Source organism: Protomyctophum bolini (assembly GCF_963924005.1).
Source record: "Protomyctophum bolini genome assembly, chromosome: 2".
Classification (NCBI taxonomy): Eukaryota; Metazoa; Chordata; class Actinopteri; order Myctophiformes; family Myctophidae; genus Protomyctophum; species Protomyctophum bolini.
The window spans coordinates 49122170-49266348 of record NC_137863.1 but is presented as its reverse complement, the minus strand read 5'-3'; positions in this window follow the sequence as shown (position 1 = coordinate 49266348).

Sequence of the window (144179 nt, the reverse complement as noted above, 5' to 3'; positions counted from 1 at the left end):
TTTAAGCTACACAGACATTCATCGACCCGTTAAAAGTGGGATAATTTTGTTGGCTGGGAATGCGCGGTGAGCACTTGCTGCCAACGCACTACGGATGTATCTTCAGAGGTCTTTCAGACTTTCCCCGTCCGTTCGATCGAGCTCACAAAGCAGCCGTGTTCTAGCTGAGCCGTGGCCGTGCACACAGACACCACGGGAGAATCCATAAAACAAGGGAGGGGGCCATGTTCCGATAAATGAAACCCAGGGCCATTCCAACCTCTACAAACACAACCCTGTGTATACCACTGTGTGTACCATGTTGAACACTGCCTAGGCCTACCACAAAACAGACACCACTGGCCAGGAATAATGTCTCCACTAAGGCTGAACTATTAATAATTTTCAAACCGAAATTGCGATTAGAAACTACGTAATTAGCAAATTGCAAAGGCTGCGATTTGCATTTTTTTCTATCATAATATTCAACCCGGAGCGAGTCTGATCCAGTATTTACAACACGGCTGTACTGTGCTCTCTATTCTAATCAATCAGAAGTGTCCCTGCAGTGCATGTGTACACGCTCGCCCAGTGCCACTGCCCAAAACAAAGTAATCATTTATGTCTACTCTGCTCTGCGTTCAGTGCGTTGATGCTAATGCTTTCATGCTAGAAGTCAGCAGCAGCTGAGCAGCAGCCGCAAGCATAGCGTCTGTGGAGCCCCGAAGAAACTTTCTTAAGTCTGCAAAATTTAATCCCAAAGAGATCAGGCACTTTGGAGATAGCCTATGGCATTATTTTGGTTTTGACGTTACAGACGTCCAACAAAAGAGAGTTTTGTGAAAGACCTGTCATGGTACAGTGTCACAGTCAAAACATCCCACAGCAACACCAAAAACCTTCACATGGCACGGGCGCTGTCCTGCTGTCCTGTCCCCTGTTTATTTTAATGCTACAATGTCGCCCCCGATTCTGGTGAACCGGTCCCCATTGTGGTGCATGTACATTTGTACTGATTTGTCTGAGCGAGGTCCGCAAAATCGTACCGAGATCCGAGTAGAGCCGTCATTAAAAAAAGCTTACACCAGGACCTGTGGTGGGAAAATAGCCGGCCAACCAGCTCATAAACATTAAAGTTAAAGTCATGAGCTTGACTTAAACCTCAGACAAAATTATCTCTAATTATTGATAGCCTTATTCTGTCTCTGTCATCACATCTGTCAAAATGTAGCCTACACTTATGCAATTCATATGCTTTTATTTGGTCAAAAAAAGGAGTGGCGCTCTTATCGTTCATCATCATGACGTAAAATAGACACTATAGGCCCATGTCTTTGCTCAGACACCATGACATAAAATTGTCCATTCATTGTCAATGGGAATTTAATGTTTGTGCAGGACGTTTGTGAACATACGTACACTAAAGGCTGGATATTGGAGGGGCTAGTGCCCCTCAAAAACAAATAATTCAATTGAACATAATATCTAAATATGAATATTAAATGAGAATCACAATATTGTGCTCTGATGATTAGATAACTGTAGCCTAATAGCAATTGCACTTAAATAGAAAGTCTGGAAATTACATTGCATTAATGGTCTGTATCCAGAGAGCTGTTTACAATATTTTCTAACATTACACTTTTAACACATCTTTATTGTAGTTCATTAAACACAGAGGGGTCAATTTGGTTACATTATTTTGAGCTGTCTCACATCCTGTGAATCCTGACATCACTTTAGCCTGGTAGGCTAAAGTATATGAATGGTATGCCTTTTGTAATGTTCCATTACTTTTTAAATGGACACAGTGAATACTACATTGAAGCTTTACTTTGTAAGTGGTGCAACCACTTCATTACGGAGCTTTGTGTGTCTGTGGGTGGCTGGCTGGCTGGGTCTGTCCGACCACGAAAATAGCGTTTGGGTGGTTTTCACAACCAAGTATAACGGTCAGATTAGCTGACGGACACACGGATGGACGGAGCGCAAAACATACTCTCTCCCCATGCCTTCGGCCTGGTGGAGACAATAATTATAATAAGCAGACATGGCAACACTGCTGGTGGACTGCTGGAGGAATGAAGGGAAAACAGCACCTAACCCATTTTCTCTGCTTTGTCTTTTTTCTACTACTCCTGCAAGACATTTTTCTATAAGCCATAGGGCCTATCTCAAAAACTAGTGGGTCAAACTGCACAACCAATATGTCAATTTGAAGATATGATTCTCTGTTTTCACAAAAATGTGATGTGATGATAAAACGAAGGTTAAAACAATGTCAATGACTTAGCCTCGGTCAGAGGCTAAGTGTCATTCATTCCCATTAGAAGAATAACATTACATATATATAGACAGTTGTTGTACAATTGCAATTCCTTGTGTGTTATGATAATGCACGTGTTGTGTTCTACAGCAAATATCTTCTAAACTAATCTCAATCTAGTGGAGACTAAGGGCCGATTCATACTCCTATTTTACCGCTGTTTCGGCGCTGTAGTGCCGAAATGGCTCGTCAGAAATTTTCAGTAGCACCGAAGAGCCAACTTTAGGACGGTACCCGCCCCCCCGAACCTCAAATGACGTCAAATTGTAGGCTCTACAGCGCCGAACCGACTTTTATTCGGCTCTAAAATAGGAGTATGAATCGGCCCTAGGAAGTATTACGTTGTTTTTATTAGAATATGCATTCCATAGGGCTGGACCACACATGGACCTAGATTTTAGCAAATTTAGATTTTTTTAATAATGGGATGAATCTACAAGAGCCATTCTAGGGCTAAATCTAGAGTTGCAATACCCTCCATTGACACCAAGCACCAAGAAACTCTTCCAGGTGCTCCTCTGAGTGCTAGACCAAAAAAGTTGTGTGCAGCCCTGTACAGTTCATGTGTGTGTGTGTGTGTGTGTGTGTGTGTGTGTGTGTGTGTGTTAGGCTGTGAAACAGTTACCCCGGTCGATGCCAAATTTTGCACACACACACTCCCTGGATGCCAACGATGAACCTCTGCCCCAAAGTTTCCAGAACGGCCTGTTATAGCGCCACCAGGAGGCTGCTTTGTGCAGTACAGATTTTGTCCAAACATCACGCGAATTGGTACACAGTCTCTCTAGAGCCATTCAACGAAACGTGTCTTTCAGATTTCTCAGACTTCATCCTGATTGGCTAAGATTGGCTTCCAAAGTTCGCAGGAGTGCTCAGTTTCAAACAAAATGCTGCAAATCATGAAAACATCGTGTGATTTCCGTGAAATTGTGCAGGCACATTCCCACTAGGCCGAGGAATAAATGAACATGGACATTTTCAACTCAGCCTCATGGTGGCGCTATAACTGGCCGAAAAGTGTTTTTACATCTAACTGCACGGATCTGTGGATAACTTTGTATGCCAACTCCCTAGAGGCCAAGGAAAAACCTTTGCCTGGATTTTTTTCACATCTGCTCTTTATAGCGCGACCAGGAGGCCGACATGTAAAACACATTTTCCAATTATTATCCAAATTTCACGCAAATCGGTACACATGCTCTCCATAGTCATGTGATCAAGAGTAGTTTGTTTGATTTATCACGATCCACCCTCATTGGCTACAATTGGCTTCTAAGCTTTTCAGGAGTAGCCCGCTTTGTACCCGTTTTGTACAAATCGCCACAACTACTCAACACAGCGTCCGATTGTGGTGAAAAAATCACACCTGTGTGAACCAAGTGGTGCAATTCCCCCCCCCCCCTCTCTCTCTCTCTCTCTCTCTCTCTCTCTCATTAGAGACACAGCACTACCCCTCTCTCTGTTTCTGGCGCCCCCTTCTGGTATAAATAAGTAACATACTCAGGCTCACGGACACAGGTGCACACACATGTAGGTACACGGACAAAGCTGGATGTAGAAGTGGTTGCACCACTTAACAAAAAATATTCCCACTAGGCTTTGGAAGAAATGCCACTTGACAGTTTTCAAATCAGCCTCATGGTGGCGCTACAACAGGCCAAGCATCACACACACACACACACTCCTGTCCTCCTGAAAGAAAAAGAATGTATACTGTACCAATTGTATAATAATGTATAACCTGTTAGTAAAAATGTATTTGACAAAAATAAAGTGTAGTTGATTATTTGGGATTGTTTCTAAAGTGTAGTTGTTTATGGTAACTAGTTGAGTTGGTAACTAAGTGGACGCTTATTAGATCTTTAACTATTGAGAGTGTAAAATGAAACCTTAAAAGGTCCATTGGGTTTAATGTTTCACTCTCAAGATATAATTACTTAATTTACAATAAGTCTACACAATTACTGTATTTATTTGGCATTTTGTAGTATGAAAAAACGAAAGAAAAACGAAATGAAAATAACAGTGGCAGATAAATTATGTAAATGTTCCAGATGAGTAAAAATAAAAAAAGATATATAAATGCAATAAACAAACCAGTTAGTAACATACTAGTATTATCTTCCAAAACTATGGTGTACAATTAGCGGATTTTACCGCAAATTTGCATACTTTAGCAGGGAAGCTGTATGTGTATAGTTAGCAGTGGTAACCCAAATGGTTATAACATTAGACATTTTTAAGCATTTATTTCATATTTATATGGCGACGCCAATAATCGCGATATCAGCTCTGACATTTATTTCAGACATTCTGTAACATGACATGAATAATAATATAGCTTCAGCTTATTTTAGACAGAAAAATAAAAAAGGACAAAGAAAATAGATTTTCAGCTGTCCTGAATAGTTGCCACCCCTGCGATGGCAGGCTGTGTATCAAAACAAGTCACATTTTTTTCAATGCCAGTCTCGCAATATACTACAGGATACTACTGTACTACTATACAGTAGACTAGATTTGAATCTAAATTAAGTGGGTCTTAATAAGGAAAAGCTTCATCAATCTCTATCTGCAACACTCGCATGCACAAACGCACACACACACGCTTTGTGTTTCCAATATTATATCCATTTGCATGGATAAGGCAGAATGTCACTTTTCCTTTGGAAAGGTTGTTAGATGCAGTAGTGTGGTGTAAGATCAGACATTCACATGGCATTGCGGGTGCCTTGTGAAATGAAAACGAAGTGACAAAGCAAATGAGCCATGAGCACATTGGGGGAGGGAGACAAACTGTGAAGGTCACCACAAACGGCAAAGAGGTTAGCCTTTCATTTGTTGTGCAATTCTTTTTTTGTCTGTACATGAAAACCTTCCCGGAAAATTATTGGCTCCGGGATCCCATGAGAGGTTATACCTGCCTGTGTGTGGGCCTCCTTTAACCTAGTATAACTGCAAAATGTCATTGTGTGTGTGTGTGTGTGTGTGTGTGTGTGTGTGTGTGTGTGTGTGTGTGCGCGCGCGCATGTGCGTGTGCGTGTGTGCATGTGTGCGTCAGTCCGTGCGTCCGTGCGTGTGTGCGAATGAGTGGGCTCATTGCACGTTCAGTCTTATAGTGCCTGCACTCTTCCTTTTACATTTATTGTTTTAGAGGAAGAAAATCATGCTTTTTGGCACATGCCAACAACCCAAAACAAAATCGATAACAACTTGAGAGTTGCATCTGCCAACACAGTCCTCTTGTATCCCAATAATAGACCCATATGCACACACACACACACACACACACACACACACCTACATGCATTCATGCATGCATTTGCCCATGCACATGCACACCCACACGGCCAAGGTGACACATATTCATGCATAATTCTACTACAATATGATAACTCCGTCAATAGTAAGGAGTAAACTGCTTGCATTGACAAAGCAATGTTTTGTGTTTCTCTATAAAGTGCTGTCGTTGTAAATGTGCGTACATGTGTGCGTGTGTGTGTGTGTGTGTGTGTGTGCCCATGCGTTCATGCCTTGATATGCCTTGAATTAATTTGCATTCATTGTGTGTGTGTGTGTGTGTGTGTGTGTGTGTGTGTGTGCATCCACAGCATGTGTATGAATGTGTGTGGCACAATGCAGCACAGTGCTATTTATACTTTATAGCCACATCTTAAACATACAATCAGGGACGGCAAATGCCATTGGATAACTCCTCTTCCTCCTTCTACTGGTTTGACAATGGGGAATTACAATAGAACTGGCATACAATTTACAACTATTATTATTGTTGTATTATTACTGTTATTATGGATCACACCTCATTTCTGGGGAAACAATTATGCCTAAACCTAACCGTAACCTCAGTATAACTATATCTACACCTAACATTAACCCTAACCTCAGTATAATTATATCTAAACCTAACATTAACCCTAACCCCAGTAAAACTATATCTATTCTAACACTAACATACATTACATTACATTACAACATACAGTACATTGGGAGGTGAAGTGGTGAACAGTCGACGCCAGCGGCATTGTAGTGTCTTGCCGAAGGACACTTTGACATGTGGACAGGAGGAGCCAGGATTCGAACCGCCGACCCAGGGATCATTGGACGACCTGCTCGACCTCCTGAGCCACAGACGCCCAATAGTTGTAGTTACAGTAGATGCAATCCACTTGAATCAAATGGACACTGCTTGCTCATTTGGGATCATTTGTCAAGAAAGCTCAATTGTGGTAAATTCGATTCAGTGGAGATGCTCTCAAGTTCATAAATTAACCACTTGAGAATTAGACCGTAGTGTTTATACTTTCACATTGATCCACGAAGGAAAGCAAAACAAAGCAAGATTAAAATAGGGTGCATTTTGCATCCCAAAACGCAGTTTATAGTTAAGGGACGCAATAAAACAACGACCTCTGCATCCACGGGATGCACTACTGTACTATACTGTACTGTTTTTTATTCTAGTTTATTTTGCTAATCATTTCTTTTTCGGTTTTCTACATGAATATAACCACATTATAACCATATAAAATGAAATGGGAGTTAAATGTTGCAAATTTGTAAAAATGGCTAAATATGGCTCCTAACGTCGTTTAAGTGGGACTTATAAAATGTCCCTGGGACCTTTACATCACTGTGCATGAAGAAGATACACCAACACAAATGCACTCATAATGGTACACGCATGTAACGTATGCTCGCATGCACACGTGCATAAAATGTACTCATAAAGGGTCATTTCTGACAGTTTCAGAGTTAAGCGAATGTTCAGGATTTTACTGCATGGTGTGTTGGCTTCATTGTCAGCCCTGTCACTGTATGCTGGATCACCATGTCGTTCACTGATTAGGCCTTTGTGGACTTTCTGTCGTCTACGAGGAGGAGGAGGACAATACCCACACACGCCCTTATGCCTAGTCTTTGTCTTGTTAAGCAAATAATCCTCATATCCCCCGTTCTCTCTCTCTCTCTCTCTCTCAGCTTGGCCAAGAGTGTGTGGAAGCAAGCACTGTGTAGCACTGTGTGCTGTTCCGTCATCCCTGCATAAACGCCTCGCGGGTCTGAAGATGCGTAATTTTCTCACAACAAGGGTTCCCATGATAGCGCTCTGCTTTGAGTAGCAATTAATGCCCTTTCTTGCTCTGTGGATTGTCAAATGCATTCATCTGAGGCTTGGCAATGGATGGAAAAACGGCGGTGAAAGGGAAGCTGGAAAAAACATTATAGGAAGGGAGGAGAGGATGGGACTGGAAAGGAAAGACGGGGTGAAAGACCAAAATGGGTGAGAAGAAAAAGAGGAAGCGGGGAGTTGATTAGTTACAAACAAGTCCACACACTGACCTCTGGTTGTCAGTAACCAACTCCAGAAATGCTGCTCATCGTTCACCACAAACACCGGTGGTCCTTGAGGTTCCAGGTGGTTCCCGGCTACAGTAAAAGTACAGTTGGTAACCAAATTGACCCTTATACAGTAGATCTTTAACTCTTGAGAGTGTAAAATGAAACCAAATGAAGCCTTACTGCCTGGCCCATTTGGTTTCAATGTACGCTATCAAGAGTTAAATTATTGTTAAACATCTGCATTACTTAATATTTACTTAAGAAGTCTACACAATTTTAAAAATCGTAATTTTGAAACATTTGCCTCCTATATGGTAAGACATCAATACAGCATGGAATTGTGGACAAAATCGTATCCAACAATAACAGAATATTTTAAGTCTTCTGAGAGGCTAAATCTTATAGTGGTCCGTGGCTCAAATGCCACAAGACTTTAGGCCAGCAAACGCTGGGAGAATACAACACTTAAAGATGGAGTGCCACCATTTTTTTCCACCCTAAAACATGATCATCAGGTATTATTACAATATAAGGGGGAAGAACTTTTTCCAAAAAGTGTACAGTATTTGTTAAAATCATGCTTTTATGTGGACACGCCCACCAGTTCATTAAGTATGCCTGGTTTGCCTGGCGGGTGGTGACGGGTGGTGATCCACCTGAACTGAAGCCGCACCCACAGCTGTAGTTGTATGATAAAGGGGGAGGGGTTAGGGGAGGGGCTGATAGTGTGGTGTCACTATATTACTGTTTACTTCATTGGCCCGTTTGACTGTCAAGGGTCCAGGAAGAAACCCTAAATACAAAGTCAATACACCATTGCACATAAAAACAACTCCAGGGTGTCTAATGAAGTACTGTCACCTCATAGACACATGAAAAACTGGAAAAATACAAAAAAATTGTGGCACTCCATCTTTGAATGCAGTATTCTTCCATGGGCTGTATTGTGGTCTACTCAGTAGCTTGTGCAGTGACCAACGCAGTGAAGTGACACTATGACTTCAAGACCTAACCCTAACCTCCCACGGGGCAGCACACCTAAACCTAACCTTAAATCATGTCTAACCAATGACTAGTCTAAACTAACTAAGTATACACCCCATGCAGGCCCAAAAGATTATACAATTTGCATTGCAGCAGCAAAGCTATGTGGTATACCCTTGCTGACGAATAGATTCAGAATGTGTGCTGCACAACTAACAGTTTACAACAGTTTATAAAAAGAAAGCCTTGACTAATGAATCGCTTGCTGTTAACCTCATCAACTGTATCTTCTCTATTCTGCACATCTGTCACATCTATTCTGTCATAACAGGCGAACATGTTGTGAATGTATCTAGGCTAACTATGTATACGTTCACGACACCTTGTGAGCTTTCAGATTGGCTATTTTCAGCGAAGAGGTTTGGTGTAGTGGGGAAAAAGCAGGGGGCCAACTACAGACCCCTGGGGAACTGTGATCAAGAAGTATGTAGGGTTTACGTGGTTAAATAAAGGATGACTGGAGCCATTATGTAAGATATTTAGTTAGAAACATATACTATCATATTGTATCATTTAGAATTCCACATATAGATTAAGCATATTAAGATTAAAGAGTATTTTAAAACATTAAATACAAACTATGGAGTCGTTCACTTGGTACTGGCACCATCGTCTATTTCCTTACCCACAACCACTTTATGAATATTGCTAGGCTCATTTACATGGAAAAACAAGCTAACGATTATCTAATTAGGATGTTCAGGAAACTTGACTTAGATTAACATTGTACCAAGATCAAAGAAAACGTATTAATAAATGGAGTGTTAGGAGTGTGCACAGGAAGCTACAGCAGGGCCACCCAGGGGATGTGTGGAGTATAGAGGGAGGAAAACAGGCTTCCACTGACTGAACGTCACTGCATGTCTGTGTGTAACTGTGGAGAGAAACTACAGGGTTCCTTTATCTCAGGATATGAGTGAGTGAGTGAGTGAGTGAGTGAGATAGGGTGTGTGTGTGTGTGTGTGTGTGTGTGTGTGTGTGTGTGTGTGTGTGTGTGTGTGTGTGTGTGTGTGTGAGAGAGTGTGTGTGTGTGTTGTCTTTTGATGTGCCAAAATGTTATGTGTTGATTTATGTATGCTGTTTTAGACTGTATTGCTATTTGCTGCTCCTGCATATGTAAAGCACTTTGTAACTTTGCTTGGAAAAGTGCTATATACAGTACCAGTAAATTAATTCATTATCATTCTCCTTTGAAACGGAGGGTAAATGAAGCAACAGAGGAATCCACGTGTTAAAATTGATACGTACATTTATACAGTTTGTACAGCATGTTAACTCAGTCCAGAGATATCTAGGGACAGAAGCTCAGTTATTACATTTTAACAACGGGCACTGTAGGACAGTCAGTCAGTCAGTCTGCCTGCCTGCCTGTGTGTGTCTGGAGCTAATCTCACAAACCACTGGAATGGTCAGCGCCCCCTCTGTGCCAGTAGGCCACATAGGTATTTCATGTTTTGTACTTTTATATTTTTTGTTCTTATTTATCTTACTTTGATTCTTCACTCTTACCTGTACCTCTCCTGTATTTGCGGATATCATGCCTTAGTTCTACTCCAGGCATCATTGCGGATTTCAGTTTGTCTTCAATCATGGCTATGCCTTCCGGTGAGTCTATGCAACTGCTAAGGGAAACTTGACACATGCAAATTAAATTCTAATGACCTGATAGACTGAGGTTAAAGTTATTGAAGTAACCCAGTAACCAATAACGAGGGGAATTAATTACTCAAGGTGAAGACCTCTTTTAGAATTTACATTTCTAGTATAGTCTAGTTTAATGAGTTACTGCACCAAAGAAAATATCTGCTACAAATTCTTTGTCCATTCCCCATTCCACGGCAACACATCCTAATGTTGGCAAGCAATCCAATCAGTCCCGTGTTGAGAATTTAGCTCTTGGCTTCTATACAATGTCACCTTCTGGCTTGGGGGGGTTGCTGAAGGGAGCCTTGCCACTCACTCCTCTGCATAGCAATGACACGCACGCACTATTTCAACATCCGCTCCGAGATGCATACTGATCCCCACGTTAAGTCAGCGCAAACTATTTTATTGACATCTCACTTCAGCCCTGTAGTCATTTGTTAAGACTAATGAGCTTTGATTGAAACCAATGTGTGTGGTTTTCAGTTGGCCTCGCTCCATCGTGTTTTGTTACACCAGGTAATTGTACAAGACCACTCTACAGAATAAATCATTACACTGCTCTTGATTGCAACCATGTCTCCCAGAAAATTATTATTCAGGGTAAAAAAAACGTAATCAAAGAACTCTCTTGGATAGAGAGAGGGATGTGGTCAGTGTTTCTTCTGTCAGTGCTGTCCACACATACTTTATAATATAGTATTTATAAACTTTACAACAACAAAAAAGGTCACAAAGTGCTTTAACACAACAAATACAATATAAATTTAAATGAAAAATGAAAGAACAGATTAAAAAAAGAAAATTATATATACACACATACATGTACACAGATGTGTTTTATACTGAAATATTATGTCAATCAGGTAAACATTTCTCCAAAGTGCTTTGCACGCATGCGTGCACACGCACACACACACATACACACGCTCAAGGATTCTTCGGAAATTATAATTATTATTTCCTTGAAAAAAAAATCGTTTTGCTTAGCAACATGTATTTTTATCGAGCTTGACTTCTTAAAGCCTAGGAGTAATTCATATTTTTCCCTTTGATCTTGTTACATTGTTAATCTAAGTCAAGTTCCCTGAAAGTACTAATTAGATAATCGTTAGCTTGTTTTTTCATGTAAATGAGTGGTGTGATCAATATTCATTATGTGTGTGGCCACTAGGGATGTATATACAGGCAACATAGAAAATGTTCACAATGTTGTTCACAAAATACACGGTTCGGTTCTAACGATACAACACGGTTTTCAATATAGCAAAACAGCTGAATTGCCACTGAAATGAATGATGGGGAAAATAAATAAATCACACCCGTGTGAAGTGAGGGGCGTTCTTATCGTACATCATCATCGCAGACTTCTTACTGACAGTTGCGAGTTGAAAGCATACAGATATATAGGTGTTACTGTAGTGTACAACGTATCAATGTTTGTGTTACGCAATGTTTGTGTTTACAATATGACGTAACATTTTCCATTCATTGTCAATGGGAATTTAATGTTTGTGTAGGACAAAGTCTGTGCGCACAAAAAATGTATAAAACTGCTTTTTTAACTTTGATCAATGGTGGAGCTATAACACCTGACCCCTTTTCTCTTTCATCATCAGACACCATTACGTAACATTTAAATTGTCCATTCATTGGCTACGTTTACATGGACAGTTAAATCCCCTTTTCATTCAGAATAAAAGTTAAATCCTATTAATCCATGTAAACACCTACAAAAACTTAAATCCAAATGAAAATGCTCGATGTGATTTAAGAACCATTCCGATGTCACTGGCCGGATTATTCCGATGTTGAATGCGATTGAAAGAAAATTGGACTCATGTGTATACACTCAGTCGGATTTAAGTTCATTCTGGTTTTTCTGAGCATGCTCATTTCCAAGGCGCTCCAACTCCAAGGCGCTCATATCAAGGCCAAAATCCACAAAAAAAAGGGGAAGCAGGCTGTAATTTTCAAACATGTTTGATAGGCTAGCCTTATGTCTGGATTGATTAATGCTACTGTAGGCTATACAGTGCATCGGGGCATTCGGGGGACTCACAGAAAGACAGTGGAGGAGAGGACGCAATGCCGTCAGCACACACACACACACACACACACACACACGCAGTCCCAAGAATACGCCATATGTCCATCCTATTCCCTTAAACTTTGATATAGGCTAGATAACTTGTTTATTCCAATAAGTTGCAACCAAAACGTCATGAAACATAACGGCTTTGCAGTTTAATTGCATCGGTGATGAGCAGCTGCAATCAATCTAGTATTAAACACCCAATTTATTCTCTGGTAGCCTACAGTACTTCGGCCGGAATATATGCCATGCCATGATGCGGCGATGGTGTATTGTGCAGATACATTAAGCAATACATTATAGCTTTATGCGATGTACAAGACCACAGATTGGACACGTTGTCAGCCTGTAGATCAGCTCTTACTGTGCATTGTGCAAAGACGAAGCACAAATGAATCCAATAGCCTTGTGAGGCGTGCAGCGAAAAGTTGATAAACGCGATGCCCCCCCCCCCCCCCCCCCTCTCTGTTTTACTGCTTCGTGTGTGCATGTGTGTGTGTGTGTGTGTGTTCAACTCTCTCTCTCTGGTCCAGTGCTTACAGCGAGAGAGAGACTCACTGTAAGCACTGGACCAGGGCTACCATACGTCAATATATATCACACCGACGACACCGTCCATGTAAACACTCATTCGGAATGACCATTTCCCATGGAAACTCGCAGCAAAAAACATTACTTCCGAAGTATTTTATTCTGAAGTATTTATTCGGAATGATCAGCCTGCATGTAAACGTGGCCATTATTTTCAATGGGAATTTAATGTTTGTGTAGTTTGTGCACATCGCCACACCAAAAGCATAATGAGGGCTAAACATATAAGGAGTTCTCAATGTTCTCAATGCAGCTACACCCAAATATGGAGTGTGTTATTATTGTCTAACCTCAATGTGTCGTCATGGCATCAGGCGCAAATAAATAACTCGGCTCCATATATGGGCACAAAGGGGGCATGCTCATATATGTGCATATCATACCGATAGATACAGAGATCTCGAGCATGAAGGGGCCTGTCCTAAATTGCTACGTTTCTACGTCCCGCCACTGGATCAGTGTTAGTCCATGTGGTACATTGCCATTCAAGCAGGATGCAGGATTTTACAATACATGCTGCCTGATGGTCATGCTTTATAGAGGACACGGAATGTGCTTCTTATTGATTTATTTTGTTCTGGTGAAGCCATTAGTGACATCAGTAGAAAAAACAGCATCAGGGCAAACGTGCAATAGAGAGTGACAGAGAAGACTATAGGGGCAGAAGCGGTCACTGTGTTTGACAGACAGCTTTCACGCAAAAAGCACCACCAGAGTGAAGAGAGGAACCCTTACCAACCACCCCTCCATCCACCACCCTCTCATTCTCCACCTCCCCTCACCTACACCTTAACCCAATAACCACATTTCCCAGGGGGCACTGCACTCCCTGGCCCTGTTTGATTTAAGCAGATCGGGTGTCAGTATTCCCCTACAAGCTCTGGTTGAGCCATGAATAATGGATCTGCCATGGGGCTTCGCTCCCTCTGGGACTTCCCTACCAATCCTCCTCCCCCCACTTCCGCTGTGACTGGAATAGCCAATGTTGCATTAACAGCCAATGATTCATAAAAGGCCCCAGTGCCAGAGCACAAACAAACAGGAAATAGCCTCCATGTAAAATTGATGCTGTCATTGAGGCCAGCACAGGAATTTGGAATTTAGTCGGTTCTCTTTGATCTTGTCCATGAAATGAAAATGTGCATGGACACAATATACCACCAGAATCCAGGCCAAATCATATCTTCTACCTTTGTTGTAGGGACTATAGCTGGATACTTAAGTTATGAAGTTTCAGTATTGGTCGGGCCAGTTGGCTATAGCCATTTGTATAGCAATCATGATAGGTCTATGATAGGTCTATCCCCGGTTAACTTAAACCAATCGCGCAGACACAAACAAACAGGCCTACCGACAGTGGTGAGAACATAATGTGTGTCTTCCTGGATGTCTGGTATGATGAACGCGCGTGTGAGTTGCTTACAGAATTACTAAATCAGGTTTTATATTTACAATTATAGATTATTTCTAGTAGTAAACGGTACATTACTGGTGGGTCAAACACTGTGTAGGCTACACCTCCCTGAGGTGTAATCTTGGAAAGAACCAAGCTGTTTCTCAACACATCTACTCTGAGGAGCAACGAGGGGCATTCTAAATGTTCTTCTCCCATTACCTTAGGCTGCCTGTTTGTCCAGTTTCACCCTGGTAGTGAATAACATAAATCCATTGCCTTGCTTTGCATCTGTTCTAGCTTATAATCTTTGCCCCTATATTAAGCCATGGTAGGAAAATTAATGGCAATGAGCAGACATTTCAACTACTCAGCCCTGCTTAACTCATAAGGACAAGGCTGTTAAAGTGTGAAATGCTAAGAGCAAAAGGCAGTCGTACAAGACTGTGGTCCTGGGAGGGAGCATGGGGCTAATTTAGAGAAACACACAACGCCACTCCCAAAGTAATATATTATAAATGCATAATTTCAACTATCCCTGGGCCTTGTGTCACTATTAATCAGTTTAGCAGCACTGGTGCAGACACAATTTAAATATTATACAGAAGAGGGGAGTGTGGATCATCATTGGGGTTGAGATTAGGGTTGGGATCCTTTAGGATTTTAACGATTCCAGTTGTTTAACGGCCCGATTCCTTAATGGTTCCCCTTTAACGATTCCTATATAAATATAAAATAATATATATAAAACATTGATGCAGTATTGCATACATATTGTAGTGTTTCTCAAAGTGAGGTTCAGGGACTTGGGATGGTTCCGAATGGACCGGTCTGTAACTATGAGTGTACAAATGGAACCAAATGGACCATTTGAACTAGACATGATGGCAAAATCACATCCTGATCCACTTCCTGTTATTTTCTTTCTTTTTTTTCTGTGTTTACGTGAATGGCTTTATCTCTGGTGAACACAGTCCAAATGGAATATGATTCCATTTGGACGCGTAAATGTGTCTGTGTCAGCGATTGCCCGGGGCGAGCGATACAAATATTTTTTTGTAAAAAGGTAAGATGAACTAAAAACACCTGTCAAGGGGAGAACAGGGGGTACAATTAATCTGTCAGTCAATGACTTAAGTGTCTCATCCTGATAACGCTGAACGTGGAATTAGGGGCTAAAACAAAGGCTTGACAGTGGATTCCACTGCTTCAGAACTAGACCTGCTGTGACTTGTTACAATTAAAAATAATTATATTTGATTTACTGTCAGTCATGTCTTTGTAGCCTACGTTTAAGTTATTTGTCATGATCCTGGGCCCTGCTCTATACCCTAACATTGCTTCGACTCTAGATGGCCAAGCCCATTTCTATGCAGATGACAACATTATTTTTCATGAACCTTATAGAACTCATCACTGCATCCTATATGACAGAGTGGGCTGGCCTTCCTTGGCCGACAGGCGAAATAAACATTGGTATCTGTTTATTTTTAAACCAATTGAAGGGACTTTACCGTTGTATATTAAAGCTCTGCTGGATTGGAATCCTGTAACATAATAGGACAAACTCCAGTCACTGGCTCACATTAAAGGTTCCAAATGTTAACACAGAACTGGGGAAAACAGCCTTTTGTTTTAGTGCCCCAACCACATGAACCAAATGACCTACAGCTTAAATTAAAGATCTGCTCTCCCATTACATAAGGTCAATTTAAATCTTTGATTGCAGACTTGCCCCCAAGTGTCTGCAACATGTATTAGATCACACTATGAGGAAATGTTTTGTTGTTTATTGCTTTGAAAATGTTGTATTATGTTGTACCGTATCTCGACAACACTGCAAATGAGGGGAAACCTCAATGTCTAATAAATAATAAATAGAAAAAGTGGCTGATGGGCAAGTTAGTATAGTGCTGTATTTATCTATTTATATCTATGTATTGTCTTTTGTTTATTGATCTATGATGGCCGGTTGTAAATGTCATTAGTATTGTAATTAGTACACATGTTCTTCTTATCATTATGCTGTAACTATTTATTTTATTTATTTATTTGGATCACAATGGAAATAAGTCCTCTGACTTTTGGTGCAATCCTGATAATTCTGTACTGCTCTCCTATGAATGAATCATGCATTATATCAAATAAATCAAATCAAATCAAAAAAGGTGTGAATGAAATGAACGCCCTATATCAAAAGAAATGTCATGATCTTGATAGCCCGGCCCAGAACTGCGGTCTCCCATTCGCACTCAGACCCAGAGCTCCGCTCACAGACACTACTATGCTGACGCATGTCTACACCTCCACTGAGACCTGCAGGATCATAAGAGATTAACCCCCAAATCAACATTATCGATCTGAAATGTCGACGGGAGAACGGGGCCGGCTCACCGGGTCAGCATTAAACAAAAGTGTAGGGGGCTCTTTTTTTCCCTTTAAAATCGTCAGCTGCATTTGCCCGCTGTGTCATTTACAGCAGGCAAACACCAGCACCACTACCACTCCAGCCCCAGCCCTGGCATGTTGAACCATGGCAGGGACAAGACTAATCCATCACCACCAGTGCCCTCTATTCCCCACCAGGCGAAGCACCAGATGCCAACGGGAACATCCATATTTCTCATTTCCAGGCAGGCAGTGAAAGTGAAAGGGACCACCTGTTGTGGAGAGCAGTTGGAGGTACATTAAACATCTGTGACACGTTGCCTCCTTAATATGCGCCTGGCTTCTGTACAATCAAAAGTACATGCAGCCCAGAGAGCGGGGGGGGGGGGGGGGGGGGGGGGCGCCAGGCACGGAGCCAGGACAGACAGCGAGAGAGCAGTGAGGTGCACCGCACACACAATGCATGCAGAATGTGTGTTCACGTGCCCATGAAAACATTACACGCACGCACACACACACACACACACACACACACACACACACACACACACACACACACACACACACACACACACACACACACACACACACACACAGACTTTTACTGGCAGACCACATGTCAACACTTCACATCATGCCAGCGTAATCTTGCCCTCCCACAAGCATGCAGGTATAGGAGGGTTAGAGGTGAGATAGGGTAGCTGGAGCCATCCGTGAGATTACATCCCCGCCAGTAGAGTCTACACAACGGAACTGCATGGCCGGGAATTATGCAACTATTCTTGAGAGTTTAGAGGTTTGGAACGGCTTACGCAAATATACTCTTTGTGTGTACTGTATATGTACGTCGGTGCAAAGGGTCAATGTCATTTTCAATTCAGTCAAGGGGTTGTTGTTTTATTATTATTATTATTTACAAATGAATGTCATTGAAGTCATGGACGTGAGCCCAACCGACAGACAGGGATGAAAACATCTCCTGGCGGATATTTAAAAAAGGGGAGCATTACACATAAACTGTGTAGAATAGATGAAATTGGGAACATTGATTGACTTACTAGTGATTGCATACACTAGATACATTCAAATATGTTAAATTGGATGGCTGGATATGTGGATAGAGGGATGAAAACATCTCCTGGCGGATATTTAAAAAAGGGGAGCATTACACATAAACTGTGTAGAATAGATGAAATTGGGAACATTGATTGACTTACTAGTGATTGCATACACTAGATACATTCAAATATGTTAAATTGGATGGCTGGATATGTGGATAGAGAAATGGCAGTCAAGATGGCTAGCACACCGTTGAAGAACAAGCTGATTGGTTGGCTGAGCTCCCCAAGTGCCTGGCAAACTGTATGACTGAGTGGCTGTAATGTTAGCTGCTGCTAAACTGTAGAGCAGAACTACAACCTGTCAAAAAGACTGAAAGTGTGACGCTTCTAGTGCCAACTGTCAAGTGTCCTGAACAACACAAGCTACTCTACAGCTCAGCAGTGTTCTGTTTATCAGGGAGATTGCATGCCTTCAAAAAGTATAAACCCAGGGGCATACACAACGACAGGTATTATAGAGTTATAGTATAGCATTGCACCGCACCTGAACAACCTGCATTCAAACACTCTTCCCTATCCATTTCACTACCTCGTAACACATCCAGTGAGAGCCTCGAAAATGAAGTGCTACTGTCAAATGTCATCTTCATTTCCATGTCTTAGTTAATTGCGGTGCAAAAAGGTCAAAGTTAATGATAATATCGCAGCAAATGTTAAAAGAGTGACAGGGAAAAAACAAGAAATGTGTAGGCCTACTTGGAAGAAGACATACCACCCTATTTTCGGTAAACAGTAGAACTGTGTTATATTGCTGTGATACCGTATTAAGTGTATGGTGTTTGGCAGTGGACTGATAACAGCCATGAGTGGAGACAGAGGGGCGGAGTACCCTATCCCCCTTTTTGAAAATAGCTCCTCACCACTCGCCCTACACACTTCCACTTGGTTTGAGCATAGATATATAAATAATAGAGACGGCAGTCATGGCACTGAATGGGAGGGGAATCCCGGTGCCGTCTCAATTAGTTATATATCTATGGTCAAACCGAGTGGAAGTGTGTAGGCGAGTGGCGAGGAGCTAGTTTAAAAAAGGGCCTATGTGTATAGATTGGTTGGTTTCGGCTGAGTATACTCACTGGGTGTCTTGCAGGTGAATTCAATCATGGCCAATAAAATGACCACTTTTCATTATACCTTTAAGAGCAGTGTGCTGCCCTCAGCACAACAGCATGCTGGTGTCGTAAGAAGAAAAAGCATTGGAATCACTTATCCCAAGAGCAAACTGATGCCCTTGTGCAGGAGGTGTGGAGTCGACAACAACACCACTAAATCACGTAAAATTAGTTTGGGAAGAAAATAACAAATGCAGTTAATTTTCCCAGAAACGCTTTCATGATGTCCGGCAACAAGCCGAAGCTGGCAGTATGTGTAATCTGTGTCATAAACGTATCCGTAACACTGTGGAGAGTAGAAACCGATTTGGGAATATGTATGCTGTCAAGTGTTGCACAGTAAACCGGTAGTGAAAAAATACTGCAGTACTAGAGTTGTCAAAAAGATTCTTCTTCTTCCTATGCGTCTACCTCCAGCCGCCTGCATATCGTCTCTCACCGCATCCATAAACCTCCTTTTTGGCATCCCTCCTCTCTTGCAGCTCCATCTTCATCCTTCTCCCAACGTACTTCTCCTCGGCCTAAAGCCATGTGAACCTCCCATCTCTTGTTCTATCCCACAACCCTTTACCTGGGCTGTACCACTGATAGTAATCTCTGACCTTGCCACTCCCGATGAGAATTGTAGCGTACTCAATTCTACCACCTGTGCCACTGTCTTTCCGTCAGTGCCATCGTTTCCAAGCTGTACAGCATGGCTGGTCTGTCGACAACACTTTCCTCCATCCATTCCACTCTGCATGCACTCTCTCCTTCACCCCTCTACCACACTCCCCATGATCCTTCACCGGTTTCACCACCTTTCACCCCTCACAATTTCCACTGTCCTCCCTCTTGTTTGGAAGACGGCTCTCTCACACACACATTCTATCTTGCTCCTGCTGAGTCTGACTTCCTCTTCTCTTCTCTTCGGTGCATGCCTCCATCTTTGCAGGCTCTCTTCTTCAATTGTCAAAAATATACTATAACAGAATTTCAGAAAATTTAACCCACTACCCCACTATCAAATACTGTAGACAGACTAAGAAAAAGTAGACGGGGAAAAAAAAGGAAAAAACTTCCATCACCATTACTATAGCCAATAAACTACAGTATTATCAAGGGGATTCACAAAACCCGCGATCATCATTCATGGCTGGACATGGACGGAATTGCAAGAAATATAAATCAATGGCCAACCCCTCCATAGCAACACTGTTAAAGAACACAACTGCTTTTAAAAACACTGTAATTGCCACAACGCTGCCAGCCTGGTGCAATGTCGATGAAATGACAAACGTCACAATTCACAATAAATCACCCATGACAGGCAAGAAATGGAAGGGGCATGACACCGTTACATCACAACCTAAAACTAGAGCCATATGAAATCCGTTTTATTTTTTTCCCAATTCCGTTTTATTTTTTTCCCAAATTCAGTTTTTTCCGTTTTAATATTTCTGAATTCGGTATTTTGGTTTGTATGCAATTTTTTTACCGGGAAAAAAACATGTGATGTATGCCATGCTTTTTGTTACTGCTTAATGTAAATCGCTCAGGATTCGTCTGCTAAATGCCTAAATTGTCAATTGTAAATTGTACATCAATGCTAACTCAAAGAAACCTGTGTCAAAATGATACTAACGTTTGTCTTCTATGGACCCCAGTCACCCCACCATACCTCTCCTGATAAATAAATGGGGATCAATAGAGATGCTCCGATCGATCGGTGGCCGATTAAAATCGGCCGATCAAGCTGCGCAGTTTACATCCAAAAGAATGTGTCACTTTCTCAGTTCTGCACCGCTTACTGGAGAAGTATAGCACTCTCGGTTCTGCAACACTACTGGAGAAGGATATATCACTGTCGAGGGCAGCGCAACTAATCTCCCCCCACACACACACCCCAGGGAGGGAGGGGGGAGAGAGAAGAGAGAGAGAGCACACACGTCTTCACCCCAGCGAGAGAGAGAGAGAGAGAGAAAGAGAGAGAGAGCAAACACTTCTTCACCCCAGCGAGGGAGGGAGAGAGAGAGAAAGGGAGAGAAAGAGAGAGAGAGAGAGATGTTTTTTTTCTCAAATTGACCAGCAAACTGCAATCCAAATTGTTAGACAAGTAGTGTGCCCTGATACAACTTGCTTGGAAATGTGCATGTTGCCAGTGGCAGCCAGCAGCGATGTAAGCCTGTGCATTTCACGGTTTTCACCCTATATAACTTGTTAAGTGTTGTTTCTCGCTATGTGTTCAGTTTGGGAAAGTTGTCTAGCAGACATCTTTTTACATCACTGAGCTGGCTGAGTAAACAGGGAGTCTCTCCCTGTTTACTCATCTGTCTCTGTCAGATGCCAGGTGTATTTCCCAGGATAACAGGAATAACACTCGAAAAAAGGTTCTTTTGAAAGTGAAATGCCCAACAATATTACGAATTACAAATTATGAATAATATATATTTACTGTGAATATTGGCACTTCAGTGATACCTGAGGTGAGGAATAATTTCAAGCATAGATGATTTCAGCCATGAGAAAGAAAAAAGAAAAGAAACATCACATAAAACTTGTTTATAATGGTATGGGTTGATAGTTGATACCATTTAGCTTAATGGTTGGTACTATATTTATAATTTATAATTTATAATTTATAAAATTATAAACCTAAACCTATATGGACATGATCTACAGTGTAAATGGTCAAAGAATCATTTGTACCAGAGTGTTATTTAAAGGAGCTGGGCTGATCATAGCCTACAGTACATGAATCATTGCAGAGGTGAATGCAGGCATACGTCTGTACAGCAAAAGCCAATAAAACAAGTAACTGGCAGTAACAATGTGACATATTTCCATGAAAGTGACTCTACGTCCTTCACACAGAGGTTAACGATCCGTATTAGCCTATTGTACTTTGATAGATTTATAAAACTATGCTTGTTATCTCCTGCTGAGTTGATCAGAGCTGTGTTAGCTCTGAAAGGGAACTCTGTGCATTATGTCACCTTATTAACAGCTTAATTAGTATCTGCCAGGGTTTAAAATAGACAACATTCATCCATTTACATTATTACCACTTCTATAACAAATCCATATGAGAATTACATGGATTAATTAATGATGCCTATAATTGCCAGTGATTAAAGTAACGCACATATTCTCGTGAAATGAAAAGTGTAAATGATCATGTAAGTAGGCCTAGAGTGCAAAGAAAAACTATTTAGTGCTTTAAAGAAACAAGGACACTAGTCATCGGAACAATCTGACTAAACAACAAGCTTCTCCTTAGCATGTGTCGTCAAGCAAACAAATTTAAATAAAGCATAATGTCAACATATCTTTATCCCATTCTGACCGGGAACCCGTTTTGGTGTTCGCATCATGTTATGCTTTAGCTATTGAAAAATAGCAGATCTACAAGCTCATAGCGCGCCACCGAGTGGCGCGCTACGAGCTTGTAGGTCTGCTATTTTTGAAAAATCGAAGAACGACTGACATTTTTAGAATCTGATCTCAGGTCAGAATGGGTTAATCAGACCAGTGTGTTGTCCAGTGGAAACCTCGTATGAATCTGATCTCAGGTCAGAATGGGTTATAGTAGGCCTATAACTTGCATCTATCAACACATAGGTGGCAAGAAGGGATACAAGGAAAGCAGAGTGCTAACTGCTGAAAACAACACATTGTTGCATAATGATTCATTGGAATGCATGTCATGTTATTATTTTGTATTTATTTACTCATTCTGCTATTTATTTGTATTATTTTCTACTGGCTACTATTATGTGCACATAATGTCATTCTTCAGGGTGTTAACCACTTGAGCCCAGTGATGGAAAGTAACTTAGTACTGTACATTTATTTTACTGTACTTACTGTAATTAAACATTTTAGATATAAATTTGAGTATTTCCAATTTCCAATACTTTTACTTCTCTACATCTCGGATCCAGACATTGTACTTTTACTCCACTACGTTTATTTGAAAACTTTAGCTACTAGCTATTTTGTAGATTTTGATTGCTATTATTTGATTACTATTACGATTACTATTATTTGAAAATAGCCGATCCACAAACTCGCAACGTGATGCGATGTGACCGTGTGAGCTTGTAGATCTGCCATTTTCAAAAGATGATATACATTTAAAAACTTGAAATGGGTCAGTACTTTTACTGGTACTTTTTATATTTTGATGCCAATAGCCTACTTTTGTAGCCTACTTGCACTGAAGAATTCCAGACTAACTTGTAACAGAGTATTGCAGTATTGATCATTTTATTAAAGTAGCCTAAGTAAAATAAATAATGGGGGTACTCTTTACACCACTGTTTAAGCCCAATTTATACTTTGTCGTAAGATGGTATTGCATTTACGTTGCATTAATGTCCAACTATAGTTTTTGCCTCCAAGTAAAGGGCCAAGAGCAGAGAGCTCTTTAAAATGATCAATTGTACTCTGGTCCAGCACAAGGCAGAAGCCCTACTTCACTGGCTGTTAGGGCTGCGAATCTTTAGGTGTCCCACGATTCGATTCGATTCCGATTCTTGGGGTGACGATTCGATTCAAAAACGATCTTTTCGATTTTTCCGATTCTCGATTCAAAAAAGATTTTTTTCGATTCTAAAGCAGTTTATTTTATTTTATTAAAAACAATTAAATAGAATTTTAGCATGATCTACTCCAGTCTTCTGGCATGAAAGCAGAGTACATTTAGTAAAAAGCTTGTATAATTGTAAAGGTTTTATCAACTGAATGATTTAAACGCACAAAGGTTAAATCCAAGAGTAAGAACATGTCTCATGTATTTAGCTTGCACAAATTTGAACCAGTACAAAAGTTACAAAATCTCTTCTCACTCAATACCAGAACAATACATTAGTATTAAAACAGGTGTAAAATAAATACAATTGGCAGGCTTAGCTTAGCTGGTAGTAAATGCACTATGCAGAAACCCAGGCCATAATGCATTGCATGCACAGGTACATTTGTGAAAAAAGAAAAATTAAAAAAAAAAAAAAGTTTTTTTTTTTTTTTTTGAAAAATCGATTTTTGGAAAATGAGAATCGATTCTGAATCGGACAGCATTAGAATCGCGATTCTAACTCGAATCGATTTTTTTTGACAGGCCTACTGGCTGTAATCAAAAACTGCCAATAAAGTTAATTATTCACCGAAACAAAGAAAGCCCACAACTTAAGAAATCAGAATGCATTTAATTTATTTATGCAGTTACTCTGTGTGTTGGTGGGCAGGCACAGGCTCTGACACGCACGAGTGGTGGACAGTGATTAATTTATTTGAGTACTGTGTATGTGTACATATATTTTTTTAATGTGTACTTTATTTGAGTATTGAGAATATGGATACTTCAAAGACAAATAGTATAAGTTTGACTCCATTACAAAATGTGACGCAATATGATCTTGTAGATCGGCTAATTTCACTGTTAACATTAAAAAATAAGTTTTACTTCTGAAAACATTTTCAAGTATTATTTCTAAGCAAGAATTCCAGTACTTTATGTCAAGTACAACACAGCATCTATCAAAGTTGTAGTTGGATACTATTTGACCAGGAGCATCTAGAATCTAGATACTTTGACACCAGACGTACTGAGGTTGCATGAGTACTTTGTCCACAACTGCATGCACCACTGCTGTCACAGAGCTGACTGGTGTTCCATCAAAACAAACAACAGAGATGACACGCACCATTTTGAAAGGATGGGCCAATATATGTAAAAAATAATAATAAGATATTTAAGAGGGTTAGAGTGGCGATTAATGTCATTTTCTGGCAAATCCGAGGCTTTACTGGTATAGTTCAATCAGAGTTGATGCTCTGAGACACAGTGGGGGTGACAAACTGGGACACAATCCTCACAATCCCCCAAAGCTCAGAAGTAGTGTTATGTCTCCTGGGTATTATCTTATACAAAGCCTATTATGCTGCAGAAACTAAGAGGAGACCAAAGCACGGTAGCCGTAATTCGTGCACACACATGCATGCACACGCACACACGCGCGCACACACACACACACACACACACACACACACACACACACACACACACACACACACACACGATGGCTTAATCTTTCCAAAGATACGCATCGTCAGTGCAAAGCTCAATGTGTCCCTGGATTATAGTTACCGGTATGGTGCGTGTGCATCCAGCTGTGCACCATTAAAAACAGATTCTGTAAAATGGATACAGCAAATTCAGCATGGAGCAAAAAAAAAAACATCCACACATCCCATAATAACCCCCACTGAAGCTGGTCAACTGTGGTATATTGAGTGTGTTCAACAACTTTAACCTGCACGTTCATAATCATTTCTGATTACAAATGGGTAAATAAATGTCCCATGTTGTAGTGTGTAATTATGACAATGCACACTGTGAACTTGTAGATCTGCTATTGTATTCTAATGTCCGAAATTGCATATATATATATATATGGCACTATATATATATATATATATATATATATATATATATATATATATATAGTGCTGAAGTGGTTACTGTGTTTTGTAATAATAATCAAGATCTACAAAGTAACTATAAATGTTGCCTCTGATTTGTACTAAAATACAGTACTTAAGTAAATGTACTGAGTTACTGTGTGTAAGACAAATGTTGTCTGAGGAATATACAGTAGTAATTTGTTTGTGTGTGTCAACTATGGAACACGTCAAGAGAAAGTAAGTACGGTAAGTAAGTAAGTAAGTTAATTACATTTGTGTGGACATAATGAACAACAGCTCTGAAAGACAACCTCAGAGGGAATACAAACAAAGCTCATTGCACTTCAGTTCAGTGTTCAAAGACACCAGAGACCTGTGTCACTCAGCTTGGAATTGCTGGATGAACTGACATGTTCCATATGTTTCACTGCACATAAATAGGACCCAGCACGCATGCACGCACGCACGCACGCACGCATGCACGCACAATAAAGCTTTACAGTAAAAGGCCCTATAAAACAGCCATTTGATTCAGCCTAATGAAGTGTGTTTCCCGTCTGTTGGCTGTTACAGTAGCCAACAGTGCTAAATGTGGTAGAAATCCAAGAAAAGCATTTAAATGGATGGAAACACTATATATCCCCCCTGTGAGCAGGATACGTCATCGTTTTAAGTAAATGACAAACTCTAAAATACCATTACGCCTATACAAACAGTACAAAACAATGTTTGTGTCATTGTTAGCAGGACAACACATTAAGGTTAGACAACACATTCCATATTTGGGCATATAGCGGCATTGGGAACTCTTTATATGACTCTTGGTCACGGTGACATGAGCAAAATGTCAGGTCCGTCCGTGGTCTGTGGGAACTTTAACAACCAACATTAATCTCTCAAGACTGTGCTGTTATAGTGCATGTAATCCACCCAGTAGGAAGTGGACTAAGGAAGGGGTGGAGTCAAACCCACGTTTTACACAAAAAAGGAGGTCGTGCACAGAAGCAAAAAGAAAATGTCCCGTTTTCCCTGGCTGAGGATCTGGGGAACTTTCATGTTCCCAGGTGGCCGATTCAACTCCTGACCTGAACCGCTGCCGCCCAAAAAACTATGCCAATCTAGTGCACATCTACTACATATACTACAGCATATGAAGTGGAGATGTTACTATTTGTGAAGCAGAGATGCATTATTAAAGACAATGGAGACGGTGTCTTCCAGATGGCAATTACAGTACTTCAGTCAGACAACTCAAGGAGGATGTATATTTATTGAATATTTGATAATCAATGCAATATATTTATTATGGTTTGGCGATGTATTGGATCTGCTTTTTAGGTACTCAGGTCAAGCGCATCAGTCCCGAACATAGGGACTCTGAATCCCCCGTACCTAAAACAGTAGATCCAAAATGACAGGTGGTAGCTGGGGTGGAGGTGGGTGAGCACTTTGTATACAGCAGCGCACAGTATACAATAAAGCAGCAGCAAGCAAGCAAGCAGAATTGAGCGCAGGTTGTATGACAGCAGCACGCTGATACAGCAGCAGTGGGCAAGCAAGAAGGCAGAGGAATGCAAACCTCTGGTTCAAGTAGCCGGTATGAGATTGGGTGAGCGTGTGATTGGCTGAGTGAATCATGTGGATGATATGGCTTATAGAGTAATGTCTTGCAGAAAACAGCGAGTTGAGAAAAACAGGCTTGAAAGGTTCACTTCTGTGGTCTCAAACATTACACCTAACTACATGTTTAAGCATTAATTTCATATTTACATGTCGATTTCAGCTCTGACATTTATTTCAGACATGCTGTAGTATGTGAAGTATGCCTGTGCTATTAACTCAATTTGCAATCAAATAAATCAGTTTTTCTCCTCTCCTGAACAGTTTGTCTTGCCGCCATGTTGTCTCTGTATCAAAAAGAGTCGCATACTATCACATTGTGCATTTGAAAAATATTCAAATCAGATGTTACTGCTTTCTCATCTGAAAGCTTAATAGCATGTCTGCCCCAGATTTGTCCTTTTTGCCTCAGACTAAAATACAAAACTATACATTAAGTGCCATGGTTTAAAAAAAAAAGCCAACCACGTCTTTTCACAGAGAGGAATTGTCTTAGCCTGGAATCCAGACTAATTTGTTCCGCTCAGCTGACTTTTTATTTTATTACATTTTTCCACTTTGCTTCTCAGTTCCATTTGAGCCTGATTAATCACCTGTTAAATCCATTAATGGTATCATGCATTATAACGTTGTCCATCCTATGACTGATGTACGTTCATCTAAACTTTTCACTTCGTCCCATCCATGGGTGTGCAGGATCAACAAATCTCCACCATCGATGCTCTGAAAATAATCTACAGTCGACAGTCGTTACAAGCAGCATACGATGATATTTCTTTAACCTAATTCCTAGTAGTAGTAAGGTTGAAATCTCTTTTTTGCAAGTAGAAATTAATCCGGGTCTTACAGGGTTAAACTTACAACAGCAACAAGAAACGCACGCAAATTCGCAAAACAACACTTTAAGGCCTGGGCCATAAAATATATAAAATAAAGGTGAAAGCCACGAAAATAGGCCTAATACAAACCATGAGAAGAAAACCGTGTCTCTCCATCTCTCATTAATGTTGCTATGAGCATGACATCACCCCATTTCTTTGCCTCCATTTTCCAACCTTTCATAGAAGCACCAGATCAACACATTATGCCAGCAATCAGGCCTCTTTGCAAAAATACAATGCAGAAAGAATATCCATGTCTAACACACATTACGCACGCACGCACATGCTACAACAACATGACACAGAGATTTGTACCACCAAGGTAAGTAGTCTTTAACACATTATGCATGATTCATAGCTTTTATAGGAACAGCGACAGCACAGAGGCATACAATATGTATACTTAGTAATGTACTGTGTGGCTTTCTTGCACCGCCTGATTGATCTCGCATTGCAATGCTACTGGTGCCATTGTTCAGAAACAAGGTGCAATGTGTTAAGTGTTCTAGGACGCTAGATCTCATGTTCACATGAGCCCTAGCCTCCCTGATCTGGGGGCAAACATTTAGTGAAAATAGAAGATCTACAACCTCCCAAAAAACCTGACACAAATTCCCTAACCCACCAGAGAGTTTTCCAGCTCAGTTTTATATATATATATATGGATTGACTGTCACTCGTTCAGAGATCCAGTGCCGATATCTGGGGCCAGCAGCTCAGTATTGTATTTTATTTTATCTTCATTTTTCTCCTTACACGTACTGTCTCTCGGTTTGGTTCTTGGCTCTTCGTCTCACCTGTACCTCTACTGTGTTGCATTCTTACTGCTCTTACTGCCGTGACAACTGATTTTCCCAACAACAGGGATCAATATAGGTTTATCTGATGTCGTCTGCTCAAACTGATTGCTTTGAGCAGGTTGAGCGGTTGGACTGACGGAGAGGCCCATGGCAGCTTAATCCACACTGTGCATCTTGCACTTCTGTAAACCTAGGTCTGAGCCACTGTTGTAAAGCTAGCTGTAGAGATTAAAAGAGTGCATCACGTCACAAAGTGGAATTTCAATCGTATCCATGAATTCACTGCATCTTCGTGGAAAGCCACCAGCTGCACCTGGTTGAAGCTCATTACAAAGCTCAGCTCCACCCCAGCGCATCCCATAGAAATAAGTCCATCTCACAGCAGCTGACCACTGATCAAACTCAACCTGAGGTGCTTTGATGCATGTCATCCTCTCTCTCTCTCTCTCTCTCTCTCTCTCTCTCGTGCTCTCGGAAAACAATATGGCACAAAATAAAATTGAAAAGAACCCCAAAACAAACAAAAAGAACACCTCACACCCATAAAATAATGCATTTGTCAGTTGTTGGCTCGCCAGGCAAGGACATGCCTTCCGGCATGTATAAATATTTATGACTTTGTAATAACACACATTTATTATAACTTAGTTTATAATATATTTCATGTTTTGAGCCAGAGACTCAATGTAAAATCATTATTTATAAAAAATAAATAAAAAATCATACCTGTCTTCTCTACTTGGGAGTTCACTGTGTCAGCAAGAAGTCAGGAATATTTATCCTGGGTAATTAATTTGGGTATGAATCTAATTTATACTTTTTTTAACAGCAGTGTCTCACTCAAAAGTAATACAAAGTAAGTAATACTTTGCCAAAGTTTGCACGTATTTGAATTAGTATGTGGTAGCTTACACTCTTGCACAAGATCCACACGTGACGTGACGACAGGATTGTCAGCAAAAGACACAGCTAGGTATTAACATGATATATATACTATAATATTATACTATAATTCTGACAATGTCCATAATCCAGAAACACTTCCGTAGCTCCTCACTGCCTGCACCTATCACTCCCACTTTTCACACAGGCATTGACCATAATAATATGGAGGTCTTAGGAAAGCCCTTTTTCGATTTTACACATTCATGATTAATAATGAATTTATGAGTGAATAAAAAATGCGAAAACGCACCCAGGGAGCAGTACTCCCTGTGGCCACAAGTGGGGGGGGGGCGGGGGGGCTCTGCGGGTCGATTCTGCCAAAAGCTTGTGGCTAAAATGAATTACACACAAAAAACCCTCATAAATCATCACACTGTACATCCACTTACACAGATGGCAGTAAATGAATTGTTGGCAAAGGAGTGTATATTATACCTCACTTTCAATTCATTTACCATATCATTTCAAACCAGAAATGGATTTAGCTCTTATCCCCCGAGGAGCACCCCCACCCCACCCCACCACACACACACACACACACACACACACACACACACACACACACACACACACACACACACACACACACACACACACACACACACACACACACACAGTGAAGGCTCTCAGTTCTTAGTTCAGTTCTCACAGCCTGCATATCTCCGTGTGCTGAAAAAACGCATTGCGGACGCAACACGTTGTGACTTGTGAGCTTGTAGATCAGCTATTTTCAGCATGGAACACGTTGTACGACAAAGAATAAATCAGGGATCACTGTGCGTCTGTGGTGGGAGATGTCTTTTGTTGGCCAAAACGAGGCGGATGGACAAATACCTCCTCGACGCAAAAACAAGCTATTGGAAGCTATTTTTCGTGGCACATTATGTTTAATCAAACAACAGGTTTCCTCAGTGTTTGGGTCGGGATTCGGTACATGTCCTGTGTCTGCTGTCTGCGTGCATGACAGGATCATGCAGTTAGATGCGCACCACACTCTCCTGTCCAGTGAAATTGTACGGCTGAGAAAGATTAGTTAATTTGTGTCGGATAAGGGCTTATTGGTGGGTTTTCCGCTAGATAACTAGGGTGTGTTTTAGCAGGGGTTTCGCCTGGAAGGCTCTATGGAAACACTACTCTTCAACGAAGTTGAACTGTGAGAAAGTGACGTTCACACACGCCAGAAATGAACGCGTTCACAATGACGTTCATCAAGCAGAAATGCAGTACGCTCAGTTCACGTTCACCCAAAATATGAACGTGTTTGTGAATGATCGTTCATTGAACAGGGACAACACTGTATGTAGGCCTATCAATACATATTGTTATAGCAAACAACAGAAGTATAGGCTACAACCAACAAAACATGGGGGTTCCAGTTCCACTGCTCCAGTGAATATTGTATGTGCAGATAGCTCATAGCTGCTCTTATTGGTGGTGGTGGCAATACTATCAGAGTCTGGATTTATAAACAAAGTAAGTCCAAAATCAGAATTAATAGGTTTGATTATCTCACACACGCACGCACCTCTCACGCACCTCTCTCTCTCTCCATGAAAAGTAACGGAAGAGCATAACGCACCATGTAGTGACGGTAACAAAGAAAAAAATAAAGCGTTACAGCACGAATTACTGCCGAAAATAACGTTAGGCCCTACTTGTAACCAACACTGTTCAAACGTCGGATGGATTGCACAAAACTATGGACTTCTGCCCATGAAGTTCTGAGAAAGTTCCCCTTGCATGACTTTTTCTAAATATTCGATTCAAATCAACTTTCAAATCATCGTTTTGTAAATATGATTTTAGGCATACTCTTTTTCGCCCAAATGACCGCCGTCACCCTTTTCCCCCCCGCAAGCAGTGAAGTTCGCACCTCCCTCCCGGCTGGAGAAGGGCATTGTACAATACTGCCTTTCCAACAGATATTTTCATTAAAAAAAAGAACAAAAAAACAAAAACGATTAACGATTATTGATTTTAATAATCGATTTCGGGTCCTATTAACGATTATCGATTAATCGGACCCATCCCTACAACACCCTACGGGTACAAATTATGACCCGTGATATAGCGCTTTGGCTGTAAGCGTGTTAAGTGCTATTTGGGCTTTACAACATTCGTATTGCATGCGCATACGGGAGCTTTATGTCAAAGTTTCAAAAGCTCTTAATTGACGGACACGGCGTGGTCTCAAAACACGCACACACATGTGGCTATAGATAGATAGATAGATAGATAGATAGATAGATAGATAGATAGATAGATAGATAGAATACTTTATTGGCTCCTAGTGTAACCTAACCTTCCTTATTGAACCACGTGAACCCTAATGTACTGCGAGGCCCTTCAAAGCCGAGAGGTGCTGTAAGCCATAATTCAGCGTTAGCTATAGCTGATAATATGGGGAGCTGACAGCTTTGTTGGCCAGGTTGACTGAATGCCCATTGATGAATTCCTGACTGTAATCGGTGGATGCAGGTGATTACTCAAGGAGATTGACCTCATGGCCACGTCGAGAACCGATTGCCGTACCATTGGGAGCAATTCTGCATTCACACCATAATGAGGCAAAACTAGTTAGTGTCCACTCCCCCACACCTTTTAAATAAGCTATTATTGTATCTGGGGAAATGAAGGATTATACGGACCTAATTCCAGTACATTGATTATTTGTTGGACACAGATATTCTTTTCTACAGCGACAACTTCATAGGATTTAGAAGCCTTTCTTGCTGGTGCCTTAGTGTGCTAGACTAGTCCAGGTTTGTAAAGAATTCTTCCTATTCTGTCTCTCACAAAGCTTTTTAAACTTGCATGTTAACACCCTGAGCGGCATAAACGGAGTTCTCCGTCCCATCAAATAGTAACGCTCGGCGCTCAGGACGGAGATTCATAAAAGGAAGGAACTTTATTGGTATCAAAACCGATCGCTTCACTCCACATGCTGGGAGCGCCCGTTGGGCAACATTCGATGTCATTTCCGGTTGGGACGTCATGCAAAATGTCCCCCCTCCCCCCCCATTTTAGCGGATCAGATCGAAAATTTTAAAACGTGAATAAATCTTGATCTAAATCATCCCGTCCAATTCTAATCAAAGATTATGTTTTAGACGGTCCCGTCGCGTTAGAATTAATCATACCTCTCGTTGTTGTCCATCGCCTCAGGGTTTTTTTGGCTACATCTAGGTGCTTCTAGCTACTTCCCAAAATGGCGCGGAGCCACCTTGATATAGGCCCTGAAGAAACAACTCGCCGGGCGTCCTGATTTAATGGCTACAATACAAATACCCCCGGGTGCTCGGGGTGTTAAGTAGTGCGTGTGCGTGTGCGTGTGTGTGTGTGTGTCCATGAATGGACAGCATGTGGACGTTTTCCCCTTTCAAAACCCTTCTGTTTGTAAAGAATGTATGACTATCCTCCCGAGACTGTGATCCCAATGCATAATTCAGCAACAGAGCATAAAATAAAATAAATATGTAAAAATATTACATTTCATTTTCTGTGTTTGTGTGTACTATAGATAAGGTTACTAGAAGACACTTAGTAGAATGTAGAATGGCATTTCAAAGTAGACTATAGGTCAAAACCTTGACCGTCTATGAAATGCTGGGGGGATTTTCATTTGACGGGACTGCATGGGTCTGTGTGAGTTCATATACACACACTTATCAAGTCAGGAGCTGCACGCACACACGAACGCACTCACTGTGTCTCTCTCTCTCTCTCTCTCTCTCTAGCAACCTCCTGCATGTGCTGTCCAGAGCATATGCACAACTATGCAAACCGGTGACTATATTGATTTGGGAATCGGGATTGCTTGCCATCAGTGCCGTATACAGGGAATAATCAGCAGAGGGGCATTCATATTTCCAAGGGGGGCACTTTATTTTTCAAGTTCACACCCATGTATAGCAAGCAAACTCACACAGGCCTATGCAATAAAACAACTGACAACAACGCAAATGGCTTGGAGAAGGGCTACAAGTAGGTTACAATTATACAACACCAGAACAAATAATATAGCCTAATTATTGTATAGCCAACAGAACAAATAAACAAACATATATACTGTCATGTGGAAACACGATCGCATCGCACAAACAATACAATGAACACATGAGCATCTCCACAGCGGGAGGAAAGTAAAAAAAAAAAAAGACTATGCTATATGCATCAACTATTAATCATCACCAACAAATAGTTTAGCATGTCGCCATCTCCACGGCGGGAGGAATATGAGTAAAAGGGCAAAGGCTAGTATGCACCAACCAAAAACAACAAGTCTGAGTATTTATGTCGGGAGGAAAAGGGGGGGGGGTCTACTTCACCGCAAGCATTCTCCAGGACCATGGACAGTTCCAACTTCATCAGCCATTCAGTCAACTTTAATGGGTCAGTCCAACCCTGACAGAGAGAATAACAATAATAGCATTAACAAATTAGGCTAATGCGTTTTGTAGTCCATATTTTTATTATTATTATTATGTTAATTTATTTATTTCACTCACCATTAGAAGAGCTGAAGGCGGCGATTGTGACCTGCGTGGAACTTCCTCAGAACAGCGTCCTTCCATTTAGTCTTGCATTTCTTGGTTAAGTCCTTTTCAAAAGCCAGCTGTACAAGTCTTGCCTTCCTCTCATGCAGCATGGTGCGTCTACGGTCGGTAAAGACGCTCTTTAGAGTTGAGAAAGAATTCTCACATGTTGCTGTTGACGCGCCAAACACCAGGGCCAGTCGGAGTGCTAGTAATACAGTGGGCATTGATTTAAGTGTTTTGTGGTGTTTTGACAGTATTTTCTGAATGGTCCATTTCTCTTCGGGGCCTGCCTTTTTTATTTCTGACAGGAGGTATTCACGTGCAACAGTGTACTGTGTTGGTACTATCTCGACTCCTACCAAATCCAGGATTGGTTTAACTTTTGTGGCATCGAGAAAACTTTCTGTCGCGGACGCGGCTGGGTCCAGAGCTGTCAATGCAGAAATCAGTTTCCCGTCACGTTCGCTAAAGCGAGCATCTATCTCTCCCAGAACAGCATCAATGGCACTGTAGTAGAGTCTTTTCATCTCCGTCTCTGTGTTGATTTCGTTGTGTCCTCCTTGTCCCACACTTTCCTCAACAACGTAGGCTGCAAGGTTACTGTTCATTTTACGTTTCCTTTTGGTTGGTGGTGGTGGTGGTGGTGGTGGAGCCGCTGCTGCGGGTGGCTCGGCCTCGGCGGCTGCGTTTTCCGCCACCGGTGTGTTGTTATTGGTGGCTGTATTCCATAACTCCAAAAATGCAGTGTCACATCTCAGCTCACGAACACAATCTGTTGCACTGCGCACAAGTTTTACTCCCGTGAGGAGGTCCATTCCCTCAGCTTGTAGCTGTTGGTTTGGTGCGTCCAGCAGCAGTAATATCTTCTGCACTGCATGCCCAATAAACACAAAGTTCGGTTCTTGCACATGGTGAAGAAGTCCAACTGACTCCACTCTAACATCCGAACCGTAGGCCCGGGTGTTGTTTACCTCAGACAGTACTGCAGTGATATCCTCCATGTTTTTAAGGATCACTGAGACCGTGGCCAGATGGCCTGTCCAGCGCTGATCCAAGAGGCGCTTCAGGGTATCACCTTTGTAGTGAACAGCAACAGTGGGCTTTCTGAAGAAATTAAACAGCATGCCACAAACATCAAAGAAGTCGCCGATTTCCCCCTCTGCTGACAGCGCATGGATAACAACAAGGTGAAGCTGGTGATTGAAACAATGGACGTAGGGAATTTCGCGGCCAAGTTTATTCTGCAGTAGTTTTTGGACCCCTCCATGCTTCCCTGACATGACGGAAGCGCCATCATAACACTGACTCAATATTTTATCAGAGCTGAGCCCAACTTTTGCGAGTTCTTGTAATATTGTGTCAGTGAGTGTTGCGGCGTCGCCGACTTGTGTGGTTGCCATAGTAAGTAGGCGCTCTGTCACTTCTTTACTTTCCTCTGATATATAACGCACCACTATGGAAACGTTCTCACAGCCCGTGGGGTCACGAGTGCCATCCACTTTGATTGTGAACCAATGCGTGCCTATGTCCTTTACAATGGCTTCTGTTATCACGCTGCTCATTGCTTCTATTATTTGATTTTGAATGGCAGGACTTGTATAAGTTGCATTGCGTGGAATATGCGTCATTACTTTGGCGAGCTTGGTGTTATTTTCGAGCGTGTATTGAAAAAGGGAAAGGAACAGTCCACTGCCCCCTTCTGACATATCCTTGAATGCATCCAGTGTTCCCCTCAAAGGCAACTGATTTGATGCCAGAAATCCGATTATGTCTATGAGGGTCGACATGTAGAATCGGTTTCTATCCAACTGTTCAGTATTCACCAGCGTTGAGACTGCAGTGTCAGTCTGAGTGCGCTTGTCTCTCTCCCTCCAAATGTCGGCACACGTCAAATGCTCTTTGGAGAGCGCATGCTTATTTAAGCCCTTGTTTGTTTCTGTTGCATGCTTCCAATTACTAAATCCTTTCAACGTGAAAGTAGTGTCAACACTGCCACTACATGCTGCACGGAATTTCCTGCATGGGAAACAAAATGCAGCATTTGCCTGCACGCTGTATTCTAGCCAGTCCCTGCCCTGAAACCATGTACTCACAAACGAGCGTTTTTTGCCACTGTATAGTTTACTTGGGTATTTCTCCCGTTTCACCTGATTCGGTGTGTCAGAACCAAGATCCTCTGGTGGAGAAGCATGCGGTGGTGGTGGAGGTCCGAACGTTGAGCTGCTGCGACCGGCTGTGGAAGTTGCTGCAGCAGTAGGGGCTTGCTGCCCCGGCTCCGGCTCTGCCTCTGCCTCGGTGGCGGTGCTCGAACAACTCCCCGTAATTTTAACAACAGGCGACATTACCGACATAGCGATAGCGGTGGCTTCAGTCTGCCTTTCTGAAGGTGCTGGTGGCGGGTTAGGGTTTGGTGTTTTGGCTTTGAGCCAGTTCCTAATATCCATGATTCAGTTTGGGTTTGTTTTCACTGTGAGTCTGTGTCTGAAGTCTGAAAATATTTGAATTGACCCGCCCTGCGTGGCAACACAGGTAATGACGTAGCTTTTGGTGCGCTGCATCAAAACGAATCCGACTAGGTGCCACTGCCAGTGTACTTTTTATTATTGCATTTTTATTACTATTAATTCATTACAAAATGTAAATTTATTATAAACACAAAGAACATGAAAATAACACATTATATATATTTTAAACCTGTAAAACATTAAAAATAATGGTGGGGTAGGGTTCTGGACTGGGGGGGCACAAAGTCTATCTGGGGGGGCAGCGCCCCCTAGTGCCCCCCCGTAGAAACGGCACTGCTTGCCATTATGAAAAGGCACAGGGATGGGGGATTATCATAGAAGATTAAGATTACAAAAACATGACTTTGAACAACTCTCTTTTAATTAATTAACAGATTGAAAAGATTATGGTACATAGGTCGCAATTTTTATGCACACTGTGCTGTTAAATTATCGGTGAAATACTGGTATATTTTCCTTTGGACTGAAAATATTTTGGTAGATTGTAGATCTTTGCTTACACACTCTATTTTTGCACTGAAAGGATTATGGTACAGTGCTTGTAAATTGAAAAGATTATGGTAGAATAGGTTGTAATCTTTATACACTCACTGTCACACACTGTGGATATGTGTCCGGTTCGCTAGATAACAAAAGGTTGGAAATTAGGATAGACAACAGAGAAATGATTGCACTGCGATTGACTAGTTGATTGTTAGGCCAACTTGCCAAACAATGGTGTGACTTCATCAATCAGTCAATCAGTCAGTTACATCCATCTTTATGAGGATGGCCCTGCTTTAACGGTCCAGTCAAAAACTATACAAACACACAACGCTCCAAAAACAATTGCATTCCACAGCAGCACTGTTAAATTATACACTCTTAACCCTTGTTGTAGTTTTTGAAGTACAGTACTGTATAACCCTGCAGTACATTGCTACATTTCTTTATTACAGTAAAGTACTTTAGTTTGCATTGCATTCTGGGTAGTTTTGACTAGGCGGGAATATTTTACATTGGTACTGTAACAGGTTGTAAGGTGAATGTATGCTGAATGTAACCTGCCATAGCAAAAATACAGCACTGGTGTAAATGACGAGTTAGCCCCGCCCTCCTGCCTGCACACAGCCATACACATCACAGAAGTCATGCACAGACCACACCCACCACGTCACAGCAGCAACTTCCTTGAAGAGAATGGCATGGCTGCTCCATGGACTTGTGGATATTAATAATCTGTAAGTTTAATTGTTTACTTTACTTGTACATTGTTTTCATACAGATATTTATTCGTTTTTAGGACTGTATGCTCTAGTGAAGTATTGGAGATATAGTGATAGACACAGCTAGAAAAATCGTTTTTGTGTGTGGTGAACTGAGAAAGCATATAATTTCTATGAGGCTTCACCAAACGATTTGTTTGATATTTGCTCATGCTGCTAGTGTTAAAGTACTTTAAACATTAATTAAATTATCAAATTGATTTTTGTTTAGATAGATAACTCTCAGTAAGTTTGCTAAATGCAAACAGTCAGTGTGGTGTTGGAAGCATGCTTTATCATTGTATTTGCAATTGCAGAAGTCGATTTTGATGATAATAAAAGTGTGAGTAGGGGTGTAGGTTAATAATTAATCTAACAATAATATATCCAACTAAACTCACAATGTGAGTTGTAGATGGCATTTTCACTATTTTGGAATATTAAAAAAAAAACTAAGTTATTTGGCATTTGGCATTAGTAGTTGGGGCTGCCATTGGGTTTTCTTTCTTTTTTTTTGCCATGGTCATGGTTCATTTTCTCATGTCATATGAAGCATAGCTTCAAATTGACATATTGGTTCAATTTGACCCACCAGTTTAGGAGATATGGCTTATAGAGTAATGTCTTGCAGAGAAACAGCGAGTTGAGAAAACAGGCTTGAAAGGTTCACTTCTGTGGACTCTAATATTACACCTAGCTTGGCAAGCTACATGTTTAAGCATTTATTTAATATTTACATGTTGATTTCAGCTCTGACATTTATTTCAGACATGCTAGCCTCTAGTATGGGAGTCTGCCTATGGCCCTATGCTATTAACTCATTTAGAATGAAATGACAGTTTTTATCTGGTGAAAAGCTGTACTGCATGATGGTAGTCCCTCAGTTAAATCTGGCCACATATTTCCTATAATTGATGAATATAATTAATTGTTTCATGTGATCTGTCATCTCAAGATTGTGGTTAACAACTTTTGTTCTACTTGTTTCTTGTTACAGTGTCTTCTGATTTCCATCACTGCTGACTGGGACGGAGAATAACTCGACACCATAACATCAAGATGTGATGGCAACTTAAGCTGTTCTACTTATGATGGCCTTTTTCAGAGTTCCTGCTTATGCTGGCCGATGTAAGTATGTTTTTCTTTCACAAACAAAGGTACCCATTTGCCAAAATACTGTTATTCTGCCACAAGGTGATACTAGATCTCTGTGGGTTTCTGAGTGTGGGATGGATATCAGAAAACGAGTATGAGGAATGTGGGTTCACTTATGGATGGATTGAAGATCTGGACCCATACATGCCATCCATAAATAAACCCACATGTTCTCACTATTATATTGTGTAGTTCTAAAACAAAAATACATCGCATGGGACGTATCCTCAGTGATGTATCCCAAGGTGTAAAGTAACTAATTCTTTTTTTTTGTCCTCCTTGTTTCATATTGTTTGTTTTGTCACAGCAACCCAGACACACCAAGGCTCATTATGCTTGGTAAGTGTAACACACAGACACACACTCTTGCTCACACACCTGCACGCACACACAGCTATCCTGAGGTAAGCACTGTTAAATGTCTATTTTTTTATTCATAGACGGTCATCAATCTACTTACACACTTGATTCTCAATTCCCTTGTTTTTGTATATGAAGTTTATATTAATTTTACTGATCTTGCAGTCATTGTATTAATGCTATTATGAAAGATGTTATACAAATATTGTAGGTAATTGAGTAACAATTTGTCGTTTCATTTTCAGGACATTCGATCCTCACAGCATCCTGTATATTGAGGGAAGTGTGGTCATGACTCTGGACAGTGGTGCCCACTTCAAAGATGAAGAAGACTACGAAGGTGGTGCAGAGGAAGGTGACGGACCTCAAGCCTCAGGTCAACTGTTTAATTCGTTCCTTGTTGGAGTTCGAATGGAAGACGTCAAACCGAGGGCGCTATGAGCTTGTAGATCTGCTATTTTTCAATAGCTAAATTATAACATTTGAAACACCAAAAGGGGTTCCCGTCCCAAAATGGGTTAACCATTTAAACCTGATAATTAAGTGATCGGATTGCCAAGGGGCCCCTGAGAAGCCGGTCAACTACACAAAAATATATTCCCCCAAAGTACCCTAAACACTTCAGAAGTACTACTGCCTGTTCACTGACTCTTTAGTGTACTATTCACTGTATCTAGGCCTAATTCTACATAGTTTGACAACGGGGATAATATTCCATTCAAATTAGAGAACCAGAGTACCTGTTGAAGCGTCTCTCTGTCTGCCTGTGTCACTTTTATGTTCATAATGGAGATCTCTAGTCTGCCTTTGTTATGTCACCTTTATGCCCTTATATGGTTTCAGATAACTTTAAAATGTGTGAAAAGCTATAACTGTTGAACCTGCAGGAAAATGAAATCAGATGTGTGCCAGAGGAAGATATGCACTTTTAAAAAGATAGACCTAAACCCCAGAATCTTATGTTGTCATGCCAGGTTGATGCTTGTTCTATTCTTTTCTTTTTCTGAAATACCATCCACGTCTTTGAAGACCTGTTTTTTCTTTTCCATTTTTTACAACTGTTCAACTGTGCATCCAGTTGCCAGCAAAAACTAGGTAAAATATTGAAATACTCTGGCATGAATTAGTTACTGATAAATGTTTACACCATGAAATTAAGTCATGATGCAGCTAACAGCCAGCCAATTCAAACTGGTTGGAAGGATTTTGAATAGTTGGCCTTTTTTCAGGGTAGTCAATATGACTTTGCAATGATCTCTTGTAAAGGTTTAGAAACACTTTACTTCTGGTATGTCCTTTTAAACAAGGGCACAGTTCAAAATTCAATATGGAATTTTATGCTGAATATAGTGAAAATTGTTGCTGTTCTATTTTGTATGGCAGACCGTTTAAACATTCGCTGTTGTTATTGTTGTGTTGTTGACTTGTTGAATACAAAATAAATTTTATGTTTTATGTGAACATGTTTCAATGCAATGTTCCAGAACATTTCATTAACTGTTACTGTTAAACGGTGATGTGAGTTTGGAATAAAATTATTTATAAAGAAACCTTTGATTTGAATTCAATGTTTTAGTATAGTAATATTGCAGTACAATATAATAAAAATACAGTAAAATGGGTTAAACTAATGAATACAGTAGTATAGTAATATTACAGTACAATACTGTATAATAGAATACAGTAACATGGGCTACATTAAAAAAAGTAATGTAAAATTACAGTAAATTACTGTTTTGTATTAATACAGTAGTGTGTCATATGCTGTAAACTGGATTACAGTACTTCATTGCAATTCAAAAATACAGTAACTTGCTGGCCACTGAGCTGCCAGTAATGTACTGTATATATACAACACAAAGGCTTAGAGTGTAGTGTTCACATCAACACCCACCCGATAAATGGATGTGTTCGTCTCAGACAGGACAGGCAATGATTCAACTATACACATGTCACAGTAGGTTTCATTATTTGAGTTTGCAATTATATCTGCAAGCGCTGTCAAAGTCACTGCACTGCACTGGAAAACAACTCTCTTTCGCTCTCAAACATCTTTCTGACGAATCCCCTCTAAGGCCTGTAATAAAGCCCCCCAGATTCTTCTCTTAAAAGTGCCACTTACTGGATACCTGCTGTTTTCTGTCAGCCCAGATACGGTTTATCTAATATATCAATTCTAAACCCTGCCTATCAGATCCACAGTGGGATACTTACTGTAACATAATTTTACCAGCTGCTCTGTTTAAATGCATAATAATAATAGCCGAATAGTAGAACAACACTATCACCTTTCCCAGGCATTCTTCAAAGATTTCACCCGATTCAATAGCTGAGGTTTTGTTGTGACAGTACAGTCCGAATCAGTTCCTTACGTACCAAACATCATTATGCTAAAAGCATTCATAGAGCGAAACCATATTTAAATCTGGTCACAGAGAGACAACAAGACATGTAAAGAGAGAGACAGAAAGAAAAGGAGACAAAGAAATGGGATGAGGGGGCAGAAAGGCAGAATGAGTCGACAGCCAGAGGCTCCATTAGCTCCTCACAAAGGTCAACTGTCTGCTGTCCCTCAGCCAAACGATCAGACAACAGATGAAAACTAGTCTTTGAAGCCAATAGGCTCTATGCGCACACACCATTTAGGACAAAAAAAACTTGGGCCCTTCCCTACTTCCTTCACAGGCGTTACCGCTCATACTAGTGATGGCTCTGTTCCATTCTGGTCAAACAGAGTCAGCGTGCTGCTATTGTGGAGGTGCATACGTTGATTAGACATACTAACAGTCTGACAGGCATTAGTCCGACTACACCGTCACTGCACTGCCGGTTACAACTAACGCACAGGTTAGTTGTAACCGGCAGCGCGTGTGGGTTAAAAGTTAAAACTCACCCGTGGCTCCCGCCTTGCAGGTTACAACTAACACGTGGGAGGTTAAAACTAACCTGTGGCTTCCTGTGAGGTTAGGTTTAGGGTTGGGTTTTGGGTAGAGTGTTGGACTCATGACTGTAGAGCTGTTAGTACGTCGGACCAACAAGTTTGAGAACCACTGCACACTAAATGGAACAGATAGTAGTATAATCTGTAACACCTGTGAAGGAAGTAGGGAGGCGGCCCAGGAAATAGGAAGTGTTATTCTGTGTGCATAATTATACCTGTAGCCCATTCTGATAAATTTACTAAAAGTGCTTTGGCTTGGTGCAGGGGAAAGTTCCTGCCCCAATACAATGGAGACAGAGGTTAATTCAGCAGTACACATGATTGTTTTACAATGAGGAATGTGATACATTTTGGTTCTGAAAATAACCATTATCATTTTCTGAATTGTTAATTCTCACTTTATTATAGTCCGTCAATGTACGTAGGTACATTGGAGGGCATACTTGGAGGGCAAGACAACTGTAGAGAGCAGAGCCTCATGGCTGTAGCCGAAATACTCGCCAAGACCTCTGAGATTGACACTACATCACAAATCCCATTTCAGGGATGTCTAGAGCATCTTCTCCATTCTGCCAAAATTTTGTTGTCCTTCGGCCAACATGCAGGTAATCACAGATGAGACCAAGGGGTCTAAAAAAGCAAAATGTTCTTCTCAGACTAAATTACATTTAGACTCACAGGACATGAATCCACTTGGAGAGCAGAATATGAAATGATCTACCATTGAGTGTAGACTGTTTACTCATCGGAAAGACCCCAAAGCTTTCTCACACAATGAGCAACCAAACAACAACTATGGTAATAAGCCCTCTTGTATGTCCTCTCATCACCTCGAATCCCTTCTCCCTTTTAATCACTTGCAAAGAAAACAACAGCAATCCCTCATGTGACTGTGTGTGCGAGTGTTTTGTTGTGAATGAGCAGAGTGTGTATGTGTGCGTGATTAAATGCGTGTGTGTGTGTGTGTGTGTGTGTGTGTGTGTGTGTGTGTGTGTGTATGTGTGTGTGTGTACATTTGTGCTCCATTCACTTACAAACAAGGCACACATGTTGTTCTTTTTGTGTATGTCATAATGTGTGTGTCATAATGTGTGTGCTGTACTGAGCAGAACCTTCGACTAATTGATCCCCTGTGGGACAGGGTTATTATAGTCAACTTTGTAATGACGAAACAACAAAAAAAATAGAATTGAAAAAATAAAGTGGACTTAAGTTGTACAAACTGAACAAGCAAACCCCACTTTAAAAACAAATTGAAATACACTGAAATTGAAAACTCAAAACAAAATAAAACTAACAACTAATGAAAAGTGCAAAACTATTAGTAACCTTGCTGTGGGGGACATCTCACATACAAGTCTGGTTGCATCGGCACAGATGGAGCCTGGCCTCCAGAACATGCATGATTCACATCAGCTGGGAAGGCAGATGATGTTGACGGCTCGCTGCTGCCACCGTCAAACACCATCTGAAATGATCTTTGTAATTAACACGGTCTCCTGAGCAGATTGCTATACCTGCCTGCACGCACGTGCACAAGCGCACGCACACACACACACACACACACACGTTCAAGTACAACGCTGTGATTGATATAAAAATGACTTAACTGCTGACTGCTATACAGTGAAATCATCAGCGTGAATTTTACTCAGAGAGCGAACAAATAAATTAAAATGAATGCTATGGATTTTACAGTGTACGTTGTCCGCTTAATCCAACTAATGTAAACATGCATCTCTCTGACGCAACAATAAAAGCCAGAGCTAGAGATGACATGTGTAATGTCCAGGAGAGGCAGAATTTGTAGACTCATAAAAGATTTGTTTGAGCTTTTACACCCAAACAAGACGTGTTTCACTGCCGCGCTGCTGACAGTTACGAACGGCAGAATGTGCCCACATCCCAGAAATAGGTTTTTATGACCCTGTAAACCAAAACGTCGATCTTCCGTTTACCCTCAATTGAGCAGCTCAATGATTTGTTTCTTAATGATGACATAACTATCGCTCTACAGCTGTCATTACTGTAAGTCAATGACCACACGTACTGTACATATGGAGGAACACTGCCATAAAGAGGACAGAAGCGATATGAAATTATGAACTGTTAATCCACTGAGTTGTAGAACAGAGACAGTAAAAGCAAAGACCAATTTGACAGCAAGAGGGACCCAACATGATGGCATTTTAGAGCGTGACAGGGTTAAGAGCGGACGCTTTTTAAATAGAAATACACACACAAATACCTCAAAATTGTACTTAAGTAAAGTAGTTACTTTCCACTACTGGATGTAACTATTAGTATTCCATACGTAAAACTACAAACTACAAACCATCATTACATATCGTTGCTGTCCGGAAGAAACCTCCTAACTCAAATTTTTATGTTTTAGATTTTTGTTGTTGTCATAAATCAATGCTATTGAACACCCTTTACGTCTGTGTGTTGGTTTAAAAACATCACACCCGTGTGAAGTGAGGGGTGCTCTTATCGTCATACATCTTCATTCATTGTCAATGGGAATTTAATCTTTATGTTAGGACAACATAGCCGATTTGCTCGTGTATGACGTAAATTCTCCATTCATTGTCAATGGCATATACTATTTGTGTTGTGACAAATATCTACACGATAGCTGAATATAGTAGGCGCTAGCGGCTACTATATACAGGTTTAATGTTTGTTTTAAAAACGCCATTGACAATGTGTGTGTGTGTGTGTGTGTGTGTGTGTGTGTGTGTGTGTGTGTGTGTGTGTGCGAGCGTGCTTGCATGCGTGCGTGTGCACACAAGGAGAATGTGGTTATAAAAAGAATGATCCCCGAGAATGGAGGCTGGAGCGACCGCCAAACCGCAGGTCCAGATCAATTAGACGGCCTAATAGGTCCTCTCTAATAGGTCCCCTCTCCGGGAGCCATAAAGCCCCTCTAGTTAGTAGCAGCGGTATCTGTCATCTTTACAGCCCCGGCGCCACCAATCTATCAAGACTTTCTTTCAGTCTCTGGCTCACTACTCGCCCACCTCTCTCTCCCTCTTGTGTTACCTCCCCTCCATCTCTATGTCTGTCTTTATTGGCCTCCCTCTCCGTCTCTGCTTTTTCCACAAGCTAGCTCTCCCATAGCACTACATTTCCACCACATCTTGTCTAAACGGTAATCAATGTCTCACAACGGTGGACTGCTTCTTCGGAACGAGGGGCAGGGACGGGTTGTTTGCCCATGTGCGTGCATACAGTATGTGTATGAACTATAGGCTACAGTATGTGTGTGATTGTTTTCTCTGTGCACACTGGAGAAGTCATGCACACACGCCTGTGAAAAGTGTTTCGCCTGAAAATGGCAATGGCTCCTGAGTCCTGAAGCTCCCAGGACTACAGTCACTTTTGGCACATTAATCACAATCAGCCTGGAATAGATCGGATCCATTCTGCCATCTGCGTTGCTGCTACATAGCCTTTATAATGTGCATTCCACTAAAAGCACAGACGCCCAATAAATGCCTAGCATGTGAAAGAGGAGAATCTTTAATGGCCAGTGTGCAGCAGTCAATTCACACTTTCTTACAGCCATTATATTGCATTGTGTCTAGTCAATGGTGCTAGATGTTATCTTTCTTGTTCGATATTTCATTGCCTTCTTGTATGAGTTATTTTAAAACCATACTATAGGCAATAAATCAGACACAGTTTGATTACTGTCAGGTGGAAACCTGGTATGTCCACTCCAAAACCACCACTTTTCAGGAAATGGAAAACAATATATATATTTGTGTTGCGATGGATCCAATGTAGTTGTTGCTATTGCTTTTGAATTGATTGGTTATATCTTTATAAAACACTGCAAGCACGTGCACACGCACACGCACGCACACACACACACACACACACACACACACACACACACACACACACACACACACAAAATGTCAACCTTAGTTTAGGCATGGTATTATAGGCAATATTCAAAACAATTCAAAACCTTTAGATAATAGCGAAAATATCTGATCTACAAGGATCTGATCTGGAGGACCCTGATGTAAACAAGTCTTACTGCTTTTTCTGGTGTTATCCTCTTAGCAGTTTTTGTATTGACCTGTACCTTCCTTGGACTGTATCCATTCTGCAATCTGTTAATACAAAATGAATTGTCAAGCTTGAAGTATGTCAAACATAGTTTTTGTCCCAACACTACACTGCATAACTAATACAGCACATTAGGCTGTATATAATGGCATATAAATATGCTTTGCCGATAGTAAACAACTGCTATACTCGCTACACAGTTTCTCTCTAAACAAGGTAATGTAAAAAAATTAAAAGCACTATGGTTAAAAAGCATCATATTGATATTTTCCTTTTCATAGCACGCTGCACACCACAAGGTCAATGACAATAACCAAATAACCCAACTAAACACAGATACATGGTTGTATTGAAGAGATAAAAAGAACATCAAAGGCACAAATGATTTTCTTTCTTTTCTTTTCCACATTTCAACAAACTTACTGAGCTCTCTGACAATTTTCTAACACAATTCTAATCTCATAAACCACTTATTAACCATTCTAGACTTGTAAACTGGACCCGAGTTGTCTCTGTCCAGCATCCAAAAATGTGGTGACACAATGCGTCGTGAGCTTGTAGATTTGCTATTTTTGGATGGTGGGATTGAAGTGGTTGATCAATTCCCCAACCATGCGGTCAATAAAGGTCACGGTCCACACCCCCCCCAAGGTCCTGCCACATGGTCTGACTCAGGGTCCACATGGGGATGTAATTGGAAAATTAAAGTCATTGATTGGCTAGTGCAACGTGCACAGGGCTTTTCTCACTCTCCCAAACACTAATTTGTTGCGGATAAATTAGATTCTGTCCTCACAAACAAGCAAAGAGACAGGCGTGCACATACATCACCCACACCCACACCCACACACACACACACACACACACACACACACACACACACACACACACACACACACACAGGCCCTGAAGTAAATTTGAGCACTTCCAACCTCAACCAAGGTCAGTCAGTAATATCCAGGCTTAAAGTGTACTGTAGCCCTCCCAGTCACAAATCATACCCTATACGATATGAGGTACACCATACACATGCACACACTCTACTAGTCCGCCCTGTTGGGATTCTGGGGATCGGCTGCAATTCATCCACATATCACAAGCACTAAGGGGTTGGCTCCTTACAACACCAACACTGAGCTGGGATGGAAACGATTTGATCAATCAAGTGGCCGGCAGTGATGGAGTTTCCCCAGCAGTGGGTTATCTTTGAGAAGGCAGTCAATTACAGCACCGCGAGGATGTCTCTATCTACACTGTAGATCATCATACTGTACATTCTACAGTATGATGAGCGCCTGTGCAGTGTTCCAGACCTTTGCCATGTCAGACGCAGTGTGGACTAGTAAGAGAGTGGCGACACGCTTTGATCTCGCTGCAAGGCGAGTGCCTATATGGGCTATAGTTCCAAACATTGGAACTATATCCCATTGAGATAGAATGAGCACTTCCGAATTACATTGTTATAACGGGAGTCAACGCTAGTGTCGCCAACTCTCTTACTATTCCACTACTGCTATACTTTATGTGAAAGAACAGAGTATGCCAACACGGTATGCCCAAAGTAACTCCATTAAAGGGAACAGTGGTGTAGTAAATGTGTGTGTGTGTGTGTGTGTGTGTGTGTGTGTGTGTGTGTGTGTGTGTGTGTGTGTGTGTGTGTGTGGTGTGGGTGTGTGTGTGTGTGTGTGAGAGAGAGAGAGAGAGAGAGATAGAGAGAGAGAGATGGCTGTAGTTGTCAGAGCCACAGCAATAAAAGGGGACAGTATAAAAGTTAAAACTGCAGCGGTAAGTGCAGTCCTAGACAGAACTGTTATATTGTTAAACATAAGGTAATCAAATATATGCATATTAATGTCCTATAGGCACTGAATACAAATAATAATAATGATAACAATAATACAATAGGGTTATAATAGGGTTATAATTAGCCTACAGGTATGAAGTGTATATTTGTACATCTCTAAATGTTATGTTGAATTGAACATGGTGGACCCTATTGTAAACAAGTATAATGCTTTATCGTGTGACTGTCGTCCACAGTTAACAGTGTTGTATTGAGTTGTGCTTGAAATGTACTGCAATTCTCCAATCTGTTAATAAATCTTTCAATTCAAATCAATCAATCCATATAATCACCAAAATGTGGAAGAAAGTTATGTGTAGCCTACAACCTTTTCCCTATCATTTACCCCATCAATTTCCATCACAGTGTGACGTTAAGTAGGCTATAAGGAAAGCAGAATCTGTTGAGCTTTGCTAAGGCTATAGCCTACAGTAGACTTGTGCTTTTCTAGCCTTGGCTCAAGACTATCATAGGCTATATCATGTATTTTATCGAGTCTGACATTTACTTTCATATCATAGGAAATCTCAGACTCGATAAAATAGGCTGCGATTGTCTTGATCCAATTGGATCAGAAGGATGTGTTTTAGGCTACTATGGATCCGTGGAGGCTATTCTCCGCGGACTAATGCTTTTTGAGCAAATAGGCTGAAATGAAGTGAGTATGCAGCTATTCGATATCATGATTCTAGACAGTGCACAGTGGCACGCGTCCAACTTCCCCAAATGCACTCGGCGCATCAAGTGGCTGCGATCCTCCGAAAGACATTCTTCTGGTGCAAGTCAAAAGATTGTGGTTGCAAATGCGATACGAGACGCTATTCGTTGTATTTATGAGATGGTAGCTTATCTAATGTGGCCTAATATTACATTTCAAAAGTCTCGGCAAATGTGGCCGTAAATCAGAATAGCCATTGCAGTCGTCCTAATAGATGATATGAAAGCAACCCAAATACTGTAAAAACACTGCCCCTAAAATATGAGTGTAGAATATATAGGCTATATAATTGGGCGGAATCGTGTTTAATAGGCTACACGTGCGTAAATCATGGACACCAATTGCTATCTCGCTGTAAACTAGACATATATTTAAGGCATGTTTTTCGCCGTTTAGTCTTTCCCCCCCTCAATAACGTTACAGTGAATGTTTAATTTTGAATGACTGTGTAGCGTAATTATTCAAGCAAGAGTATTCAGGTGAAGTTCTCGTTTACAACGAGTAGGAGTAATGATAAGCAACGGGAAACTTCCACATTACAGATTTAAAAAAATAACAAAAACAAAGTCGTAGCCTACCTTTGTAGCGGGTGCCCAAAACAAGTGTCGGTGTGACGAGAAGTTGGAGAGGAATGATATCTTGACAATATCCGTCTTGCGTTCTCCCCAAAAAAAAGGAATTATGATCCTCTCTGCGGCGGAGGATCCGTTCAGACGCGCTGTGCGTCCTGAGTCTGACTGCCACGGTGCCACCAGCAGCACCACTACGGCACGCTGCACGTTTGGAGTCTCTACTAGACTACAGCACAGAGGAGCGCCGAGGACATGAACAGCATGAGCTGTACACGGTGTGGTAAGCCTCTGGTGGCCATGGAGGGAATGAGAGAGAGAGAGAAAGAGAGAGAGAGAGAGAGAGAGAGAGAGAGAGAGAGAGCGAGAGAGAGCGTGCGTGCGTGCGTGCGTGCTGCGTAAAAATCAAAAGAAAACAAGAGAGATTTATATATTTTGGCCAAGCTGGAAACAGAGGCTCGGGTAACAATGTTAAAGATGGAGTGCCCTATGCCGCTTAAACATGGCTCAGTGGTCCAGGCACCTTGGCTGGTAATCCAGTCTGGCAGTGTGCCGCAGGTTCGACTCCTGATCCCGACGGCCTTTACTTCATGTCTTCCCCCCCATCTCTCTCTCCTCATTTCATGTCAGCGGTCAGCCTACTGTCTGTCCCTCCATAAAAAATGTAAAATAAAGGTGAAAACATTGGGGAAAGAAAATATTACAGAAAGTGTTAAAATCATGTTTTTATGTGGCCACACCAGCCATTACCTGTTTCTATACTTTAGCACTACCCACCTGAACTTAAAAGGAAACTTCACCCTTTTTGCTTAAAAATATATGTTAACTAGAACTGCACTCTGCCGAGTGCATACTTGCTTGTTGCACACTAGTAGGCCATAAATGGCCTACTAGTGCGCAAGCAGAGCGCGCAAGTACTTTCGACCGCTGGAAACTATCACATCTCAGTATCTCTGTGAAGGAACGTTTGAAATGTATAATCACTAGAATTTCGTGAGCGCTTCGCGCGCACTCATCCCAGAGCTACTTCGCCACGCACTATGGGAAGAAATAAATGGCGGGAGTTGACTCCACATGTAGTAACGGATGGGTTATTGGAAATGTACCATTGTTTTGTCCTGAATATTTCCACAGCCTAATTACTAAAGGATTGTGACTGTGGGACAGACATACAGTCTGACATACAATAGGCTACACGTGTGCACAGTGAATAAACAATGACCTATATGGCCAGAGTTCTTAAATTAACATAGTTGGATTTTAACAGAAAGACAATGCCATAAATCAGTCAAAGTAAGTGACAGACTCAACAGTAGCACACAGCATGCAAGGCAGCGAAGCATGCATGCAAACATGTTTGTCCAGCTGAGATTTAGTGTCTCCATCTCTCTGTGGAAGAGGTTGCACATGACCTGTACGGCCACACTGAGGCGCTCCAACACAAACACAGACACAAAACAACACCACGCTGTTTGTCCAGTTGACCCAAATCAACACCAATACCTAGCCTGTTTGTCCAAAACACACTATCTGCTCGCCACGTTTCTACTTCGCCACAACCTAATGTTAGTAACAAATGTAGGGGAGAGCCGCCAAGGTTGTAACGCTTCACGGTTGTAACATGGACGTTATCTCTTGATTGGTCAACGCCACCATGACGCCATCGCGTCAGTATGTGTACAGCAACGTACTCTACGTGCCCAGGAAGTTTGAAGTGTTTACCTTTGTCCTACGGGGAGTTATTGGCGAAAATCTGACTTGTTTCAAAATGCGTATAATTTTACACCTGGAGTATATGTGTGCTACATTTTTTTTTTTGGTGTTGGTGAAGAAAAATCCACATGGATGTCTTCATGCTTATGTTCTTCATTAGTTTTCATCGTGTTTAGACGGAATTCACGTTCATTCTGGTCTGTAAGCAACGGCAAAGAAAACTTGCGAAAGCGGGTCATTTGTAACATGTGTTACAAATGGTCCGCTTCCATTCAATGCCATTATATGTAATATTTACATATTTGACATATTGGCCAATATTATATGTTCTGAAATGGTATTGTATCGTGTAGTGTATTCTGAAATTAGTTTAGGGTTGTATAACATTGTACAACTCAATCAATCAAACGTTTGTTTAATCAATGTATTGCCCCATTGAAAAAAAAGAAAAGCCCAAACTGGTACACCCGATACTATTTAATATTTCCCTTATGTTTGATACATTTTCTTATCACATCCATGGTATGAAAACAATGCTAAGGAGTTGCTTCAATGAAATATAATTGCTTTAAGCTGAAAACGATATGTTTAATGGTGTTTTTTAGCGTTGTTACATTTATCATGCATGCCGTTACAATTAATCCGATATGCGCAGCAAATGTAACACTGAAACAGCGTCCACGTTCGGTTGAATAACTCCCGACCTGTTTTATCAAAAAATTAACTTGAAGTGGTTTATGGTAGCTGACATGTGTAGGTCCGTTGCCTGAAAATATTACATGTGTAGCTAAACGGATCTCTGAGTTAAAAAATGAAACGTGCAAAATGTTACATCCTTGGCGGCTCTCCCCTATTAGTTAACTCACAGCACAGCACCGTCACTCCTGTCAGTTATTTCGTCCTAATAACTTGAAGTGGTTTATGGTAGCTGACATGTGTAGGTCCGTTGCCTGAAAATATTACATGTGTAGCTAAACGGATCTCTGAGTAAAAAAATGAAACGTGCAAAATATGTTCTAAAATTGTATTGTATTGTGTAGTGTATTCTAAAATTAGTTTAGGGTTGTATAACATGGTACAACTCAATCAATCAAACGTTTGTTTAATCAATGTATTGGCCCATTGAAAAAAAAGAAATGCCCAAACTGGTACACCTGATACTATTTAATATTTCCCTTATGTTTGATACATTTTCTTGTCACATTCATGGTATGAAAACAATGCTAAGGAGTTGCTTCAATGAAAGATAATTGCTTTAGGCTGAAAACGATATGTTTAATGGTGTTTTTTAGCGTTGTCACATTTATCATGCATGCCGTTACAATTATTCCGATATGCGCAGCAAATGTAACACTGAAACAGCGTCCACGTTCGGTTTAATAACTCCCGACCTGTTGTGTGTAAGTAGCGTGGTTAAAAGGCCGTGTGTTTCTGTTGTAAGCAACTTATGTTAGGTCTGCGCACACTGTACGTTGCTCTGGCAAGTGGCAGCCTGTCATCAAATGCTGCTAACGTTAGCATGTGTGCTATCAGGCAAAAGCTGAGATAGATATGAAACTACTACTGGGGAAAAGGTCATACAAAACACAACACCTAAATTCGGAATGTTATTGTGACCTATTGAGCACAAACAGACCATCATGATGTGCTTGCTGGACCTATAATTAATTTATTTGCATAAAATGTCCACTGTAAAAGAAAAGCAAGATGGCTGCGACAGATTGTGAGCGCGACGGAGCCCAGGAGGAACAGAGCTGGTGACGTAAGAGGCAGGCAGTGTTGCCAGGTTTGCGAATTGTAAGCGAGTTGTAGTGTTTGTAAGTAGCGTGGTTTAAAGGGCTTGTTTGTGGGCTTGTTGGGCTTGTTTCTGTCCGTGATGGGGCAGCAGTGATTCCCTGTTCCGTAACAGCGTGTTTCATAAAAGTAATATTTGCAGAGTAAATAAGACACTTGAACGGCTAAAAAATAGCCTATGTCAGTTGGGGGAGCGTGCCGAATTTATTTTGCATATAGAGATGTGTGGTAAAAGTGTGGTTCGGTCGGAGATAGAGCACAAAGAATGAGTATGGGTACCACTTCTCCCATGTATATATGATTACGTGTAACTATTTGCTACCTAACTACTTTTTTACAGAAAAATGAATCATTGATGTGATGAATAAAAGGTATATAAACTGAATTAAAATATATTATACAGTATAATTATTTTATTACTTATTGTAAATTGTCAATTGTTTTAAATGTATTTCATTTTGTACTATAGTGATATTAATACTAAATCATGATCAGAGTAATATGTGTCTCTAACTTCAATTTCTGTAATAATACTTTCAAATTTGTTGAAATATACATGATCTAAAATACTTCCGAAATCTGTAGTTGGATTTGTATCTCAGTGATGACGTAAGAGAAATGGTCATCTGTGTAATCTGGTCCCACCAGATACCACATTACGTCATCGTTGAGAGCTGGGACCAGAGTACACGGTGTGTATATGTATGACTAGCTCTCAGTGATGACGTAAGAGATATGGTCATCTGTGTAGTCTGGTCCCAGCAGACCAGGCACAGATTTACAAATTACAAATCACATTACAACTACATACAGAGTATGTAGTTGTAATTTGATTAGCAGTATACTGTGGTTACTTGGTTCCAAAAAGTGAAGCCAAGTTTTTTTCAACCGTAAGTCTGTGCCTGGTTTGCTGGGACCAGTTACAACATTACGTCATCGTTGAGAACTGGGACCAGAGTACATGGTGTGTATATGTATGACTAGCTCTCAGTGATGACGTAAGAGATATGGTCATCTGTGTAGTCTGGTCCCAGCAGACCAGGCACAGATTTACAAATTACAAATCACATTACAACTACATACAGAGTATGTAGTTGTAATTTGATTAGCAGTATACTGTGGTTACTTGGTTCCAAAAAGTGAAGCCAAGTTTTTTTCAACCGTAAGTCTGTGCCTGGTTTGCTGGGACCAGTTACAACATTACGTCATCGTTGAGAACTGGGACCAGAGTACATGGTGTGTATATGACGTAATGTTGTAACTTGTAACTAGTCCCAGCAAACCAGGCACAGACTTACGGTTGAAGAAAACTTGGCTTCACTTCGAAGAGACCAAGCGAAATGATTACTTGCGCGCTCTGCTTGCGCAAGTAATTACAAATCACATTACAACTACATACAGAGTATGTAGTTGTAATTTGATTAGCAGTATACTGTGGTTACTTGGTTCCAAAAAGTGAAGCCAAGTTTTTTTCAACCGTAGGTTTGTGCCTGGTTTGCTGGGACCAGTTACAACATTACGTCATCGTTGTGAACTGGGACCAGAGTACATGGTGTGTATATGACGTAATGTTGTAACTTGTAACTTGTAACTAGTCCCAGCAAACCAGGCACAGACTGTATGTAGTTGTTCTAGTTACAACTACATACAGAGTATGTAGTTGTAATTTGATTAGCAGTATACTGTGGTTACTTGGTTCCAAAAAGTGAAGCCAAGTTTTTTTCAACCGTAATGACGTAATGTTGTAACTTGTAACTTGTAACTTGTAACTAGTCCCAGCAAACCAGGCACAGACTTACGGTTGAAGAAAACTTGGCTTCACTTCGAAGAGACCAAGCGAAATGATTACTTGCGCGCTCTGCTTGCGCAAGTAATGAGGCTTAGAAGATTTAGAACACTTAACTAGGTGTCTTTATGTGTGTAATATGTGGTTTTAGATATTTTAGATTTTAGCTGTGAGCCAATAAGTGTCTCTGATGACACTATAGGCTCACTTACTTCCTGGACTACCTGTTGTCTCAGGCTCATTCATAGTCTGGATTTTCGGTGATGAGGTGACCACCAAACTACAACATGACATCACGAGCCGTGGTGAAGAGCAAACCACCGCGAAGTGTGGAAGGCACGTTACGTCATGCTGTCACTCAAGTGAACTGGCCAATCACAGTGCATCTTTTCTGGGACTTACAGACCTGAACATGCGCTCTGTGACGCACGCTCAAGCTTCCACGGGGCTTTGCAAGGAATCTTGGGAATGTTTTGCCCTCCCTTGAGCCATAGAGTATTAAAAGGATAGAGACTGAACTGGCGCGAAGCTCCGCCCCCTCCGCTATTTATGTCAGTGGAAGTTGCTCAGTGGCGTTTTGAAGCACCCGGAAGGCTGCCGGAAGGACCGTCTATTTCCGCATTTTTTCGCTGATTCAGCATTTGGACACCACATTTTGGTGTCCAAATGCGGAAGTGCAGCCGGGCTTTAACATTGGACGCTCGGTTGCACGGGGTTTCCTCGTCAAGAATCCACTGGTCCGCCTGCAGTCCTTCCTCTTACCACTAGGGCCCAGCGCTTCAACATTGGAGTGCATAGCTGGCCCCTTGCCTTGAGCACATACGCTCCAGAGCCGGAAAGGGCGTCTATGTTTATATGTCTATGGGTAATTCTGTCAGAAAGGCTTTTATCACACTGTATTTCTATCAGAAGAAATGCATTAATCAGATGGTAATTATGTCAGACGATGTCAACGGCTTCTGCGTTCAGTGACGTGTTTTAAGGTGAGAACTACCCATTAAGGCTTTTTGAAGCAACTGTTGACTGATGCTCACAGCATGTTGGCTGGTTGTGGCAGCCAACACACACAGAAGCCTTGCTTCTGTGCCTTGCTTCTGTGTGTGCGTGTGCGTGATATTCTTCTGGGGCTGGGGGTGTGCACAAAGTTTTTCATCTGTACCTTTCCATTTTAGTCATTATTTTAAATCTATTTATCCCTGGAGTTCGTCCTCTCCTGCACGCTCCTATATATTTGCTGTCCCTGGTCATTTTACATAGCCATGCTCAAGGGGGAGGAAGTGCTGACTAAGGATGTGTGGCTCTTGAATTTTACATTTTGCCGCTCGGCAGCAGCAGCGAGGTGTTGAAACTGCAGCCGTGCCAATCGCTCACACACGTAATGGGAGCCCGAGACCAGTTCCTACAAACATAAATATACCCAGACTATAGTACTCCAAGACATACAGCAACCCCCGGATCAATACTGGATAGAGAGAGGGTGAGGGATGCTAGGGATATATATATATATATATATATATATATATATATATATATATATATATATATATATATTAGGGCTGTCAAATGATTACAAATTTTAATCAGATTAATCACAGCTTCAAAATTAATTTAATCATGATTAATCACCATTCGAACTATGTCCAAGTTTAAAAACCCGGTTAAAAACGAGAATGATACACACCATGAACTAACCATAGACAATATCCCCTTTACAGCTCTCTCTTTATTAACGAATATAAGTCGCCACAATCTCCAGCCTATACACGTAGGACTGGACAGAAAGAGAGTGCAGAGAGTACAGACAATATGCCATACTACTAGGCTGTTGCGCTGCGCTCTGATGCCCTCTCCACGTGGTGCATGAACAACAAAAACTCCACATGGACCCACGACGACCCACGTATGAATTAGATCGTTTATAAGAAATGGCACGGCGGCCATCCTTGCAGGCAGTGACAGTAACAGAATGAGAATCCTGTAGGCTGTAACCTGTTCATTTTTTCGGGGCATCAACAACAGCCTGTTGATGATGAATGATACTATGAAACTTAACTATTCATTAACTAGTACTCACCTAATGAAGCCGCCACGGAGGATATACCATGTTTAACGTAATTCCAAAGTGTTTAGCCTACATTGTTTAAGTCATAGACGCATGCAGTTTTTATGAACTTTGGCTAAAAGCATGTTATTATTATTATTCCACTACCACCCTGCACTTCTAGTCGAGTCTGTCATGGTAGCTGGCTACAACCGAAACATCTTCCTCTTCAAAATAAAAGCGACTTGTAACAATACTTTTATTTCTTAAGTGAACTACAGGATGTAGTAGACGCAGGGTGGGCTTGGAAGGATAAATCACACAGAAGGCAGGAGAAATAAACTCTGCAGGCAGTCGGGGCTTTATTATTTTTAAATCTTGCCAACAGAATGAACAGGGACACATTATAATTACTGAGCCGCGCGCACGGGCGCATGTTATGGGGAACACTAACTTGCGTTAAATATTTTTAACGCAATGAATTAACGTTAACGCGTTATTTTTGACAGGCTTAATATATATATATATATATACATATATATATTGAGTCTATAAGGGCCCAGGCTCAAAAGGTCAATAGAAGGCCAGTGTGATGATACAAGCTACAACTGTAGCACTGCACTCAGTGCTGTAGGTAATGACTATGAAGATAGGCTGCACTCCAGACTGTACAGCTGACTACTATCAGATGCTGTTTATTAGGTCCACCTGCAGTACCTGTCTGATCTATTTCCTGCTAAGTGACTTGATGCTCCCCTGCTACAAGCATCTGCTGCTCTAAAGCAATCCCATGTTTGTTTCCATGTTATCCACGCTTGCTTTTCCCCCATGCTGAAAACCTGTAAACCTAATATATTTAGCCAGAACAAATAACAACACTGCCACGGACAGTTAGAGTGTGAACCTGTTACACTTTACAGTGTAAAAATAGAATGCCATGCGCTCAAAGTAAAAAATAAATAAAAATGCATGTGTGCAAGATGCATGTGTATGGCCACAGATCAGATCAGCACCATTGACAGCTCCAGTGCTCCACAGCAGCAACAACAGCATCAGATTCTGATCCCTGATCAGCACCATGGACAGTTCTAGTCACTCGCAGCCTATCACCAGCAAAAGGGAAATGGGTCCTTTGTCACTCACTCATGTGTTCTCTGCATACAAGGTGCTGTAGATTATGTTTTTGATTTATTTTATTTGTTTTATTAAAATCTCTATATTCTGATAGTAATCATTGCTATAGTCTAGAAGTTCTGTTTAATAGCAGGAGTCTCCCGTCTCTCCAGATATTTAAATAGAAAATGTACTTTTGTGTGTGTTGCCAATTTAACCCAATCAGTAGAGAGAACCAATTCATCAGCTTCAATTTACAGTGTTCCAGTTCCAATTTGTCTGCTCATGTTTTAGTTTCATCACTTCCAATTCCATCTGTGTACATGCTGTATTGATTCTCTCTCCTGATAGGATAAAACCAGTGTCTCGATCTGAAAATGTAATGTTCTATTTACTAAAGTGTGGGAGAGACGGGAAGAACCCTATTACAGAACAGACACTATTTAGTCTACCAATGATTACTATCATAATACAGAGCTATAGCTATTTAACTCTATGTTAAAAAAAAAAAAAAAACGTATTCTAGCATTAACCCATATATCTACATGTATGTGGAGCAGTGGGTGTTATTAATACAGAAATGCAGCGCCCAGGGAACAGTTAGGGGTTATTGTCTTGCTCTGGCTTTTCAACAATCTACAAAATGGTAATGGGGTGTTTCAACTTAGTCCCTATACTGTTGGAACTTGGAAAGGACTCACACCGCTTCCAAATGTTCTGCCTCCAATAATATTAAAGATGTGAGATAATGCAATCGATTTAAGCAAGGCAGTGACTCAAAGGGAATTTTAACCCACTCAGCCTGCAGTTGTGTGGTGTTGCTATATTCTGTCTAGCCATATTCCGTATCCAATTCCATCAGATGTACCTTTACCTCCAGTACAGGGGTATCAACACACCTGCAACGCCTGCCCTTCCTCAGCCGTGTGAGATCAGAGAAAAACAACCAGAGGGTCAGATCAATAGTGCATGACTGTGCATCACACTTGTTGTATAGTGTACTATTATGCATTTCAAGCCACAGTCTTCTTGCCTTGGGCACAACGTTCCCCTCATGCATTTAAGGGCAACGGTTTGGTAGGCAACGTGAAAAGTCGATATAAGCTTTAAACAAGACATCTCTATATATTTGTTCTGCGTGTGTAGAGCCCAGGATCACATTAGATGATTGACACAGGTAGTCCATGGGCCATATGAGATGTGACAATACCGAAAGGTGGCAAAGGCTACTTATCATTTTTGAGAAGCTCTATGTCTGTAGATAATATTTTGGTATGATAACCCTTCCTAAGTGGTAGCTAAATTGGTGTTATCAGCTGATAAAGGTGCCCTCCCCCATAAAAAAATTCCATTTTAGATACAGGTGCATATCGTGATATTGGCTCATTTTCAGGACATATGTCAATATGGTTTGCTATAGTGTTTGCAATCATTTTGAAGAGGACACTTTAAGCTTTCATTCAAGCCCTTTAGTGTGTATGTGGGACAAGTACAGTGGTTACCAGTGCTCTTCAAACTTAGAATAAAACATTTTTTACACAATATTTTCCTAAATCATATTCTTTCTTTTAGTTCTGTGCCATCAAGAAACATCAGTGACACAAAACACAGAATCTGGAATACTGATATGACTCTAAGGATTCAGGAAATGTATAATTTACCTACAATATTTTGTTCTAGGGGGGTGATTTTCAGCTTTATATTAAGCAATCAGTTTTAATGTGATCAGACCATAATTGCAGCAGATTAAGTCAATATATCATAAGAATCGTTCACTTGATAATACAAGCACCAAATTTGGCACACAAGTGCTTCAGAACCTAATCTCTCAGAAAAGTACGTTGTCCACTTAAAAAAAAAATGGCCACCATTTTTCAAGATGGCCGCCTTTTAAAATGGTTTTAAACAGTGTTTGAACTATAGTTTGATTGAATAATCCTATTCTGATGGCCTATACATCAAAATGTATGTTTCTGAGTATGAGAAATCCAATTCTGCATTTAGCAAATCAAAATTATTTAATATTATGATGATACAATGGGAATTAAACGATAAAGTGGGGCAGATTAAGTCCATATTCCATAATAATCCTTCATGTGGTGGTACAAGCATCAGATTTGGCACAATTGATGTCCAGGATGTACTTCCTAAAAAAAGTACGTTATCCAGCTGAAAATCCAAGATGGCCGCCAGTTTACAAGATGGCCACCTCGTCAAATGTAGAACTTTAATGAACAGAAATGTGTGATCCACACATTGATCCAAACATCAACATGAATATATTCTGACTGGAAGAACTCAATGGTGTCAATTTAATTCCAATATGGCCGCCAGTTTTTAAGATGCAACTCAAAATTTGCGTTTTCGGAAGCTGTCCGATCACAGATATTGTTGAAAGGCAACATCACCATTCATTGAAATGCTGTGATCAAGCTTTATTGGTTTGTAATTGTGTATATAAAAGTGATGTCAAAGCACAACCAGGGGCCTATTTCACGTAACTTGGATTAGCGATTAAACCCGGATTTAACAGATATTCTGGTTTATTATAGCCTGGATCAGCGATTAACAGGTTTCATGAAAACTGGTTAATCTTGCCAAATTAACTTGGCCAGTTAACCTGGATATGTTGAGGCTTGATTCGGTTTCATGAAAGCAATGCCACATTAGTTCCCATGGGAAATAATTCTTTGGACTTAACCTGCTCCGGACCAGGCTAACAGCCAGGTTTAACCTAATCCTGATGTCTTTACTGTTCATTATAAGCAGTCAATCTGATCACAAACCAATGATGTTTTCCACACTTATTCAATTATTATGGGTTTATGTTGCCTTATTTTTATCGGTCTGCATTAAAGGACTAATTTAAGCACTATAGAAAATCAAAGAACCAAAATATACCTATAGGCTACACAACTTCATGACAGCTTGTGAGCTTGTAGATCAGCTACTTTTGGTGAATGTTCCCCAGAATAGGTTTGCTGTCGTGCAAGTGGTTAAGAATATATTATATATATAAATATTACCATTACTCATTGTTTTACAACACATTACCATTTTAACGTTTCACCCACTATTGAACCCATGACCCACGGTTCACCAGTCTTGTCGAAGTTACTCGACAAGATCATTGTGATCCTGGCTCGCTAAATCCACCCATTCTAAGCCTCGCTTGGCTTTAGTGGAACGGAATAAACCAGGCTGTACAGGATTTAACAAGCCTGGTTTTGGTTTAAACTCAGCATGGGGTCCAGTGTCTGCTTGTAGCGTACTAGCTGTAGTTGTGGTTTACTAACTGTTGTAGTGGTGTACTCACTGTAGTTTGTAGTATACTTTAGTGTCTAAATATTAATAATAATAATATTAAGCCCCTGTATATATATATAAACTAGAAGTTTAGTTAGTTGTAGTATTGTAGTTAGATAGCCGCACCTGAATTGACAGGATGTGTCAGTGTGGGAGAGCTGAGACAAGGATAACAGGGATTCAGTTACCTGGATGGTGTACAGATCGCACAGGACTTGCACTGGATGAACGGTCGTGCTAGGTGTAGGGCACCAGATGAATGGTCGTGCTAGGTGTAGGGCACCAGATGAATGGTCAGGCTAGGTGTAGGGCACCAGATGAATGGTCAGGCTAGGTGTAGGGCACCAGATGAATGGTCAGGCTATAGGTGTAGGGCACCAGATGAATGGTCAGGCTATAGGTGTAGGGCACCAGATGAATGGTCAGGCTATAGGTGTAGGGCACCAGATGAATGGTCAGGCTAGGTGTAGGGCACCAGATGAATGGTCAGGCTATAGGTGTAGGGCACCAGATGAATGGTCAGGCTAGGTGTAGGGCACCAGATGAATGGTCAGGCTAGGTGAAGGGCACCAGATGAATGGTCAGGCTAGGTGTAGGGCACCAGGTGCTTCAACCTAGAAGCATCCCATATTTCAATGTGCTTTGATGTTTTCTACGGTTGGGTGGTAAAAGGATCTAGCCCTCAGCCTTTAACCGTATAACACAAGATGTTCCGCTACTAAAACTGATTGGAGGAAGTGTTTCCTCTGTCAAACAGATACGAAAGTTGAAGTTGAAGTCTTCCCGTATTTCAGGCAATACACCTGTGCTGCCCATCATGTTAGACTCATCCAGATTGGATGATGGAGGTGGCAGTGAGGATACATTGAGGCAAAACAGTACAAAGTATCACAAAATATTTCGGGCAAATGTTTAGCAACTGAAACTCCAGCATTCCACTAAGAGAGCAGCTGATTGAGATGCTGCCTCATGGAAAACGTTTTTGCAGTCTCGAAGCCACTGGAAATAGACGCAAATAAGCTTCTTTCCCCAAACAATCAGATACATGAACGAACTGATAAGAACCAAGGAGAAAGTTTACCTAACTTTGCTACTACAGGGAAACATGCACATCTACATATGTAATGTTACTTATTACTTTGTTGCTTGAATATTATTCTATCTATGCCACTGCATTTTGTCTGTAAGGAAGCCAAACAAAAATAAGTTTTACTCTTATGTACCTGTACACAAGATGTAACAAAGTCCAACCTTGAACCATGCTCTAGGTTCAAGCCTCTGGTGCCCTACACCTAGCACGACCGTTCATCCAGTGCCATTTAAGTCCTGTGTGATCTGTACACCATCCAGGTAACTGAAGCCACACTGGCACATCTTGTCAATTCAGGTGCGGCTATCAACTACAATACTACAACTAACTAAACTTCTAGTGGAGATATATACAGGGGCTAATTAGCATTTAGGACACTAAAGTATACAACAAACTACAGTGAGTACACTACAACAGCTAATACGCTACAAGCAGACACTGAACCCCATGCTGAGTCTCACAGCAGTGATGTCACCAGTATGTCCTCATGGTTGTGCTTTGACATCACTCTTATATACAACATCACAAACCAATAGAGCTTGATCACAGCATTTCAATGCATGATCAACAAATGATGTTGCCCTGCTTCAACAATATCTATGATCAGACAGCTTCCGAAAAAGCTAATTTTGAGACCCGTAATAGCTGCATCTTGCAAACTGGCGGCCATATTGGAATTGAAGTCCAACACCATTGAGTTCTTACAGTCAGAATACATTCATTTTCATGAATGATCCATACTTGGATCATTCACACATTTAAATTCTACTTCGAAAACCTTTTTATTGTTTTGTTTTTTTGCATTTGACGAGGCGGCCATCTTGAAAACTGGCAGCTGGATAACGTGCTTTTCATAGAAAGGACCTCCTGGACATCATGTGTTCCAAATTTGGTGCTTGTATCACCAAGTTAAAGATTCTTATGGAATATTGACTTAATCTGCCCCACTTTATCGTTTAATTCCCATTGTATCATCATAATATTAAATAATTTTGATATGCTAAATGCAGAATTGGATTTCTCATACTCAGAAACATACATTTCGATGTATAGGCCATCACAATAGGATTATTCAATCAAACTATAGTTCAAACACTGTTTAAAACCATTTTGAAAGGCGGCCATCTTGAAAAATGGTGGCCATTTGTTTTTTTTAAGTGGACAACGTACTTTTCTGAGAGAGTAGGTTCTGAAGCACTTGTGTGCCAAATTTGGTGCTTGTATCATCAAGTGAACGATTCTTATGATATATTGACTTATCTGCTGCAATTATGGTCTGATCACATTAAAACTGATTGCTTAATATGAAGCTGAAAATCACCCCCCTAGAACAAAATATTGAAGGTAAATTATACATTTCCTGAATCCTTAGAGTCATATCAGTATTCCAGATTCTGTGTTTTGTGTCACTGATGTTTCTTGATGGCACAGAACTAAAAGAAAGAATATGATTTAGGAAAATATTGTGTAAAAAATGTTTTATTCTAAGTTTGAAGAGCACTGGTAACCACTGTACTTGTCCCACATACTCACAAAAGGGCTTGAATGAAAGCTTAAAGTGTCCTCTTCAAAATGATTGCAAACACTATAGCAAACCATATTGACATATGTACTGAAAATGAGCCAATATCACGATATGCACCTGTATCTAAAATGGCATTTTTTTATGGGGGAGGGTACCTTTATCAGCTGATAACACCAATTTAGCTACCACTTAGGAAGGGTTATCATACCAAAATATTATCTACAGACATAGAGCTTCTCAAAAATGATAAGTAGCCTTTGCCACCTTTCGGTATTGTCACATCTCATATGGCCCATGGACTAAGGGGTGAAAAATGGGTTACAAAATCATGGGATAAAAAATATATATATATATATTTAAAAAAAAAAGCTACAACCTGCCACACTCGGTGGTCCTTGGTCACTGTGTGTTTATACAATCAGAAACATAACAAGACAGCGTCTAATAACAGCATAGCTTTCATGTGCATCTTGAGCATCATGTTGATGACGTCATAGTGACACTGATGTCATATCACATTATCACTGTGATGTCATTTTTACTTCTAAATTATAGTTTTTTGCCGGGCTTTTGAAATTACGTCATAATAATAATGTTTGTCTAGAGCCCTTTTAAGAAAAATCTAATGACTGTCAATTCTATGGACTTTTGTTTAGGGCAGCAGTTAAACAAACATTGACAACGGGATACATCATGTGGCCAATATAAATACTACAAACCAATGACTGATTTTGTTATACAATAACACATTGCATTCATGTCTCGTAGCATAGTGCTGGCAGGCAGTGAATCTGCAATAAATGTGGCAGCCCCTGTGGGCTGGTACCATAGACTAACTGGGAATGTGACTAACCGTGTTAAAGTCCCTCTCATGGGAGCTGAATATCGAAATGTGTCCTAATGTACATGTAGTCTATACAACAGGTTTTCAAAGTGGGGGCCGCCACAGGAAATAATGAATTGACTCAAGGTTTGCAAGGTGACATTAACACATATCCATCCTATATGCATCAACTTGATGCTGCCTACAAGACTCCCACTCAGTCCCAACACATCCCTCAGGCTCCAGGCAGGCCACAGTTATCTCAGTCATTTGACAGACATCTGAAGCACACTGGCTGCTATCTGTGCTGTTCATCTTCTGGAGCGTGTGTGGGGAGGGAAGACGTTCAGATATCAACCGCGTCTTGCTGTAGCCCACAGCTAGATCACAGTCCTCCGGCAGGGCCTGTAAAGTACTGCGCTCCCTCATAATCTGTGCTGATTTGATCATATCTTCTCCTAGACTGGACTCCTTCAAAGGAACCCTGCCAGCATCTGCGGTAGCTCCATCAGCCTTTTGCAGACATACATTTACCTAAACAACGCAAGTGTGACAACTCAGTGCGTAGGGACAGGTTTGTTGTGAACAGAAGGATAAACAAGAATCTAGATATCTGGACATCAACCAACTGCACGCTCACGTGTGATCTAACGTGTGATTTTCTTTCAAGATTCAGGGTTTTATTTGCCAATCACTCATACAAGGTACAAGCAGTGAAATGTTAGTGTGGCTTGTAAGATTGCGCATTACAATAGGCTACAATATAACAAGATAATTGTAAATAATAAAATTAAATAAAACTAAGACAAAAAGAGAAGAACAAATTAAATTACAGTAAATTACATAATTAAATAAATTACAGTATATATTGTTGGAACACAGAAAGAAATCATGTTAGAAGCAATGGGAAATGTGCAGAATATGAGGCGGATGTTATGTTAACATAAATACATTTATATACATTTCTTTTCTTTTTTTACAACAAATGTTATTGTATTCACCTATGTATTCACACGAGTGTGTGCGTGCATGCCAGGGGGGAGTAGGGGGGGAAATTGTACTTGATGGCAGACATTATTGGTAGGATCCTAAAAATAGCATTTCTTATTTACCACATTAATATTCCTTTGCTCCTCTCGGAGACATTATTGGGAGGTAGAATCCAGTTACTCCCCCAAAGAGAGTTTCTTTAGTCACATAATATGAACCGGGCATTGCATTAAAGTGGGGTGGGGGTGAAATGGAGGGGCTTGTTCACAACATAGAGGCAATTTATTGCACGGTGGTCTATTTACAAGATACGTGTGCATTTTGTGGCCATAACGAAATGGAGGAAGTACAATCATCCAAACCCACATTCGTATTTTAGAGGCTTTTTGTGCTGTTGGTTATTGTTCATGAGGAATGTCAATAACTCGATCCATATTGAATTTCACTCGCATGTGGTTCTCAAAGTCCCATATTACTGCACTTCCATTTCTGAAAGAAGTAGGACCCACCCCGTCTCACATGGTTTATAAACCGCTGAAATGTTAATATGTTTAAGGCTTTGATGCTGAAATAGAAAAAACTCACATATGAATTATAGAAAAATATACTGCATAGGGGCAACGATTTTTCCTTTCAGGTGGTGTGGGCCCCATTATTAGATTATTTTCCTGATGAAATTTCTCGGATCCTTCTAAAGGCCCAATGCCCCATTGATTGGACAGACCTGTCTACATGTGAATGGGCTTGAGGCATGTGCAATGCTGTGGCTGTCTATTGGTTTGCTTTTCTTTTTGCTTGCTTTACCTTTTGCTTTGCTTCTTACAGTATGGTGTGGAACAGTGTGGATGATGGCGTAGAATCGTAGATGAACTGGAGGGACCCCCCCTGTTAGTACGGCGGATAACCAAAACAATTGTGCATTTTATGACTAAAGCATGAAACTTTCAGCATCTACACACCCAAAGGTTTGATTTCAGAAACACTTTCTGACTGGACTCTGGTGACCTTGAGGGGTCCTCAGAATTGCATTTCTTGCACGTTTTGCTCCATTATTTTCCACTATAATAATTTATTATGTTTGTTAAATGGAAGTTTTGTTCTAATGAATGACAACTTAAACCCCAATAGTCTACAGAAATGGTGAATCATGTCAACTTTTATGATATAAATGTTATGACATTAAACACATCTAGGAGAGAGGCGGTTAAGCTCATATATGGAAGGTATTGTGCATGTTATGACTAAAGCATGACACTTTCTACAGTGTTTCTATATACCATGAAGTTTGTTTTTAGACGTGGAAACACTTCTGAATTTACATCTGGAACTTGTCAGAGGCTGTACACATTTCGGGCTGTCAAACCTTGTTGTAAACCGCCATAGGGCCCATGTTAAACCCAGACATGTTGTTTCCTTTAAACTTTTATGATTAAAATGTCATCTATAGGCTATAGCAGATGAGACTAAGATTGTTTGCTAAAAGTTATAAGTTGGACAATTTGAGTAATTAGCATAATGAGCAAATCAATTGCTTAATGAGCAAATTAACTGGAAATGGCTATCATTTTGCATCCATTTAACTTCGAAAGGTGACTTAAGAGTCAAAGTATATGTTTGTGATATCCAGAAAATCATCTGCCATTATGGTGAAGTCATGCACCCTTTCTTCATTAGCACAATTGGCATAAATTATGTAAAACATAGAAACAAATTAGGAATTAGCTATACAGTATTATTGCTTTTAGTCAACATATCAAGGTTTTTTTAGAGTCTACATCTATGATACATAAATTAATAATTTGCATAAGGTATATAATAATTCATCCCAAACCAGGAAATAGTACTATTTTAACTTAGAAATTAGAAAGGTGCTTTTAGAGACTAAGTATAAAAAAGTAAATTGTCTGGATCAATGTCCATTTATCGATTCATGTTGTCCACCTTCTCTCACCTGATCCCGTGCTCACCTAAGAAATCACTAAAGAGCTATTCCATTAAGTATATGCACTGTAATGCACATAACACTGAACCTCAAGCTCTAGGCCCATTTTATGTCTAATACAGTGGAGTGACGGGGCAGTAGTGGCTCATGAGGTAGATTGGACATTTTGGAATCTGAAAGCACGGCATGATGCACACTCGGATGTCATCCATTGACTGCATTTGAACATTGATGAACATGTCTGTGATAAAAGCAGGCATCGAGTGTTCAGATGCTTGTGCTTGTCCTCCTTCCTGTTAGGATGTGAATGTGATACTCTTACTCTCCTACCCCCCCTCTCAATACAGTTCCTGTTGGAACTTCTACAAGCCAAGAAGGATGGCCATAGCTGAATGGGCCACATGGGCAACAGAAGGTCCCAGGTTCAATTCCAGGCCCCCGGCAATGTGTCGAGGTATACATAAGAAAGACCCTTAATCCCCAACTACCCCCTGACCTCAAAGGTCTGACGGCATTGAGCAGCAATAACCTAATTTAAGCAGAAAACAGAATTTTCCAATATTATTAATATAAGGTCTAATACACAAAGATGAAGACAAAGAAGATGCAGAGGCTAAAGGGAATGAGGTGAGAGATGATGAAGATAGTGGAAAAAGACCATTGAGTGTGAGGTTGTGGTTGTAAGTGAACTCACTAGTGCTCATTATGGTAAAAGAAAATTGTCCACTCAGTCTGTGTCTCAGAGTAGGGCTGTGGACAGTTCAGAGACTTGCCTACAGGTGACATTGTCGGTAGGCAGGTTTGTTCATTTCGAACATTTAAATGTTTTAATTAATTTTGTATTAATGTGAGAACAATGACTTATTTTCCAAAAATATAAAGTCTTTATATTACAGTTTATATTACTGGTAGCAAGTATTATGACAGAAATGGTACCATAATATTATCTCCCAGCATCTCCTTAAATTCCTGCCACCTGGTAGGAGGTTTAAGAGTATCCAACAGTTACTTCCCCCAAAACATATGAACCCTGAACGCTCGCCATATACTGCCCCCAAAACCAAAATCATGAGATAAATAGGGCATACAGTAGCAGTGGCAGACATTTTCGGGATCGAGATTTCGATGAATATTTATATAAAAAATGAATAAGCCTATAGAATCAAGCCATCCAGGACCCTACTGAATCATGACATTAAAACATTTGATTCTGTGATATATTTTTTTATATTTAATTATATAATATACAAGTTTTGAGGTTTTTTCATTTGTTTTTCACATAATTTATGGTCATTAATTACCAGGATCCTAGATGGCTTGATTACATAGGCTTAGAATAATTTATATAAATATTGTTTGGAAATGTGAAAAATGAATGTGGTCTGGATGGATGGAACCAGGAAGTTGCCACCACTGCTATGACCTATAGCACCATTGAATATACTGTAACAATATTGGATATAGAAACCAAACGAACTCATCAATCAAGTCTGTGATTTTTTCTTCCCTAACTTCATTAAAAAATAAAATAAAGACCAATACAATAATGTTAACATAACGACAACTATCTCTTCTGTGGTTCTTGTCATTTTGTACTCTTCGCTGCCACAAGCTCCTGTGCAGCTTTCTTGGCTTTGACCATCTCCACCAATTCCTTATACCTCTTCATAATATACAGTCCTTTTTGTAAGCTGTGTGAAGAGCTGCATCTTTATTTTATTGCGCTAGCACTGTAGAAAGTGTCATGCTTTAGTCGTAAAATGCACAATACCTTCCATATATGAGCTTAACCGCTCCCCTAGATGTTTTAATGTTATATAACAATGTCACAATCTTTATATCATAAAGTTGACATGATTCTCCATTTCTGTAGACTATTGGGGTTTAAGTTCTCATTCATTAGAACAAAACATTATTTCCCACTAGTGGGAAATAATGGAGCAAAACGTGCAAAAAATTCAATTCTGAGGTCATTGACCCCTCAAGGTCACCAGAGGTCAGTCAGAAAGTGTTTCCACATCTGAAATCAAACCTTGGGATGTGTAGATGATATCCTGAAAGTTTCATGTTTTAGTCATAAAATGCATATACCTTCCATAATACTGTATGAGCTTAACCGCCGCACTATGTCCCCCCGTCGTCCCCCTGTCCCCCGTCCCAATGTTTTTTTGTTTATTTGTTTTGTCTGCCTGTCAGTTTGGTATGTCTTTTGTAAAGGTTTGTAAAGTATGTAACTGTGATAACCGATATTTGCCCGTTGAGCAGCACAAACTAAACACCAGGCAGGCACCATTAAAGGGAATGCCACTAATTTACAACATTGAACTATGTCATTAATATACCTTATGGTGTGTTCACACAGGCAGATGCAAAGATGCAGTCTACCATTCATTGTCAATGTTGGAGCAGCTATGAACGTGCATCCTTGTGGTTGTATCTGCAGTTGAAGCCAGTTCATCTTATTTGTAGCTTTGTATCTTTTGCAGCAGCTACAAACATCGGATGCATCTTTGCATCTTCATGTCCCTGCCTTCCATTGACAATGAATGGTAGACTGTATCTTAGCATCTGCCCGTATGAACACACAGCATTATGTTGTGTTCACACGGGCAGATGCAAAGATGCAGTCTACCATTCATTGTCAATTTTGGAGCAGCTACGGTACATGCATCATTGTGTCTTTGCATCATCATGTCGCTGGCTTCCATTGACAATGAATTGTAGACTGCATCTTTTACATCTGCCCGGGTAAACGCACCATTAGAGTTTAGAGAAATAATATTAAAAAAGTCCCCCCCCCCCTTCTGTTGAGCCTATAACTGGAGGTGTAGAACTTGGGGTCATGTGATCAGTGACATCACAAACTATTTGGCCTGCAGACTATTGATGTTGATGGGGAGGTGTTATTACGTCCTGCTCAGGTTCACTTTCACACTGTAGCTACACTGAGGATTATAATAAAATTGTATTATGTAGATCATCGATTACTGTAGATCAAATTGATTTACCATGGATTTGATTCTGCTTGATATACTCTTCGTCTGAAGCAAGCTAATCATGTACATTGTAAAACACTGCTTCTTCAACCTTCTGGTGTCAAGGACACCCACATTGAAATGGAATTGAAATGTCCCATTTGAGATATTAAATATGTAAAATTATTAAAATTCTTTGGGACACTTTTGTGTACTTTTACATTCTCGTGGCATGACTTCCATGCAAATTCCTCTAGTTGAAGCAAGCGTTTTCCCAGGAAATAAAGGCATAAAGGGAGAAAGCTCTGCCGCACCGAACGGTGTTACCGCGGCCAGCTCTGATTGACGGCTGTGATTACTGGCTCCGCCACGACGAGGCCCGACTGTTGGCAGCACCTCCCTCTCAGCACGCCTCCGACGACCATCACTCATTCAACAACATGGCCGCTGGCAAGACAGACTGACACGAGCCGCGGGCACCCTGATAGATCGACCCGAAGAGAGATGGAGAGATTTTTAAAAAGTGCGGTACCTGTGCCTCACTGAATTAACAGGCTATAGAGTGCACAGGGTGTCCCCAGGAGGAATGGACATTACACGTGCGTGACATTTGCCTATAATTTATGCGGTAACTGAAAATCATCAACCATCTGCAAGCTCTAGCACGTTGAGGATGCGATGCGTTGTAGATTGTCTAGTTTTGGCACCATCATACTATGTACCATCATACTATATACCAGGGTTCCCCAATACATTTTCCTCAAGGGCCATATTTTGACTATAGGGTGCCAGGCTGGGGGCCGAGTCCGCACGTGCGAGGTCGAGGTCTTGCCCTGAAAAAGAAATTCAGGGCAAGACCCTATTTGAAAAGGATGCCCAGTTTGACATGCATAGGCTACTGACCCCCACTTAATGCCATTTATATCTGGGACCCCCCAGATAGGGGCCACAAGGCCCGCGGGACGCCTATTGGGGTACCCTGCTATATACTAAATCAGGCTACATTGGGTGAAGACGGAGGACAGAGAGAAAGAACACATGAGCTCATGTTAGTGCAAGCATGATATGGGCTATGTCCGTCATGGGCTATGTCCGTCTGAGCACGGCATAAACAGCTGCAGCTGATTGCAATGCAAATATGCAACACATGTGCCACTTATGCACAAGCACAGGCCGGCAATGCACGCATGCGCGTGAAGCATGTGTGAACACACACACAGACAGACAGACAGACAGACAGACACACACACACACACACACACACACACACACACACACACACGTCCCGCCTACTGCTTTTCCCCCCCATAACAGTATCTGTTCTGCCAAGTGACCCTGCCATTGTTAAAGTCTTGCTATCCAAGCAGTAGGTCTCCAGGGGGTACAAGGAAAGGTTAGGCTTTCATACACTGTGATTCAAGAAGACATTAGAAACAGACATTCAGAGTTAGTAAGATGTCTTAAAATGTCTTCATGTATGCATTTGCAACTCATATATATCGTACAAATCAAATGTAAAGGTCAATTTGGTGACAGAATTAACACGCATTCTGTTACCACTTTCAACTTGGCGTCCATAATTTAATGCATCGCAATGCGATGTGTTTTGAGCTTGTAGGACAGTTATTTTCACCATGTGTCATACAAAGAAGAATAGGTCTTAAAGGGACACTTCACCCTTTTTGCAAAAAAAATATGTTAACACATCGAACGCTAAGAGCGTACCCGTACGCTTTATGATACGCAAACATGCTATGCGCATACCGTTTCTATACGTCTTATGGTCCGAAATACGTCTTTTTTATTGATTTCTGTAGTTCAACTATATACGCGCCCGGACAACTCATAATGTAACACCGATCGGCTCTACAAAGAGTTAAAACCCCCCCCTGCTGAAAAGAGGTGTTGGTCTGAGAAGCGTCTGGCACCGCCTATTGGTTGGTCTATGCGAGGAGGCAGCCCTCCATTACGACGTAATGGAGACGGCCGTCCGGCATAGACCAACGCAGATGTCAGGAGATCTAAAATGGACGTGTCCATGCTCTAGTGTGTGTGAATACACTCGATTCCCCCTCCCCTCCTGTTTCTACATGGTTTCTCCCGAGGGAGAATTGTGGGGGGGGGGGGTCTCTTCGTCTTGGATCGCATTGGCAGTCCCCCCCCCCCCACTCCCAGTCCCCACTGTGCTTTCAATTGCATAGGCTTGCCTTGCACTTCTCTCATTCTCAAAAAAAAAAAAACGCGATTTGCTCTCTGCCCGTATATAAACCTGCAACGATCGGCATTTGATTTCATAACGTTTGCAACACACATGGAGTCAGTCATGGACAGATTGCACATTATCGAGGGACCGCCATGATCAAATCGCCGCTTTCTGTACTTTGCTGGAGATCGCAAGCTGTGAGCTGTGATTGTAACCGTTGTATTCATTATAATTGCAGTGATAAGACCGCAATGAAGGCGTCTGGGACGTCATCGACCCGTTTGTAATGTATAACGAATACACATGTCTCATCCTAAACTGCGGAAGCCATCGAGTTGCAGATGCATAATCATCAGCATTGTTGATCGCTCCTACGTCGCTCCACCTTTCCATCATTGTTCTGAAAAGATAGTTGCCCGCCCCCCTGTTACTGCGATCGAGGCAATGAGCGTAGGGAGAGGGCACATATGGGGCTACGACTGAGGAAATGATCAGATGCTGATGCATAATCATCGTCGCTCCTTCTTTCCATCATTTTTCTGAAACGACAGTTGCCCGCCCCCCTGTTACTGCGATCGAGGCAATGAGCGTAGGGAGAGGGCACATATGGGGCTACGACTGAGGAAATTATCAGATGCTGATGCATAATCAATTATCATCATTGTTGATCGCCCCTACGTGGTCTACGTACATCTTTGCCCAAACATGTCAAGACATGATCACCACTAAGGTGAGACGCGTTAGTGGTGATCATGTCTGGACATGTTTGGGCAGAGACGTACGTCCTACGCTCATTATGTAGCTCCGAGATGACAGAAAAAATAATAAACATAAATAAATTATTATCATATACATACTACACACTGAATGAAAGCCCTGAATGTCTACTTTTAGGAGGAAAACAAATACACATTGATTGCGAAAGCAGTGATTGCGAACGCAATGAGCACTTACTATGAGACCTAGCAGATCATGTCTGTGTGTCTGTCTGTCTGTCTGTCTGTCTGTGTGTGTGTCTGTCTGTCTGTCTGTCCCGCTTTTGTGCCCATATATGGAGCTGAGTGATTACGTCACCATGACTCAGCCATAACCATATAAGGAGTCCCCAAAGCAGCTCCAAATATGGAGTGTGTTGCATCATCAGCTCCATATATGGGCACAAAAGGGGCCAGGTCCACATATACAGTAACAGCGGGACAGACACACAGGTCTCAACTGCGACATGTACATACTATATACCGTATTAAACAGAAGACTCTCTGCTTTCATAAGAAAAAAACGAATACTGTAATAATAATAAAAATCACACCCCTGTGAAGTGAGCAGTGCAACAGTTGCACTGCTCACTTCACAGGGGTGTGAAGAGTAAATACTGAACAGACAATTATACACAAGCAAGAAATGTTCACCTTTGATCCTTATGAAGCCCCTTACCTTTGAACCTCCCTTGGCAGCCCAAAGGCAAGCTCTTATATCCCAGGGGAGGGAAGTGTGGCATGAAAAGGCATTATAGAAACTCAACCTTTACTTTGTGTGCCTAGGTTACAGAACATTAAGATGAAATCAAATTGGAAATCATATATATAATTGTGTAGACGAGAGGGAAAATGACGGTGGAGCAGTTTTCACATTCCACTTCCAAACGAGTCATGCTTCAGTATTAAGGTGGCAATTACAGATGTGGTTCACTCTCTCACCCTCTATTGGTTCAGCCGTAAACTGTAATTCACACACTGTTGAGATTGATTTGATTCTGTGAGCCATTTACCGGAATGCCATTCCATAACATTATCATTTTCACAAATGTGGGAGATAAATGAATAAAATAAAATAATCTTGCAAAACCACAAACATTCTCACTTTTAACCTAACATGCCTGATGAAAGACTGTCGTCTTTATTTTGAGACATTTGGTGTTTACACCGTCATAGAACAACACACACACACACACACACACACACACACACACACACACACACACACACACACACACACACACACACACACACACACACACACGAGTATTTACAATTTACAATACTTTTACTTCTATTCCACTACATCTCAGATCCAAATATTGCACCTTTACTACACTACATTTTTGTGAAAGCTTTAGTTACTTCATAGATTTGGATTATTATTACAAAACATACACTGCAGCCCTACTGTATACATTTTGGCCATTTGTCATGATGCAACACATTGTGAGCTTGTAGATCTGCTATTTTCAAAAGATTAATATACATTTGATAACTTTAAATGGAACATTCTGCACAATGAGTACTTTTAGTTTTGGTGCTTTAAGTTCATTTTTTGATGCCAATACTTTTGTACTTACTCAGGTCAATTTAGAATTCTACTTCCAGTATTGATACTTTTACTTAAGTAAAACATTTGCGTACTTTTCCCATCACTAGTTGTTTTGCGTGCCAGTAAACATCGTCTTTATGCATGAATGAACCAATCATATTAACTGATATAGCACAGCAGCTAAATGTGTTGATCATGCATGCGGTGTAGGTGCAGACACTAAAAGTGAAGTGTTGTATGAGAGTTGTTTTTGGCGCTATTTCCAGGCTGTCTGTGAAGCTGGCATGTTCTAACATTAATGTTGATGGCAGTGATTCAGAATCTGCTGACTGCACGGGGCTCTCACTGGATCAATATGGCCCACACGTATGTAAATGCGGTCATTAAATCTCTCCGTCTACTTCAGTGTCTCGATTCAGAGAATGGGGCCGCGGGTTGGGGGGTGACGGGGGGGAAGGATCTGGAAAGTTATGCAAGACATTAGACAAAGAAAAGCTTATTGGGGAACATTAGAAGAAAGGGATAAAAGCATATGTGGAGTACTGCTGCTAACTGAGTTTATATGTTTCCTCAGCTTCAAACTATTATTCACTCCTCAGAATCGGTTAGGTGGAGCTAAACATGTCACAGCATCAGCAGCTGTCGAATGTAAATGTGCTCGTCACAACTGCAGTCACGCTATTCACAGAACCGATGCCAGTGTGGCTTTGCATTTATAATGCCTTTTACATCTTCATCTGCATGCTTGTATGTAGAAGCAGCATGCACGCATGTTCGGCAGAAATCACCTCAAGCCTGATTTATGCTTTGTGGTGTACCAGTGAAGTGTGCCGAAAGTAACCGATCTACAAACTCACAATATGTTGCGATTGTGAGCTTGTAGATCTGCTATTTTTTGGCAAGCGACATGCAACACGTTTATCAGGGATTTCAGCAGCCCATCAAACATAAATATGCGAATAATATTACCTCAGGTACAGTAGGTGCTAGTCAGTGATTAAAGTACTTAGTTGGCACTTGTAACGAAGTGGGGAATGGGTTGTGGGTTGTGTACTTTTGCTGCTGTTTTTGAGACTGTTCTGAGGGGCTTTAGGGTTTAATGTTGTGTGTTGTCCGTTTACTTTATCTGTTGTATTTTCTGCATTTTTGATTGTATGTGAATAATGTGATATTGCTGGTTGACCATCTGAATGGTCTCTAGAAGTCTCCATCATTCTAAACCAAGGGGTGGTGGGTCACAGGTGCAGAGGACATATGGCAACACCACGACGTATTCCACATTATGATATGTAGCTTGCAGAGTTAGTTCAGTCAGATATACTCCAGGGGTTTCATGCCGTGCTCAAGGGCGCATTCATATACTCAAGGGGTTAATATGCTGCATTACTATGTGGTTGTATTCAGTGTGTGCAAGACCCACATGTAATTCGCTGATGTGGCAGTCAGCTGACCAATTGGGAGGGCTACTTAAGCTCACTGCATGCTCTTCCCATAGATATATAAGAAAGCTAGATGGCTCACCCACGCTCTGGCCAATGGAGCTTATGCAGATAAGTGTTTCGCCACAGTCAAGCAGCTAAGGTCATAAATCAAGATGCTGGTCAAACCAGTTATATAACTTGTGAAATTGTGAAAATATTTAATAAAATGAAAGTCCTACTGAAGACAGAAATGTATTAGATTACACTTACCATACATTTGCCACAAAATTTCCGTACAAATGTGACAGACATAATGAGAACGAGAGAAACTCTAGGCTCTCAAAATCTTCACATTTCTACCTCTCTCCACAGACTTCTGCATATTAACACACTGTCACGGCCATCTCAAAACCCTGCACATTAATGTAATTTCCTAATAACTCGGCACTCGTTGTCTAGCTTCCAAGCATTTACATGTGGCTGTGAATTCAGTTTTAGACTCAGTTAGCTCAGCTGTCATGGACCAGTGTAATTGCAGGTCAACCTTTGTGCAACATCATCACAGCACCTGGCGCGACGTTCAGCAGAATATTGTTTTATTGAAAGTTGATTAGCGGTATACTGTGTACGTACTTTGCGTATGCCCCGTTTGATGCGTATGTATCGTAGCAGCATATGACGTCAGGGTATAACTGGTACAACTAGCTAGACGTTCTCACGGAAGACAGTTGACTGGCCCTTAAATAAGCTACCCGCTGCTATATTATTATTATATCACATCATAACGTTATATCATTGACCTAAATGGCGTTATATCAACAAAGTATGATTATTTATTTTAAGGTTAGGCTTGTTTTGACATGAAATAATAATCCTGTACCGTCGCCGTGTGTAGTGTTTTGTTTCACTAGCCCTTACCCGTTGTGAGATATTTGCCCCCCTCTTGTGGCCGTGGGGGGTACTGCGCCCGGGCGCATTGCCCATCGTGTGGTGATGTAAAATCAATATTTATACAGTAATTAAGACATTTCTGTCAATGAAATGCAGCCTATATGTATTCTGGGAGCGTGCAGATTTTATTTTGCATATAGAGATGTGTGGTAAAAGTGTGGTTCGGTCGGAGAAAGAGTTTGGATAAACGGCCATGTGCTTTAATTCACTAATAAATTCATTATTAATCATTAATGTGTCAAATCGAAAAAAGGGCTCCGTTAAGACCTCCATATTCATATGGTCAATGCCTGTGGGAGTGATTGGTGCAGTCAATGATGAGATAACGCGCTGTCAGTGACATTCAGACAGACAGACATTCGCTGAATTATAGTATGATGATGATTAGCACGAGCGACCGTGATAAGGCTGCAGCTGTTGTTGCTGCTGCTCGCTGACCACACATGAACGGTATAAAGGAAAATACCAAGGATCGGATCCTTGGTATTTTCATTCGAACAAACAGGGTAAACTTTCCACTGCTGTTTAATTGCAATATAAAAACATGTCACCAGTGTAACAGTCTAGTCACAGTAAAATGAACATTAAACAATTATGCAGCTTGAATAATAAAATATGTTGGGGTGTAATGGGTGAGTGATTGAGTAAGTGAGTGAGATTATTACTTGTGCAAGGAGAGCGCGCAAGCAATATCATTCGTTTTCGTATTGATGTGTATGCGCCGTGCCAGCATATGACTTAATGGCTACTTGTGCTTGATGTGTCAGTGATGTCAGATTACATACATGTATACATAGGGGCATTACCTTTAATCCTCCCGACACTAAAACATATCGTCATTACGTCACCATCGAAAACTAATTACACCCTGGCATTGGGTCCTTTAATCCACATCTTTATTACGTCATCATTGAGAGCTAGTTGTACCAGTTATACCCTGACGTCATATGCTGCTACGATACATACGCATCAAACGGGGCATACTCAAAGTAACCACAGTATACCGCTAATCAATTTACAAATTACATATACATATACATAGAGGCATTTCCTTTAATCCACCCGAAACTGATCGACATATACGTCACCATCGAAAGCCGTCACTCATGCGTATGACATAATGACTACTTGTGCTTGATATGGCAGTGGTGTCAGATTACATACATGTATACATAGGGGCATTACCTTTAATCCTCATCCGTATTAATTACAACATTACGTAATTGATTGTTGTTAATTACGTAACGAAATAATTAATTTGAAATGCTTAAATAGAAATACCTTCATGTTCCATGTCCCCACTTCAAACCTCCCTCCCTTCCCTTCTCTCCTTCTCTTTCAGGAACCCGCACAGTTCCGGAGCAGAGACGCCCGCTCTCCGAGTGCGCATACACGGCGTCCTCTCCCGAGACTACTCCCCCACCCTCAGTCTCACCCATCACGGGTTCCCCTCTTCCCCCATTTATCATTCAATAAACTGTTAAACTTGAGCGAAGGTGTGGTCTCTTACTAAGTGAAATACCTCAATAAAATTGTACAGCGTGCACATTGAAAAGCAACACAGAGTTGTGGAAAGTCTTGTAACATATTTGGAGAATGTCTGAAGAGTACAAACTGACTCTTGGAAGTAGACTGACTAAGTAATCAAATGTCAGGTGTGGGGAATTAGCCAAATCAAGCTTAGGCTGGGGTCAATTCACCCTTTGTCAGCCTTCTGATTGGTCCCTGACTGACTAACCAGCAGGATCTTTCTGCCTTGTTCCGCCCTCGTTCCGCCTTGTTTATGTTGAATTTGCTAAAACATATTTTTTGTAAAAAAATAAAAACTAACATGATATGCCCACTGCCCAGTCACCATGCTGCACCTGTGATGTTCCTTTTAACTGACACCAAGTTTAAAATAAGAATTGAGTGCACAGAATATGAATATGAAGCAACTGAAAAACATGTTATTTCAATGGTAGTGGATGGAGAGACAGGATTTTTGTCCAACCACGAAAAGGCAATCAATGGGTGCAAAGAGGGGCACAACCACGGGCGGGACTTTGGCTCATTTGGGCCATGGCCAGAGCCTTTTCTGGAGGTTCTGGACAACCACCTATCCGACCGACTCGACGCCGGGCAGTGCACTCCATCGGGTCGTCTGCGGAATGTGTGGCAAATTTGAAGTCGGCCGGACGGACGGTTCTCGAGATACATGGATTATAGTCGTATTTTTGGTATGTGGAATCTGTTGCTGCATGGTTCATATAGTCACCATCGCGTTATCGTGATATTCCTATTCTTGCTATCATGTTGCATGTTGCTTTTTGGCAGTTGCACCTCCAATGTTCTAACTGAACATCACAGACACCAATGTGCGAACATTGTCAGAAATGATTACTTACTTACTCCTCTTCGTCCCCAATGGGACATAAGGCTTCAATGAGCGCTCTCCATTGCATTTGATCCCTGGCAGCATGTTGCGCCTTTCCCGAGGACAGGTTCATCTGTTCCAGCTCCTGCGTCACAGTTCTGCGCCAGGTGGTCTTGGGCCTCCCAGGTTTTATTTTTTACCTGGTGGTGTCCATCTTACCCTTAGACTACCGATCCCAATTTTTTTGTTTGGGTAACAAATTGGCTTATTTTTAATTCATCATTTTAACATTAATAGAAAGATCTGATGGTTTGAATAGATCGTTTACATGACCCTGACAAACCTAGTGTCTTCTCCAAAATTGCCACCAGATGGCGAGAATGCACCATTATGCTGATTTTGACAAAAATAGACATATCTAGGGAAGTCACTTCCGGTTCAACGATCATCAACATCCGGCAGTATTTTGACCCACTAGAGTGACTCTCGGGGATGCTAGGCTAATGCTATATTTTTCATAACTAAGTCATAATAACCTCAAATCAACCCCAAAACATCGCAAAAGATCACATTTTTCACAGCGACGCACATAGAGACGGCGCACGTGCGCGATGGCGCACGATCACGCAGATTTCGGCTGTTGTTTGGTAGATTACATCCAACATTAGCGAAAAATGCTAATTTTTGCTCAGTTGAACCCCAAATAACTGACAGTCAATACATTCCGTTCCTTCCGTATATGGCATGTTTAGAGGGGGAATAGGAAGAAAGAATAGAAGAGAGATAGACAGGGTGTGCTCCGTGGAGGAGGCTGGTCCACATCTGGTCCAGGTCGTGCTCTGTGAGGCCGGGTCCATCCACGGTCACACTTCTGATGGGCTCCATGAAGAGGCCTGGTCCACGGTCACACTCGGCAGTCGATTGGGGGTTAATATTCCACGGAACTGCGACGTGGAGGACGAAAGGAGACTCCGGGGAGGGATTCCCCGGATGTTGGGTTAGTGGCAGGCCTTACTGGAGCCTATATAGTGTATATTACAAGCACTGCTGGGAGACAAACCCACACAAACAATGTACGACTATGGTATTTAGCAGACACAAAACACAGGTGCAGGTTTTGGCATCACTTTGTGATGCAGTACTGCTCCATCCTCAGAAATTGATGATTGCTATTCTTTTATAAAGCTCTTAACGGACGGGCTACCGCCTACATCACAGACCTTGTAAAATACCCCTCTCCACACACACACACACACACACACACACACACACCGCCACGAGGCACCTCAGGTCAACGGATTAGAGCTATTATTGTCCCAACGACCAAATGAAGGCTTAGAGGGGACCCAGGAATCTTTTAATAGTATTTCTTTCTGTTTTACTCGCAAGCATTCAAATCTACCTGACATGATGTTTTTGCTCTTATCTCATTGTTTCCGATTGATATGTTGGTAATCGATCTTGTATGCTTCTGTATGTTGTTCTTAATACTGTTAAATGTGCTTTGTAAATAAAAAATAATTTGATTTGATTTGATTTCCACGATGAGCTTGCATTATAGCATGAACAGTTTTGAAGAAGCTTAAAGGTTATCCGAAGAGGAGGTTAGGAGGTGCAAACCTCTGGGGGAGACTATACAAAGAACACAGGAATACCATCAGAAATGGGGATGAAAAAAGCCCAGTAGCACTACATTTCAAAAAGGCTCACCACAATGTCTCATCTTTGAGATACCTGGGTATAGAAAAAGTACGCCTTCCAAGACGAGGTGGCGATATGGACAATCTCCTCTTAAAAAGAGAATTATGGTGGATCTACTACCTTAAAACTATGGACTCAATGAAGAGTTTGACATTAGGCCATTTCTTTAAATATAGCCAATAGAGGATTGTATAGAGTTCATGTGTATTTTTGTTTCCTTTCTTTTTTTTTTATATAAATAAGACAACATCTTTTTGAAATGGGTGTAGACACTATTACTGTCCTTTAAGCTTTATGTCTAAAGCCCATAGGGCTATTTGGGGTTCTACTGTACTTAATGCTCTCAATATTGTCAAAATGTTTTAAAACTTTTCTACTTTTCTCTATCTATATATACAATGCTTAAGTTGATCACGTGCCAAAAGCGGTGGACAGAAACTGGTGGACAGAAACTGGTGGACATGTGCTGTTGCCCCAACAGGGGCAGAAATAAGGCCACAACCACGCTATTTACACACACTACAACTCGCTTACAATTCGCAAACCTGGCAACACTGCTCCGTCTTCTCATAGGCCCTCTAGGCCCGCCCCCACACTACTTTTCAGTCTCACAATCGGCCATCTTGCTTTAAATTTAGATGGGCGAGTGGACATTTAATGCAAATAAATTAATTATAGGTCCAGCAAGCAAATCATGATGCTCTGTTTGTGCTCAATAGGTCACAATTACGTTCCGATTTTAGGTGTTGTGCTTTGTATGACATTTTGGCCAGTAGTAGGCTTATATTTATCTCAGCTTTGGCCTGATAGCACACATGCTAACAGTGGTGAACACAACGTTAGCAGCATTTGACAGTCTCACAATCGGCCATCTTGCTTTATATTTAGATGGGCGAGTGGACATTTAATGCAAATAAATTAATTATAGGTCCAGCAAGCAAATCATGATGCTCTGTTTGTGCTCAATAGGTCACAATTACATTCCGAGTTTAGGTGTTGTGCTTTGTATGACATTTTGGCCAGTAGTAGGCTTATATCTATCTCAGCTTTGGCCTGATAGCACACATGCTAACAGTGGTGAACACAACGTTAGCAGCATTTGATGACAGGTTTGGTCACAGTCGCGATACTTTTCAGTTGTGTGGTACTTTTATATTGATTTAACTGTAACAGAAAGTTATATCCAGACTAGACAGTCCCAACTCTCACGGAGCTGGGACTGACAGTACAGAGACGAGTCGAGGAGCAGAGCAGGCGCAGCAGCACATATCCAGCTAGCGAGCTAGAAGCCACAGGTGTTGCCACTATAACTCTATGGTAGAAACAAGCCACCTAGGTCTATACAAAATAAGACAATCTATACAATCGTCAAATTATGTTGTAAATATTTTTTGGCATTGCCTCTAATCATGTGAACCATGTATATAATCAGAATCATGTGGATACAATCAGAATTGAGATGTCAATCATGTTCTATCACAATCATGTATTTATTGATGTCACCCCAGGTCACCAGATGGGGCATTTGTTCACACAATGTATATAATATGCCATGTCCTGTTATCTCGTCTATACTTGACAAAGACCGTGAGGTCGAACGTCGTATTTTTTGCCTGCCTGTCGCTAAATAAAGTTTGGAGCATCTTAAAGTGAGTTGCGAGCCCCTGCTTTCTTTTTGTTGAGACTACAAATACAACCAGATGACAATTCATTAATGGAGGGACTGTCCCAGAGATTTCTGGGCCAAAAATCGCAAATTATGTCAAAACACATCTGAGGTTGATAGTCACGTACAAATTGTCACATTTCCTGTCATGTGGGGAGGGTTGAGCTCTCGGAGCAAAGCCACATTGCGTGTAAAATTATTTCCTCATCAGAGGCACTCAATGGAGGTTGTCTCCTCAACACATCTGTGACAAAACGCTGAGCAAAGTCCTGTAAATGATGACCTTCTTTTAACCACTTTCCCAACCAGACACTTAACGCAAGGCTATCGTCACTTTATATACCTCCACTAGAACTGTCCAGCTAGTCTACCAGCTGGCTCTCACGACAGCTGGACCCTTTAGAGCCACAAGGCTTTTCAAGACATTCATCTTGATAAAGCACATATGGTTTACACACACGCACGCGCACACACACACACACACACACACACACACACACACACACACACACACACACAGCTCAAGGCTCTGTGGGGAACCTTCAATGAACAGTATTATTTGATGCGGATACAGGTACAGTATAGTTACACAATATACTGCAGTAGTTAGTAGATTATAGTTGTAGATCTATTGACAGAGAGACTTGCTAAATGTCCTAAATTATCCTGCCTTAAACAGGATGTATTTAATGATAAACAACAGACAAACATCATCAGAGGATTCAGATGTCTGAACATAGTGTGGTTGCAGAGGTTACTTATTGAACAGCTACTAACGTGGGGGAAAGTAACTAGGTAATTTACTTAGTACTTACATAGTTGTTCTGTTCCCACAACGTGTTGTATACGGTACATACAGTATGTTAACAAAGTTAAACAGACAGCCAAACTCGTTTTTCACAAGCCAGGAAGTGCGCGGCCTTGCTCCTTTAATTAACCACAATCTTCGACAGGTGAAACTTACGTGTAAACTGTAGCAAACAGAAAAAACTGAAAAGACACAAATGTCTTCGCTATCATAGAAAAATCACATTATGAATTTAAGCTGGCAAATAAGTGCTAATATGAAATGTAAACCCAAAACAAATTACCAGCAACAGCAGAGAGAGAAGAGAGAGAGAAAGAGAGAGAGAGCACACAGAAAATAGATCAGAGCAGTGAAAATATATATTGACAGTTATTTAGCGTTTCTGTCACGATCTGACGTTTTCTGCTGTGTTCTAGTGTTCCTTGTTCCTAGTTTGTGTGTTTTAGTGTGTACTCTTATTTTGTAGTCTTGTTCCTGTGTTTCCTGTCTGCCTTGTTTGATGTCACCTGCCTTGTCTCACCTCCCTGTATTAGTGTAACCCTAGGCCTAGTCACCTGTGTTCTGTTTGCCTGTTAGCCTATCCTAGTGTTGATTGTCAGTTGTGTTCACCTGTGTCCTGTTTTTCCCTGCCCTTATACAGTACTCCCCTGTTCTGTCAGTTCCTTGTCGGATTATTATCTGTATGTCTCGGTGTGTTCTGTTCCTGAACCTTTTGTCAATAGGAATGTCTTGCATTTGAGATCTTCTGCCTCAGCCTTGCTGTCTGCTCTTGGGTCCTACCCTCTTGCCCTGCACACGTGACAGTTTCATTTAGTGTTAGGTAGTTAGTAGGTAATTACAGTTTGGCTTTAGTTTTTATAGTTTCCAATTTTAGTTTATAGTATAGTATAGTATAGTATAGGAGGTGTCGGAGAAGAGAGGAGAAGAGGCGAGTCGTCGAGGCCTGTCGGCTCCCTCTGATCTCACACACACACACACACACACACACACACACACACACACACACACACACACACACACACACACACACACACACACACACTTTTTACACACTTTAGTAAAGTATATTTATTTAGAGAGGGTGACAGAGGTGTTGTGTTTGCGACGCGGCAAGCACTGCTGCTAGCAGACTAGCACAGGGAGGGAGAGAGAGAGAGAGAGAGACAGAGAGAGAGAGAGAGAGAGAGACATAGGCCATGGCTAAACACAGCCAAACGCAAGAATTTGGATCCGCGCCAGATAACTATTCACGATGTGATGAAACTGAACCGTCCTCCGAGAAGATAAGTGAGCCTGCCCTCCCCAGTCCCCCCCCAAAGAAAGAAGAGATCCCCATTGGCATCGATCTACCCCGTCCTCCAGAAAAAAAAGAAGAGATTGCGAGTGCCATCGATCCTCCAGAAAAAGAAACGTCCCTGATTCCAGTGAAGACAGCAAAGAAAGTGAAGAAAGTGACAAAAACGATTGCCCCCCGATTACCCCCATCGGTGTCTGGAGTTGAGCAACAGCAGCGAGAGGTTGTTGTTTCCTTACCTGTGGATGTGCCCAGCCCCGGTCTGTCCACAAAAGGGCTCAGAAGAACCATAGGAAAACCACTGTCCGCCGTGAAAATCAGTACTTTGATGGAGATACCAAAAGCGACTTGGATAGTGACCGAGATCCCGATGCTGACACCTCGGCCACCTGGATTCCAAGCCCCAGACCTCCATGCCCATCGCTATACGACAATGGTATGTATAATGTGTTTATCGTATGAAGTCAAAGTATCCTCAAAACGCGTACAGCTTTGTGTGCAATGCATGCGTGCATCTCCCTTCTTTCCCTCCTCGTCCATCCGCCTCCTCCAACGATAGAGCAGAATCGCCGCTACAAAATCAGATCCCCATGTATAATGTGTTTATCGTAAAAAGTAAAGGTATCCTCAAAGCGCGTGCAGCTTTTTGTGCAATGCATGCGTGCATCTCTCTGCTTTCCCTCCACGTCCATCCGCCTCCTCCAACTGAGCAGAATCACCGCTACAGCATTAGATCCCATGTCTGGGCGTTCGTCGGCCAGGTAGCTGATCTGCACCGATTGGTTACCAGATCGGTTCCCATGTCATTCCAAGCAATGGGATTAGCCTGCCCGGTGTTCTCTTCTTCTTCTTCTTCTTCTTCTTCGTGGGGTTTGATGGCAGTTGGCATCCAAATAGTTGCATTACCGCCCCCTTCTGATCCGTGTGTGGATCAGACAAAACTAAAACCCGGTGTTGCCAGGGCTTGTGAGAGAAATAAGCAACCAGGTCAGGAAATCAAGCACACAATAAGCAACTATATATTATATGTGACACAGGCCAGCACTTTGGTCCTCAACTCGCCAGAATGAAATGGTCGAAATGGTCGAAATAAAATCGTTTTTTTTTTATGTGATTTTCTTTTTTTTCCATATTAACACAGTTTGAATGTTGAAGAAGGTTTTTATTCCAACAGATTGTTCATTTGGGCAAAGTAAACGTATACATTTATATGTCAAAGTAGGCTTGTTTTTTAACAATGTTTTGGGGCCGAGAGAAGCGCAGTTCTGAGATTTGCATGTTGTTTTCGATTGGTCCTGGGATGTCTTTGTTCTGAGGTTTCACGCTCTGGTCACCGCCCATTAGCGTGCTTGTGTGTTTATAAACACAGAATTATTCTACATGGCTATAGTATGGAGGAGCTTTAGGGTTAAACTTTACAGGAAAATAAACAAAACCACGTAGCTACACGCTCAAATACGCTTCCCAGCCTGGAGAATAGACTTCCACCATCACACAACAACAGGCTAAAAGCTAGCTAGCCTAGTTAGCTAGCTGTCTGTGTGTCGTGTGTTAACAGAGGGACATTGTCTTAACTGCTGAGATGTTGTCATAAGCATCTAAACACATGTTTTCACTGTGTGTGAAACGTTGCCCGTTAGTGCTATATTGCTTCATAGCCATGGAAGAGTGTTGCTGCTTATTCTTGTTCTTTTCCTCCAGCCGCAAAGAGCCAAAATAACTCGTCTTTTCTTTAAATCATAACTCGCTCATTTTTTGCTCATTTAAAAAAATTCAAAATACTATATAGGCCGTCTCTACGAAACGGTATCAAGTGAAAAGGAAATGTCGGGAAATAGTTTTGTGTAAAAGATCGTCAAATATATGGCCGTTAGTACTGTTAATTCAACATCCGGTGAGGGGAGGATACGGATTGTGTATGGAAATCAGCGCATACAGTGGGTGGGCTTTAGACCAGATGTAAGCCACATCCACTAAATGTACACTAAATAGAAATAGTAGACCTGCATAAAATGGTGTAGCCTACTGCAGCTATTTACAACCAGGTAGTGTATAAGTGAAATTGAACACTTAAATTAGTATTTAATACTTGAATACTTATACTTAGTATTTAATACTTAGTACTTTCAAAAGGGTTTATTGGGGCACCTTACAAATTGCATTGTTTGTTCTACTGGCTTTGGCTCTGTTGACAGCTAAAACGTTCTAAGGTGGTCATTGTGGGTGGAGTTAAGTACCTATTGTCCCTCCCATTGTCACACCCACTTCTATCCAGCTCTAAGTTTGTTAAAAATGTTGTGAATATTGAAAGGGACTTTTCTCAGCTTTGGGTGAAAGGCCCCAATCATTTTAAAATGGTTATATCTCCTTCAATTATTGTCCAATTTCATTGAATGATACATCATATGAAAGCTTACATTATGTACTTTAATAATCTGTAATCTGTAAAAATCGAGTTGAGGACCAAAGTGCTGGCCTGTGTCACATATAGGTTGAGTGCCTATTTGAAAATAGCAGATCTAGAAGTTCACAGCGCTTCGCGTCGTGACGTGTTGTGAGGAGAGCACCCCTTTAGGCAAGGAAAATAATGTTGGGGTCCTTGACATGAAACTAACTGAAACAGGACCAAAGGTAGCTTATAAATAAGCGGACATGGCAACCCTGGTATTCATGATACGTGTGATGATGGGTGTGAATGAGACATTCCCTTGTATTCATGAGATGGCTGTGAGTGAGCCATTCCAAGCAAGGAGAGATGTGCTTTTGTTTGAAATGAACTGATTATACTTACTGATGGGGAAGCTGGAAAGCTGGTGTCACATGCTTTACCATCTGTTGGCCCTTGCAGAGGTAGGAAGCTTACAATAAAAACATTTAGAGCATGATTGAACAGGATAAATATAATTCACAAAAGACATGTCACATGATTGCAGTATATAACATATCTACTACATGATAAGAGAAGATATTTGTGCTAAATGTTTGCTAAAATGCCTACATTGTACATTGATTTTGTGTACTATGATTTATTTATTTTTTCAGATGAGTTTGCTGATGTGGAGTCCAGGCAGTCCCACCTGTTCCCCGCAAAAGCAGCAAGAAACGTAAGACCCTTTTCTGCTCATCACACATTTAGCACACACGGTAACTCTGTAATTTCTCGACCGTTTTGGACACGGGGCGGCTCGCTGGAACCGGGCCGGCACCCCGGGTGCAGTCCTGGGGGTCTGTGTTGTTCCAGGGGAACCCCAGGGACCCCCACACGGTAACTCTGTCATTTCTCAACTGTTTTGGACACAGGGCGGCTCGCTGGAACCGGGCCGGCTCCCCGGGCGCAGTCCTGGGGGTCTGGATGTTCCAGCGACCCCCACACGGTAACTCTGTCATTTCTCGACCGTTTGACACGGGGAGGCTCGCTGGAACCTGGCCGGCACCCCGGGCGCAGTCCTGGGGGTCTGTATGTTCCAGGGACCCCCACACGGTAACTCTGTCATTTCTCAACTGTTTTGGACACAGGGCGGCTCGCTGGAACCTGGCCGGCTCCCCGGGCACAGTCCTGGGGGTCTGGATGTTCCGGGGAACCCCACATGGTAACTCTGTCATTTCTCAACCGTTTTGGACACGGGGCGGCTCGCTGGAAACGGGCCGGCACCCCGGGTGCAGTCCTGGGGGTCTGGATGTTCCGGGGACCCCACACGGTAACTCTGTCATTTCTCAACCGTTTTGGACACGGGGCGACTCGCTGGAACCGGGCCGGCACCCCGGGTGCAGTCCTGGGGGTCGGTGTTGTTCCAGGGGAACCCCAGGGACCCCCACACGGCAACTCTGTCATTTCTAGACCGTTTCGGACATGGGGCGGCTCGCCAGGCATTCCTGGTGGTTTGGATGTTCCGGGGACCCCCACAGCAACAATAACAATAAAAGGATAGTTGGTAATAATGTATTTCTATCATTTATAGGCGTGCCAGAGACAGTTTGGTCTGACCAGACGACGGACTGGCATCCAACTTCACTCCCCTTCACTGGCACTCCCGGGCCTCGTGGTGCTGCTGCAGAGCTCCAGTCGGACAACCCTGCCGACTTCTTGGAGCTGCTTCTAACGGATGAGCTGCTCCAGCATATATGCATAGAGACCAACCTCTATGTTGAACAGCGACCTCCGACTGACCTGCCACATTCTAGGCACAATAAATGGGTACCAGTCGAATTGGTGGAAATTAAGAGATTCTTTGGGCTGCTGTTCCTGACGGGTCTGGTACACAAGCCAGAACTGGAACTTTACTGGTCCATAGACGAGCCAACAGCCACCCCCTATTTCAGCAGGACCATGTCCAGAAACAGGTTCCAACTAATTTGGAGCAACCTTCATTTTTCAGACAATCGTAATCTTGCAGAAAATGACAAATTGTCCAAAATCCGCCCTGTCTTGGACTACCTCCTAAACAAATATAAAGAGATGTACCTGCCAGGCAAGGACATCAGCCTGGATGAGGGGACCCTTCTCTGGCGTGGTAGGCTAGGCTTTAAAGTGTACAATCCTCTGAAACGCATAAAATATGGTATTAAATCATATATTCTTGCAGACAGTAAGACAGGGTATTGTTGGGCCATGAAACCCTATACTGGCGCATCACTTGAACCTGAGCCTCGTACCATACCCTTGGTACAAGAGGTGGTGGAGTTCCTGCTTCAAGGTCTGACCGGTTTTGGTTACCGGCTTTGGATGGACAATTTTTATAACTCTGTGCGCCTCTGTAAGGTTCTCCTGCGTCTGCAGATCCACACCTGTGGGACCTTACGGAAGTATAGAGGGGAACCGGAGTCTATCACACCGGCAATGCTAAAGATGGGGGACACAGTCATGGGCCACGATGACAACGTCATGGTGGTGGCATGGCGTGACAAAAGAGTTGTAAAAATGGTCACCACTTTCCACCAGCATGCCATGGAGCAGGTCCTGCAGAAGAAGGTAGGCCATAAGAGTGAGGGTGGCAGCAACAAAGCCAGAGTGCGTTGTGGAGTACAACCACTGTATGAATGGGGTCGACAAGTTGGACCAGAACCTGGCCTACTATTTCTTTGTGAGAAAAACGTGCAAGTGGACAAAAAAATGTGTCATATATCTCCTGCAGATCACTATGTTCAACGCCTATGTCCTTTTCAAGCGAAGAACCCGGCCAGCAAGAAGGCATTGTATGGCTTCATACTGGGTGTGGTGTCCTCATGGACCAACCTCAAGGAGAACAGGAGAGAGGAAGGGGAAGAGGAAGAGGAAGAGGAAGGGGAAGGGGAAGAGGAAGAGGAAGAGGAAGGGGAAGAGGAAGGGGAAGGGGAAGAGGAAGGGGAAGTGGAAGGAGAAGGAGAAGAGGAAGAGGATGAGCCTTGCAGGTACTTCCCGAGGGCACCCACCTGGGTGCCCAAAGCATTTCAAGCGAATGCTTTGTCCATTTTGAGTATATTTTCTTATCATTCAATTGTTAATTCAATTTGTTCATTGTTCGTTCAGTTCGTTCAGTTCATCCAGTTCGTTCAGTTCGTTCAGTTCATCCAGTTCGTCCAGTTCGTCCAGTTCGTTCAGTTCATTCAGTTCATGCAGTTCATTCAGTTCATTGTTCATCCAGTTCGTCCAGTTCGTCCAGTTCGTTCAGTTCATTCAGTTCATTCTGTTCATTGTTCATCCAGTTCGTTCAGTTCGTTCAGTTTGTTCAGTTTGTTCAGTTCGTTCAGTTCATTCTGTTCATTGTTCATTCAGTTCTTAACATTCAATTCAAGTACACCCGTTCTTAGAATTGTTGTTCATTGTTGTTGTTTATTGTTGTTCATTGTTGTTGTTCATTGTTGTTCATTGTTGTTGTTTATTGTTGTTGTTCATTGTTGTTCATTGTTGTTGTTTATTACCCACCTGGTCGCCTGGATGGCAATAAAACAGCCCATAAGCTGATGCACATCCCACGGACCAGAAAGAAGATGTACCCATCCAAAGTGTGCAGGGTGCACATGAGACAGGGGCAGCGCAGAGAGACACGTTTCCAGTGTGGTAGATGCAACATACCACTGTGTCGAGGCATCTGTGACATCATTTACCACAGCAAGGATAAATACCAAGACATTCCTATCGAATAAACTGTTGTCCCCCCCAACACACACACACACACACACACACGTCCTTTCATCCTCTGTCGGTCAAACCCAGCCACACTCTTGTTTACACGTTCCACAAATTCCTGGACAGAAAAGCTAATGGTTACTGTTGTACAAACTATATATAATTGACTTGTGTCTCCACTCTGCACACGAAGCAATGCTTTTATTCTATTGCTATTTATTTTTGACCAGACACATATGTGTATTTGAGATTGTATTTATTATTATTATTATAATATTTATAATGTATTATTATTTATTTATTTATTTATTATTAATTATTATTTATTTATTATTATTATTTATGATATATATTTTATATTGTAACTGCTTGTTATGTGACTTTGTTTCCCTTACAAAAGAAAGCATGAGTTTCTAGCATTTACCATTACCTCTGTAAGGTTCCCCTGCGTCTGCAGATCCACACCTGTGGGACCTTACGGAAGTATAGAGGGGAACCGGAGTCTATCACAGTGTTGACACCGGCAATGCTAAAGATGGGGGACACAGTCATGTGCCACGATGACAACGTCATGGTGGTGGCATGGCGTGACAAAAGAGTTGTAAAAATGGTCACCACTTTCCACCAGCATGCCATGGAGCAGGTCCTGCAGAAGAAGGTAGGCCACAAGAGTGAGGGTGGCAGCAACAAAGCCAGAGTGCGTTGTTGAGTACAACTACTGTATGAATGGGGTCGACAAGTTGGACCAGAACCTGGCCTACTATTTCTTTGTGAGAAAAACGTGCAAGTGGACAACATTTTTTGTCATATATCTCCTGCAGATCACTATGTTCAACGCCTATGTCATTTTCAAGGCGAAGAACCCGGCCAGCAAGAAGGCATTGTATGGCTTCATACTGGGTGTGGTGTCCTCATGGACCAACCTCAAGGAGAACAGGAGAGAGGAAGGGGAAGAGGAAGAGGAAGAGGAAGAGGAAGGGGAAGAGGAAGAGGAAGAGGAAGGGGAAGAGGAAGGGGAAGAGGAAGGAGAAGGAGAAGAGGAAGAGGATGAGCCTTGCAGGTACTTCCCGAGGGCACCCACCTGGGTGCCCAAAGCATTTAAAGCGAATGCTTTGTCCATTTTGAGTATATTGTCTTATCATTCAATTGTTAATTCAATTTGTTCATTGTTCGTTCAGTTCGTTCAGTTCATCCAGTTCGTTCAGTTCATCCAGTTCATCCAGTTCGTCCAGTTCATTCAGTTCGTTCAGTTCGTTCAGTTCATTCAGTTCATTGTTCATCCAGTTCGTTCAGTTCGTTCAGTTCGTCCAGTTCGTTCAGTTCACCCACACGAGATGGTCAAGGTCGTTGAGAAGCGCAAGAAAGGCGAGAGAGCGACGCCAGTCATGCCAGGCCAGCCAGCCATGGTGCTAAAAGAGAGGCCAAAATGTGTTGAAGGATTTCATTTCACTTGCTTTTTTTCCACTTGTTTTCGCGCATTTCACTGGCCTCACGATGTTAACGGGGGGAATGTGTTAAATATCTTCGCTGCAAATGGAAGATCATTGTAAGCTTGTAGATCTGCTATGTGTTCACATGAATGCAGCTACTGCTGGGGTTTAAGTGTGTAACGTTGGGGGAGTTGATGTCTTATTGTGGAGGACTGGACACCCCTCCTGATCCATACAGCGTGTGGCTCGGTCACATTGTTTACGCAAGACTTGACCATATGTCTTGAAATGGCTTTTTTTTATATATTGTGTTGGCTTATGTTTTGGCATTCAATAAAGGTTACAGAATGTTCCTTGAATGTTCTTTGACAATGTTAAAAGTCAAACTGAAGCTACATTTTAGTTTAGCACCCGCACCGGCATATTGAATGACTTTAAATACATTAATGTTTTGTTAAATACAGGGCTAATCTCTGATAGCTAGAAGTCCAAGGTTACATTCAAAACCACATACTAACATAGGCTACTACTGTACATACTACGCTCTACCTATTAATCCAGTTTTCCAAATCCATAGTAATTATCTATCCGTACAGTATAAATGATGGATTAGGGGCCAGGACAGATAGGCCTTTTCGGGGAGGGGACAGAATAAAGTAAAGTGGACTTAGACTGTCATTGGTCTCAAGTTAACTGCTCTATTGGTCATTTGAGCCACGGACCACCATTTGATGAGAACGGTGTCGACAAACTTGACCAACACGTATCGTATTACATGTTTGCCCGAAAGTCCTACAAGTGGCCTGTCAAGTTTGTGCTGTACCTCTTTCAGTTGACCATGTACAACGCGCTCGTGTTGCATCAACTGAAACATGGCAGGGTAAAGAATCTCCTGAACTTCATCATGTTGGTGGTGGACAGGTGGACATCACTGCGACCAGGGCAACCAGGGAGGCCAGAGGAGGAGGAGGCGGGGGCAGTCGGGGGTGCTCGTCCATTCAGGGCAAGGCAAGGTGACTTCGACAGGAGACTTGAAGTGAGTTATGCTGGCCATATACCAGTGCTTACCACTAAGAAAGACTGCAGGCTCCACAATCTCAGTAACATCCGGCATGCAACCCTATATTATTGCAAGGTGTGTGAGGTGCCCTTGTGTTTGTTCCCATGTTTTTACACTTACCATCAGAAAAAGGATATCAAGCACCACTTTGAGTAACTGTTCTTTTTTTGTCTTATTTTGAAAGCCTACAGCCCTACACCCACAATGTCAACGTCAATAGAAAGAGAACTGTATAGCCTACACACACAATGTCAACGTCAAAATGGTGTGCAACAGTGCGGCTAAACTTCTTTATCTCCGGTGGTCAGTGTTGGGACGTAACGTAACGTAAATAACGCGTTACAGTAACGCAGTTACGTTCGGCAGTAACGCGTTATTTTTTTAAATTCAGTAACTTGTTACCGTTACTACATGGTGCGTTATTCCGTTACTCTTCCGTTATTTTTCATGTAGTCTCGATCGGGGGAGAATGAGAAGAACTGTCATGCTTGCCTTGCGGGAGAGAAGGGGGAGGAGGAGGAGTGTGTGTGTGTGTGTGTGTACTACACGTGGTGATGCGCACGTTTGTTTACTCTGACTAGTGTCATGGCGGCGCCCATATCGCAAATGGCTATATTCCTCCTTATTTCCTTCAGCTGCTCCAATCTAGCACAAAGTACAGTCAAAGTAAGTTGTTGAGTCCCAGCAAATTATGACGATCCCATTCCCACCGGCTATACCACCGTGTGTTTGTTTATGTCGGTCGCGCGCGCGTGTGTGTGTGTGTGTGTGTGTGTGTGTGTGTGTGTGTGTGTCGTGTGCGCCGTGTATGCACATCATGTGAGTGAGCGAGCGAGAGAAAAAGAGAGAGAGAGATAGAGAGAGAGACACTGAAAGAGGCTGCGCGTTCGTGTGTGTGTGTGTGTGTGTGTGTGTGTGTGAGAGACAGTGTGCGTAGCCTAGCTACTTTTGAGCGAGAGAGAGAGACGGACAGATACTGAAAGAGACTTTGCGCGTGTGTTTGATTATCAAATATTAATTCTGGTTTTGGTCTTACTTTGTTTATAAATCCAGACTCAAATTAGTATTGCCACCACCACCAATAAGAGCAGCTATGAGCTATCTCAGCCTATCTGCACAGTATACAACATTCACTGGAGCAGTGGAACTGGAACCCTCATGTTGTTGGTTGTAGCCTACTTGTATTTAGTTGTTTGCTATAAATATGTATTGATAGGCCTACATAGCATCATCAAAATCACCACCAGTCCCCCCTGCTATTGGTATATTATTATCACTGTACTGAACTGAAGGCATGAATGAATGGCCTGGAAGTGGGAGCCCGTTTTTCTTTTTGAGTGGTGCAACCACTCTATTATAGATAGAACTATGTGTGTCCCTGGTTGGCTGGTTGTGTCCCTGGGTCTGAGCACGGAAATAGCATATTTTCTCCACCAAGTGTTTTGGATGTGGGGCGGCTCGCCGGAACCGGCACCGGCGAGCCGAGCCGAAAAGTAACGAAAAAGTTACTTTTCGAAGTAACGCTTTACTTTTTGGTTTAAGTAACAGTAAAGTAACTAAGTTACTTTTGAAATGATGTAACTAGTAACTGTAACTAGTTACTTTTTAAAAGTAACGGTCCCAACACTGCCGGTGGTATAGGGGGGAGGGGGGAGGAGGAGGGGAGGGTTTTGAATCTGATAAATGCACGCATCCCCGGAGGTCAGCGCCCTTTTGCATGTATTAGCTCTAGAATTACCACAGTTATCCAAGGTGTCATACACACACAATATCAACGTCAAAATAGAACTGTACTCTATTGCATTATTTATTTTCTGTAATGGCCTATTTATTATAATTGTATCATGTTGGTAGTCAGAAAAAATAAAAGCACTTTTCCAATCCGAGATATCTGTCATGGCTATGTATTTTTACACTATTCTGATGTTTATTGTATGACTAAGTTTCAACTGTGATTTACTGCTTGCTTTTTAGTCTACTAGCAATTTCCGTTGCTTAGTTTGTATTTATTAGTCCTTATTGGTCGTGTTCCTGTTCTCCCACTTTGAGCTTCTTCGGTAGTGGGTACTATATTTATGAGCATTGTATGTCTGTCCTGTTTTTTGTTGTGTATTTTTTGTTACTGGCAGAGCTGTGTCACTTATTTTGCCTCTTGTCTTGGCCAGTTCACACTTGTAAAAGAGACTTCAGTCTCAATGTGTTTTTTTACTGGTTAAATAATGGTTAAATAAAATAAATAAATTGCTTTCGAGGGTGTGAAAAAAGGTAAAGATACAACAAACACGGTCACCATGTGCTTATCTGCTTGTTCTCTAATGGAGTCTACTCTACACTCAGTACACTGTGTTCTGAAGCTTCTTCTACCCATAATGCATTGCTAACTTCCTGCTACCATTGTAAGCATATCAAAATAAAAGCATTGACTTAAAATTAAAAGCTGTTGACTACAAACTTAACATTTAAACATGAACTAAAAGCATGGACTCAAACTGAGCGCCCACTCTCTGAGTAGACTGCGTCTCTTAAGAAAGCTTCAGTCTGATAATCAGGCTACTTCAGCCCTATATAGATTTTGGCCATTTGAAAATAGCCGATCTACAAGCTCACAATGCATCAAGTGAGTTTGTAGATCTGCTATTTTCAAAAGATGTTTATACACTTGAAACTTGAAATGGGACATTCTGCATAATTACTACTTTATAGGCTACATTTTAATATTATAATAATTTTTAATTCTAGATATTTACTTGTAATGGACTTTCTACACGGTCTGTGCTCCTTCTCCTGCAGTACTGGTACTTAGTAAAACAACTGAGTACTTTTCCCACCACTCACAGCTACTACAGTGCATGCCCAGCAATGGTTATTAATCTCCTTTGCTCAGACTCGCATTTTTCAAGAAAATTAATACTGCTGACTGATTTGCTTTTGTAATAACCTAAAAGTATGCCACCGCCATGCTCACTCGCCTGGAACTGATAGCGAGAAGAGATATATCTATCGATCGAGAGGGCCTCGCCGCATGGCTACAGATTTAATAGAGAGATTTAATTTTACTTCATTTGTCAATTTGCAAGAAACTCCTTATGATAAGAAACAGAATATCGGATCATTTTTCATGTTATTGTTGCTGTTAAGTGTGCATATATAACTCAATAGATTCTCTTCATGTGCATTGTAAATTATATAGCATATAACGGAGGTCAAGGAAGGACAGAGTGTCATTATCTAGCTGGGTATGTCCTGACCTACATAATATCGTGTTAAAATAAAAAAGTTTAACATTTCTAGAAATGTCAAAAAAAGCTGTTTTGTGCCATTATGGTACTTTGTACGAGGCTCTGATCAGTGGAAAATGGCAACAGACTTGGCCTTTTCATGAGCGTGCTTGACATTTCTACCGTATGCTCTTTGTAGCCTACAGTATCTTACTGCAAATCTGATGCCAATTCATTCTCACTAGATTTGGCATCCCACTATATTGTACTCAGTGTGTGAGATGCATTTGTCTTTTTGTTTTTGGTTTGTCATTCACACACCCACACTCTCCCCTCGCCAGCTCACTCTTGACAGTTTTACATCTATTGTCCATCTCTTCAGCAAACACAAGCCCTGCATTATGAGGAAACATTGTTTATTTATATCTTATTATTTGGTTACGTTGGCTATTTGTTTCATGTTTCCGTTAGCTTGTAATCTATCTCTGTCAGATTCTACATTTCTTTATTCAGTTATGCTGGCTGCAGTGAAGAGGGATAGCGGATTGTATAGAACGAGAGCGATGGAATGAGGCCCCCCCCCCCCCCCCCCCCCCAACGCCAGCAACAGAGATTGTTGTTTGGAGAACCCAGAACCCAGCAGTACTAATGCATTGCATTGCCAAACATGTGTCTCATTTTGTTTAAAGTTGAAAATGAATTTCTGTATAGCTCTTGGCTTTAATATAATTCAGAGAGTCAGAGAAAACCCTGACTTGGTGCTTTGGTTCCGGAAAAGCGACTGTTTTTTTAAACAAACCTGCACACTCCATTGTAGGCCTAGTCGGGCTGGGAAGGGTCAGTTGCGTATACACGCATGACTGCACTGACGCCCACCCCTGCACATGCAAGTAAGTGCACACACGCGCACGCCCACACACACACACACACACACACACACACACACACACACACACACACACACAGCCCACCTCAGACCTCTATCCATGTGTGAATGGTATGATTCGTATCGGCTGACTATAATGTATGTTATTTAATGTCTGCCATCCATCTTTGAAGGCAGAGGCTACTGTTCTTGTCAGTAAAGTGGACACACACACACACACGCACGCACACACACCACACACACACACACACACACACACACACACACACAGCTTTTTACTGTAACAGGGCAGAACTCATATTAAAGCCCTGCTAGTGGACACATGAGGCTGTGCTGATGCTCATTACAGCCAAATGGACAAGGTGGCTTATGAATTAGTGTAAATGAAATAAAATGAAGCAGACTAATTAAATAGCTAATTATCCCCACATGGCTGGCTGAAGGTCATGCAGGGCCAGAGATGGTTTTCACCTGTCTGCAGTGGTGCAAAGTAACTAATTACATTTACTTAATTCTTTCACCGCCATTGCTGTAGATGTAGGTCAATTGAAGCCTTTTTTTAAATACTACGCTTACCACCATTGCTGTTGTCATGCACTAGGCCCGGGGATGCATGGCAAAACAGGGAGTCCACACAAGAGCATAAACGTTTTGTATTGATATTTATTATAAGATAATTAAAGAATAGCAAATAAAGAAGTGTGGGATGTGAGGATATCAGTTGTCAGTAATGTCTGCAGTGTATGGATGTATGGAGAGTGGTGGGTGCATGTTGTATTAGTTGGTGCAAAACATAACTTAAAAAAAGGGTGGTTAAGCCCTTGAGCCAGGTGGCAACCCGTAGCAGGTCCTGCTTGCAGGGAGGACAGAGAGAGAGTGAGCTGCAGCCATGAGAGCTCCCTATATAGTGCCCTAAGCTCCGCCCACCTCAGGTGAGCACAATTGGGCTGACGGCCTGCTCCACTCTGCCATCACAGAGGTTGCTGGCTAGCCTACAGTGAGGCAGAGGGGGCAGGGCCGTCACACACCCCTCCATGAAAATGAGGTTCCACCACATTATCTAAAAGGAAAACAAAACACAAATTAGCAACCAAGAACCAATATCATCCAAAACTAAACACATCCAATAGCCACCTAATACTGTATAACAATGCCCCTGGATGCTCATTCTCCTAATACTCCAGCTGTGGCCCCACTGCCCTTCGCATCCGCCCGGAAGTAGCTCTGGCGTCTGGACGCTTGGGACAGGTGGGACCGGAGAACTACAATATCAATCTGCAAACCATAACCCAGGCTTAACAAAACAACAACATGTGCCCCTGTACGCTCAACTATTAATATGTGTTACCTCCTCCACTTTGCCATGCAATCCTGCCCCCAGCCTCAGCAACCTTGTATACCAGGAGCGAATTAAGAGAACCAGAGACAGCCTATAGTGACAAGGAAACAAAATCACAGAGTGAGCAACAGTACAACACAAAACACGTGATGCTCTCCCCAGCTAACACAAACTTTGGTCTAAAGTTTAGAAACTGGTTTAGACTCTACACCATTGTTTCTCAAACTCCTAGCAGACACTTGCACATCTTTAACTCTGTGAGACCTATGCCCTCTCGGGGCACAGGTCTCCACCAGGCCAGGTCAGGTTGTGGCCTCCTGGTTGAGCTATAATAGGCCAATGTGAAAAGGGTGCCATTTCTTCTTACGCATGGCAATTGGATGAATTGAGGCATTTTGTTCCAAAAATGTGTTTTGCAAAAATCCACCTGTTCGTGGCGTTCAACAGGCCAATGTGAAAAGGGTGGGATATATTCCTATTCCTATAATCCTGCAAACTTTGAAAGCCAATGTTAGCCAATTCGGATGGAATATGAAATATCGGACAGATCTGTCTTGATCACATGACTATAGAGATACTGTGTAACGATTTGCTGGATTTTTGGACAGAATCTGGAGGAGTAATATCCAAAAATCACAGCCGTGTGAAGTGAGGGCCGCTAATATATTAAAGTCTAACTCGGACGTATGGACGGACGGACACAGTGCAAAAATACTCTCTCCCCATGCCTTCGGTCTGGTGGATACAAAAGGTGGGGGGAGAGTAGTCTGAATTGGGTTCTGGAGCAGTGCTCCACCTCATACATCGGACTCAACTGCCAGCCGTGAACGATTCCAAGTCGGTGGGACGACAATCCACATCCACTAGAGATGCTGTGAAAGTGCACCTTCTAGCTTCTCCTGTGAGAATTATCCCTAATTGACCAGTCATTTCTGTGCATGCACTCGCCCATATCAGGTGACACCCTGCTAGGGTGGCGATTGGCTCTTGTCTCAGACCTTCCCCGAGGTGATTGGTGGAGTGACGAGCACTCAGCATGTGACCTCTACAATGAGCTTCCTCCCACTGAAGGAAATGCCACGATCAGCCGATATATAACTCCCCACAACTGTAAAGACATTATCAGTCATGGTGTCTGTAGATTATTACATATTTTATCTCAAAATAAAAATAACAATGCATAGTACAATTCTACTGCCGCTGAAACTATATAGAATTCTTTGTTTAAATCCTGTTGAATATTGTGACGGGCCCTTGGGGCTGTTCTGTGTTGCAGACAGTGCTGTTTGGAGGGTGGAGTCGGAGATTCCACGTAAATTGCACGCTGCGTTCATGATTTGAGGGTTTTTGTTCAAATGGGCCAATCCTGCAAACTTTGAAAGCCAATGTTAGCCAATTCGGATGGAATATGAAATATCGGACAGATCTGTCTTGATCACATAACTATAGAGCGCCGCAGGCCCGCCCCCTTTCAGAAAAGCGAGTGGCCCAGGAAGTGCCCCATGCATTCTCCCATCGGCACTTTTAATATAATTTATTTAAAGACGGTTACGCTGCGGACAAAGCCAATTCGGATCGTGACGAATCATGACAATGAACACAATCTTTTGGGCCGATCAAATCATTAGAAAGAAGAAAAGAAAGTCAGGAGACAACACTATTTTTTTTTTTTTTCGTCTTATAAATTATTTGATCGGCCCAAAAGATTGTGTTCATTGTCATGATTCGTCACGATCCGAATTGGCATTGTCCGCGGCGTAACCAGCTTTAAATAAATTATATTAAAAGTGCCGATGGGAGAATGCATGGGGCTTCCACTTCCTGGGCCACTCGCTTTTCTGAAAGGGGGCGGGCCTGCGGCGCTCTATAGAGATACTGTGTAACGATTTGCTGGATTTTTGGACAGAATCTGGAGGAGTAATATCCAAAAATCACAGCCGTGTGAAGTGAGGGCCGCTAATATATTAAAGTCTAACTCGGACGTATGGACGGACGGACACAGAGCAAAACATACTCTCTCCCCATGCCTTCGGCCTGGTGGATACTGATGAATATTTCCTACCAACAACTTAAGAGAGAGACTGACGACGATGCACGCAGATGAAAGTTTCGAAGTCCATTTTATTGCAAAGAGTGTAAAATACAGCATTCACAGCCATGGAGCATCTAGGAGCTCCATGCATGTTCCCAGCCACAGCCAGCCTCACGGCTTGTCTGGGCCTAACACACACATAGACGTTTCAGTAGGGTTTAAATACAACTCAGGACAAAGACATGAAAGACAACAGCTGTAAAGGTAGTCTCAGGTTCCCCACCCCCCTGAAGTCTCCACGCATGTCCAAATAAGCTATGGTCCCCAGGAAGGACGACAGGAGCACAGTAGGGGCTTGCTATCTACAGCTGCTATCAACAAGCCAGATCTTTAGGGTCCTGCTAAAACTTCTCCTGCAGCTGCCCAACTAGGCGTTGGTCAGAGCAGAAGTAAAATCTCTCATTTGAACAGAGACAACCTAAAACAGTTATTTACACTATACTTAATGTGAATTGTATTCCAATATACATCAATACAAAAGGTGGGGGGAGAGTAGTCTGAATTGGGTTCTGGAGCAGTGCTCCACCTCATACATCGGACTCAACTGCCAGCCGTGAACGATTCCAAGTCGGTGGGACGACAATCCACATCCACTAGAGATGCTGTGAAAGTGCACCTTCTAGCTTCTCCTGTGAGAATTATCCCTAATTGACCAGTCATTTCTGTGCATACACTCGCCCATATCAGGTGACACCCTGCTAGTGTGGCGATTGGCTCTTGCCTCAGACCTTCCCCGAGGTGATTGGTGGAGTGACGAGCACTCAGCATGTGACCTCTACAATGAGCTTCCTCCCACTGAAGGAAATGCCACGATCAGCCGATATATAACTCCCCACAACTGTAAAGACATTATCAGTCATGGTGTCTGTAGATTATTACATATTTTATCTCAAAATAAAAATAACAATGCATAGTACAATTCTACTGCCGCTGAAACTATATAGAATTCTTTGTTTAAATCCTGTTGAATATTGTGACGGGCCCTTGGGGCTGTTCTGTGTTGCAGACAGTGCTGGTTGGAGGGTGGAGTCGGAGATTCCACGTAAATTGCACGCTGCGTTCATGATTTGAGGGTTTTTGTTCAAATGGGCCAATCCTGCAAACTTTGAAAGCCAATGTTAGCCAATTCGGATGGAATATGAAATATCGGACAGATCTGTCTTGATCACATGACTATAGAGATACTGTGTAACGATTTGCTGTATTTTTGGACAGAATCTGGAGGAGTAATATCCAAAAATCACAGCCGTGTGAAGTGAGGGCCGCTAATATATTAAAGTCTAACTCGGACGTATGGACGGACGGACACAGTGCAAAACATACTCTCTCCCCATGCCTTCGGCCTGGTGGATACAAAAGGTGGGGGGAGAGTAGTCTGAATTGGGTTCTGGAGCAGTGCTCCACCTCATACATCGGACTCAACTGCCAGCCGTGAACTATTCCAAGTCGGTGGGACGACAATCCACATCCACTAGAGATGCTGTGAAAGTGCACCTTCTAGCTTCTCCTGTGAGAATTATCCCTAATTGACCAGTGATTTCTGTGCATACACTCGCCCATATCAGGTGACACCCTGCTAGGGTGGCGATTGGCTCTTGTCTCAGACCTTCCCCGAGGTGATTGGTGGAGTGACGAGCACTCAGCATGTGACCTCTACAATGAGCTTCCTCCCACTGAAGGAAATGCCACGATCAGCCGATATATAAGTCCCCACAACTGTAAAGACATTATCATTCATGGTGTCTGTAGATTATTACATATTTTATCTCAAAATAAAAATAACAATGGATAGTACAATTCTACTGCCGCTGAAACTATATAGAATTATTTGTTTAAATCCTGTTGAATATTGTGACGGGCCCTTGGGGCTGTTCTGTGTTGCAGACAGTGCTGGTTGGAGGGTGGAGTCGGAGATTCCACGTAAATTGCACGCTGCGTTCATGATTTGAGGGTTTTTGTTCAAATGGGCCAATCCTGCAAACTTTGAAAGCCAATGTTAGCCAATTCGGATGGAATATGAAATATCGGACAGATCTGTCTTGATCACATGACTATAGAGATACTGTGTAACGATTTGTTGGATTTTTGGACAGAATCTGGAGGAGTAATATCCAAAAATCACAGCCGTGTGAAGTGAGGGCCGCTAATATATTAAAGTCTAACTCGGACGTATGGACGGACGGACACAGTGCAACAGTGGCGTGCACAGACACTTTGAGGGGCAGGTGCTCAAGTGAAACAAAAGGGCACCTTATCTGGCGCGTGGAACCATGCACCAGTACCAGTACTTCACAGATGGAGGGGTCCAATTGCCAACATAAAAAAAAATTCGGGACTTGACAAAAGGGCATGTTGGTCCAGAGAGGGCCACCAAGGGGTGCTCAAGCACCCCTTAGCGTCTACGTGTGCACGCCACTGCAGTGCAAAACATACTCTCTCCCCATGCCTTCGGCCTGGTGTCTGTAAATTATTACATATTTTATCTCAAAATAAATTATAACAATGCATAGTACAATTCTACTGCCGCTGAAACTATATAGAATTCTTTGTTTAAATCCTGTTGAATATTGTGACGGGCCCTTGGGGCTGTTCTGTGTTGCAGACAGTGCTGGTTGGAGGGTGGAGTCGGAGGTGATCAGGAGAAGGGGAGACAACTGTCTCCCCACAGACTATATAAAAGACCTGCCCTGGCCATTGGTGCATTTCCTCTTTACATCTGGACCATGTTGCTGCCTGGGGCATGGCCTCTCAGAGAGCATTCATTGTTTCATTTGGTAGTTTCCCTTGTGTTTGCATGTGTAGCAGTATATCCCTGCTTTACTGTTTTCACTTTTGTTATCATTATTATATTTTTGAGGGGCAGTAGGTCTACAATCACATTTTCAAAACCTTTTGATATGGAAAATGTCCAAACTGTAGGTGTGACAAAGCCCATCCCATCCGTTTCTGCTTTGACTTTGGAAGGGACGTCGGTGTAATGTGATTTGTCAAGTATTGAGAAAAGTTCTACCGACCTTGTACGGTGAACTCTGGAACTGCACCCGTCTCTGTAACTCTAGGTGAGGACCTAGTCACTCTGGCTGTACAAAGAGAAGGATTCACCGTTCCTGCTTTCACCACAGTCTGACTTGAGTAACATTGTTTTGTCACACATTGCCTTGATCTGCCATGTTTGTTTTGTCGGTTTGATGAACAGTTTCTCTGAACTGACATAGGCCATTTTCGAGTGATCACATTCTGTACCTGATCTGCCCATACTCGTTCTCCACAGAGATCATTACCGAGAATTATGTTGACACGATCAACCGGCAACTCTGACCGCACCCCCATGTGAACCTCTCCACTCACCATATCTGAAACGAGAGACATTTTATGCACTGGAACAGGAAAAACACCCATTCCCATTCCCTGAATTAAAATAGTCTCCCCTGTGTCTGTTTCAGATAAAAAAGGTAATATAGAGGCTCGCACAAATGAATCAAGTGTACCACAGTCTCGCAGTACCTTTACTGGCACTCTTTTGTTACTTCCTTTGACCGCCAAGAACCCCTCCGAAATGAATGGTAAATACCCATCCATCCGTAGCTGCAAGAGTGAACCCTGCTGAGGCAACGCACCTGGCCTAAGTGAATTGGCCAGTGCAGCTGGTCTTATCTGTGAACTGGAAGACGTATCTTTAGATCTGAGAACTGGACATTAAAGTTTCCAGTGTCCATTACCTTTGCAGTAGTGACATACCTCAACTGAGCTGTCCTGCCTGCTCGGTTTCACCACATGGTCAGCTTTGTGGCTGTGAAACTCAGAACTGCCCGTTACATGAGAAAATGGATCCCTGTAACCTTGTCACTGAAATTGCCTTTGTGAATCAACATGTATTCATCAGCCAAGACTGCTGCCTCACCTGGAGTTTTTACTTTGTTCTCTGTGATGTATGTGGCAACATTAGATGGCACAGTGTTCTTGAACTGCTCCAAGACCACTAGGTTAAACAGTTGTTCGAAATCATCAACCTCAGATGATGAACACCAACGAGAAAACTGTGTAGTTAAATCTCGCACAAATTCCACATGAGACTGACCATCACGTTTCCTCCAGGTACGGAAATGCTGTCTGTATGCCTCTGGCACCCTCTCGTATATTTTTAACACTGCCTCTTTAACTTTTACATAACTCCTAGAGTCCATATGTGTTAACGCAGCAAATGCCTCTTGTTCTTTCCCTGTGATTACCGACTGCACCATTAAAGCACAATCTGCATCTGTCCAATTTTGTGTCGGGGTCCTTTTCATTAAACCTGGGAAGGAGCCTCAGGCTACTGCCAATGTCCATAGATTTGACACCTCCTCCCCTTTCAGCATTAGGCTACCATTATTCAATGCCTCTGCTGATAACTTACCCTGTTCAATCAACTCTAGCTTTTTGCTTTCCAACTCTAATCTGGCCAACTCAGTTTGTTGTTTAAGTCTTTCTAGTTCCAACAAATGCTGCTGAAGTGTATCTCTGGATCTGGTCAGAACCTGGTCGTCTGTAAATGAAGCATCCGGACAGGCCTCAAAAGTTAACATGGAGTTGATTTATTTCAAAGATGATATTAACAAGATTTGCAGGAAGGGTAGGAGAAGACAGGGTAGGAGAAAGACAAGGAGAATGAGTACTCAGAAGATGCACTGCTTCCCTGTCTCCCCATTATATACTTTTGTCAATGCATACTGTAGATGTCTACGTATTTCACAAGTAATTATTGCCCTATATGTCCTCTATATGTCTCTCTTGGCCAGATATATCCCGTGCATGAGACGTGCGTGAGGCGTGCATGAGGAGGCCTCTATGACCTCATCTTATAGTGTGTATGTGTGTGTGGTGTGCGTGTGTGGTGACTGTGTGTGTATGTGCACGCACACATGGTCATTAGCGGGGTTTAAAATATCTCACCCATGTGCTTTACTGTGACTTGACGGATTATGGGCGGGCGCCAATAGATTGATAATCTGGTCTCAGTTTAGGAATTGTGCGTGTGTAATATGTGAGTGCGTGTGTGTGTGTGCATGTGTGTCTCACGTGTGTGTGCATGTGTGTCTCACGTGTGTGTGCATGTGTGTCTCACAAATTATTCTACACTGCTGTTTTAACATCAAAAGTTCTCTTTTCCATTTGTAATCAACCTCTGACTTGACCTCATCTACCTCGTCCTCAACACGCTGCAGAATGCCCGTGGCCACCAACCCTCCGACCAGGCTTTCCTTTATTGCTGGCTTGAGCTTTTCTGTCACTGTGATGTCATAATGTGTAGCAATAAACAATAGCTGGTCCTTCGAACAATGATCAAGGTACTCCACTGACGGAGACTTAATAAACTTATCCATAGCTGAACTAATTTCTCTGTTAGCAGGTTACAACAAACAAAACAAAAAAATAATTAGCAACAAACCTACGTAAGTGGTGGGGCTGTGAATTACAAACAAACAACCGACACCATAACAGTGCCAGCCGCTAAGGGATTTGTTCCAACGATAAACAAAACTAACACCTGCCAAACACATCCCAACACTTACCTCTGTTGTAATGCTCCACTCTGGGAACTGGGGCCAAATGCACTCTCTGTCCGGCTCCTAACCAAACAAACAAACTCAAGTGTGAAACTCCCAACCAAGACAAACTCAACCGAATTTCAAAAACTGAAAAATGTATGGATGTATGGAGAGTGGTGGGTGCGTGTTGTATTAGTTGGTGAAAAACATAACTTAAACAAATCTCCTTTTCCTTGTCCCAGATGGCATTTTTGGTCAAAACAGCGTTTCTTTGACGGCACAGAACTGACGATGTGGAGCTCTCCAGTGCCCCGGTTTGGATTCATATTGTAAACAAGGCCTGTCCAGGCTTCGTTCAGCTTCTATACTACTTCCGGTAGACTGGAAATGTGGCTTATCAAAATAAGAGCTCAAATGGGAGGAATGCTGGCGTGAATTAGATCCTAATTTTTGTGTTAAGTACTGTAATTAAAGGTATTATGACATTATTTATAAAATAATTTTAACAACATTAAAAGTCTTGGCCATGGTCCTTCAAACGTGTCTAAAAAGTTTGAACAGAAAAACTCCACTCCAGTATTTCTTGCCAGGAGTTTTTGTGTCTCTGTAATATGCAGCCTGAGAAGGCATGGAAAAACACCTTCTTTTAGCCAGTAGATGTCGGTAATTCCCCTTTCCTGTCAATCACTTTTGCATAATTATTCACAAAAGTCCAGACAGCAGAGAATACAAGGAATGTTAAATTTTTTTTTGGGTGAAATTGATGTCAAGACAAGCCGAAAAACACAAAAAATCTACAAAAATGTGTTTTAAATGTCACAATCCCTTTAAGTTAAATTCTGAGGTACTTTTACTCTGCTGGAGTATTTCCAAATTTCAGTACTTTTACTTCTACTCCACTATTTTTCAGAGGAAAATATTGTACTTTATATATTATTACAAAACATACACTCGTTTTAACTCGTCCTTTGCAGGGAATGGGTTAAGTAAAACATTTGAGTGCCTTTTCCACCGTCTGTCTTTTTGTCTGTCTGTCTGTGTCTGTATCTGATAATTTGTCTAATTAAATAATGTGATTGTCCACACAAAAGCCTCGGTCTGTCTCTTTAAAGTAATTTGCATGGGGATTTTTGGTGAAGAGTGAATACTGAATTCAGGTCTCTCAACCTGTGATTGAGAGAGTGGCGTAGTCATTGGTTATTAACCCAAAAGTTTTATCAGTGTCCATCTGTGCCAAATGTGACAAAATGGAAACTGATAATACTTTTGGAATAATAACCTGAATTCAGTATTCACTCTTGTAACCAAAATCCCCATGCAAGTTCCTTTAGATAGACAGGCTTTTGTGTCACAAGATCACTTGTATTGATATAAACAAATTAAAATCATCCATAAGGTGTGTACTTTAATTATAACACTTCTCATCCAGCTCTATGGAATTATGGAATGCACGTGCTAATACAAAATATTTAAAATATTGCTTTGATGCTCAACTTTAGGAAGTATTACATTGTTTTTTTATTATATGCATTCCATAATTCCATAGAGCTAGACCACACATGGGCATATGACATCATCAACTTGCGACGGGAGCAGTCCCTATTGAGTGAAAGATTATCTATTTGTGAAAGAAATAAAATATTATTGTTATTATTTTGAAATTTTAGTTATAGAGGGCAAGTATAATGCTTTAAGACATATTTGTCTTATTAGCCAGGGATCCATTTAAGAGAATAAACCACTGCAAACTGCACACCGGTGTGTGTGTGTGTGTGTGTGTGTGTGTGTGTGTGTGTGTGTGTGTGTGTGTGTGCGTGTGTGCGTGCGTGTGTGTGTGTGCGTGCGTGCGTGCGTGCGTGCGTGCGTGCACACGTCTGTGTCTACAGGTACACATTCACATCAGTCATTATCAGGCCTACACAGAGAACTTGTTTACTCCCAAAACTCCACTTTCTTGGTCAGCTCAAATATTTTGAATTTCAAAGTCTTTCCTTTCACTGTACTAGTAATTGCTTGCCTTTTGAAGTCAAATTTCACAGGCAGCAGTTTGCTGTGCACCTAGTGGAGCACAGACCGTGACATGTTGGCCTGTGACGTATTGGCAGGTGTGTGTGATGTGTGCGTGTGTGCGTGCGTGCGTGCGTGTGTGTGTTGTGCATGTGTGTTTTGGGTTTTATTGCTATTCTACCAGTAAAGGCACAAAAGTGACTCTCTCTCTCTGTCACTATCCCTCTCTCTCTCTCTGGGCCTGTTTTCTTTGTAAAGGTCATGTGAATGCCCCATGGGCAGCTCAGCTGTTAATGAGAATCTCAATCTATGCACTCTGTCTTATTAAACCTTAATGACAGGCACCCTGCCTGGACACCAATATGAGCAAGGTTCCACCAATCATCAAACACAGAGAATAATCTTCTAATAATCCACTGCATGAAATGAGGCGGGGGCGGGCGGGGAATGAGACCCCTGCCAAGACAGATCCTTCTGTGATCACCTATTTGATGTTCCCTGTGAAACGCGACACACTAATAAAACATTAAGATTGAGATCTTCTGCATCTCTGGGAGGAGATGCATGTTGGTGATTTTTACATGTCTCTCTCTCTCTCCCTCTCTCTCTCTCTCTGCACAGATTAACAGAGGAGACTTCCTTTGCACGCTGCTCAAAGAGTTAGATGTAGTGAGCTGCAATGAAGTGCAGGAATGGATGTGTCGGCAAAGATAAGGATCAAGTGAGTGACAGCTTAGAAGCGAGTCATTTGTACCCAATTTAACCAACGCAAGAAAGTGCCTAAGAACCACCCAGAAGAAAGCCAACAAGCCTTTGAAGGAGAGGATGCATCAAAGATGCTCAAGCTCTCTCTGTCCCCCCAGAACTCTATGAGTTCACTGCACATCTTTCTAACCTGCAGCAGCGTATGACCATGAATACACTTTGTCATTCAAAACTTTTCACATCAAGGGCTGGCCAAGGGCACTGCCAAGTTCAACACAGAATAAAAAGCCTTGGTTGTCAACTTGAAGCGAACACTACAAACACTAAACATGGAACAGAATGACTTAATTTGGTTCCATTTGTATGCTGTGCATATCAGTGGCTCCTAAACGTTTTAGCTCGAGACCCAAAAGAGAGATTAGACGTTTACAAGTCTAATCGCATACGCGTTCACTTTAAAAAGTCGGAGTTTGTTAACTTAAGCTGTATGAAATACTTGCCAATAATATAGTGGTTGCAACTGTATTAATTGATTGCCAGAGTCCCGTGATGGGAGTTCTGCTCTGGTTTTGGTGAAATATTAAGTAGTTCCATTTTGTGGGGGGCACAGGGGGCCACGCATTAAAAGTAAACATTTAAAGTTAGTTAAAGTAAAACTAACGTCATTTGTATTTGTACATCTTTCTAGCATTCCGTGGGTATCACGCTTTTGCTTAAGGCAGAAGAAGCCCATTTGGGATCACTCGGAAGAGCGCAGTTAATATTCACACCTTAAATACTTAAGTACTACCAAAGTGTATTTTATAACTTTATTATTAATTCATTGTGATACAACAAACAACATTTAGTGAACACATCCGTAGTAAAGTAAAGTAAAGTCAGGGCCTGCTCTGGGGTCACAGGCCCAGTGACAGTTTAGTAGCCTACTGAGGACTATTGTTACATTATGCACTGCACATCATATTAATAGAATTCCAACGCTGAGATTCATACTCCGCGGAACAGTATTGTTGACCTATTTCTAATGTTAGTGCAACTTTCGTTCATCTTTGACCCCTCTATCACACGGAACTATGTTTTTTGTGTCCATATCACAACACTATAGTTCCACGTGATAGAGGGGTCAAAGTTGAAAAAAAGTCAAAAATACAAATTACGTTAGTTTTGTGAATTAATTTACTTTTACTGTGTGGCCCCAGTGCCCCCCACAAAATGACCTACTTAATATTGACCAAAACCAGAGCAGATCTCTCACCACGGGACTCTGGCAATCAATGAATACAGTTGCAACCACTATATTAATGACAAGTATTGCATACAGCTTAAGTTTAACAAAATCTGAACTATCCCTTTAAGCAGGAATGGCAACATTGGCACAGAGGAGGGTGATCACTGACACACTGACGTGAGTGTCAGACAGATGTTTTTGTTTTTTAATTAGTATTCAAAGTCTGGCCATCACGCTCTTTATATAGAAATTACATCCTGCACATAATTCTACATTCATTCAAACTCCTAACTCTGATTGGGGACTGGCAGGGAGTCTGGGAGATAGTTGGGGTTCAGTCTAATGATCATTATTACATCTTGATGTGAAAGACCACATTTCTAAAGAAGAAAATCAGTTAAAGATTATTTCAATTTGCTGCCATAATTAAACCTAATGTTGATATGGCACACTGACTATCAAGAAATAGAACATGGCAGGTTTCCGACCCCAGCTGTACACTTAGTAGAGTCACAGACTAAGGTTCTGTGACCATCCTCTGGGGACAATGTTTTGATGATTGATTTGAACCCTTTATAACAGATTTAGCCCCCAGGTCCCTCGCAAAAAATCCTGGCATTTTCTGATGATTCAGAAACCAGTGACACAGAATTCTCTGACATGTGTTTTGTGTCTGTAAAATTACAAACCCCAAATAAATTACTTTCCTATTCAAAAGTTACGTTTTACTCTGCTGGATGGTGGCCATCTTGGATTTTGGGGCCAGAACAAGGTCTTATGATTAAAATGGTGTCAGATTTGGAATCCTCATGGTTGACTTGTATGAAAAAGTGTCTTCATACATGATTCTAGATCATCTGGATCAAAAGTAAATTTTTGGCTATGGCACCGGGCACCATTTAGAATTTGGCTCTCTAGCAAAAAATGCCAGGATTTTTGCGAGGGACCTGGGGGCTAAATATTTTCTAAAGGGTCCACAGAGGTCAAATCAATCATCAAAACATTGTTCCCAGGGGATGGTCACAGAACCTTAGTTTGTGACTCAACTAAGTACATGGTGTGTATACATTTACACTTCAGTGTTTTTACTTAACCACATGAACCCTAGCATCCCTATTCTGGTCATGTCATCTGTGAAGATAGCCCATTGACACGTTGTGACTTGTGAGGTTGTTGTAGATCGATCTAGAGGGAAAAGAGGAGGGGATCAAGTCTAGGCCAATGAAGGACGCAGTCAATTAAGTATACAGGGGCTAAAACACAACCGTTGCCGGGATTCCTTCAAAATAGGAGCTCTGGGGTGCCGGAAAGACATGGCCGCTTTTACTCTGAACGACACGAACAGCTAAGTCAACGGTAAACTAACATGAGTTCAGAGCGTAGCATACGGTAGCCGAAAGGAGAACTGACAAATTAAAAATAGGAAAAAATTAATAATATTCCTCTCTCGCCTGGTTGAGGATGCGCTAGGACGTCTACAGATGTCGTATGTACCCCTCGGTTCGAGTCCCTATGACGTTTCCAGACGTCTACATAATGTGTTTCAACAGTAGAGCCAATAGAGCAATACTGTATACTGTACAGTATACAAGATGGATTTATTTTAATGTGCCGACTTTTGATACCCGCTAGTAATGTTTCTCTATTGGCAGGAAGCATGACAGCTGAGAGGGGAAAGCACATGGTTAGGCACAGGAGAGCAGCCCGGGGCCGATAGGCCAGAAGAAGGTCATAGGCTACCGTGTGCTGGTGCAAAGAGCAGGACTTAACCTCCTACCCTGCAGCGATAGATCTGATAGGACCGTGATTGGTTTTCTTCAGAAAGCAGCTGACATCGTATACAGTCTCCACACCAGACTCCCGGCGCCGGCCATCACACCTCAGGTTCCATTTCCCCCTGGTCCCGCGTCCAAGGTGATGATGTATGCTCGGTGTCAGCGGTGTAAACTATGACCTATTAGCGGTGATGAATGGTCATGCCGTGTTTTGTCTCCACGTCTGTTTGTTGCAGCCATGGGTGTTCTGCAGTGTGTCCACATTTAGGCCACTGAGTGGTGCCGGGAAATAGTATGATAGAGAGATAAATAGTGAACAATGTTCTCCCAAATTAGGATTACACTTAATTTCACCATGAGTGGCATTCACTTCAGGACACTTAAAAAGTATCAGGGCCATGAGATGCTGCCAACAGTCCAAGAACCCACCCACGGGTTGGCTACATTTTTGCACAAAATGCACAAAAAAACATTTTTTTTTTTTTTTTATTCCACGATTTTGTAACCCATTTTTCACCCCTGTGTCAATCATCTAATGTGATCCTGGGCTCTACACACCCTCCGCCAACCTGGGGAGAGCAACGGACTTAACTCATGCTTCCTTCATGCTTGATTGATTGAATTGATTGAAAACTTTATTTCAGACACAATGGTCCATATACAAACAACATGTAAAAACACAACAGTAACTACAAAAACAACAACACAGAGATGGCCTATGTAACAGGCTATTTTCCCTCCAGGCAGTCCTTGTCAATTAAAAACATATAAACATTGTCTCCAGTGTTTCCAGAAACATGAGGAGAAGACTGTAGCCCGACACACACCGGCTGCGTCCCCCGCGCGGCGCGCACAGCCGCCTCCATTATTTTCAATGAACCTAACGCACACCGGCTCCGTCCGCGCCGCGCCGCCCGGCGCGCCGATAGAACACAGTTCTATTTTCCAGGCGGCGCCACGCGGCGCCTCGCAGCAACGCGCCGCGCCGCACACGGTCGCAGACGGTGTGTGGTGGGCTTCTGTCACTCTGTGTGATCCCTGTTAAGGCCATAATTAGTACATTATTTGATTCCCTCAGTCTACACATGAATCTAAACATAAAATTTCTCAGTACAGCATGAAATGTGGGTACATTACTGGTCACAAACATTTCACTAGCACTGGTCCATCTTGGGAGTCTCAAGAATATTCGAAAGGCATCATTATATGCCACCTGAAGTTTTTTCATTTTCGCTTTGCTGTATCGGCACCACAAGTGAGCTGTATATAGTGGAGTGCACTATAGCCAGCCATTGAGTGTCCAAGTTGCTCCTTTACACCTGACAGGGGGGAGTTTCCCTGGTTGGACATACGTAGCGCGTGGAAGGAACACGTTATTCCAACCAGTTCCTTTCCCCTCCATCAGGCGCCCCGGCTGGCCAGGGGGAGGCAGTTTAGAGACCAGGATTACTGGATGTTTTTGTGAGGGTACCTACCCTAGGGGACACGGGGAGAACATGCAAACTCCACACAGAAAGGCCCTTTCGCCAACCCCGTCTTCGGGTATGGGCACTGATGACACGGAGGAGGAAACACGCCGCCAGTCCTGGGTTCCATCGAACCCAGGACCTTCTAGCTGTGAGTCGACAGCACTACCAACTGTGCCACCGTGCCCTTAAAGTAGCAGTGAAATGAAAAATACGTTTTTCACACTTTTAGACCATATCCGTGGTCATCATGTGGACATACCTAACAATGGATGCCAAAAAAATTGGAAAATTCTCATTTTTGTGTATTTTTATATCAAAGGTATTTTAAAATGTACTTCCTGAAAACGAAAACGTGCTGCGTAATGACGTGTAGACATACACATTGTGATTGACAGGTGTCTAATCAATCTTCAACTACTAGGCAGGTTGTCTTTTGAATAATTAATTAGCTAGGTACCTTCCCCACCTTTGGTATTTACCTCCATTCATTCCCCTGCAACCATGAATAAGCCACACTGTGTTTTGGGTTGTTCCTCATCAAACACCCTTTTCTATTTCCCCAAAACTCCGTGGTTACGTGCTCGCTGGTTGGAATTTATCCATTTTGAGGAGGGTGGCATTTTCGAGAGGTCCAGGTTGTGCGCCCGACATTTCACGGAGGACAGTTTCCGCAACTACATGCAGGTCAGCATGGGTTTTGTAGCTCCCTCCGGGTTGCGCTTGCAGTTACAGGCCATCCCGACTGTGTTCACGGTCGGAGCCTCAACCGAGTCAACTCCGCGTTTGAGAGTAAGTACCTTGGCTTACTACTTACTAGGCTACATGCAAATGCAATACAGTCGTCAAGTTGCACTGTTTGTGACGTTACCAATTCAAGAGCTACACGGAGTGTGTGTATACAAACATACAAGCACGTGTGTGCGTAGTGCGTACAGTATGTTTGCAAACATAAGCACGTGCGTGCATATTTTTGCAAACAAGCACGTGCGTGCGTATGTTTGCAAACATAAGCACGTGTGCGTGCGTTGGTATGTCTGTTCGCGAGTAGGTCTACACCTACATACATACATTGTACAATTAGTGTGTGGGTGTGCTTACGAGGTGCATCATGCATGTGAGTGAGTACAACAACAAATTACAGTAAGCCTTTATTAGACCTCAAAAGCTCTTTCAGAGCGACTTTAAATACAAAGTTCCAGATCTGAGTAGTAAATGTTATAAAACCTCGTCAATAATGAGTCTTGACGTTCATAATCTAACAAGATCTTTGCTACCAAAATATAATTGAAAAGTAAAACAAATGCTAACATGACTACTGCTGTATTGTACGTATGGTTATTGCTGTATAGGTCTCTTTTTACTATTATGCTTTACCTATAATGCTGCTGTGGTCGCTTGGATTACCCCTAGGGGGATTAAAAAGTGATATTTTATGACTTTACATTATCCAACAGCCAAAGACACGAGATGTAGGTTGCCAACATACACCATGTATGAAGACAACTGCATCCCAAGTGTCTTTTCCAGCTCCGAAGGCAAAAAGACGGAGTAAAGGTAATGTTACATTATAAGTTATTTGATGAACAATGGTGTATATGTTTAAAGATATTGATTTACAAGTGCACATGTTTTATTTGTATGTCTTCTTAGGGGTTCAAGTAAAACCAGCAGGGCACTCTGTAGCGGTTGGCTGCTCCATGGACAGTGTTGGGGCACCGATGCTGATGTCGACACCTACAAAGAGGCCACGAGTGGTGCTGGACAGCAGCCAGGAGTCCTCAAGTGCATCCTGCTGCACAGTAGAACCTCAGGATTCATCCTATGTGCCTGATGTGACACCAGAGGATCATGAGGAACAGCAAAGGTAGGGTGTGTGCGTGTGTGTGTGTGTGTGTGTGTGTATGTGTGTGTGTGTGTGTGTGTGTGTGTGTGTGTGTGGGGGGGGGGGTTGTTTGTGGAAAGAACGCCATGTATTAATGTCTGTGTGTGTATATATCATTTTCCTGTACAGTGATTGCCTACCACTGTATGACTCCACCAAGTACATTGTGTACCATGACAACCTGATGGAGTTGTTCAGGACGTGCCCAACATGTAGCCGCACGTGCCAGATAAGCACCTTTGTTGTTGGGACACTTGTATCCATCACACAGGTAATTGAAAACTTACCACAGACAAAATTACTATCAACAGGTGTACATATTAATGTATCATCAGCTGTTGTTTATATATAGTTTTGAATTATTATACACAGGTGTGTTCTCACTGCCACCACAAACTACAGTGGAACAGCCAGCCCTACATTGGAAAGACCCCAGCTGGAAATATTCAGCTGTCAGCTGCAGTGGCCTTCAATGGTGCATCTTATGTTCAGATTCACAAGGTTAATATATTTGTGTTTGTGTGTGTGTCTCTGCGCGTTATATATATATATATATATATATATATATATTATGGTTGCATAAATCATTTTTGTGTGGTGTTTTCCAGGTACTGTCATCGCTGCGTGTAGAATGCATTTGTCCCCGTACCTTCTACAACCACCAGCAGGCTTTCCTACAGCCAGCCATACTCTGGCATTGGAGGGTGGAGCAGCAGCAGGTCATTGAGAGGGCAAAGCAGTCCGGAAAGCCAATCACTTTAGGTGGTGACATGAGAGCTGATTCACCAGGTTTGTACAAGTGATTATGAGCAGATTAACAATTGAAATAGTAGTTAAAATATGCCAATATGACAGTCTACAATCCCACATTTGGCTACGATACAAATTCTGTAATTTTGGAGAAATGTCACACGATATACAGTGTACAGTATACTGTGTGTGTATATACTGAAGTGATTCAGCAAACATCTTGCATCTGTCAGGTCATAAATGCATTCATCTAACAAATGAATAATGAATATGTCAATGGACACCTATGAAACACTGTCTTTATTTTAATTGTAGGACATTGTGCCAAGTTTGGGTCTTACTCAATGCTCAACTTGGATGACAACAGGATTATAGACCTCCAGCTTGTCCAGGTAAACTGAAAATGGAAGTTTTTTTATCATTAACATACTTGTATACGAGTGTAAAACTTCTCAAAATCCGGATGGTATCTCTTAATTTCTTTCTGTGTCTGTCCGTCTGTCTCTCTTTTTTCAGAGTAATGAGGTAGGTAACAGTGGACGGATGGAACTACATGGCTTTATGAAGAGCCTGAAGTTCCTGAAGGAAGCTGGTATCAAGGTTGGCGCTATTGTCACAGATCGCCATCCTTCGGTACAGAAGTACATGAGGGAGAAGCAGGAGGACATAGTTCACTACTATGACACTTGGCATGTGTCTAAAGGTACTTTTCCTTTTTAACCACCTTTTTCCATGTGGTAACCTAATGTAAAAAGCAATACTTCAAATTTACATTAAATACTTAATAGTTTTGAATGCATGTATGTCATATTACACAAATAAGTACATAGATCTCAAAAGGAATCATTTTGTTGAACTATGCTGTGACTACAGTCAAAGCACACTATCTTTATATCAAAGGTTTGAGGGTATGGTATCGTTATCATATCATTAACGGACTATCTTTATATCAAGGGTTTGAGGGTATGGTATCGTTATCATATCGTTAACGGTCAGGCAGAATACTTGTAAAGTATAGAGCGTCACATTCCCTCCCCCTTTCAGAACGACGAGTGGCCCTGGAAATGATTCCCCATTCATTTTCTCCATCGGCTTTTTTAACGCAAACACAATGTTTTGGGCATATCAAATCATTAGTAAGAAAAAAAAAAAAAAAAAGTGTTGTGCCCTGCCTTCATTTAGTTGTTTCTGGGGAAATGGGGAATCATTTCCTGGGTCTCTCGTCGTTCTGAAAGGGGGCGGGACTGCGATGCGCTATATCTAATTGTGTACTTTTCAGGACATGGGGAAATAATAACTGTTCCAATGGATCCAGTGTAGTTACAAGCTGATTGAATACTATATAACTCTATACTATATAACTATATAACTCACACACTTATATGAAGAATCACTTTCACCTGTAAATTTACAAGATCACAACACGGTAACGCATTGTGAACTTGTAGATTGGCTACTTTTGCCTGACAAAGCAGGGCATACAAATACAAAGTTGAAATATGAAGATATAAGTTTTCTGTCCAACAGCGATGATGTGCTTACTTATGCTTATTGAATTAGGGCTCGCCAAGAAAATAGATGCTCTTGGGAAGCTGAAGCACTGTGGAGAGGTTCTGCTGTGGAAGAAGAGTTCAGTGAACCATGTCTATTGGTGTGCCTCTTCCTCCAAGTCTGGAGAAGAGGTAGTAGACAAGTGGAAGTCTATCACCAACCACGTCCAGAATGTGCACCATCATGACAGTGAGCTCTTTCCAGATTGTGCCCATCTACCCCTTGATGAACGAGCATGGTTGAGGCCGAGTAAGCATCAGATTCTATATCAGATCTTACAATATGAATGATTAGTACGTGTGTATGTTTTTATAACATTTTCCTTCATATTCTTTGTCCTGTCTGTGCTTGTGTGGTTGATTTATTACGCAGATACCAAAGCTTGTGAGATGTTCTGTGACCTGATGCTGAAGAAGAGACTTCTCAAAGACATTGCCAAGCTCAGTCCTCATCATCAGACCTCCTCAATTGAAGGCTTTCATAGTCTCATTTTGAGGTTTGCGCCGAAAAATGTTTCGTTCCCATTCCTGGGAATGTTGTGCAGGTCAGAGTTTAGTATATTATTTGTTTTATTCCTTTGATAATGAAATGGAATGTATTCTGTCAAATGGTTAATGTAAAGTTCTGCTCATATTTATTGCAATAACACCTTAACCCATTTAGACCTGAGGCTGATTCTAAAATAATTCTATGTCAGTGGTTCTCAAACAATTTCATGTGAAGGACTCTCAAAAATATATGTAATTGGCCGCCGACCCTCATCTGAAAACATGTTGTTCCAGGGACCCCCCAGAAGCAAAGATTTTAGTTAAAAACGTATATATTCAAGATTTGTGCCACATTTTCACGATTTTTCTAAAATAGTTAGATCTACAAACTCATAGCACGGCACCGAGTGCCGTACTACGAGCTTGTAGATCTGCTATTTTTCAATAGCTAAAGTAGAACATAATGCCTAAAACACCAAAAGGGGTTCCTGCCCAGAATGGGTTAAATAGCATCCTCTCTGCCTGTATTCTTTTATAAAGATTATACTATCGATTATACCACTGACCTAATATTCACTCCTTTATAACTATGCTTAGATTGCTCCTTGCCGCTCTCCACTACAACGAGAACGCAGACCGTGGTGTGCTGTGCAATGTAGATGGAGAACCTGTGGTCAGGGTTAAATGGCCAAAGTACAAGAAGGGTGAATACTCTCTGTGCTATGAGAAGACTGCTCCCACATACAGTAAGTTACAAAATAGTACCTGTGTATAAAACATGTCAGCCTCCTTTGGCAAAGAATGGAAAAACAGCTCCTCAAATCATGATAAACTGTTTTAGGTTTTGGTTTCTGCATTGACATTACCATGTCTTTTGCACCGTATAGACTATGTGGACACCCTGCAGAGGCTGGTTCTGGAGGAGGTGGTCTTCAGTCCTGGCCCATACCAGCAGCTGAGAGACCAAGTGGAAGTCCCTGAAAACCTGTGTGCTGCTTTTGAGAGGCCCAACATACAGGAAGCTATGGCCTCCAAATGGTCTCGCTACACACAGGAGCAGTAAGCAGCACCACCGGGCATCAGAGGGGCTTGGGACACTGGTCTCAGTACCACCCTCTCTCTCCACCTGACCATCAGAGGGGCTTGGGACACTGGCCTCAGTACCACCCTCTCTCTCCACCTGACCATCAGAGGGGCTTGGGACACTGGCCTCAGTACCACCCTCTCTCTCCACCTGACCATCAGAGGGGCTTGGGACACTGGTATCAGTACCACCCTCTCTCACCACCTGACCATCAGAGGGGCTTGGGACACTGGCCTCAGTACCACCCTCTCTCTCCACCTGACCATCAGAGGGGCTTGGGACACTGGCCTCAGTACCACCCTCTCTCTCCACCTGACCATCAGAGGGGCTTGGGACACTGGTCTCAGTACCACCCTCTCTCACCACCTGACCATCAGAGGGGCTTGGGACACTGGCCTCAGTACCACCCTCTCTCTCCACCTGACCATCAGAGGGGCTTGGGACACTGGCCTCAGTACCACCCTCTCTCTCCACCTGACCATCAGAGGGGCTTGGGACACTGGTCTCAGTACCACCCTCTCTCACCACCTGACCATCAGAGGGGCTTGGGACACTGGCCTCAGTACCACCCTCTCTCTCCACCTGACCATCAGAGGGGCTTGGGACACTGGCCTCAGTACCACCCTCTCTCTCTCCACCTGACCATCAGAGGGGCTTGGGACACTGGTCTCAGTACCACCCTCTCTCACCACCTGACCATCAGAGGGGCTTGGGACACTGGCCTCAGTACCACCCTCTCTCTCCACCTGACCATCAGAGAGGGGTTCAGGAAACTGGCTTCAGTACCACCCTCTCTCACCACCTGACCATCAGAGGGGCTTGGGACACTGGTATCAGTACCACCCTCTCTCTCTCCACCTGACCATCAGAGAGGGGTTCAGGAAACTGGCTTCAGTGGTGGTGAAGCATGGCCGTTCTTAGTTGGTGGAGTGATTTGTCTGGTGACTAAGAAAATGAACAAAACTCTGGCTTGTAAGTGGCCTTTAGTCACATGAGAAGGAGCAATAACAGGTCTGCTTGTATTGTGGATTGCAAATGGTCCCCGTGAATAGAAGAACAACCTAATAGAAAGTACCTTGTAGGGAAATAATTTGCTGTAGTTATCAAGAATGAAGTATTGAATATTTCATAGACAATTCAAATACAGCAGTATGATAGAAGCCAAATTGATCAATACAAAAATACCAAACTAAGGTTTGATCCAATTGTGGATCAAATATTTGTAGGGTAAAGTATGAATGCAAATGTCTATTGTAATAACTGGTATGAATGAACATACATGTAAAATCACTACAAAACCTTTATCATTGTAGATGGTTTAAATGTACCCAGTCCTTTATGGTCTAGCTGCTAGACTCTAGCAGTAATATGGAGCATAGCTGCACATCAAACTAGACAGTTTTTGCCACTGGGAGATCATGTTTCTCACCTCATTAAACTACTCATAGCAGTACATGTCTACATGTCTGTAAAATACAACCAACCATAACTACTGCACCAGCACTGACACATACCCAATAAGCAATTTCAACTTTGACCTTTATACACAATTATTTTATAACTATATAGATACTTGTGTAAAATGTGTAGGCCTACTGTATGTTATGGAGTGTTTTTACAATTTTATCTGAATAGTACTGCCTACTGCTTATTACCTCACTGTAAGCTCCATTTGTTTATACTATAATGCTGGAGTGAACATAATATGATAGATGCAGTGGGATTTTGCTTGGGTATGGTTGACCTGTAAACACCATGGTTGTGCATCGTGTGGTGGCTGCTACAGGAATTTCAATGTGTAGCACATCTGTGCAATCATCTGCAGGTCTTAGTGGCAGACTGTGTTCGATGCTACAGGTACACAGTAGGGTACAACAATGTCACTTACACTTCCCTTGTAACTGGTATCTGATATGTGTTATATTGTAATCCATGATGCAAACAAACCGCAATGTCTAACTATCATTTACCAATTTGTTGGAGGGGTTGATGATTGCTGAAAAGGTGTCATAATCCCCTGAGGGATTGGCCACTAGGTGGCATGACAGTAAGTAAATAACCCATTGAGACCTGAGGACCAGATTCTACAAATGTCTTCTAAATCCCAAGTTTTCTGATAAACCTGTTTGTCAAGGAGCCCCACTTTTTTATATATATAAATAAATTATATATTTTTTTCTCAAATGGGTCTGGGCAATAAAACCATCTTTCACCAAATATCTTGTATTGATAGTGACTATTGTCACATTAGCTTTTTTCCATGGTGTTTTGTGGAATTAAAACTACATGACCAAACCCAACCAGGAACATGTGTTGAATTAAATATCTTAAAAAATTAAGCAAGATGTAATTTATTTGTGTACAAAAAACATAGTAACTGACAACGTGTGTGGGGAGGATTTTGTTGCAATAACAAAGTGGGGAGAAATTGTCTATATAAATATATTCATGGCATCTGCAGTGGAGCCAGCCTGAATCCTCTGTAGTTTTCAGATGGAGAAGGGTAGGCAGCTCTTATCCTGATGACAGCACAGGATGGGACCACTTTTCTATTGCCTCTTCCAAGGTAACTCCAACACCACCTGACAAAGGAGCGGTAGGCTATGTGTCGATAACGTCTATAAAGAATCAATGACATGAATGCAAAAATGAAATACTCATGCAGATGGTGAAAAAGAGCAATGCAAGACAACGGAGATCTTGAATTTGGACAAGACATTTCATTTTGATGACATCATAGAAGTTAAATGGTTTGACAAGCACTGATGACAAGAGGGAATTGACAACAATTACACTCACTCATCCTCAGTGAAATCCTCTTGGTTCTCTTGTTGACCAAACTGCTGAATATCGGCTGCAAATGTCATTTGTTGCACCCACTGATTGAGGCAACAGCCAGGAAAGCCAGGGTGCAGTGATATGCACGGAGGCTCTGGCTCTTCTTCTGCACATTTTAACATAACCTGCATAACAGAGCAAAATAATATTCAGCAGCAATAGTGAATGTTCAGCACATACACATATCCCATTTTACATTGTTCTGGGTTGATTGTTTTGCCCATGCAATACTAGTATTATTGCCTATCTTCACCTTACATTACATTACATTACTTTTCAAACATACAACATGTATGCATCATATATGTATATATGTATATATATATATATATTTCTGCTAAGCAGAAATATATATATATTTTTTTGTGAACTGAAATCTAAACCTAAATCTAAACAGTGAATTGTACCAACATAATGCATATGTATGTTGTTTACAGACTGACAGTAATCCTGCTGTATTATACTAACCATCTCATGGTCCTTGCAGCAGACTCTGTCTATGGGAGCATCCATGTTCACACAGTAGCCACATCTACACCTGAATGATAAGCAGATAAACAATGATGTGAGTTCAGTGATTTGTGTGAACGAAAACGGATAAACACAAGTGGAAGCTGGTATTCCATACAATAAGCTAAACATTCACAACTACTAAATTAATATAACTTTTGCCTCTTGGTTATAGTAAAAGACTAGGTTCAAATAACACATTAGACTAGAGGACAAACCCATGAATGAGCAGTGTTAGTGACATGTTCCTCTACGATCTACCCACGACAGCACGTTGCACAACCAATGTCTCATAGGGGACACGTGAAGTTTGATCATGTATGTCAGATGTATTGTATACAATTATATATGATTAGTGCCAGCAGTGCGTTCAACCAGGTAGAGCCTAATGCGTTAGCCAAGATAGCTAATCACCGAATGAATGCAGCCCAATATGTAGACGAACTACTGTAGCGTTATCTAGTACTCAATGCAATACTGATATAATAGCTAATAATATTGATTATGAAAAGAACGTTACCATTCAGACACATCTAGATGCTGCCGCGGGTGAGGTTCGGCTGCTGCTGCTGCACCCCCCTCGTCGTCACTGTCCTGTGCAGGAGGAAGAGGCTCAAACATATATGGCCTGACGCCACGGACGGGATGGTATTCATGTTCCTCGTCGTCTACCTCCACCTCCTGTTCGCTTGAGTCGCTTGACTCTGTGCTAGCCGCGGGTGAAGCTGCACAGAGGGGTGAAGACGGTGGCGAGAAGTCCTCCACCGTGGAAACGAGGCCACTGCAGTCGCGCTCATCCACTTCCATCAGTTCCATGTTTGTTTTTGTTGTCACTTGTCACACGTGTTGCTTCAATTGAATTACCCGCCTACTTTGCATATTTGTGCTTAGCCCGCCTACGTTTCGACGGTCAAATCACATTCTTCCCAGCGTTATGTCCCGCCTTACTGGGCCTGTTAAGAACTCTAGTTTTCGCCGGCTGCCGGGTGTGGCTGACCTATTAACTTTGGTCGCAGGCCTGTCTAGAGTTTAAATGGACAGGTAACAGTCAAAAATGAGACATGGAAGAGGAAAGGATGGGGAAGGATCAACATATGGAATGTCAGAACAGGTCAGATGTACAGTTGCTGATGATGTCACATGCTCTCTCACCCCGACCAACCAACACACACATTGACGTGAAATGCATGATTCCATAGTCAACTGCGACCTTCGGTCACAATAAATCCCGTAAGACGCCTGAGGGCGAGAAGCGACCTCGGCACGCATCTGCCTGGGTGACAGCAGATTGCTGGGCGAGCGCTGGTGCTTTGGCATGGGCCTGTTCAGAACTCAGATGCGGGACCAAAAGGTCAGCTCCATATATGGAGATCTAAGGGGTTGAGGTTTGATGTCAGATGTAGAGTTGCTGGCCAATATTGATGACATCAGGGATCTCCATATATGGGCTTAATATTGATGACATCAGGGATCTCCATCGCTGATGATGTCACGTGAAATCACATGCCCCATCCCGGATGATGTCACGTGCCCGACCAACACACAAACTGACGGGAAATCTGCGATTCCATAGTTAACCTTGACCTTCAGTCGCAATTATGGACAACCTAATAGTATATAAAAATAGGTTTTCAGTCCAAATGTTATTTTATATTTAGGACTCTTTGTAAGACTGGTTGTTAAAGGTCCCTAAATATTCAGCAAAACAATTGAATGGATTGGGGATGTCCTCTTGGCTGGGGTGGAATTGGCAATGATCCCGTGGTGCCACCAGTACAGCACATCTTCAGTTGTGCCCCGACCTCATTGGATGTTTCGGCCACTTATCACAGGACACCCTCTGTCCAACCCTCTGGAAGTTGGTCCACCACAGGCTGGTCAGCCCTGGGTGTGTGTCGCATGGTGGCACCACGTGGTCATCTCGCAGCCCATGTTGCGTCCCTACGTTTCAGCCATATAGCCATGCAGTTATTCTGCCACAGTGGAAAGTTCTTTGATTGCCTTCCGTTGGGCCTGCCCTCTGATCCCTACTTCCTTCAGGAGCCTTGTGGTGGAACTGGCTACAAAGCCTCTGCAGCCCACCTCCACTGGCCACACCTTCACGTTCCAGCCCCGCCCCTCTGCTTCAGCTGCTAAGTTGGCATAGCGCAGCTTCTTCCGCTCGAATGCCTCATCGATGGCATCCTCCCATGGGACCGTCAAATACAGGAACACTTTAGAGGGAACTAGATAAAGTGCCCCTCGGGGCACAACAGGTCTCCACCAGGCCAGGTCAGGTTGTGGCCTCCAGGTGGCTCTATATTAGGCCAATGTTCTTACACCTCGGATGGCAATTGGATGATTTGAGGCATTTTGTTCCACAAATGTGTTTTGCAAAAATCCACCTGTTGGTGGCGCTATAACAGACCAATGTGAAAAGGGTGGGATATATTCCTCGGCCTAGTATGAAAGTCTGTGAAAGATTTTACGTATATTGCACGCTGCGTTGATGATTTGAGGCAATTTTTTGTTACAAACGAGCCAATCCTGCAAACGTTGAAAGCCAATGTTAGCCAATTAGGATGGAATATGAAATATCCGACAGATCCGTCTTGAACACATGACTATAGAGATAGTGTGTAACGATTTGCGGGATAATTTTTACCCTTTTTGGACCCCCCCTGGTGGTGCTATAACAGGCCGTTCTGTGAAATTTGGGGCAGAGGTTCATCGTTGGCATCCAGAGTGTGCGTGCAAAATTTGGCATCGACCTTCCAAAACCAACAAACAGTCCAGCTCACGGTGTGCAGGAGTAATCACATTGTGGCCTCAGGCAAGAATAATACTTAATTACAAAAGAGAACACTGGCCAAAAATCCTTGCAAATAAATAGAACATGGAAAAAAACTAAGAAAAATAAACATTCTGCGTGTGTTCCTGATAATAACTTTGAGTTTGAGCGCTTTTGTTATACATTGAAAATAAATATTAGTCTACACTTTAGGGGAATGCTTGCTTGTCTGTGCCTAAACCCACCCATATTATGCCTGTAATGTGTGTGATTTGACTTAACAATCTTCCCATTTTCAAAGCACTATAAACTAAAATTGATATTGATTATTTTCATACATTTTCTAGCTTAGGGACACCAAAATAAGTGAAATATTATTTCAAAATATTGAAATAACTACCCAAGAGGATAGTTTTGTTATGGTTTTATGTTGATTTATGAATGCACTATAAGAAATGTCTTATTCGCAATCTAAAATCTTTTTTCTTTACAGAACCATGGCAAAAACTTTGGTCCCATCGCCGAAAAATGTTCTGATGTTCCTGAACATAATTGTCTTGGACTCAGAGGATGAGGAGGACGAGGACGCTGAGGTGGAGGTGGAGGCGGAGGCGGAACCTGATCCTGATCCTCCACAAGATTGAGGCCCAGACTTTGCCTACCATTCCCCCCCTATTAATGTTGTGTATTGTATTTTATTTTTCCTTTATAAATAAAGATTTGCTTTTTTATTATTTTATTGAATTTTAAAGCTAAAAGGCCTCAAAATTAAGGCTAAAATGTCAACGCTTGACCTTTGGGTCTTCCGAGTGTCTTTGAGCGTCGGGAGCGGGCTCCCTAGACTCACTTTTTCCCCCTGAATACAGCCGTGGTGGTCTCGTCTCTCTACGATGTCGGGAAGTGGGTGTAATAGCTACTTAGCCCCCAGAAATCTTCGGTAAAAAACCGAGACCATTTTCCGACTAAGAACGACGAGGCGAACGCGCTGATATGTGTTTCTCAGCACACGGACTTACGGTTACAAAGATGACTAACTGTAACTGCGGCGTGCCTCCCCAATAAAACCGTCGTGAACTATGGTTAACTCTTTCTCCTACATAAATAATGAAACATTTTTTTTTAAATTTGTTTTCTTTCTTTTTTTGCATGTTTCAAGTGATTTGGGATCGACTGATAATAGTCCCCAGTGCACTTATTTTGGTGTCCCTAAGCTCTGGGACTTATTAAAATTTACGCTAGACATTAGGAGTGTCGTTGAGCGACGGGAGCGGGCTCCCTAGACTCACTTTTTCCCCCTGAATACAGCCGTGGTGGCGCTATAACAGACCAATGTGAAAAGGGTGGGATATATTCCTCGGCCTAGTATGAAAGTCTGTGAAAGATTTTACGTATATTGCACGCTGCGTTGATGATTTGAGGCAATTTTTTGTTACAAACGAGCCAATCCTGCAAACGTTGAAAGCCAATGTTAGCCAATTAGGATGGAATATGAAATATCCGACAGATCCGTCTTGAACACATGACTATAGAGATAGTGTGTAACGATTTGCGGGGTTATTTTTACCCTTTTTGGACCCCCCCTGGTGGTGCTATAACAGGCCGTTCTGTGAAATTTGGGGCAGAGGTTCATCGTTGGCATCCAGAGTGTGCGTGCAAAATTTGGCATCGACCTTCCAAAACCAACAAACAGTCCAGCTCACGGTGTGCAGGAGTAATCACATTGTGGCCTCAGGCAAGAATAATACTTAATTACAAAACAGAACACTGGCCAAAAATCCTTGCAAATAAATAGAACATGGAAAAAAACTAAGAAAAATAAACATTCTGCGTGTGTTCCTGATAATAACTTTGAGTTTGAGCGCTTTTGTTATACATTGAAAATAAATATTAGTCTACACTTTAGGGGAATGCTTGCTTGTCTGTGCCTAAACCCACCCATATTATGCCTGTAATGTGTGTGATTTGACTTAACAATCTTCCCATTTTCAAAGCACTATAAACTAAAATTGATATTGATTATTTTCATACATTTTCTAGCTTAGGGACACCAAAATAAGTGAAATATTATTTCAAAATATTGAAATAACTACCCAAGAGGATAGTTTTCGTTTTGTTATGGTTTTATGTTGATTTATGAATGCACTATAAGAAATGTCTTATTCGCAATCTAAAATCTTTTTTCTTTACAGAACCATGGCAAAAACTTTGGTCCCATCGCCGAAAAATGTTCTGATGTTCCTGAACATAATTGTCTTGGACTCAGAGGATGAGGAGGACGAGGACGCTGAGGTGGAGGTGGAGGCGGAGGCGGAACCTGATCCTGATCCTCCACAAGATTGAGGCCCAGACTTTGCCTACCATTCCCCCCCTATTAATGTTGTGTATTGTGTAAATTGTGTATTGTATTTTATTTTTCCTTTATAAATAAAGATTTGCTTTTTTTATTATTTTATTGAATTTTAAAGCTAAAAGGCCTCAAAATTAAGGCTAAAATGTCAACGCTTGACCTTTGGGTCTTCCGAGTGTCTTTGAGCGTCGGGAGCGGGCTCCCTAGACTCACTTTTTCCCCCTGAATACAGCCGTGGTGGTCTCGTCTCTCTACGATGTCGGGAAGTGGTTGTAATAGCTACTTAGCCCCCAGAAATCTTCGGTAAAAAACCGAGACCATTTTCCGACTCAGAACGACGAGGCTCAGCACACGGACTTACGGTTACAAAGATGACTAACTGTAACTGCGGCGTGCCTCCCCAATAAAACCGTCATGAACTATGGTTAACTCTTTCTCCTACATATATAATGAAAGTTTTTTTTTTTTTTTTTAATTTGTTTTCTTTCTTTTTTTGCATGTTTCAAGTGATTTGGGATCGACTGATAATAGTCCCCAGTGCACTTATTTTGGTGTCCCTAAGCTCTGGGACTTATTAAAATTTACGCTAGAGTGTCGTAGAGCTACGAAACCACTTCCATCAGATTCGTCACGCTTCAAACATTTAGAAACAGTCTTGTTTGTGAAGACAGCATTTTTTTTGAATATCTTATTTAATTTTAAAGCTATCTCAAGCGATCTTGATTTATTGACTTGGGAGAAAGATTGTTTTATTATAATATTATTAAAAAATATTTAGCTTTTATAACTAAATCAGCTTAGGTGAAGATTGTATTTATGTATAAAACAAAACAATTGGCAGCACTCCAAAATCATTTCTGGTATTTTATTAATTAAGGCACAGGCAAACAAGCAAGGACGCATTTCAGCGAATGAGTAGCTCGATCGGCTTGGTGCATCGAGTCATGAGGGAAGTACTGGGAGCTGATGGTAGGTGTGGTGCTCCACCTCAGCAATCCATCTCCCAGGGGTCTATAGCGCATTGTGACGGAGATAGACTCCCGCGTTACGTGTTACCGGCTGATATCGACAATAAGCCACTTCAGCGAGAATGGCAATATAGACCAGCTGACTAGGTCTCCTTTAAAATCCCACACATGATCCCAGTTATGTATAATTATTATGATCCACGTTTTTGGAGTTATTGGAGGAGGGGGGGGGGGGGGGGATGTCAATATGATTTGACATACAGCTTGTGTGGCAGAATTCAAGTCTTCAGAAGCCAAACACAACAATATCACACCGAGTGTAGATATTATTCACTGCAGCAGTTAAAAAAACAAAACAGGCTTATGCACACCCAGGCCTCGCAATGCTCTTTCTGTTTGTGTAGTGTAAACATGTGGAGGTGGTTTAGCATTGTTGCAGAGCTTGGGTGTGCGACAGTAGTTATTTGGCTTGAGCAGAGTTGGATTATGATGTATTGGAGCTGTGTGATGCTTCATGTGGCCAGTGGTGGAAAAACTATTTACTTAAGTAAAAGTATCACTACTGCAATATATAAATACTCTGTTCACCCCCCCCCATAGCTAAGCATTGGACAGTATTAAGATGTTGATATAGATTTTGTATTCATCTTTAGAGCCACAAATCACACCTTAGAAAGTGTCCATTTCAAACACAAAGTGTTTTTTTTGTTTTTGACAGCAGCAACTGTCTGAAATTCTGAAAGTATTTGTACTTAAAAGTAACCAAAAGTAAAAGTAGCCTACTCATTCTACAGAATGTCCCATTTCAAGTTTTCAACTCTCCTTTCCTGGCTTGATCTTCTTACCCCCCCCCAACCTTCCCTTTCTTGTTTTTTCTTGGAAAAAATGACACAATGGGAACTACAATATACCACAGTTTGTGGTATCGGGATAAGGACATCCCTAGTTAAGCACCGTGGCTTCCGTGTGCGGTTAGGTTAGGGTCTGGGGTCGACCTGGTGTCGGACTGTTAGTACGTCGGACCAAAGATATGCACCCTGCGGAAGAGCACCCTCTACATCGTAAACCACTGAAACACCACATGACGTACAGTACAATGTGTCGTTCGCTGCGTTAGATTGAAATTACGGTACAGATACTTCTGAGCCACTGGACACGGCTAGAAAAAGAGTTTCTATGCAAAATCTGAGATGGGGCTATAGAGCGTTGCAGTCCCGTCCCCTTTCATGACGCCGCCAGGCCCAGGAAATAGTTTCCAATGCATTTTTCCCATAGACATTTCAAAATGTAGTTATTTAAAGACCTTATAAGCGTCGTACAAAGCCAACTCTTGTCGTGACAAATCATGACAACAAACACAATATTTTGGACCAAACAAATAATTACAAAGAAAAAAAGTGTTGTAACCTGCCGTTTTCTTCTTTCTAATTATTTGTTCAGCCCGAAAAAAATTGTTTGTTGTCACGATTTTTCACGACAAGAGTTGGCTTTGTCTGCGTAAACATCTTTAAATAAATACTTTCTGAAAAGTCTATGAGGAAAATGAACGGTGATTTATTTTCCGGGTCTATAGGGTGCGGGACTGCGACGCTCTATAGAGAATATAGGACTGCTGGGGTGGTTGAGGCCCTGCCATGCTTTGTACGGATGCTTGCAGCTGCAAGATGGAGAGTGCCTCTGGAGAACTGGCAGAGTTCTCCAGCAACAAGCCTATAGTGGCATGACCCTATACCGGGGGACATGTTTGGGATGTATCTCCTCCTGGACTTTGTGTTTGAGGGTATAGTCAGGTGGATTTGTAATGGCCCGGAGGATTTATCCTGAACTCCTGCCTGTTCGGAGTTTCGGACCAGGCCAGCAGAACTGTGGATTATCACCCCAGAGCGGAGCGGAGGAGGAGGAGGCCTGAGGACTGGATTGCTGACTCCCCAGGGGCTCCTCTCAGTGGGGAGATCAGTGGAGGCTTTGTAGAATGCCAGCAAGGGATCATTTGCTTCCTTGGGGACTTGTGTGTGTAGTGCATGATGTGCTGCAGTGCAGTGCACAGCAGGTGTGTGTCTCCGTGTGAGTGTTTGTTCATGGGAGTGAGGTGGAAATTCGGTGGGTAGAGTTGCATAATCAGCATGATTATGTACATTTCTGAAAACTGGATTTGCGTGTGTGTGTGTGTGTGTGTGTGTGTGTGTGTGTGTGTGTGTGCGCATGCGTGCGTGGCCGCACGCATGCTCTGATGGACCAGCAAACCAGCAACAGTGACATCTAAATGATGTCACTGTTGACATCTAAATGATGATCAATAATTAATTTTCCCCCCAGATATTATTTCTATATATTATATCATTCATTCATTCATCCATCCATTCATCCATCCATCCATCCATCCATTCAATGACTGCAAGGTTCAGGCCCAAGCAGGATAACGTTTGTAGGACCTGCTCTGACCTAACTTTTACCAATAGATCTGAGTCATCTGACAGTGAACCCTTTATCACAGGGTGGGGAATACGCGCTGCAGAGTGACCTAAACAAATGCTGCAATGGAGAGTACCGGTATGCACAATGTGCATGCATCACTTTTTCACTGGGATACGCCCGTGTGCTTTGTAATAATAATCAAAAAAATCTACAATGTAAATACAGCTTTAAAATAATTGTATTGGAGCAACATTTTCCTCTGAGATGTAGTGGAGTAGCAGTAAAAGTATTGTAAATTGGAAATGCTCAAGCAGGTAAAATTACCTCAAAACTGTATGTACTTAACAAATGAACTGCTCGTGATGGAACGTTCCGCCAATTAGAATCCAACCGGCAACCGCTATTGGCGGAACGTTACGTCAGATAAGCTTTATTATTGATATATTATATATATATATATTATTCTTGTTTTGTTTTTGTTTGTTTTTTTGCTTGGCCTTTCCTTCTTCAGTGATCCTAGATGGGTTTGTGCATCTGCAGTGCCGTTCACTTCTTGTATACAGCCGGACTAAAACGCTGAATAACTCTAAACCTACGGAGCTCTCCATAGTTTTGATAAAACATGCGATGTTCGGACGGAGGTCTTTGCTGATTATCCGTTGATCCCGATAGGAACATTGTCGCTTTCTAAAGCAAGGATGGCTTAATTTTAGCTCACTAGCATTGACGCTAATTATTTAGCATCTAAGATGGCCGCCCAAGCTGGACGTGTATCCAGCGTGCAACACACTAAATGATGTGGTCAACTCCTTGAATATATTTTTTTTACAATTACACACATTTGATATATGGCTATAGTATAACCTAGACTAGACTAGAGGTGTTTGAAACATTAAAAAACATTAAAATGCGTCTAACTCTGATAGTAGTTTTCAGACAGAGGTAAACATGGAAAACAAGCTTTATGCATCTGTTTATGTACATAACAAAACAGATTATCAACTCAGTTTATTTTTTTCCATGAATCCAGACATTCTAAAGCTTCTTTTGATATATTTCGTGTTCATATAGGTCCAACAGAGAATTAAAAAAAATAATGAATGAAATGAATGGCGGTCAATGGCGACATAGCTTAGCTAAGTTCTTGGGAAGACTGGCGACACAGATAGAGTTAAGTAAACAGTACTGTGGAATGAAAGTGACGCTTTGTGACACACATCAGACACACAGGACACGTGGCGCTCTGTGACACACATCAGACACTCAGGACACGTGGCGCTCTGTGACACACATCAGACACTCAGGACACGTGGCGCTCTGTGACACACATCAGACACACAGGACACGCTCTGTGACAAACATCAGACACACAGGACACGTGATGCTCTGTGACACACATCAGACACACAGGACACGTGATGCTCTGAGACACACATCAGACACACAGGACACGTGGCGCTTGTATTCACTTCTGGCGTCATGGCAACCTGAGAGAACCTTTTGAAAGAGGAGGCCTTGGTGATGATGCAGCTCTTGACCTTTCTAGTTTCTCTGGGAAGAATGAATCAACGAATGCTGCATGGCACGGCGACATGATGGGGAGAAATACTGCCAGCCTCTGTAACAGCTAGCGCTGCCAGGGCCGCAAGATAGCATTTGTCAAGATAATGTTTTGTTAGTTTGTTCAATTGCATTAAATCTCATGTCTGAATAACTTATAGATCAGTATCAACATATTGGAACGACTGTTTTGTCCCAGAATAACTCAATTGAGAATAATAGGAAAATGTCATTTCTCCTTGGAACTGCATTAATCTTTGTATAAGGGACCATTGTTTAATGTTAAATCGTGTACTTTGCAAATGTGACAATATGGTAGACATGGACTAATCCTGTATACACCAGATAATAAGAATGTGGATATGTTTTCAAACTTTGAAACAAATAATATTGTGTTGAAGAACCAATGCCTATTAAAAACATCAAATGCTCATACACATTCATTTAAGCTAATGTCTCAACAAGGGGATACCGACAATCACACTGTTGATGGAATATATTTGCATATTTCATGTGGGGCTGTTATGGTAACTGTCACTATTGGTTGTTTCTAATGTTTGGATTAGCATGATTGTAGTAACTAGTCCCATGCCACATGCAATATGATAAATATGAGCCTTGTGGATGCGAGAAATGAGTTAGAAAAAGAGGTGGGATTCAACAGCGGTGAATCTCAGTGGAGCTAAAGCCAATCTCCAGTAAGCATATAAAAAGGGAAGTAGCCTACCACATAAACTTCCAAGTCAATGAGGACAACATTCTCTCCAATGGTGGAAAAAGTACTCACATGTTTTACTTAACTAAAAGTATCAATAGGGCAATCTAGAAATACTCTGTTGCAAGTAAATGTCCGGGATTCAAAATGTACTTGAGTAAAATAGGTTTTGGCATCAAAATGTACACATTATGCATAAGTTCAAAATTTCAAATGTGTAGCTCACAATGTGTCACATATGATTCACGATACATACATAAAGACAGAGTTAACACTCAGCTGGTGTTTGAACCTATAGTGAGGAACCAGTAACATTGTATATCCCATTGCAGATACTGGTATCAATTCACAGGTGTATAATTATTTTTTTTCACTAAAATAATTATAATCAAAGCATCACTCATTCCATAAATATTTTAGCTTTGGGTAGTGGCTGCCCATAGCCATTGATTATGTTTCTAATTTCAATCATCTAAGCTAAGAGGAAGACAGTGGAAGGCATCAGAAAGGGCCAGACAAAATAATTGGATCTGGAAAGCTCCACGAAAAGTCACATATAGTTCAGTTTGATACGCTTAAGACCGATTGTGCTTTCTCAGTCACCATCAACAAAGGTCAGAGCGGCAAGACAATGAATGAGTTGGCGTCTAACTGACTGTGTCTGCTCATAGCCAGATCTAAAGGTCCTTCTCCGGGGGAAAGAGAACCAGTAGCATGAAGGTTTTTTTAGGGAGGAAATAACTGACATTGCATGCAAGTAGCTCCTTTACATGCCTTGACACTTTTAATAATAAAGTAGACAATATGTTTGGCAGTCTTACTAATAACAAAGTGCACATAGCATGTGGCGACTTTAATGTGGACCTACTTAATCCACATGGAAAGAGAAAAATAACTTTAATTTTGTTGATACAATGTTCAGCAACAGCCTATTCCCTGTAATCACTAAACCTACCAGAATAACAACAGAAACAGCTACGTTAATTGATAATATTTTTATAAATACATTAGAAAGCCAAGTAACAGCTGGACCAGATACAAGACATACAAAAACAAATTGACAAATATAATAAGATCAAATAAAAATGATTATTATTATAAACAACTAGAACAGCAAAGAGGAAATATCCAAGCCACATGGAAAACATTAAATAGCATAATTAGAAAAGGTACTGGCAAAGGTGTGTATCCAAACTACTTCTATAAAGACAACACAATTATTAAAATACGGAGTCCCACAAGGCTCTGTGCTTGGACCAATACTTTTCTCCTTATATATGCTCCCTCTGGGCAACATCATCAGGGAACACTCCATACATTTCCATTGTTACGCAGACGACACTCAACTATATCTATCGATGAAACCGAACGAAACGGACCAATTAGTCAAACTTCAAGCATGTCTTAAAGACATAAAGAGTTGGATGGCAGGTAATTACCTACTCCTCAACTCTAACAAAACGGAAGTTATCGTGATCGGCCCTAAGCCCCTAAGGCGCCAGTCACACCTATCAGACAAGCGTCTTATCAATGTTTTATGGTTTCATCTGTCTTGTCGTTTGTCGCATCAATTGACCACAATGCTTTGCGGAATCTGGGCGGTGCGTGGGCGGTGCGAGGACATGCGAAAACAGATCCACGTGTTGCCTGTTGTTGTCCTTACGCTGTTAGCTGCGGGACACAGTAGCTAGTAGCTTGTTGGTTGTGTCAACGTGTTGCGTCCGCGGGCGCACGGCTGTCTCCACTTTATCAGTACCACTACCACAGTAGGTGCCAAGTCTGGCACTGATTCCGTGTGTATGTATATAGCCTCCAGGTACGCAGACTAAGCATGGCATCATTGTGGAAAATTAATATTTTCTGTTAGCAACGACTCCATTATTTTTAATAAAGCACATCCATTTTACCACAACACACGACTTGCTGCATTTCAGGCTGTTAGCCATGGGGCGCCTGGGCGCACGGCTCTCTCCTATCTGCAGTCAGACCGTTCAGCGTTACTTCAGGAGAGGAGACGACAGATTGAAGAGTGCATGCCACTGCTTTGGCATTGCCAGTGGACACCTCGATGTTAATGTTATTAAAAAAAATGAGAGAAAAAAAAGGGGGGGAATCATAACATTTCATGCCCAAAATGATTGTTTGGGAGCAGTAGCATTTTCAGAAATATAAGTCATGGCTACGACTCTTTCATAATCTCCAGTCCAATGCGCACTGCCCATGCGAACTGAAAACATGTTCATTCATATTAACAGTTTTATTTTATTTTAACAACCAAATCATATGGAATGGTTTGAAGGAACTTCACGGAGTCGACGTGACACCTGAATTATTTGATAGCTTGCATGCAATCTCTTTTGATATGCTACTGTACTGTTTCTGCAGTTTAGAAGTAGCTCCGGTCCATTCTGTCAATGCAGGGTGTGCGTGTGCGTGTGTACACGATAAATATCTAGTACATTTGTATATTCACGTACAGTCGTACAAGTAGGCTACACAGCATAGGCACTCAGATCATAACACAGGGCAGAATCATATAAGCATTAGGAGTGAATGATAAAATGCATGCACCTTGAATTATAACGTTTGTTTTAATTTTCTGTTCGGCCACGACGGGCAGGGATTATATTTTCCTGTTGAATTGCTTACTGGAACAGACCAAACTACTTTACTTAACAATAAAATCATTTTCGTTACGAAAGCGCATAGGCTCTTTCCTCTTCCGTGTCTGCACTCTGCAGAAAAAAATGTGTGAAAAGTGTGAAAAGACCGCCCAGTGCAGCGTAACAAACGGACCTTCTCTCCTATTGGTTGGCGGGTAAACCCAACCCTTTTTGTCTTGTCTGAAGTCCCACCCTGTTCTTCAGTTTTTCGCCTACAAAATGTTTTCTGTCTTGTGTCTTGCCCCCCCCCCCCCCCCCCCCCCATGAAACACGTTTGTCTGATGAAACCACGTGACTCCTATTAGAAATGAATTGGGAGCTGTCTTGTCTGATGCTTTTCATCAGACAATCATAAGACGCTTGTCTGATAGGTGTGACTGCGGCCTAAGAGACAAGTTAGTCGATGGGAACTTTTCTCTAGATGGCATTACCTTGGCCTCCAAGGCCACTGTAAGGAATCTGGGAGTTACCTTTGATCAAGACTTGTCTTTCAAATCTCATATCAAACAAATCTCAAAGAATGCTTTTTTTCACCTGCGAAATAATGCAAAGGTCAGGCACATCCTGTCCAAAAATGACGCAGAAAAACTTGTCCACGCCTTCGTTACCTCAAGGCTGGACTACTGCAACTCGCTATTATCAGGCTGCCCAGGCAAGTCTCTGAAAAGCCTACAGTTAGTTCAAAATGCTGCGGCGCGTGTGTTGACAGGTACCAGAAGAAGAGACCATATCACTCCTTCACTGGCCTCCCTACACTGGCTCCCGGTCAAATACAGAATAGAGTTCAAAGTTCTTCTTCTCACTTACAAAGCTCTCAATGGTCAGGCACCACAATATCTCAAGGATCTCATTGATCCCTACAAACCAAATAGAACAGCAGTGCGTTTGCAATATGCAAACATGCTTACTGTTCCAAAAATATCAAAAGTTACAATAGGAGGCAGGGCGTTTAGGTCCCAGGCACCGCAGCTGTGGAACCTTCTCCCGGCTTCGGTCCGTGGGGCTGACACGCTCTGCACATTCAAGACTAGGTTGAAAACCTTTCTCTACGACAAAGCCTATGGCCAGACTTGTCTCCGGGTCTAGCTGGATACCATGGTCGTACATTGTTGTGTGGGTTTGTCTCCCAGCAGTACTTGTAATATACACTATATAGGCTCCAGTAAGGCCTGCCACTAATCCAACATCCGGGGAATCTCTCCCCGGAGTCTCTTTTCGTCCTCCCCGTCGCAGTTCTGTGGACCTCTAATATTAACCCCCAACTGACTGCCGAGTGTGACCGTGGATCAGGCCTCTTCATGGAGCCCACCAGAAGTGTGACCTGGACCCGGCCTCACAGAGCTCGACCTGGACCAGATGTGGACCAGACCCCTCCACGGAGCCCACCTGCCTATTCTCTGTCTTCTCTCTCTGTCTATCTCTCTCTCTCTCTCCCTCTATCCCCCCCCCCCCCCGACACGGTCGAGGCAGATGGCCGCCCACCCTAGAGTCGGGTTCTGCCTGACGTTCCTTCCTAAAGGGGAGTTTTTCGTTACCATTGTCGCAATATTGCTTGCTCTGGGTGGATCTTTGTTGGTTGTAAAGTGTCTTGAGACAACTTGTTGTGATTTGACACTATAATAATAAAATTTAATTAAATTGAATTGAATTATAAATTAAACTAAAGAAATTGCAAACGAATGTAATCGTTTTTTTGTCAAAGTCGGACCAACCCTAGCCAATGAGATAGCCGAGCCAGGAGACAAGGAAGGCCTGGACCACTCAATTATTAACCAAAATCCACATACTATATTTGTTAAAAGTGTAAATTAATATGAGAAAACTACATATGGAGTGCCACAGGGTATTGGGCCCCAAATTATTCATCATGTACATAAATGACATATGCAAAGCATTGCCACTGATGAAGTGCGTCCTATTTGCTGATGACACCAGTCTATATAGCTCCGGGAAAGACCTCGGGCAGCTCCTGCAGGCAGTGGAAAGGGAACTAGAGATCCTCAAGAAGTGGTTTGATATCAACAAATTATCATTGAACTTATCCAAAACCAAATATATCATCTTCTCCAATAGAAAAATTAAGACTCCAGTCAAATTATCAATTAATAACATCGAAATCGAACGAGTGTACGAGCATAAATTCTTGGGAATAACAATAGATAATAGACTCAGTTGGAAACCCCATATAGATAACACAAAAACAAAAATATCAAAATCAATTGCAATATTATATAAAATGAAACATTTAGAAAATAGGAATTCACTTCATATACTGTATTGCTCCCTCATACTTCCATACTTAACCTACTGTGTGGAGGTATGGGGGAACACATCAACCAGTACAAAAACTCTCAAATTAGAAGATCTAGTGGACCTAAATACAGCTGTAATCATGCACAAGGCACATACTAATATACTTCCACCCTGCATCCAGGAGCTGTTCGAGGCTAGGGAATCCCAGTATGCACTCAGGGGTACGTGTATATTTAAAACAAGAAGTGCTAGAACCAACATAAAAGGCAGGTATATATCGGTAAAAGGGGTGAACTTATGGAATAACTTAGATAGAGAACTAAAAATGTGCAAAACTGTCACTACATTTAAAAAGATGTTAAAAAATAAGTTATTAAACAAATATAAAACTATACTATGATAAAGCACTCAATCAAACAGATAATTATAATTAAAAATGCCAGTGTACAGAAGAAAAAGTTGATTTGTTTAATGTGCTTCTCCTTGAACATAGTTACGTGCCTGAGTGAGTGTATGTACTGCATCTATGTGTATAAGTGTGTAAGCATGATATGGGTGTAAGTGCTGAGATGAGTATGTATGTGTATGTAAATCTGTGTGTGGAGCCAGAACCTTATTCTGTGACCTACTAGTCACAGAGTATGGTATGGCGTCAGGGTGTAGAAATGGACCCATTTTCTGTGGTTAAAAAGCAACACAGTATGGTCTCTCCCGCTTGGTGTTGGTCAATGGGGAACCAGAATCAAATTGTACTTTTTTTGTGCCTGGAAAGTCCTTCTGAATTATGCCTTTTTTCACTATAATAATGTTTGAAAATTATATTCATTTTTGTTTTGAAACTTGTTAATTTTGGAACTTTTGTTACTCTGTACATTATTCATTTCGTTAATCGATTTATGCATTCTTCTTTTTGTTAATACATAAAAAAATACATTTCGTTAAACTTATTAACATTATCTGGTGGTGTGGTCCTTGATAGTGAAATGATAATAATACCACAGTAGGTTAGTTTTTTTTTCAAACAGAACTGATAAGATCTAGATGATGTTCACGCGCACAATACACATGCGTGAAGCGCACAGTACCAGACACACACACACACACACACACACACACACACACACGGCTACTCGGTTTAAGGAAAGAGTAGCCCATTCAGTATTCAATATTGTCACATCTAAATATATGACCATATGGCTCACAACAACAGTATACCTATACGGTATAATGTGTGAAATGTACAGAGTCGTTCAATCATCCCCACACTGGGAGGAAGATTCTTATTTCTGAATTCATTAACTTAATGTCAACTTATATGATTTACGTATTACTGCGTCCCTGTGGTCTAGTATACTGCATGTTGAACAAACCCTTTAAACAACGAATACTGAGGCACAAACTGCTATGCAGACAGGAAAAAAAATATTATGCAAAATAGTTTGCTGAAGCAAATCATTGTTCACCTCTTTGTTACAACTCCATAGGATTGAGAAAGTCATGATATCTACTAGAGGTGGTGATATTCTGAATACATTGGCTCACATAGAAATGTTTGTATATACACTCAATAATCTCTGTGCTTTAATATAACCACTTAAACCTTGTACTTCTTTGCCTTAAAACACGCTTGCCCTCATTTTTTCCCCGCCAACTTCATGCCAACCGCTCGATGGGGCATGCAGTTCTTGTATTCTTGCATTTGTTTTGCTGAGAATAAGGTTAGCAATAAGATTAGGTTTAACACTTGAAGGTCTGAAGTAAAATCAGCTAAATTTGCATGTGCTTAAATTCACATTTAGATTTCTTTTTCAGATGTCAAGATTTTCTGAGATGATAGAATGGTGATGGATGATGATGCTCATTCTGAAAGCTTCATGGGCAAAGATAATCAACTTCAAAATAATAATAAAACGGTCAAAATGACCTCTCAGACCTTCTAGTGTAGAGTTTTAAAGAGTTCTTCTGTTGAGATAAAATGAATAAATGTGAAGATTTGTTCCCCCTTGACTTTGAGGTTTTGGATGAAATAAATGGTCAGCATCTCTCTCTCTCTTCGTCTCTCTCTCTCTCTAAGGTGCAGAATCTTCCTTCTACATCGCCATCATATTATTTTTATGTTTTATTTTATTTCCACCAGCTGCTGCGCCTAGCTTTCCACAGCATAATCACTCAACTTGTATTTTTCGACACACACACACACACACACACACACACACACACACACACAACACATTCGGCGGACATTATTCCAAGGTATCGGCCCACGCCCAACCACTTTCCATCCACATGGCCTGTACTTTATCCAAAAATAAGTGCATTGGCAAGGCTTATGGCATATATGACTTCTACAGCTGTCAGACTACAATAGCGCCTGGACGGATTCCGTTCCTTCACCAACAGCCATTTAATGCCAGCTAGCATGAGGGGCAGCATGATATGCTGCAATGTTTCCTTCTCTATCTTGTGTATATATCAGTCCACGTCCGTCCACAAGCCACTGCTGGAGGATCAAGGGACATGTGGGGCTCTGGCAGCTGCTGATACAGAGTGGCAACTCTGAACTCAGTGGAGGCTGCGAGGGAGGACGGGAAAGGAAAGATTTGTGATGCACAGTGGCATTATTTTACAATTGTGATAAGAGATAGAAGTATTGTGCTCTCAGAATAGTTTTATTAAAGATGAATCCATTAATACAGTTTGTTTTATGACCTTTTATGACTCCATATTACAATGCATGAATAGAAGATTATAACATATTTATGACATATGATGTGTGTTGTAAATGAATGGAGTGAAGTGTCACACAAAAATAGCAATAATAGCTGATCTACAAGATCACAATGCATCACACTACGACAAGTTGTGAGCTTGTAGATGAGATATTTTCTGCTATAAAGTGTTTATTAAAGTGAACCTGAAAGTGGTTAAGTTTGTGTCTGTGGGTTTTATTAATAAATAATTGATATTTAATCAATGAAAGGTTTTAACAAGTGACTAATAACATTGGATTGGATCCATTTGAAAAGTAAACGTTTTGTTACATCAACGTTATCAAAAAATAATCAAATATAAATAATGATGCTCAGTCATTCATTTTCTTACACAGACTGTGACACGTTGTCGCTTTTCAGTGTAAAAGGTCAGTGTATAATTCTCATGAGCATCGTCCCACCCCCTCCTCTCCAATTGTGTTGTTTGGTGGCAGTAAAACAACGTCCCAATGTAGGACTGAAACTATATTGACATATTGCTTACAGAAGGAGCAAAAGGCTACGCCATTTTTACTCTGAGCTCGCCATGGTCTGGCACACACACACACACACACACACACACACACACACACACACACACCTATTCCCTGCGGTGCAGACCTGTGCATCTTAAAAAGGCCCCACAGGGCCTGTGCAAAAAGGGAAGCAGAGAGAGAGAGAGACCTAAGCCTTGTAAACAGTACTATGTAATGGTGCCTCTTCTATGGAGGCCTATTAAACTTGGACCTCTCTTAAATCATTCACAGGACCAGCAAGGAGCCACAGGCTACTTCATCAGTCAACCAACCGTCACATACTAGATTAGCCTGTTTAAATACATCTGGCTGGGCAGTGGATCTTCATCAGTCAACCATCTTAAGTTATGTTTGATTACAGGGATGATTGATGCGTAGCGATTCATCCTCCATAATATTGGCAGTGTCCTCGGCTATTTGATTAGTCCTATCTGCCAATGGTAAAATTGTTGTCCTCAAGTGTTCTTGTAGATTAACCGCTTTCACCCTATAGCGATCCTATTTTGTGGTATATCATTATACGCAGAGATCTTTAAAAATGTTTCCAAGTTTCAAAAATAATTGGTAAAAGCTGATCTTCAGGTTTTCAAGCACTGTAATCTTGAAAATCTTTGAATAGGGTTTAAGTGGTTAACATACTCAACTCAACTTTACTGTCCCATCAAAGGTTTGCGTCTCAGGCGATTTCATGGAGTAGCGCAAAAGTAGCCTAATTTAACGAGTAGTGTAACTAGTTACTTTCTCCAGGGAGTAATCAAGTAATGTAAGGCATTACTTTTTTCAAAGGTAATGTGTAATGTGTAGTGTATTACTTTTTGGAGTAACGGACCCCAACGGCCAGGACGATTTGTTTCTTTTTCAAACACAGTTTTTATAATTATGAGGCGACCTAAAATCCCTCTATGGGGATTATACAATGCAAATAAAAAAGTAGCCTACATATTTACGTCAGACTTCGGTGCTCTGTCATTACATTTTAGAGAATTCCACGCCCACATTTTTGTCCACACAGAGGAATGCGAGCAGCGCCCCCCCCCCCCCCCCCCCCCCCCCGATCTGCCATTACTAAGTCTGTGTACCGTGTACCCCGGAGGCGCCTAAACTTCTAGTTGTTTACTGATTAACTGGTTGGAGGCGGAGTCATAGATAAATGTCATCCCGCCTGTCGGACACCCACTGGTTGACAATGTCGCTAAGTTATTTACCCATCTGGTGTCAGGCATTGTGCTTTAAAATACAAAATTACTGTCCTTTTTCCTTTTTTGAAACTAATAAAGCAGATGGCATACCAGATTGGACCCCAAAATGCACATGTCATTACTTTGGATGCAGTATATATTTGACACTGAAATTATTCATCAAGCAATCACAATAAATCATATCGAGGTCCATTGTTTATTCGCCATTTGATGAGATTTTAGCATCTCAAACGCAAGACAATATTTTGTTGTCATTTGATAAGATATTGTCCATGCTGTATTGATGTGGCACCATTAGGATAGACACAGCAGGCAACCTTTGATCAAAATAACAATTCTTCCACATTCTCTAATTGTGTAGACTTGTAAAATAAATTAAGTAATGCAGACAGATGATTAACAATACTTTTACTATTGAGAGTGTAAAATTAAACCAAATGGAGCCGTACAGGTTCATTTGGTTTAATTTTACACTCTCAATGGTTAAAGATATAAGGGTTTGTTTGGTTACCAACTCTCCATCCTTTAGCTG